The following is a 101,968-nucleotide window of genomic DNA, read 5'->3' on the forward strand; positions in this document are numbered from 1 at the left end:
GGCCCCTTCCTTCCCTTCTCCCCCCTCCACCCCCCCTTCTCCCTCCGTGCCCCATCCATGTACGTCTGCGTACAGGTTGTACGGACAGGTACTTGTTAAGGTACCCTCGCCCGGATCCTCTCTCCACACCTTGTCTTTCTTCAACGACACTTCTCATCTCCCGTGGACAGCGAAAACCCTTTCAACCCTACCTTGGAGAAAGGACTATTCAACCAGCATACACCTTTACAATCGCCATGGTATAGAACATTTTTGCTCATGACTTTCTTTGATTTTATCAACCGTCTTCTCTCCTCCAATCCCTTGTCTCCGGCCACCGATACCCACACCGACACCGAAATGGACGCACCTTCCTCCCCTTCAAATATGGGTGTCGACGCGCATCAAAACACCTCATCTCCCTCCGACTCGCCCCTTTCATCGCCCCTGTCGCTTCTCTCAAAGTCGCCCTCAATACCGTCATCCCCTGAAGCCGATCTCGACGCGTCAAAACGTTACCCTTCCCCGACCTCCTCCATGCCTTCGGGTGCTCAGTCACCAGTCAAGCTAGAGACCGCCGATGAATCCGTCCCCGCCATCAAGCTCGATGACCCTTCCGACTCCATTAACGTGAACTCGAGCGACGCCAACGAAGGCCAGCCTCCCCGAAAGCGTCGCAAGATCACACCTCCCAAAGAGCGCACTACCGAGCATCTTGACTTGGAGAGCTGCAGCGAGAATGACGAGAAATTGGCCCGCCTGGTCTCCGCCTTGAAGAAGAGGAAGAAGATTGTCGTCATCGCCGGTGCTGGAATTTCCGTGTCCGCAGGCATCCCCGATTTCCGGTCCAAGAAGGGTCTTTTCGCAACTTTGCCCAACGATCACAAAATGAAGGGGTCCGGCAAGCATCTTTTCGACGCGTCTGTCTACAAACACGACTCCTCCACCGAAAAGTTCCACAAGATGATTTGCGATCTGTCCAACATGGTCAAGGCCGCCGAGCCGACGCCCTTCCATCACCTACTAGCCTCACTTGCCCACGAAAAACGATTATTACGACTCTACAGCCAGAATGTCGACTGCATCGATACCAGCATGGAGCCTTTGAAGACGGCTGTTCCTCTCAACACGAAGGGACCCTGGCCAACGACCATTCAACTGCACGGCAGCGTTGAACATATGGTATGCTCCAAATGCGCCGACATCAAGCCTTTGAAAACAGAGCTTTTCGTGGGTCACGAGGCTCCACTATGCGAGGAGTGTGTTATGATTGACACACTCCGAACTCAGTATGAGCAGAGGAGGAGCCACGGCATCGGTCGCTTGCGACCCAGAATGGTACTCTATAACGAGTTTAATCCTGATGAAGAGGCCATTGGAAAGGTTTCCAGCGTCGACCTCAAGTCGCGTCCAGATGCCGTGATTGTTGTCGGCACTAGCCTGAAAATCCCTGGCGTCAGACGACTCGTCAAGGAGCTGTGTCAGGTGACCCGCAGCCGCAGGGATGGGTTTACCGCATGGATCAACACCGACTCGGAACCTCAACACAACGATTTCAAGGACTGCTGGGACCTGGTTGTCCGAGGAAAGTGCGACGATGTCGCTCATTGGGTCAGCTTGCCACGGTTCGATGAGCCTCAGAGCGGGGATAGCCCTTACCTTAGTGAGGAGGATGAGCAGCAACGTCGGGCTAGGCTGTTGAGAGACAACTTGCTGGTAACTCTCCCCGGGTCGCCCACCAAATCCGACTCTGGATCTGCAACCGAAAACAAGAAGCGCAAGCTTGTTGACCCCATCCAGAGTATTCCTACTCCAACAGCCAGTCCTAGAATCAAGGCAGCCGAGACTGGGAAGAAAGGACCCAAGTCAAAACAGAGCAAGCTCTCGTTCGGTGGCCATCAAGTCGCATCAGACACCGATGTGTCAGCCAAGAAGGTCAAGAAGACAACGGTCAAAAAACCTCGCAAATCCAACGGCAAGAAATCTAACGAGCCGCCCAAGAATGCGCTCAGTCAGACCTTCAAGACTCAGAAGAATCGCGAACTTGCCGATATGCCTCAAGAGACACTCGCCGGCAAACTGGACAATCAGCATTACAAATTTGCAGAGGACAAGCTTGCTTCTCTGCTGCCACCTCTGCGACCCGAAGCCCAGAAGCCAGCCAGGAACATTTACTACCCTCAAAAGCCAGCAGCGGAATCTGCTCACGATGACAAGACACCGTCATCAAAGTCATTTGAGAACATCACACGGCCCGCCTTGACAGAGCGTCCGAAGTCATCGCCTGCCACCAGCAGCACGCTGGAAGGTATGCAGAGCGACATGCGGCCGGCAACCCCCATGCATGAGCGACGTAAATCCGAGACCATTTCGCCTCAGTCTATTCCTAGGGGGATGGAGCAGCTGATGGACTGAATACGAAAACAACGCCCACCTTATAGGTGCAGCCAACATTGATATTTATTTACATTTTATGCATAGAGGACGGATTCGTCATGCTGGTACCGAAGCGTTCGGGCCGCAACCAACGATCATTGGGATGCTGTTATTTTTATGAGAGGAGTTGGCCTGGATCATTATTACGCCGTTTTCTAACTATGTACATAACGTCGACTCCTTGTACAAAGGCGCTCCTGCAGTTGAGGTACGAGCCATTATGATCTGGGTAGGACAGGCGGAGGCTTTCTCAGGCGGGCTCTCATAACCCCACCGACGTACAAAGAGGCGCAGAGAGCATGGACCAAAATAACGGAATAGAAGGCGTTGAGTCTCCGGCTGCGAGGCGATATCGTTAATATATCACTTGATATGCACCTGGCCTTTGGGCGCTTTTCCGAGTTAATTCATATGCAGTCTGGTTTTGTTGGGTTCCCAATGGTCACACAGCACGGAGATGGAGATACTGCCCAGCAACAAGGGCTCGTCGTTGTCGAAGATGGCCGGGGCGTGCGGTACGCTACATACGCCTATAGGTCTTTCTTTGCGCGTTCTGCGGATGTCGGCCTCAGGTGGTCCCTGACAACATCAGCGACTCTCCCGATTGCGTTGTTCTTCCGTTCCTTCATCCGACGACAGACGAACATGGCCATTTTCTCACGTTCACATTCGCAATACAGATTCAACGAGAAGTATTAAATAGATTTGTAAGGCGGAGTATTCCGCCATCTCTTCGTGGGGGCTCTGCGCGATCGCGGGGCGTCTTTTCCACCGCCAACCCCGTCGTAGGGGTCCGCGCACACCCCATCTTGTTCACGAATCAGGGCTCTTCAGGCCGTCAAGATACCTAAACACATGCAGGTCCCTTATTTTTGTGCTCTCTGACTCCCCTCGCTGCTTGTAAATACTCTAATAATGAGGACATATGCTCTTTCCATGGGCTCGACAGGTCCAGCGTGACTCACGGCGAGTTCCGCTCTGGGCCCAACCGACAAGAAGCCGAGCCATGTGGGCACGCGAGTCCACGTCCAGTCGAACACGGCTGACAAGGCTGCTCACCGAGCAGAGACAAGGCCAACGTCATGTGACCGCGACCTCGACGCCTATGATGCTTCTTCCGCGAATCAACGTTGTCACCTAGTCCACACGGTAGATGTGCCTTTCTTCGTCTGCCCCCTATGAGACCAAAGAGCAGGAGAAAAGACACGATGCTTTCGCAAAACTCCAAAACGGGTCGTCCTGTACCATGCAAGTCCGGGTATGTTGTAGTTTATCATTCCCTCGCCTCGACAAAGATGCCTTCCTCCCTAAGTACCGAAACGCCGGGCCAATGCTGAAATAAACACGAATCATGACTTGATCGAAACTCTGCAGAAGGAAATGCCATCCGCTTTTCTGTGTTGTTATCATGCGAGATCTTGCACCTAGGAGGCGGCAGCCGTGCCATTCGCCGCCACGGCAACTGGCTTGTCTCCGTTTTGCTTCTTCGCTTCTCTGTCCCGCAGGACTCTATACATGGCGCTCAGTCGGTCGCCTGTAACCTCATTGCTAGTGCTGTCGACAGGCCAGAGATTCGCCAAGAATTCCCTATGATTCTGTTAGTATGCAGTGACTTGAAAAGCATCGTGTCGATGTCTCATACCAGAAGCGGTTCTTCAGCGAGTCATCGCGTTCCTTGACGAATTCGCGATCCAAAAAATTGCCAATGACAATCAACTCTTCGCCGAAAATCTTGGCCCGCTCCTTGCTAGACTTGACTCTTTCCTTTGTCGTACACAGGATAGCCTCAAAGTTTGCACGAACTGGCTTAAGCAGATACCATAGCATGGCATCTGCATCCGTCTCCCGCTCCTCCTTGTTGTCTCCCATCCTGCGCAGCTGGTCCAACCGACGCAGGGCCTGGTTACGGCGATCGCTGTCGGGCTGATTAGTTCTTGGGGTGTTGCTCGAACGGCGGCGGTCATCGCCATGCCGGTTGTCGTCAGGTCGGCGAATCTTTTGGCTGCGTTCACCATCATCACGGTGTCTGCGCTGATCGGCCCTCGGAGATTGTTGCTCATCGCCATTATTCTTAGTACGGCGAGTCTCGTCCATTCTCCGATGCTTGGGAATGCGGCCTTCATCATGCCCGGAGTGCTTCCGCTTTGAATCAGGTCGCGGCGTTCCTCGCTCTTCGGCATTGCTGCGGCTGCGGTGGTGCTCGCCGTGGCTGCGTTCTCGATCCCTGTAAGAGCTGCTCTTCTTTAAAGCCGGTGGTGCAGGGGACGCGGCGGCGCTACCCACGTCACTGCGACGGTGCCCGTTTGTCAATCGCTTGTTATTGCGATGGTGATTTTCGACAGTTCGGTGGGCCAGTGGGTCTGTAGAATGCTTGGCCTGGAGCACAGAGAGCAGGTACTCCGAACGGCGCACCAGATGAACAGCACCAGGGGAGCTGACGCCCTTGTCGGAGGCCTTGTTCCGCTCTTCCTTCTTCTCTATACGGTGTTCTTCGAGGAAGAACTTGTCCCCCATGTCCAGCTGAGGGTCGTCTCGGATCTGCGTCCACGCGCCAAAACCATACCGGTCAATGCCAACAAGCAGCATGCCATCCTCTCGTGCGCCCCACTCGCAAGTGTAATGGGCAGCCTTAGTCGCGTCGGCGAGGCGAAAAGTCTTGAAGTCATCATTCTTCTGCAAGATTTGACGAAGAAGACGAAGTTGCTGCGGCCGCTCTATTGCGGTTTCGGCGTTCATCTTGCGAACTTCGCCGAAGTCCACCAAAACTGCCTTTTTGTCCTTCTTGGTCAGGGACTTCCCGAGCTTCCTTTCGTCATCCATTAGGCGTGCGCTGTTCTCGTCGAGTGCGTCGCCACATCTCTTGGTGAAGTCATCCAGGATGGATTTGAGGAAGTCGCGGTCACGACCTCCAAGTCTTGCTTCTTGAATGATCTCATCGCCGCGGTCTTCCATTGAGCCGTACCGAAAGAAGGCCTTGAGAAGATTGCGGGTTTCCTTTTCATTGAGTGGCCGCTTCGGGTCTGACAGTAAAGCACGTTGCTCTTCGGCCTCCTGCCGTTGTTGTTCTTCTCTCTGGCGCTTCTTTGCGAGGCGGTCCGACCGGTCCGTCTCGCCTCCATGCCGGTTTTTGATCGTAGCCCTCCGTGGTGCACTCTCAGCAGCGACCTTTGCGAGATACTCCTCATTCTTCCGATGGTCCTCCTCAGCTTTGATGACGGCAAGTTCCTCTGCAGGAATAATCTGGTCCCAGTCCAGTGTGAGATCGTCCACCTTTACGTCAGTGTACTGCATGAAATTGTCCCAGTCGATGCCACCGCTGCTCAGGTTCATCTTGTCGTCAACCTTGGTCTTAGTGACTTCAGCGTTCTCCAAGATGGAGTCAATGTCCAGCTGTTCAAGTCGTTCCTGGTTTCCGGTCTGCTCGAACATCTTCTGAGAGCGCATCTTGAGGATCCATTGAATATCTTCCGCAGAATTGGGGCCGTCGACCCTAATGCCTTTCTTGTTCATCTCGTCGCGGAAAGCTTTTCCATCATCGGTGACGCCAGCCTGAATAGTGAGATATTCAAGAAGTAGCTTGTTGCGGGCTCGCTCAAGGACTTCTTCCTCGACAGTTTCTTTTGACACAAGGCGGTAGATGCTGACTGGTTTCTTTTGGCCAATTCGGTGAGCACGGCCCATCGCTTGCAGATCAGCTTGCGGGTTCCAGTCAGAGTCGAAGATGACGACGGTGTCTGCAGTCATCAGGTTGATACCGAGACCACCAGCTCTGGTAGATAAGAGGAAGCAGAAATCCTCGCTGTCCTCGGCGTTGAAGTGATTGATCGCCAGGCGCCTGGGGCCTGCGGCAATGGTTCCATCAAGACGCTGAAATTTATACCCTCTCAAGACCATGTAGTCGCTCAGGATATCCAGCATTTTAACCATCTGACTGAAGATCAGGACTCGGTGGCCGTCCTTCCTGAGCTTTGTCAACAGCTGGTCGAGAAGCATCATCTTTCCACTGCTGGCAATCAAACCCTTGATCTGGTCTTCACGACGGGTACTGCCGGCCAGCACTCTGTCTTCGGCACCGGCAAACATGTACGGATGGTTGCTGACTTTTTTCAACTCCATCATGATATTCAATAACGAGTTCTTCTGGCCGGTCGCGTCGGAGAGAGCAGCATAGTTTCGGGTCAAGATGTTCTTGTAGTACTCCAGCTGGACATCGGAAAGCTCAACGCGAATAATCTTTTCAGTCTTCGGCGGCAAGTCTGATTCGACAGTCTCTTTGGTACGGCGGAGGATGTAAGGAGCGATGGATTTATGCAAATCTTGCAGCTTCTCCTGTGCGTCATTTCCTGCTAAGCTCTCGAGCTCCTCGTCAATGATGACTTTGCCAGGGTTCAAGAAGTCCATGAGTGCCGAAAGTTCAGCCAGATTGTTTTGAATGGGTGTGCCGGTGATCAAGATTTTGCAAGGAATTCCGAAGCTCACAAGTCTTTGATACAACTGCGATTCCTTGTTCTTCAGACGGTGAGCTTCATCGACGAGGAGGGCCTGCCATTTGATTGTCGAGAGGAATTGCCAGTCTTGGAGAATCATCTCGTAGGAGGTAATCAGAGCGTTGAACTTGGGCTTTTTAGGGTTGCCGTTGACGATGAGTTCGTTTTCACGAATGGTATTGCGAGCAGTCTCGTTTCCGAGATACACGACATAGTTCATGTCTGGAGACCAATTGTCGAAGGTATCTCCCCATGCTGGAATGACACTGAGGGGAGCAACAATCAGGAATGGGCCCTCTTGCTCCCGTTCATTGCGGAGCCAGCTGAGGAAAGAGACACTTTGAACGGTCTTTCCAAGACCCATTTCATCGGCGAGGATGACGTTGTTGGCGCGGGTCCAGTTGAGGCAGAGGAAATTCAAGCCCCTCAGTTGAAAAGAGCGCAGCTCGCCGCCTTTGATGTAATCAGGCTGCGCTTCCAGCTTCGTCATTCTTGTTCGCGTATCCGGATTCGACTCTTTCCGATCCGATACCCATGAGCGCGAGGATCGGTCCAGATACTGGTCGATCTTGTCTTGGAACTCTGCGTTGATAGCAGATGCGGCTTCCCACGTACACTCGTCGTAGTAGCAACCCTTCCACTTGACGAGATATTCGTCGCCGTCATCGCCGTCTCGCACTGCGACAACTCTGTCTACTTTGGTAAAATCCTCCAACGCCTCTTCTTTTCGCTCGCGCTCCAAGAAGAATTGTTCCTTATTTTCGGGTGCGATGTCATCACCGAATCGGATGTAAAGTTCGTGTTCTACGACGGCTCTGTAGTAGTTTTCGATCCTGCGGTAGCCTCGCAGACCGCGGAGTGTGTCTGTGGTCTCCCAAGTGTCGTGCATATGCGATTTCCCTTGCCACTTAATGTAGTATTCGAAGTCGTCTTTGCCGGAACTCCATGAAAGGTCGAGGTCGTCTTTGAGCTTGTGCTTCAGGACCTTGTCGATGTAGGGAGAATCGTCAACGACGTCTGCAGCATAGTAATTGGGTGTGAGCTCGGACGCGTCTTCATCCTCATCGTCAACGTCGCTCTCTTCGTATGCTCCTTGCTGCACCTGGGCGGCCCGCCTACTGGACCAACGCTTCTCAGCGAAGACCACGTTTGGCTGTGCTTCTCGCTGGCGCCGTGCCTTCTTTTGCAGGCTTTTTGCGCGTGCACCGCCGTAGTTATCAGAATCGGAATCGGAGTCGACGGACGGCTGTCGCGCGGGAGTACCTCTTTTCGAAGCTGTGATGCGGAAGTCAGTCTAATGGTGCGGAAGGCATCGATGAGGAGAAGGGGCGTTTTACATTGTCTTGAGGTTTCTACACGTCTTCTCTTGATAGTCCTTCGGTTAGTAGGAACGACGTCGGAATCATCATCAGAGTCGTCGGAAGAATCGACCTAAAATGGCGAAATCGTCAGGAACAGCCATCGAGGCGGGGAGATTGAGGCACTCACCATCTTGCGCTGCTGTGTTGGGCGAGACTGAAGCAGTGGTTAGTGGAGACACTCGTCTCATGGATCGCGAATCAACGTACGCTTCTTCTCAAGCCATACAGCTCTGGATTTGCTTTGATGTATTCGTCTTCTCTTGCGGCGACCTTGCGCTTTGACGGACGTTGAGAGTCGTTGGAGCTTGAATGAGCATCGCCAGCTCCGTCACTCTGGACAACGGATGCCACGTCATCATCCATGTCAAAGTCTGCGTCATCAGAAGCATTATTATCATCACCGGAGCTGTCGCTCTCGGCGAAGTCGGGTGCTCCGTTGATGTATCCGGTCGAGTCGTTGGGATCCGGCGACGGCGACGATGAAACAGGTACTGCGGCATTATCGTGCACATCAGAGAGGTCACTATCGCTCTGGTGACCACGGGCGACCATTGGAGAGGGAGAACCGCCCTGTGGCGACCGGAACCCGTTTGTGGGACCAGGTTCGAGGGGGCTAGACATGACGATGGTCTAAGTCGAGGCTGCCTGCTATAGATGGAACGGCATTAGCCATGTGCCATAACGGTGAGAGGCATGGGCACAGAAATAGCATAATGAGCCAGCTCTGGCGACAGGATATGTCATCATAGAACGGGGGAAAGCGCAATATTGATGGAGGAGGCACCCTCGTCGCATCGCAAAGACGCGATCGATGGAGACGAGGCTGAAAGTTGATGGCGGTGCCATTGTGCCCATCAGACGTAACAGATGCGCCGTGGCATGACTCCAGGGCATCAGAATCGATTATGGGGGCGCCATCTTCATCAACCAAAACGATTCCATTGGCCACTAGGGTCATGGCCGATATGGATATCAAGATGCGAGCGCGCCAGCTCGAGGCTGAGATGATGGTTCGCGACGGGAATTTGGGCCGGCCGTTGCAAGGCCAGTATGGTGGGTGAAGAGGCAACTTACAAGTCATTAACATGTGGCCCCCAGGCAGCAAGTACCATTGATCTGTATCAGATGAGGTATTGAAGAAGGATATGGACAAGTGACGTTGCGTGGGTTGTCCAGAGCCTGGCGGGTGAAGGGTGGTGGTGGATGGAAAATGTACTGGTGGAGAGGCAGGAAAGAATTGAGGTGGATGCACGGGTGAGGTACAGGTGGTTGTAGCGCTAGCCGCACTGAATCACCCCCGAGAAAAGTGTCGCACATGGTGGCCTCAGGCACCGATCCTCTTGGGAGCCTTCAGCAAGCGGGCGACCCAGCCGGAGGGCAAGACCGGCGGTACGTACCTCGTTGCTATCGATAAGGTAAGGTGAGCGTAGTCCGACTCTCGTCGGTGAATGAGCGAATGAGCGAATGAGCGACAGGGGTGGGAGGATTGGGGCCACGACCTCCAGCCTCAGCATCTGGACCAGGCGCACGCGCCGCCGCGAGCGGGCATAGTTCACCGAGACTCGGAACCCCGCTAGCGCCGCGATTTCACCGCTCCCGTCTCGTTTCCCCACTCTCAACATCGCAACTCCGTTACTGCCGATCTGATAAACATACGAGAGGCGGGATCGGACAACATAAAGGATCGGCTAGCTATCAGATTTACTTGCCGAGAGTAGAACAGACGTACTGACTCTAGTCTACGCTGTGACTTGCTCGGTTGATGCCCACTGGATACCGATTTTCGAGCCTTCGCCCAAGATCAAATCCCAATGTCAGAAAGGTTTTTAGTACCTAGGCAGACAGTCGTAGAATCTGTTCTGGTATGCCGATAGTTAAGCTAAAGCAAAGTTTCAACTGGAAGGCTTGGTTAAGTTCTGAACAGAAATTAGTGTTTCGATGTGTCCAGAACCTGGAAAACGAAGAAGCGAAGACTGCGCATTGATCATACGACTTTCTCTTTCGCGTTTGTCTTTCTCTTTCTGACGGGCCACTCCTTTCTTTCTGCATGTGTTGGTTGTGTTCTAGGAAATTCCTGCTAAGCAAACGACAACCGCCCTAGGAGACTGGAATGCAATGGCGGGCGTCTGCGCAGTCATCTTGGACAACCTAGTCGCTATGCCCTCGCTTGGCCAGGGGTTGGTGGACAGCTGCCAGATGGAGCGACCGAGGCTTCAGAAAGCACGTCTTCCGGCAGAAGCTCCAGACTCCAGAGACTCGAGGCAACCGAGTGGATACGTTTTCCATGGTTCGATCGAACACGCACAGTTGGAGAGTGCATAATTAAAGTATTCTGGCAGGTATTAGTTGGCAAATAGGTAAACAAGCGGTCAACGGTCTTTCGGACGAGTGCGAGTGCATAGGCACATTCCAAACAAGATTGGTGGATGGCACTTGCAGTGGTTGCTGAGCGCACTCTAGGCATGGGAAGCCGGGCGTTCGGCCTCACCTAGCATAGTGATGTCAGGTGTTTCCAAAGTAGCGCAAGGTACTGTTTCTCGCAATTTTGGTGTCCGATTACTTGGATAGGACCCAAGAACCCTCACTGGCGGGGTAGTGTGGCAGGTAGGGTATCGAAAAGTGCCCCGCCAAAAATTGGGCGATTCACACCAGTGACGGCGCACACAAATTGGATGACCGACTGCTTTTCGCTGCCGCAACCGTGTTTCTCGTCTCCGACACTTTGCAACAACACCAAAAATTCTTTTCTTCCGTCATCTCCAGAAGGCCAGGTCGCGACGCCTCGACAATCCTCGCCGCTTTGCCCGGTCCTGCAAATTTAATCCCGTCTCCTCCCAACTCGACCGACCGAACTCTCTCGCATTGCCTCGCTGCGCTACGCTCCCGCCCTCCCCTCCTCTTTTTTTTATTTTTATTTCCTTCGCGCGCAGAAAAAAAACTGCCCCACCAACCCTCCCATCGTTAACCCCGCCTCGACCAGTCGGGCACCATCATCACCATGTCGGACAAGCTCACCCGTGTCGCTATCGTCAACAGCGATAAGTGCAAGCCCAAGAAGTGTCGCCAGGAGTGCAAAAAGTCCTGCCCTGTCGTTCGCTCCGGCAAGCTCTGCATCGAAGTCAGCCCCGAATCCCGCATCGCCTTCCTGTCCGAGTCGCTATGCATCGGTTGTGGTATTTGCCCCAAGAAGTGCCCCTTCGGCGCCATCACCATCATCAACTTGCCCACGAACCTCGAGACCCAGGTCACCCACCGTTATTCCGCCAACAGCTTCAAGCTTCATCGTCTGCCCATGCCCCGACCAGGAAATGTGCTGGGTCTCGTCGGTACCAACGGTATTGGAAAGAGTACCGCTCTGAAGATTCTCTCCGGCAAACTTAAGCCCAACTTGGGTCGCTACGACAACCCTCCTGACTGGGAAGATGTCATCAAGTACTTCCGTGGTTCTGAGCTCCAGAGTGGGTGAACCGAGCTCCAGAAACTTGGCCTATCACATGCTGACCCCTTTTTACAGACTACTTCACCAAGCTCTTGGAGGATGACCTCAAGGCTGTCGTCAAGCCGCAATACGTCGACCAGATTCCCCGTGCCGTCAAGGGCCCCCAGAAATCCGTCAAGGCTTTGATCGACGCCCAGAGCTCCCTCGACAACAAGAAGGAGGTTTGCGACGTTCTTGAGCTCAACCATATTATGGACCGTGAGATCAACCTCCTGTCTGGTGGAGAACTGCAGCGTTTTGCCATCGGAACCGTCTGTGTTCGCAAGGCCGACGTTTACATGTTCGACGAGCCGTCTTCCTACCTCGATGTCAAGCAGAGATTGGCCGCCGCCCGTATCATCCGCTCTCTCCTCCGTGACGACGACTACGTCATCGTCGTCGAGCACGATTTGTCTGTCCTGGACTACCTCTCCGACTTCATCTGCGTTCTGTACGGTCGTCCTGCTGTTTACGGTGTCGTCACCCTTCCTCAGTCCGTGCGCGAAGGTATCAACATCTTCCTCGACGGCCACATCCCCACCGAGAACCTGCGTTTCCGCGACGAATCCTTGACCTTCAAGCTGGCCGAGGCTGCCGATGAGTTCGCTGCTGAGAAGTCCCGTGCCTTCAAGTATCCCAAGATGGAGAAGACATTGGGCAACTTCAAGCTGAAAATCGACTCTGGCGACTTCACTGACTCTGAGATCATTGTCATGATGGGAGAGAACGGAACCGGAAAGACCACCTTCTGCCGCATGCTTGCGGGCGCACTCAAGCCCGATAACAAGGCCTCAGTCCCTGAGATGAAGATCTCCATGAAGCCCCAGACCATCACTCCCAAATTCGAGGGCACTGTTCGTCAGCTCTTCTTCAAGAAGATCAGGGCCGCTTTCCTGTCCCCTCAATTCCAGACCGATGTCGTCAAGCCCCTGAAGCTGGATGACTTCATTGACCAGGAAGTCAAGAATTTGTCCGGTGGTGAATTGCAGCGTGTCGCCATCGTTCTGTCTCTGGGTATGCCTGCCGACATCTACCTCATCGACGAGCCTTCTGCCTACCTCGATTCCGAGCAGCGTATCATTGCTTCTCGTGTCATCAAGCGTTTCATTATGCACGCCAAGAAGACCGCCTTCATCGTCGAGCACGATTTCATCATGGCCACTTATCTCGCCGACCGAGTCATTGTCTTCGACGGCAAGCCCGGTATCGATGCGCATGCGAACAAGCCCGAGTCTTTGCTGACCGGCTGCAACACTTTCCTCAAGAACCTTGATGTCACCTTCCGTCGCGATCCCACCAACTACCGTCCCCGTATCAACAAGCTGAACTCTCAGCTCGACCAGGAGCAGAAGCTGGGTGGCAACTACGTGAGTTTTATCGTAAAAGAGCGTGGCTCGACCACATTTACTAACTGCGCATGTAGTTCTTCCTGGACGACGGAGACAAGACGAGTTAAAGAGGGCATCCACAAGGATATTTTTTTCCCTCTGCGTCACAATGCATTCTTTGACACAGGCGTTAAGGGCGTTCAAAAGGGGCATAAGCGGCAGCTGGGGAGGCGCGCTTCCGGCGGTCAGGATCACGGTTTGGGTTTAGAGGAGGCCGGCGCGTCCGAGGACGATGACGCCGAAGGCTAACAACGGCGACGGCAGTCTATCCCCTGTTGTCTGGTCCTACGGAGAATGACGTGGGTTGATCCCGCTGCGTAGGGAAATCCCTCATTCGGGTCCGAGCCACTTCTTCCTCGGCCGGCACATTCATTTGGGACACCCAGACTCTGTAGATTGAGGGACAATGGATCAAGCAGGATGACTGCCGTCAGTCTTGTCATCAGCAATGTGCTGTGGCAAGATTCGTGCATATTTAGAACATGGCAAGATATATATTACGTAGCAAAATAAGAGGAAACAAAAGACCGTTGTTAAAAAAGCTAAGTACGTTTTTTATACTATCCGAGAAGTGCGCACCTGCAGTTAGGTCAAACAAGAGATATACATACAGACTAAACAAATGCCGGGAATGCCCACTCCTGATGGTGGTAGCGGATGAAACACGCGAAGGGCGTACGGCAGAAGAGAAATGCCACCCGACGAACAGCGCGCCGGGAAATGCAGGGAAGAACAGGTGTGTCTGTAGGCGCAGCAGTAATCACGCTCTCACTGACGGCTGGTGATTTCCGATACGTACTCGAAAGTCACTTCTCACGCTGGTTAATTCCTCCTCCGACCCTCGTCGTGACTGGCTCAATCTTCCTCGATTTCGCCTTCCTCGGAGCCAGAGTGGACCCCAGCGTCGTCCTTGTTATTCTTGCCCTTGTCTTCGTTGCTGCTCGCAGCAGCGGGAGCTGCGGCCGGGGGCGGAGTCCTGTTTTTGGTGCGTGTATCACGTTGGGGGGTGCGCTCACGGGGTGTTCTTTCTCTCCTGACTCTCTGAACCAAGGTTAGCGAGTCGTTCCAAGGAAGAACATGCTTGCCCAACACAGGCGACGTACCTTTGAATCTCTGGAATCGCGACGGTCATCCTCATCTTCCTCGCGGCGACGCCGAGATCCAGATGGGCGCTCGTCCCCATAAGGGAGCTCATCGTACGATCCCATTCGTCGTCGGTAAAGTCTCTCGCGCTCCTCTTCCCTGTCCCTCCTTTCGCGGTCGTAGTGGCCATCATCATCGCGGCGGGAACGATGACGGTCATAGTCGCGGTCTCGGTCGCGCTCGCGATCTCTGTCCCGCTCACGCTCACGCTCCCTCTCGCGGCGGGGAGGTGGCGATAAGCGGCGGTCGCGATCCGAAAGAAGGCTCTCGGCCATGGTCGACTTGCGGTGGTTGCGCTCGCGCTCTGCAATGGCTTTACGCCTATCCGCCTCGTATGCGTCTGGCTCTGGGCTACGACTTCGCCTAGTAGCACGGCCACTGCTACGATGAGATCGCTCACCTCTAGATCGGGGTCTCTCACGGTACAGATCGCGTTCGCTAGAGTCGCGGCCACGGCGCCGGCGGCGGTCGCGATCAGCCTCTTCCTCCTTCTCACGGAGTCGTTTCATGTGCCTGTCAAAGGCTGAGATGCGCGCCTCTTCCGAGGTGACTGCCAGGTAGGCAGGGATATCCGCAAGGCGAGATTTGACCTTCTCGTACGTGTCATCCAATGTGATGGGGGGATCCATACGTTTAAAGTATGCCCGGAGATCATCGGCCGCTCTCCGCTGTTGTCGCTCGGATTGGCGCTCCTCCTCGGAACGCTTGGAGGACCGTCTCTCCTTGATCTGCACAAACATCAGCTGCGGCGATAAACGATTGAGTTGAGACAGCCTTACCCGTTCGAAAATAACCATAAGCGTTTCACGATCAATGTTAGCAGTTCGTCGATTCTTCTTGATAACGGCGTGGAACTCCTCAAAAGTAGTCTTGGGGGTGACATCAAACTGCTCATCCTGTGAAAGGTTTAGTGGGCCGCACACAAAAACGGAAGACACGGGCAACGTACTTCAAGGACATCCCCCACGTCATTCTTGGCACCGCGGATGGCTTTTTCCTCCTCTTCAACGAGGTCCCAAAATAGTTCCTGGGGTGTAGAGCCGCCCTGGCCGGCCATGTTCTTGTAGCGATCGTCGTTCTCAATGAGGGGGTGAATCAGGCGCCACTTTGTGCCGGCATTGATCTTGCCGTCTCTCCTAAGCTCATTAAGGAGCGAAAGGAAGGCGTCACGAGCCTTGCGCTCTTTACGGAACTTCTTGTTCTTCTGCTCCTGCTTAGAGTCGTTGAAAGCACGTTCCAAAGCCTTCATGTGGTTTTGGAATGCAATCAGGATGTCAAACTTGCTCAGGGTCATGTACTTCTCATCATTTTGGAAAGGTGCCGTGGATGAAATAAGCCCTTGGGCGTCCGACCAGCGTGTGTAAGGCTCCAGGTTGAGCTTTGGCAGCAAATCAATCAAGCCGTCCATAGCGGTCTTGCGCATGGCGGCCTGGTTCTCCGTGTGCGCCTTCTTGAGTTCGATGATGTACTCCTCGAAGAGCTGACGGCGCTCGGATTCGTTATTGGTAGACCGGAAAATGGTCTCGCCTTCGATCATGGGTCGTGCCGTCTTCCACCGGGTGTAGTGCTTGATCTCGGGATGACGCTTAAGCATGGTCTCGAAGTCAGTACGAAGCTTCGTCAGTCTCTCCTTTGCGCGCTCCTTGTCTTGGACGATCATGTCATCGCAGTACTTCTCGAACGCTGCCTTGCGATCCTTCGGATCCTTTATCGCCCGATACTGAGGGTCCTTCGCAATGGCTCGCAGCGTCTGCTCCCATGTCCAGTCGGGTTGTACACCACTACGCTTCAGCAGCTTAGAGAAAGCAGCTTCGGCTTCCTCCTGCGTAGCAAATTCGGGCTCATTGCTGGCGGGAACGAACGCCTTTGCGTTTGTGTCGTTTCCATACGTCAACTGGCGCGATTCGGGGAATGTTTCACGATCACGGTCGCGATCGCGATGGTCGCCACGGTAAGAGTCATATCCGGAGTTGGAGTACCCACCAGAAGGTCCTCCTCGGTCGTAACCTCGATCATTCGTGGGCCTGCGCTTGTTAGCTAGCGACGTGCATGGGGGTGGTTAATTTGCGTACGCAGATATGGCCGGACCATTGGTAGCTCCCAAAGCGGCCTTATACGCCTCGGGCATCTCCCATGAGCTCGTCTTCGTCTCGGTGTTGTACCAGTACTTGCGACCGCCTTCGGCAGTATACTCCTTCCACGGCTGATTGGCAAGCGCTCTCTGTAGGTCAATTAGCGATAGTCACAGGTGTCGCAGGTCAATTCTAATACCTCAGCAGACGTCATCATGTCCTCGGGTTTGGTCCATTGCGTGACCTTCGTCGCGGGGTTGTAATAGTAGGCTCTGCCGTCAGGCGTGCGATGCTCCTGCCAAGCCGCGGGCGGCTGGCCGTACGGGCTACCGGAGCCGTTCATGGCGAAATTGTCGTCCGTGGCTGATCCGTACAAGATCGGTGCGAAGCTCGACAGTTGCTTGTGTCGATTTTGATGAAGGAATGGGTTTGGAGATGATCTGGCTAGCGTCTCGAGAAGATCAAGCAGGTCGTCACGCGGCAGGTACGCGAGAAAGGGCTGCGAACAATTTGCGAATGCACGGAATGCGCAATTTGGTTCGGGGCACGGACTGGGGTAGCTTGGAGGGAGGGATCCACTGCCCGTCCAGCATGTCCGTGTCCCCGCTGAGGTAAGCCAAACAGGGGACCTCCAATCCCATTCAGAGCCAATCAACGCTCTCAATGAGACCGGCTGCCAACACCACGACCTCACCTCGATACATCGGAGCTTTCACCGAGACCCTTTGCCGCACTGCAACGATACTTGCGAGGCAACAACTCAACCGACTGTCTCTCTTCTAATCGTAAGAAGTAAATCGTGAAGCTACTGCCGTTCAACACCTGAGCTTGACTAAGCAGCCTGTCCGGGCGTCTCCTATACCTCTTTATGCGGACACAGTTGTGAAACTGACCCTCACCAACATTCCACGATTGAGCATGAGAAGCTACGTCTCACAGCACATAAGGTAGCCCGGCATGGCTACGAATGAACACAGGCGAGAGCCTCCCGAGGTGGAAGAATTCATCGAAAACGCCTTTCTCACATACATCATTCCTAAGGCAACCAATTTGAATCTGGAGGAAGCTTTCAAGGACGTTGACGACACCCAAGCTCTATTTGACTCCATTGAGCGAAGGGAAAATCTCTTCTTCGGTGTGTTTCTCTTTTTACAAATTGCAAAGGACTTGGAATAATAACTTGTTCAAGACGAAACGGTCGATGTGCTTCTCGTGCTTAGGGCACCTCTTGTCGACGAAAAGACATTGCGATCTCACTTCAATCGGCTAGCCATCTCACTCGAAACCCAAATCGTCAACAGTCACGCCGCAGATCGGGACCACCCGTCGACAGACATCATCTTCCAAGGCACAATCGAGGACACTTCGGATCCGTTCATCGTCGTTGATGAACCTGACGAGGGAAGCGAGAACAGTAGCAAGGACGAGACCGAGACCGATAACAAAGCAGAGGCCAGAAACAGGCCGTTGTATATCTACGCCGTCTGGAAGCTCCCTGTCTTCCTAGCTCGCCCTCGTATCCGCCTTCAGGGCCCCTTTGCGGTGTTCAGCGCCTCCGCCGGCCTCAAGCCCGCCTCGGCAGCCGCGTCGGGGACCTCCACGCCGGAACGCACAGCAGGCCGCAAGAATGGCGGTGCGTATCTTCAGTCCGGAGTACCTTCGGGTCTCAATCTCCTGGAACCATTCAGCAGTGATCCGGGCTTGGGCGGCGTCGTTCCACGACTTTCAGCCCTGCGCGTCTCCCGAGTTGCCCCAGTCACTCAGCCCAAGGACCAGACGCGACCCCTTCGCGCCCTCAACAGCATTCGTGTGCGCATCTTCCCGGCAGTTCATACTCGCGTGCGATTCTCCCGTCCAAACACAATGCCCACTTCTCCAGCACTCATCGCCCTCCTCGAAGTTGACTTCACATCTTACTTCGACTGCCCCGTCGAGCTGACAAGCATTCGCCTCTCGGTCGCAGATGGCGGCATGGTCGAGGACCTCAATGCTTCAGACACCTCTGGTCTTTCTCTTCCCATGTCTTGCGTGCCACACGACCACGTGACCTTCCTCTACCGCCTCTCGCCACCACAGCAGCTCGATCTTCCGTCATCCAAGAACCCAAGCCGCGATCTCGATATCCACATTGAGGCCATCGTCCAGAGACAACCTGGCCTCTGTACTCCCCGCCTAACCATGAACTGGTCCACAACCCTCGATTTCACCCTCCCCGTTAACCCAGGCTTCAACGCGGCAATGCAACCGATGCAGCCCATCCAGCGTTCACACCGGCCTTCCCAGCTCTCCATCAACGGAATAGAGGCGGCGCAGTCCCTGGTTGCACCGGCAGTCAGCAGACCCGACTCCCTTCCGTCTCTCGAAGCAGCGACACGCTCAATCGAAGCACCTCTGCCGGAGCTGGGCATCACCATGACCTTTTGCGGTCCTGAAGGTCCCATTTACACTGGCGAGGTCTTCTCATGGACGGTCTTCGTTGTAAACCGTAGCGCAGAGAAGGCCAATGTCCCGGCGGCCCCTCCACGCAAGCTGGCGCTCGTCGCGATCCCGAAGCGCAGACGCAACGAGGTACGACTCATGCGCCCGCCCTCAACCAGCGGTCGGGGCAAGACGGCATCCGATGCCAAGGAGCTCGCCGACGCGGTGCTTGACGAGAACGTACTTCACGCGATGCAGCGGAACTCCGTCGTCGAATCGACAGAGGTTGTTTGCCTGACCGCCGACTCTCGTGTTGGCCCTCTCGCTCCTGGCGCATGCCACGTCGTGGAGATCAAGTTCTTACCCCTGAAGGAGGGCATCGTGGGCATTGAAGCCGTCAGGGTCATTGACCTTGGGTCTCAAGAGCACGTAGACGTGAGAGACCTGCCCATCATGTTCGTAGAGAAGCGACCGGAGGAACAAAAGACGGTATAACCAGACGAGGAACGGGCATTTTCGATTGAGAGCAGCGAATCCGTTTTCCTTTTAACCCTAATCTAACCCCGATGATTGCTACGTGCCATCCTCTCGGGGGAAATGCAATGCAATGCTACCCGAATGCAAAATCCTTGGCTCCAAGTGATGCTATGGTATGTCATGTTTGTTCGTCAAGCTGATCCGATCCATCTTTCTTTCCCATTCCGTCCACGACCCGGCAAAAAGTTTCAAACCCACTTGGTATCTGCTTGCCTGATAATTTCATACACGCCTAAGAATGCAAATGCAAATGCAAATCATAACAAGTCGTCAAAATCATCATCCCATCCTAGTCTTTCGTATATCGACTTCGGCTTCTCTTGCGGCGGCGGCGATGGTGGCGGGATAGTCGTCGCTGCATTGGCCATTGGAGTCGCCGCCACCTCATCGCCTATTACATCTCTGGTTTTTTGTTTGCATGGCGTCGCCGGCAGGCCAACGTCCGGCGACTGCGATCGTACTGGATCAGGCCGCTCACGAATCACACTGGCGGGCACGCTCAAATGTTGAGACCTCGCAGGCTTCCTCATCATCAGCGGCGATGAGGGCGGAATGGCGTACTCATCATCACGCGAAGGTCCTGCAAATATGCCACCACGCTTGACTGGTGTGGCCTGAATAGCCGAAGACGGTGTGCTGCCCAAAACATTGATATGACCTCTTCGCGGCCCAGTCGAGGGAATTCTCGACGCGCTAGAGGGGGGAATGCTCGACATCGGTATCGACATATTACTAGCATTTTTCGCTTCCGCCAAGGCATCTCGGAAGCGGTGAATCGCTGGTGTAACCTTCACCTGAACTGTATCAAATAGAGGATGTCTTGTCGGTTTCTTGGATTCTGAGAAGAGTCAGCAGTGTAGAGAATCAGCTAGTAGAGGACAGAGCGTACTCTTAATCGAAGACAAACCACCCGAGGTTCGTTTCTCTGCGTCTTCCACTATGGCCTTGCCCGCTAGCTCACGGTTGGGCTTTCTGAGAGCTGTGATGGCATCCTTGAGCTCGGCCTCCACCATAGCCTTCTTTTGCGCCTTGGCATCATCCAAGGCGGTCAAGCTGTTACTCCTAGAAAGTAGGCCAATCCTTTCGACTGAGGGCCGTCGATCAATGTCGCTATTCTCGCGCTTGAGCCCCGGAAGATTGGCTGCGGTTGCGGATCTCAATAACGCAATCGCATTGCTAGGGCCCCTGGAAACGCTACGACGAGACTGTTCTTTGAACAAGGCCTTCTCGATATTCTTTGACGCAGCCTTCAGAGTTGGCCGCTTCGCAGCTGCACCAGGCTTCGCATCCGACTTGCTGGATGAGGGCTTTGTCTTGGGTTTTGGTGGAGCTATGATGATGGGGCCACCAAGCTTGCGATTGATCGAGTCACAAATACCAGGCAGTCGGGCCGCGAAGCTACGGGCGTTAGCATAGAAATCGGTGATGCTGTTCCACGAGGACTTACAAGGGCATGATGATATCGGTGCAGAAGTCCTTTAACGGGTCAGCGGACGCCTTCTGAGCCGGTGCGCCGTCAGCAGCCACAGACACCTGAGAATCCTCAAGAAGTCTCGTCTCATCAGAGGCTGTCGACTGCCAGATGCACAAGCGGTCGGCGTGAACATCGGCCAGCACGGGGAAGTTATGCTTGCTGCGCTTCTTGGGCTGCGCCTCAGGAGCGTTCTCAGCCTCCTCCATCGGCAAGCCTGGTAACTGACTCTCTCCCTCTCCGTCAGCTGCTCGCAGCGGTTCCAAGGCAAGGATCTCAAGAATAAGGATCATTTGCAGCTGTGTCTCACGGGTCCTGAGAAGGGAAACATGAGACTTGATCTGAGCCGGAGCAATGGTTGCATCGTCGTTTTGAAGCTCCGGTTTGCTCGAGTCCCACCACTTGCGGACGTGGTCATCCTCGCCAGGGTACATGCCGTCTTTGCCCAGTTTCATCTTTTTGGTTCTTCTTTTCTTGGACTTGCCTCCTTCATCAGAGCTGTCGACGTGGGTCTTCATCTTGGAAATTATTTCAGGTACTGTCTCACGGTACTTCTTGTCAATTTGAACCGTAGTCATGACCAGACTCTTGAGAAAGTCTATGAGGTCGTTCATATTCATGGTACCGTCGCAGTCGAGATGGAATGCGGCACGCGCTCGAGATAACGGCCCCTTTGCAAAATACGCCAGAGATCCCTGTGGCAGGTCAGCAATGTATCCGTCGAGTGGCGTCCAAGGACTTCGCCTACCATCGACTTGTAAAGTGCTTCCATGTATTGCGTCCTGACGTTCTCCATGATCTCGCCGGCCGTCTGCGTGGCGTTGAGCTCCCTAACCGGCTGCGGGATCGCTTCGACTGCGTCCAGGTGTGTCCCAATCCACTCGGCAGGCTCCGGCTTCGTCTCCACCATCTGGACTGGATTCATGCTTGGGTTCAGAACGCTGGGCGTCTGCGGCCGCGAGGCATTGTCATCATCGGACCTGGTCCTCTTCTCCGCCCTCGTAGCTTCGTCAAAGGTCGACACGGACTGCGAGCGGCCTCTCTTGCGCACAATTGACTGCAGCGCCTCGATCGCCATCCTCTTCTCTTTATGCCCTTTGTGTATTCCGGGAGTCGTAGTCGGCAGCTCATGTTGTGCCTGGAGCAACTGGGTCTGCCGCGCCTCCTCTGCCTGCCGCATGTGCGCGATGTGTTTTCCTGTTACAGTTGCGTTCTCGGCCAGCGCCAATAGGTCCGCCCGTGAACTGAGCTTGAAAATCGCGTACAGCGCATTTCCAGCGGTGGCAGCGCGTTCAATCGCGTAGAGGGCTTTAGATGCATCGTTTCGTGCAATCAGGAGGCTCGGTCTGTCGGCGACTCGGTCTTCGAGGTCAAGGATCTTGACATGTGACTCGTAAAATTGGCTGGGAGGCAATTCGCCATGGGGTGCGCTAAAGTTGAGGCATGATAGAGGGAGATATTCGCGAGGGAGCAGCATAAGCGGTTGCAAGGTACATGGCTTCGACGTCATGCTCGACGGGTGCGCCTACACGCGACAGTCAGCCATTTACACGACGCGACGATACGCAACCCACGCAGACTGCAACTTGCCTTTATAGCAATGGTGGCCTTGAGCAAGTCGCCCATTGCATGAGAGGCACTACGCTTCCTCTGCACACTTGGCTTGGGCTGCGGCGTGGTTCCATGCTTGGAGTTCAAAGAGCCATCGGAACTGGGTGTGAGGATTCCCGATCTTTGACGCGACGCGTCTGAGGGCGGGAACAGCTTGGAGGAAGACATGAATTCATGGAAGAGGTATTGAGATAATAAACTTTTGAAAAAGTGCTCTTTAAAAAGACATTGAACTTAAGCAGAGTTCTGTACGCCTGACGGATCGTGGAGTAAGTGAATTTGCAGCGCGCGCAGATTAATTGTGTACCTTACGAGAATGACATGGGGCGGACGGACAAGCACAGAGAAATTGATTGCGCCAGCCCCGGGCGGGAATGTGTGTGTGTGGCGTCACGCGTCGCACGGTAAGGTATTAATTACAGTGCATCTCCAGCGCGTTTGTGGCCCGTGTGGAGCGCGGGAAGCGGCCAGGGCTAAAATGGAGGGGCACGAAGAACCCCACCTCGTCATCAACACTAACAACAACGACGACGACTTCACGATGTGCCTGTATTCCACATACAGCAATGGCAAAGGCCAGTTCTTGATGCCGGACGGTCGTAGGTTCTAGATCTTGGACACCTCTTGAATGATATGCTTTTTAAATAGCTACATGTTTTCAAGTCACGCATTGGCCCATTCTCAGTTTACAGAGAATCCCAAACACACTTGGGCATCTCTGGAGCCGCAATTGCCTTGATACCTTGATCGCATAAGTCGCAGCTACTTTCAATCTTTATAGTCTGAATTATGCGCTCTCAATGCCTCTTTGAAGCTCCATATTTGGTTCGGGTTTGCCTTCAATTTGGCCTCAGTACTTGGCTGCATAATAGATTGGCCTCAAGAATGCTCATGATTTGGCCTCAACTGTCCCTGTCCCAAATATATATAAGTCTGTGACTTATCCCTCTCATCTGCCGGAGTTCTTCTTTTCTTCTTCACCAGCTCTTTAGCCTCAGGCTAAGATCAAGTGTAGTATCTGTTCTTTTCAGTTTAGCCGCTGATACGTCTCTAAGGGGGACATCTTGCCAACCGGTTAACCAATTTTTCTCTTCCAGAGCAGATGGGTCTCTGTACTTGTGCGGGACAGTCTGTTCATTGTGTTCCCGATATTACACTGCATCCGGGCGACGCGAATTACTTCCTCATCCTCTGCTTCCTCATCGCGCCTTCTCTAGCTCCGTCTAGGGACGTGAAGAGGGGCTCGCCGCATGAATCGCTCATTCGGCACACCTCCGTCGGTTCCAGCAGCCGAACACTCCTTGTTTACACGGTCTTCTTGGACGACTTGGCGCGATATCCATAAGGCTGTGGCGGTTGAGCCCGCCGAAAGATTCCTACTTGATGCTCATCAGCCTTAGCCGGCCTGGCGTTGAAGGATGCCAGCAGAGCTAGTTGTCGAACTTCACATGGCCTTGGCTGAGTGACACCTGTCGCGCTTGCAAGACTCGCAATGATCCATCACCAAAACTCAACCGGCTTCCGACACGTCAATGATTCATTCTATCCCTCGGCTCGGGGCCGATAGAGCCGACGCATCGCCGGACCTGTGACACGACATCCGTAACCATCTTCTGACTAATACAACCCACGCATCCCAGACAGCTGAATCGGAACCCAGGGGCGGGGGCAAAGCTTTAGGTCGGTAAATCAATCATCCCGAGAAACATATCCCGTTTAACAGCCTAGGCAATTGACTTGTATAGTCGTGTGTGTGCCTCTCTCTCTGTCCACATTCGCCTGCGTCCCAGCCCGCACAGCCATCACGACGCCCCCGGTCCAGCCCTAAAACACTCTGCTCGGGATGAGTTGCCCGCCCGAGATTTCCCATCAACCCGTCAATCTATTTTTCTCGGCGTTTGGAGCTTTGTATCTGTCAAACCGGAATCCACATCTTGGACCTTCCTCATCTCATGGACAGGTGAAACGACCAAGACCCATACCGATGGTTGAACAAACACGGTGTTTTCCCCCCTCATACCTGTCTCGAGGGCAAAACATCTTCGCAAAAAAGAGAACTGGATCGTGCAGAAATGTAAAGCTCGAGCCCCTTCCTATTCTCACATGGTCTGTTCTTCCCCAACCTCCGCCGCTCACACATGATGCATATGCATGCAGAAAGACAGGAATAGGCTCTCGCAGCCACTATGACACGATGCTTTGACGACGGGTACTTTAAATGGCAAGGGGCAGAGTATCCCACTTTCGGCCGGGTCATCTGGGCCTTGGACTCGGAGCCGGTGACTTTCCCCCCCTGCTGATGGCGAGCTGGTAGTGCCCTCGATAGTTTGAAGATTTACTGCTCCCTAGGGCATACTGTAGTATAATGGCGACATAATAGTTCCAAGATTGTTGTCTTTTCATCACATCTTATCTTACGAAGAGAAGTGGGAAGGTTTCATACGCCTTTCCCCCATGCTTCGTCGTCGGCATCCCCAGCGCTCGCCACCGTTTTATGAATCACCTCATCATTCGCCTCTCCAGGTTTGACTGTTCGAGAACACGCCTTGTTGTGTCTCAAATCTCGGGCTTCTTCAAGGTTTTCGCAGACGTGTTGTGATCTTAGATTTGCGGGCTCTGACGCCTCTACGAGACAGGCATGTATATACGTTGCCAGGAAACGCATGCCTGATAGAACAGGTCAGCTTGGTTCTGCCTTGAGATGTAATAAAGTTCCTTCTATTATAGTCATGTCTCCGAACTTGTCTACACGTTGCCGTTCTTTCCCCTCCTCAGATGGGCGGGGATGCCCTTTGTCTCTTTTTCGCCCGAGCCATTCCACCATGGCTCCCGTCCGCGACGGCCTCCTCTTTGCATAAAACACAGTAATCATGAGTGGCGGGGTGTTCCTTACACATGTTCCAGAGATTATCCATCATAACCCGTTCAGTTGCCGTAGAGCAATATGTGCACAATCTTATCGTTCATGACAAGAATATCAAAGGGATTGTCACTGCTCAACAGGTCAATTTGAGCTGGACTGATGGATGCTGTTGGAATAGCCATGTGATCAGAAACGCAATCTAAACCCTGGAAACGTCGGCAGTCGATAGCAGACAAGCCGAGGCGGTGACATTTAGACGCCCATGAGACGTCATATGTCGGCCCCGGATCTTCAGCCGTTGACTAGCCGATCCTCTGTGGGCGCAGCCATCACCGCATCGTCAGCTGTGCAAGGTCTTTTTGCACTCGCAGATCGAGGAAAATCTTGAGACGACAGGACGACACGCCTAAGCAGACCACCACAGTGAGGAGCTGCGCCGCTGGATATGAAACGCCAAAGAAGGATGGCACGGCGAGACCACTGTTTCGAACTGTCAAGTTGAACCAGACGTCGTCTTTACTTTGCGGAGCCAAAAAAAGCAAGCGGCTTTGGCTGAAGTTCACAAAGCATTGATTTCACGTTTGGGCGGTGGCCCAGGCGCAAAAGAGTCAGCGAGGGATCATTGTGTGGACGATTCCGTAGCAGGGATTTTCTCGGACGGACGACGTAGCTGAGTGCTAAGTTGGGGAGGAACAAAAACAAAAGTCAACAGCAGCATGGAGGCGGGATCTTTGGCTCCCGTCAATAAACTTAACGAAAACGAGAAGGTGGATTGGAAGCTTAGCCATCTGGTTTCGTCCACCAAAACGACATATGGACGAACTCGACGATTTGTTTGCTCGGAAATATCTTGGGCGCAACCAGGGATCGAGCAAGCCTGGGAGCAGGAAAGCCGCGGGGCCGACCCGCCGGCAACACTCCCCTTTACCGTTCGCTCAAGCTGCCGTCGAGAATGTTGCTGACATCTTGATTCATAACGGGCGTCCGCGAGAACTCGCCATTGGCCACACGGACACTTGCATCCCGGGCAAGTTGGGTCTGTAGGGTTCTTGTGTTTTTCCTTCTTCGTAGATCAAAACATTACCAGGCGCGATCATCACAGTATCGAGTCATTTCTTTTTTTTCCCGACATCGAAGACACTTTTCTCATCTTCGGGAATCAACGGCGAGCTCCGCGATACCTCATGATATAGTCATACACATGACGGGCTTCCGAGGCACCCATTGCGGAGCGTGGTTTCCGCAACTGTGACTCTGGCATTTGATACGAGGAAAGCGAATTTCTTCCATGAGCTCGTGTGCTTGGGAGGGTGAAAGAGTTGACGTCAGATTCCTCTGGTGATTTTCCGCCCCGAGCCCGGTACGAAACGTGGCATATGAGTATCACTGCATTGATCCACATTCAAACATGGACAGTTTGGCTTGAGATCATCAACCTTCAACTGCCGTGCGCTCTGCGGATTGACTGAAATCGGGACAAAAGTTCACGATGCCTCCAAGAGCCGGTGATCGGCTTGGACTACACCCGAGATCTGGATAGAATGAGGGTGAACTCTCAGACGTAGGTGCCGCCGGTTCGGTAGCTTTGTCTGTTGCGATGGCAACTATCAAACATTAAGACGCCGTATTAAGTGTGCAGCCAAATATGAGATTCCATTATAGGTGTCATCGCCTGTTGACAATGTGACATCCGGAAAAAATTGGTTTGGATACCGCGGAGGTTTGGTCAAGCCAGCCACTTACTTGCCAGAAACACGGAAAGGCTAGTCCAGATGACATCTTTCCAGCCCGCGTTTTGAATTCCACTCTACCATCTACAAGCATCCGATGTTCCCCACATCACAACCTTGTTCCTGGCTTTGCGAAAGAAAGAGAAAAAAAGACAAAGAGCCAGGAGTATCCCGTCCTACTTGGCGATCCGAGTCATATGCAGGAACAACACATCATTTCTAAATCCAGGGCAGGTCGAGTCATGATGCCCTCACTTTGTCGCTCGTCGTTGCGCACATAAGTCGCACTGAGACAACGCATCTCATGGGACCCATCTGCGTTAGATCGCCTGCCCTTCGCAAACGCCCGCGCCTTAGCCTGCCCGGGATGTTGGTTGAAAGTCGGAGAGACACGTGGAGAGCTTCCGTACCGAGACAAAGACTTCTCACCGGCGGTAAGGGCACCTCCCCGGCGAATCAACGGGTCGCATTGGCCGTTCCGTTCGATCGCGGAGTGCACGGTCGAGGTCGAGCCTTTTGTGGTTCACAGCAGACGGTGAGCACGGAAGATAGCGACAGATCTGGCTATGGAAATCAACACGGGTGCACGAGCGAATTTTTGATCAAAAATAGCAGGTAGTGTGATGTGCGCTGTCAGAGCAAGCCACTGCTTGAGTACGACCGGCCGGAAGCTAGAAGCAAGCAATGTTCGAGTTCCAGCCGGTGGCCAGATTAGAAACACCGGTCTCGCTACCATCCCGGCGGTAGCTGGCGGTAGCCCGTAGTTTGGTTCGACGCGATTGAACGTGCGCCTGCCTGTCCGTGGGCCACGCCGTTGTCGTTGCTGGCGTCAGTTCTGTCGGCGGGTTGCGGTCATTGTCGTAGAAAGCGCCATGAGCACAGATGATGAGGCGGTGAAGGGCACTGTTGAACTAACAGCATCCACGTTTGTGATACAAGGCGGCGAAGTAAGGAAGAAGATACCTCATCTATTAGAATTCAAACAACCGGTATATGTGTTGGTTCAAGAGCACGAGGTATATGTCGATCTGTAAGGAGTATTGATGCAAAGCATAATGGACGCCGCTGGGGGAGCGGACGCCGTTCGCCATGCACTCTACCCCTGCGCGTCTGCATGTGCTGCAAGTCATTGCGTTGCGTGCGCATGGAGAGGGGTGACTCCAGGCCTCACAATTGTCACGAAATAGTCTTGCTGGCACTGTCGTCAGCAGGAAAAAAAAAAAAAGGTGACTGCTCAGTGCCTTGCAGTAACTTGCAGTGCGCATCCTCTTTGGCGGGCTGGACCATGGATGATAATGATGGCCGAACGAGGGGAACCTAATGCAGGGAGCGAGGAAGCCAGACGGAGCCTGTGACGATGACAGCGAATCGATTCCCGGTGAAAGAGCGGTGAATTGGAGTTACTGCACACCATGAGTCTGACCCTCCACTTGCCCAAGCCGCAAATGGTCAGCAGATGGCTTCAGAAAAGCCGCTAGAAGAGGCAGCAAGCAACGGGGCCGTTCCCAGTACTTGACAGCCCGAGAGCGATTCTTTCACGACGTGTCTGTGGATCGGTGAACACGAAGTCGGCACGGGGTCCACAGGGCAGAGAACAGAACAATCAATCAAGCGAGGAGCGTCGATCCGAGCATGGGTGAGCCATGATGTGACGACAGCGACGGACCAGGTATTGGGGGCTATTTACGATGGGACTGACAACGGGATCTCCGCACTCTGCCGCAACACAACAAATTTGCAAGTGCCTCACTACGAATACTCACTCGCTCGGCTGGAGGTGGACACCGGTTTCAACGTAGGGTCCCCATGGTAATTAGGTATTTGGAGTGTACCTGACGGCGCGGGCGGACATCTGACATATGCACACGTCCACTGCGTATGAAGAGCTCAGGAGTTCCGAGTGGATTTGGCTGCCATGGCCGGGTAGCATTCGTTTGCTCGGGTGGTGGTGATCCGATGCGCCGCTATCGTTACAGCGCACAGAAGGATTTGCACTGGTCCCAGGCAGGAAGGCCCAGCATGGAGCTCGCCGCGCGCGCGGGAGGGGCAGTGAGGGACATGTTGATGGATGTCAGGTCCTCTGGGTGAAACTTGACGGCCAGAGGGGGGTCGCCAGGAATGAGGGGAGGGGCAGGGCACTTACTATCGATGGCGCGTTTGGTTTATCGATAATTGTCCAGGGCTGATTGAGGCAAGGAGGTTATCCGTAAACGGCCTTGTCGCGGGAGGAGGGGAAAATCCCTTGGCTAGCGTGGGCGAGGTGACACCAGGCGCCAAATCGACCAGTCGTGATGGTGGATTGCCATGTACTCGAAACCCTCCTGTTGGCCGGTGTCTGGTCTGCTGTGAGGCAACTCAGCAAGGCTCTGAAGGACCAAACTAAACCGGCAGGCAAGTACGAAGACCGGCTTCGGTCTGACCAGACTTGAACTGAAGGGAGGACGGCCCGTAGGCTCTCATGATATCTCATGGAACCTCGACTGAGAGTGAATCCATCGACGAGGTTTCGGCCGAACAACCTAGGTGACAGAAGTTGTCTTCCAACGGTGACCTTGAGCGGACGCTGATCAGTGCGCACGCACCCGCCTAGGTAGGTACCTAGGGAGCCATGTCTTTAACGCTCACCGTTCACCGTACCCAAGGCTTTCGTGGTGAGGGGCTCCTACCGCTTCTAGTGTCGTGTAGCGCACCGGTTACCGCTGGCCGGCTCCAATTGTGGCTTGGTCCATCTCTCCGATGTGCTCGGTGGCGTCTTCCTTCGACGTTGAATCGTTTTAACGAACTGATCACCTGTCCCTTCTCCCCCATCTTCAGCAGCGTATGTGTGTGCTAGTGTGCGATAGTTTCAGCAGACTTGTTTCTCCCAGCTCGACAAGTCCATGGCGTTCGTCTTCTCGTGAGCGCAGATCGAAAAGCAGGTACTGGTGAGACCTTTTGCAAAAGAAAATTCGCTGCAAGCCAGTTCCAACGGCACAAAACCAGCCAATCCGCTTGTTTGATCTCGGTGCGGGAGACGAGCCCAGTGGGGGAGGGTATCATGGATAGACCCTCGACTTAAGCGTCAGTCAGTGCGCGATGCATGTGGTATGCAAGGTACCAGGGGTAAAGAAGGCATGAGATGGGAGGACTGCCCGGGGATTCAGAACTAAGACAATAGGCCTCGACGTAACGAACGAGAACTGACGACGGGGCGGCGAAAAAGAAACCACCTTGGAGACAAGTCTGAGAAAGGAGCATCTGACCGCTGCTGCCGCTGCCATCAGCTGGTTATTCCTTGATTGTGATGAGCCTTCAGAACCACACAAAGGCAGACGGCCATCGAACCGTTCCGTTTGTACCCGTGGGCAGCTCGAACTGAACCGAAACAGAACAGACAAACGAGATGGTCCTCGCTTTCCTTGGTCGCTTGCCAGAGTGCAAAGATGGACCGGCCCTGGGTCGCGCAACAAGTCGCTTAGCTCAGTTTGGGATCGATCTTCATAATTCTCCTCGAGGATAATACTCCGAGACTCAGCGGGAAGCTTCCGATCCTTGTGCTTTGGGCTGATACGCACTGTACGTGTGCCGGAGACTTTACCAGCACGGTCACAGTGCCGCATGTCGCGCACACTATCAACCGCCAGCGCCCAGGTATCGACAGCGGTCATGGTCGCATCTTCCCGGCTTTGCCATCGCCAGCTTCAGCCCAGATTGGCAACTCGGTGGTCTGCAGTGCATGACCAGAGAAAGCAAGTGACAGATTAGCTAGCGGTCATCATCTCCATCTTCATTCGTTAGTCCATCTACCGACCCGACTTCTGGCTTGCCCTGGTACGCCACGCCGGGCTTGCTTGCGAACTATCAAGTTCAAGACGATCCATGGTGGAGGAAGTGTGCGCGTCGTGGGACCGGACTATTGCTCGATTGAGATGTTGTCCGGTTCTGGCCGGGATTCGCAACTCGTGAGGACTCCAAGTCGGGGCCCGACTGTGAACTCCCCAGGCCAGACTCAGTTTGGTAGTCCAGCGTCGTGGTTGATAGATGGCCCATCTGCCATGCCCCTTGCATGAGACCCGATGAGAGGCCTGATAGCGTTGAAGCGCGGCCAATCAGTTACCACCACGCCGAGGAGCGGAGAGTTGTTTCAGCGCAGCTCCTTGGGGCGAGGACGGCATGTCTAATTGGACTGCATACATGCTGCGTTGCGCCTCTCAGAGTGGCGCCGTGCAGCGATGTGCTGATTTCCCCGCGATGCGTTGTTTTTTGCTTTTTCTTTGCCCGTCGTCTCTCTGTCCCCCTCGCCTAACAGTGAGGTCGTGCCGGCGCTGGCGCTGGTGGTGACGGAGGGAAACCGAACGGTTATCGAGGCTTGCTGACAGGATCAAGCATACGGATGCTAAAAACGAGTCGGAAATCCATTGAGCCGGCGCAGCGAAACGGTCGCAAGCTACACACACACACACAATCAACGTCCACACCACGACGCTTGTAGACATGGCTGCTAGGCCATGCCATCCCATCCCGTTCCAGGGCAGCTCCCGAGCCCAGACCCAGCCCTCGGGCGGGTTCGTGTGTGGTGTGTATGGCTGGCGTCTATTCGTAGTGTCGTCTGGTGTGTGCCAGCCCTTCCTTGACTCGCTCACCGCTTCGGGAACAAGACGTGGGGGACCCAGGCTACTTGAGTTAGGCGCCCCAAGTCGAGTAGCGACCGGCGCGATAGTTGACCGGTCACAAGTCTAGGTCCTGCGCAGCTTCGCAATTGAGTTTCTGAAGCGATCGCGACGTCCAGTTCGCCATAGCCTGGGTGTAAAGAAAGCATCGAGGGAAATTCGGTGGTTGGTCTCTAGCTTTGGTGTCATTGTTCTCGGGTTTTGCAACACCGGAATTGGCAATGGGCGGGCGTAGTAGACAACCCAATGCATGCCGCTTCACTGCATGGCAGGACAAGCGCGGTACAGCCTCTGATGTGTGTATCCGGGCAGACTCTGCAGGACAGACAGCACGAGCTGTCATGATGTCGTGTCTCGTCAGATGGCTGCGACGTGCCTGATGGGTTGTGTGGTGGTTGTGCGTGCGTTGCGACGGACAGGACAGCAGGCAAGGAAACGTGCTGCGGGGAACCCGACAAGGGCCCTGGCGACAGACAAATTGCTTGCATGGAAGCGAGGGGTCGAGGAAGGGATTCGCGCAAAACGAGAGGTTCATGTTGCTTTGCGTTGTCCTGCAAGCGGAGAGCGTTGGTTCCAGTGAGGGGCGAGGTCAAGGCGAGGGGTTGCAGTTGCGGTTGCAGTCGCCGTTGTTACAATCGGAGTCGCCATCTGCACCGTTGCGTGCCATGGATCGAGCGGGCAGGTAGTCAGTCGTCCAGCGGCTTTTGGCCATCACGGGATGTTCCCGGCCATCCTCACCTTGCGGTCGGTGGCTAAGACGATTCCATTGCGCTGGTGTTGGACTTGTGAATAAATGGCCCGGCACAAAGGCAAGAAAGACGGCGCGCCACAGGTAAGGCAGGGTGAGGTACGTATTTGGCGGGCGGGCGATGGATGACACGGGCGTTGAAGACGACGACCTCACCGCAAGTTGACGAGTGCGAGGTCTGTGGTAGGTATTGGGTTTGGACGGATCGTGGAACGGAATGTGGCTTTGCGGTCGGTGGGCGAGTGAGGTCAGACGTTGGATACGAAGTACGTAGTTGGTAGTGTTCATCGAAGTAGAAGTGGAAGTCGAAGCCCGGGCCTGGAAGGGCAAGGAACCTACGGATGAGAAAACGGAGTGGACGGGAAGCTGAGTAAGGTACCTCTACGCAGGGAGTTCCCAGCAAAGATACCTTACCCTTCAGATAAGTCGAGCAGGGGTACAACATGCCAGCCTCCCACTGGTGACTGACTGCCTTTTTTCTTTTTTTTTTTTAATTTTTTTTTTTTTTTTGGCCTTGCGCTTTTCCATACTTGAGATGTTTTAGAGGCAGACAGACATGGCTCTTGCGCCGTTTGCCGGCCAGGGCGTCCTGACCGTCCTTCCCTTTTTTTTTTTATTCATCCTTCGCGGCAAGGCCTGTCAGGAACGTTTATCGTCCGAGTAAGGTTACTCAGGCCAAGACTCTTGTTTTGTTCCTCGGCACCGCTTCCTGGAATTCGTTGTTTTCTCTGTGTTCCCGTCTCGGCCTCCAACACACACAATGAAATCTTTCAACAGATGGACCAAACTGTGCGCATGCAGGCCAATGTGCCATTGAGCCCGAATTAGCATCATCCAATGCTGCCGTCACCGGACCGAGCGGCGGCGCACTGCAAGTTGGGTTGGGTCGGGTTGGGATGGGACTTGATGGGCCTTACCTTACGGATACACGTTGTTGCATGCTGCATGGTCTGTCCTTGGCTGCACCTGCGCATAGAAATCTGCATGAGATCTATCTTTTTCACGTTGCTGCTGGGGGGGCCGAGGGCTGGGCGGCGACGACGGGATTGCCTCTTTTCCGTCCAGCTTTGTTTTCTTGCGCCATTGTTCGTTAAACGGTTACATGCGCAACCATTGCTTTTTGGGCTGCTGTCTTGCATGTTCATCACCACCACCACCACCACCACCTCCTCCTCCTCCTCCTCCACCAGCAGCCTGCTTCACGTTCTGGCCCTGCCTTAGCTCTGTCCGGAGAAGGGGGGCTTAGGGCCTGTCATTGGCTGATCTGTTTAAACGCCATCGCTGTGCCTTGCGTAGGAACGGCCTTCAACATGCCGTCACAAATCAGCAAAAGACCACATGGCACCATCCAGGCCATGCCATTGCGCTGTAACCAAGTATTTTCCAGCCTGAACAGCCTCACATCACCAATTCGGCCTCATTCAGGGTTGAAGATAAGGCAAACAAGAGTTCTGTTGGGCGAAACATGGCTGCTGTCTAGAATGATGTCTGGTTAGGCTCTTCATTTGACTCGAGTGCTTGTCGTCCACCTCACCTCGTTCTCGTCATCGGCATCCAGGCGGCAGCTGTATCGTGGGACTAAAACGCCAAACGGCGACCAAGTCGAAAATTAGAAACATGATCCGTCTGCCAATGGCCTCCCGTAGCAGCTCAGGTGCAGCAAAACGCTATTCCCCTCCTCACCCCCTCTTTCTCCAACTTGCACCCCTGTTCTTGTGTCCTGTGGCCTGTGCCTGTGCCTGCGCCTGCGCCTGAGTGCGCAAAGCCAGACTTTTCCACGGGCTGCTTACGGCGTAGGTGTGTTGCTCAACTCTTACGGATAGAGGCGGGCGGGCGGCGGATTCTTTCAACAGCACACCAACTGTGACAAGACCAAGCAGCTTCGCACAGCTTCCACCCCCCTGCCTCCCCCCTCCCCCCTCACCCCCCTGGTCAAGAACCCCGACACATCTCAACCTCCGATGGCCCGCTTTGGATCCACGTCTCCACTGCCTTGAACTCGCTTCGTGCAGTGCAGTGCGGTTCGTTCGTTTCTCACTTCCTCTAACCACGGACCACTTTCTCTTCCAATGACCACAGACACGACACACCTGGGGACAGAACCAGGAACAGAAACAGGAACAGAAACAGGAACAGGAACAGGAACCCGCAACTGACCACCACCACCACCCACCCACTGCTGCCGCCCGCCGCCCGCTCCGCTTCAGAATCTGCCAGACCGAGAGAAGGCCTCTGTTTCTCCGTCTGTAAGAGCTCTCTTCTGGCACTCTGTTTCTTCCTCATACTCGCTACCTTATTCTGAGGGCCTGCGCCATGGGAGCCCCTAGATGCGTCCGCCGAATATGTCTCCTGCGGGATTATTCAACTCACATGCCGTCCTCCAAAGCGGGTGCACGGGTGTACAGCTTATCCCTACAGAGAATTCGTACTCTGTACCCTGCCCTCATGTTTCCCTCTTGCTGGCTGTCCACGCCGCCATCTGCAGCCCAAGCCAAGGCCATACAAAATAGGGCGCCATTGTGAGTGAACAAGTGCACATACTATGTACATGCCTGGATCGTCTGTCTACCCTGCCTAGGTACGCAGCAAGTGGTTGGATGGACGGCTGCGGAGTGGTCCAAGGTGCCACCTCCCACCACCACACACACACACACCACACCACACCACAGTACCTACTTGCTGAGGTACTATGGTACACGTCCTCCCCATGTTAGTGCTGCCGCAAGTGCCGCATCCAAGGAACCATGGATGTACCCTCTCACATCTTTTCTACACCGCGCAGCTGCACTTCGTACATAACCCGGGGTCTCGTCCACCACTCTCCCCTTTGACCTCTCTGCGCGAGCCTCCTCTCTCGTCTCCAGCCCTTTCCTTTCCTTTTTTTTTTTTTTTGAAGGTCTCCAGCACCAACCGGCTCCAAGTGTCCTGCTTGGAGTTGTGGAACCTCACTCACTTCACCCAAATCCTCATCTTGACCTGGTTCCAAGGTCAACCCGCCTGAACCGTTTGTTACCCTCTCCTTCTTATTTCCTAGCTGTTTATTTCTATTTCCTTCTACTTCTCTCGCCCAAGTGGTCTTATTTCGCCTCCCTCGACAAGGGAGAGTCCAGTACTCGACGTTGGGGACTTGTCCATGGCATAGGCGTTTACTTGCCACGCTGGAACGTAATCTTGTGTGCAGTGATATTCGAGAAAACGGAGATTCTACCGGGCTGGCCCATACAATACACGGAGGCACGAATGTTAATATGTCGACAATGAGATATCTCTTGGTTACGGCATGGCTCGCGAGTCGCTCGACTCCAAGCAGAGCATCCTTGCTCAACGCAGACGAGGGTATCGACAGCACCATTAACGATGAAGATGAACGACTTGGCAAGGGGAAGGGCAAGGGAAAAGGGAAAGGAAAGGGTAAAAGCAGAGACCAAGGTCCGTCTGTGAACCCAGAGCTGGAGCTTGCACCCGGCGCCAACACCGAACCCTTGCCCGCCGTACTTGGACCGGGCCGAGTTGACGCACCTACCGACGGAACTATCAACAACGGCTTGGAAGAAGCCAAAGGTGGCGGAGGAACAGAAGGTGCGGTCTTGGAAAGAGCACCCAGTATCCAACACACAGCACAGCACAGCACAGAGCACAGAGCTTTCAATGTTTACTCTCAAGCGGCCGCTACACCTGTGTTTTATGTTGCTCTCACCTCAGTGGACGACCTCCGATCGCCTCAGAACAAACATATCTTTACTATATCACCCACTCTTCGGATTCCTCTGGACATTTCCTAACGTCTTTCATCTCATTTACGTGTATCGAACTTTGATGCTAACTCAACTCATAGGCGTGACAGCTGAGGAACCACCACCACCTCCCCCGCCGCCAGAGGAGCCCCCTCATCAAGAGCCTCCTCCGCCTCCTCCACCTCCTGAGGAGCCGCCGCCGCCGCCGCCGCCACCTCCACCACCTCCTCCCCCGGAGCAACCACAACCTCCTCTACCACCACCCCCTCCTCCGCAGACCACTCCCCAGGCGCCCCCTCCGACAACTTCTTCACAGATCAGACCATCTCCGACGACGTCTCTACTTGTTCCTGTACTTTCTACTTCACGACCGGTGGCTTCCATTGTTTCTTCCTTTTCAACACCCAGCCTCCCCCGAGCGACCCTACCTGTTCCTAAACCTCCTCCTCGCTTTAGCTCAACACCCGTTTTCTCTGTGCCGAGTTTCCCTCAACCGAGTTCACCACCGTCAAGGCCGCCACCGCAGAGTTCATCAACTCCTATCTTCGTTCCTCCGCAAAGTTCATCCACGTCTATCGTTGTACTGCCGCCGCCGCCGCCTTCGCCTCCCACGACAAATCCACCTGTCCAGACGTTGCCGCCTGCTCAACCAACTGATGCCGGTAGCAGACCTCCAGTCTCTCCGGCGCCGGCTGCACCAAGCTCAACCTCGTTGACGGACCAGCAAGGTGTCATGGCTGGCAACGCACAGAACTTCGAGGGCGACCGAAGCCTCGTCATCGCCCTCAGTACCGTACTCTCGGTACTTGGAGTTGCGCTCATCGTTCTCACCATTTGCCTATGCTACCGCTACCGCTACGGCCGTCTCCCTCTCGCCCCTTGGCGCAGACGGGGCCCATTCAGTCAACGCGGATGTACGCCCATTGACGACGAGGAGATTGAGTCTTGGAAGGCCAACCGAGCCATTGAGAAATCGACGACAATCGTCATTGACAAGCACGATCCGGCTCCCACTGTCAGCAAGCCGCCCAGCGTGATCGTCTACCAGAATCACCACCACTCGAACCAGTCTCGTGCCTCGTCCGAGATTTCCCCTCGGTCTCTGTATCACAAGCGCAGTATGGACAAAAAGAGTATGGACGTTCCGAACACTCCCGTCCTCGCTCGGGCGCCCAATGCTCGCGTCGGTCTGACTGACGACACAATCGAGGGAGACGCCGCCTTCCTCCCTTCACCGAAGCGCCAAAACTCGAGGCTGTCCAAATTGCCACCACTCTCACCCCGCAATGGTCACGGCAGACACCGCAGCTCCCGCAGCAGTGCCAGCGTCGGTAGCCTACGAGACCACTGGTTCGGCTACCAAACCGACGTTGAGCTCTCACCACGAGGCTCCATCGACCATTACGCCCACATGCCTTCATCTGCGCACTCTGATGGTAGGCACCAGCGGATCTACTCCGACTCCTCGATCCCTCCGCGGCTGTCTCTCGACGAGGAAGTACGCATGGGTGGCCTCTCCCCCCGACCCTATCTCCGGCAATCTGAGATTGGCATTGCCGTAGGCTGAAGCTCCGATTCGAATTCTTGCCTTCACCGAGAAGTCACACCCCTGGCGAAGTGCCGTGTTTTACTACCTACTTTTTTGCGCGAAACCCTGCAAACGGTCGCGGCTACCAATACGCGCCGCACGCAACCACAACCCACACTCGTTTCAGCTCTTGCGCTATTCCCGCAGGCCTGGAAAGTGCGGGGTGCTATCTTGTGAGCACTTGTTTCACAAACCGATGGATGGCAAACATATCACAATACCTTGTGTGTGCGACTTGGTACCACACGAGCGAGGTGGAGGTTACCCGGGAACGGCTTTTGCCTTATCCAAGAACGCGACGGGGCAACACCTGTTGCCACCGCCGCCGCCGTTGAACTTTTGGGTTTTCGATGCCTTCGATGAACCGTCTTAGCCAGGAGACTCTGCTAGGCGCGAGGCACACATACACATCACTCCTCTCAAATGTTCTTCTTAACTGAATGAGCATTCAGCAGTGCACTGCATGGACTGAGTCCATGGAGAAGACACGTAGATGCCCTTGACGGCATCTCATTTTCCTTTGTCTTACGGAGCCATGATCTTCGAAACACCAACATCGGATTGGTGATGGACGGAAATACCCCTACGAATGGATTCATCACAGAAGCTGCAAAGGCAGGGAATTTTCCTTAACTTCATGACACTAGGGCACACACAAGTTGGATGAAAGAGCCCGATCGCAAAGAATGCAATCTATACAAACCATCTTCTTCTACCCATGCGATGTCAACCGTGCCACGTCAGTGACCTCAGTGACCAGAATAACTTTGACCCTAGCCCAGCGAACCATCTCATCCTCGTGCAGGCATGGTATAGCATCATTGTGGCGATCACGGCATGCAAGTCATTCTTAGCACCGTCCCAATGAGGAACTTGTTGCGTGCCGTGAGGGGACGACGACGACGACATGTCGTCCCAAGTAAGCACAAACGCCTCCCGACGCCAGTCATGGCGCTGAGCACGCCGCTACATCCATTATTAGTGAAACAAACAGCTCACTGAGAAGGTGGGGGAAGGCACGATGGTGGATGGCTCCGACGTTGCCCAGCGTTCGTGAGGAAAGGCAATTCTTTCTTGGTATTGTGACCAAGGTTTCCGCGTTGTTGGTCCCATGCACGCACGGGAGAAGAAGGGGCGGCAAGCCACGCCTGCGACAGATGCCATCCCAGCATGAGGGATGCGATGACGGGCCCAATGTGAAACACCGCGCTTCGTCGTCGGATGGGTGCGCGAATGACAGCGGAGGTTGGCGAAGGGGCGACGGGGCGGGGTAGACAAGGGTTCACTTTGGAGTTGTAAAGAGAGAGAGAGAGAGAGAGAGAGAGAGCGACTTCCTCGGGAATACTAAGTTCGCCAAGCTCAGTCTGTGGATGGCTGGGCAGCAAGGCAGATGAGGAACTGTGGACGGCAAATCGTTGCCCTAGTCCAAGAGGCCTGTCGATCCAAGAGTGTCAGCCTTTTAGAGCCATTCGATTAGATACTCGATGCAGGTCCAGATCGGGGCATGCATATGTGTGGGGGTGTAGTAGTTGACAGGTGCCTCCAAGGTTGAGTTTGCTTTTCTTCGGGGTTTGACTTCTTTTGACAGATGTCCTCGATCAAGTAAGTCTCTTTGGGGGAAAAGAGGTGGGCTGGCGTGATCCAGCCTTTGCCTGATGCATCCACGATAAAAGTTCTCTCACATGCGAGTTCGCGACTTCTTGGCGACTATTGTCTGCGAGAGCGGGGTGTGACGCCGACGGGCGGCTTCAGGTTGGTTCGTCCGGAAGAGCTTCGACCATGCGGGACAAGATGCCATTTTCTCAAGGACATGCGGACAGCAGCGGTATTCATGGTGGGTCAGATAAGGGGCACACGATGAAGAGGGTATCCCGCGCTCCTCGCTTCGCAGCCTTGAGGTTCGCGAAGATGCTTCTCGTTGTCGTTAAGTGCGACAGGTGCAGGAGGTAAAGATGAGATGGTTAAGTGAAGCACATGAAATTGTCGTTTTCCCGAAATCATGAAAATCATTGGGGGTTTCCATCGTGGGATGGGATCCAACATTTACTTGGATAAAGACTAGTGCGATTATTCGTATTTTAAAAGAAGACATTCGTTTGAATACGAGAAGATGTTGAAGGGTGTGGAGGGCAGCAATTAGACGGTGAAATCAGGAGTGAAGTGAGGTGTGATGTTGTTCAGTGAGATGAGTAATCAAGATGGGCCTGGGGCAAAGGGAGATCGAAATGCACTTAACGCGTCCATACCTACGGAGTACTGCGGTATGCTCTGGGATAGTGGGGCACTCACTACCTTTCCTACCTAGGTACTCGAAAAGTCGCGTCTACCTTGCAACGCACGACGCGCCGGCGAGTCGTCAATTCGCTAGGTTGGCTGTACGGATACGTTGGCCGACGACGGGCGAGCGCAGTCGCAGCAGCCGGGTGCAGTTGTTGCAGTTCACATTGGCTCTCACTCCCGTTGCAGTCTCCACCCGCCACACCATACCTTACCATACCTTACTCTCACGACCAGAGCCTCCCTCGACCTCCCCTTTCCGTGCCTGAGTGACATTCTCACGCCCTCCACCTGCGGAAGCGATCGACGGCCTTGCGGTTTGAGTTGAATTGAAGCCCCGTCTCTTTCAATTGCCAACAAACTCACACGTCCACCTCCCAACCCGACGCTGGCTCACGACAACCACGGCGCATCCCGCAAAGACACCCAACCTGACCCTGGTCTCCCCTGAGAAGCAGCCCAGAGCAGCACTCAGCCCGTCCGTGGGTGAAAAACTTCAACTTCTCACCAATCCACGCCCGCGTTTACGCCTACGCCACCTTCTCTCACCACACCTCCCGCGCGACATCGTCTCGCAGAAACGAGCTGCCCGCGTGCATCGCAAACTCAATCCGTGCCTGGTCTTTTTCTCCGGTCACACAACCGCCACCCTACCACCGTACAACACCTCTCTCACCCACAACCCGCAAACTTCACCCACACAGACAAACTGACACAAAATGCCTCCGCGCAAAAGCGACGCCAGCCGTAGGAGCGACGTCTCCACCGCCCGATTCGCCGTAATGGACGAGGACCCGGCCACCACCCCGACCACGGGACCGACTCCCGCTGCTCCCGCAACTCCCGCCGCCGCCGCTTCCACCGCTCCTGTCTCGGCGGCGCCCTCCAGTGCCGCTGCCGGAGCGAAGTCGACACCCGAGTCAGCCAAGGTGTCTTCATCAACACCTCTCACGATGACGACAGTCTTGAACGCTGGATCTGACAAGAAGGACTCTGAGAAGGCACCGAAGGAGAAGGCTGACAAGGATTCTCTGACCATTGAAGTATGTGCTCATTATTCACGTGTATCTCGGTACACGAGGGAGGAAGAGACAGACACATGCAGAAGAATGAATACTAAGCTTACACATCGTCAGGACCTTAACTTGCCCAAGTCCATCATCACAAGACTGGCCAAGGGTGTGCTACCTCCACAATCTCAGATCCAGGCCAATGCTGTCTTGGCAATGAGCAAGAGCGCCACAGTCTTCATCAACTACCTTGCAGCACAGTGCGTTCACCGAGACAACCCCCTTTGATGAATGTTCTTGAAAGATGTGTCCCGTGAAGCAAATGTGCCCCCGACATGGGCTTGTTATCGTGGAAGGATCTGAAGGCTGACTTTGTGTGACTGAAGCGCTAACCAAAATACTGTCAATGCCAACAAAAAGACGGTTAGTGCTGAAGATGTGTTCAAAGCTCTTGAAGACATTGAGTTTGGGTTTCTGCGAGAGCCTTTGGAGCAGGAGTTTGCGAGTGAGTCAAACCCGAGATTCCAACTCACGATACCAAAACGACCATCACCTCACCAACCATCCGAGGCTCAGCCTGCCTGATACTACCTGACACCTTCCGGCATATGCTCGAGGCTCAGCCGCTAATTGTCTGTCCAGAATTCAACCAGATACAATCTGCGAAGCGCTCCTCATACCGCCAAAAGGTCGCTGCCAAGAAGGGCGGCGCAGCAGCAGGCGGTGCGGCAGGAGTCGCTGGGGCTGCAGCCGCCGCCGCATCTGCAGATGATAGCATCATCAGCACTGCTTCTGCCGACGGTGACGCCCCTAGGGCGAAGAAGGCCCGCGTTGACGAGTCTTCCATGACCGTCGACGAGGCTGACGACGCCGAGACGGAGCCTGAAGAGGAGGCCAACGAGGACGAAGACGAAGACGAGGAAGCAGAGGAAGAAGAAGACGAGGACGAGGATGAGGGTGAAGGCAGCGGCGAGGAGACGCAAGACGCCTTGGAGGAGAAGGAGGAGGGCGATGAGGAGGATGTCGACGAGGCGATTGACGGCGACGAGAGTGATTAGTACGCGATGACCGCCACAGACCGGCGGCGGCATGGTCGGTGCCTCACTCTGAAGCCAGCTGGAGCTGCATACGGTGTTGGCGAAGCATGCGGCGTACGTGGGCGATGGCGTCCGCACGTTCATATAGACGGCCTTTCGTATGTATTTGTCAAAAGTCCTTGAAGCGGAAATGAAGCACTCATATCTGCCACATTCACGATCTGTTCATTTACTTCGTGTTATCTCTCTCTCCTACGCATCCACCCGATCCTGCTTGGCCACTCGCCCAGTCGAATGATCTTTGTTTCTCTCTTGCCTGTTGCCTTTCACATCTCTCTGTCTATATCCGATCCCGGGCTCTCGCGGGCCCCTTTCCAAAAACAACATCGCTATCACGTGGGTTCCCCGAGTCCTGATAAACTTTCTCAATAGCCATGTCAGCTCCGCTTGAAAGATGGTAAACTTGCCAAGTGACCAGTTCCCAGAGGACAACCCCAACCCCTGCTGAGTTCCGTTCCTAGCTTACCTACAACAACAATAACGTTCAAGGAAACTGAGTCAAAAAGGAATATGAAAACAAAATAGCTTAACAACAGACTACCCCACAACCGAACTCCGGTCTCGTTCATGCTCAGTCTCGTGTCTTTTTTTTCTTGCAGACTGAAAGACAACCAGCGAGTAACGCACATGGGACGATGGCGATCTAGAAGAAAGCCGTTATATTAAAACAAAAAAAGGCAGGCAACCCAACTTCTGATTGGCGCCGCCTGTTCGTTGCCTTTCCGAACGTTTGGTTTTCCTCCCAAACCAAAAAAAAAGCCAATCCATTGTTTCGTTTCATTCAGCCTGAAATTCACTTTTTCTTCTTCCACAGTTCGCCTCGACCTTCTCCTTTCGACTCCCTTTTCGTACATCTCTTGTGGTTTTTCCTTTTCCCACGCGCCCTACTCTCCCCCAAGAGTTCCTCCGGCGATGGGGCTGGCCACATGTTCAGGACATACACACACCACCGCCCCCCTCCCCTCCCATTCATTATATTTAACCCCCAATGGCGGATTCAGACGAGACGAAACATCCCACACAAACCCGTCATAAACCTCTTTTGGTCTCTGTCTCTCCACACCCGTGTCCGTGTCACCCGTTCTTTCTCTCGGGCCCTAATTACGAGTAGGAGCAAGTCTTCACCGCTACAAACAGACTCAAACCTTCGTCAGCGGTCTGGAATTCAATGGACGAAATACGATTTCCGGTCGGCTCCGAAGACTAGACATATCATCGTTTCTGAATGTCTCAGCGCCAAATCTTCGTCGTCCTCGCAGTTCCCAGCCCTATTCCTTGCATGCTGCCAGATCCTCTTGGGAATTCTGACGACCCTATCGCAATATCTGCTGGCTTACTTCTCCAATGCGACGATGCTTTCCCCCCTCACCCGGGCGGAGACTAGACTTTTTTATATGCGATGAATAAGTTGCCTCCTGTCTCCCGTCTGATGTAAGCCCGCCCATGCCGTGTGGAGCGCGCCACATTATGACGCGCGCCCCGTCTTTCCCGACTCTTCCGCCGGTGGCGGATCCGAATATGCCGGGACGTTCCCGAGTATTTCGACTTTTTACGAATCTACAGAGCCTATCTCTCTTTCTCCTCCAGCTTCTGATCAAAACAGACAAAGAAGAAGAAGGAAAACCAGTTCGCGACGCTACTGTTCGCCGAGAGCAAGATCCACCTGCCTGTATTCTTCCACCACTCCGATTTCGCCCTTTCGGCCTTCAGGCTTCGGCCGAGAGTTTCATGGGGCATACTGCCATCGACCTGGACCGCCCAAGCCCGAACATGTACGAGACACGGGGGGGTTCGAACGGAGGTCAAGTGCGGTGAGGGCAGGAAAGAGAGAGCGAGAAGAACGAGGTGCCAGAGAGGGGAAGGGGGGAGGGAGAAGGAGGGAGGACAGGGAGGCAAAGCCCCTTGGTGCCACAGTCGGGGAGGGTGGGAAGACGAAAGGGGAAAGCAGAAAGTGACGGGGGGAGCTTAAAGAAAGCCGCAAGGGTAAAGGAAACAAGAAATAAGAAAAAGATTGGACGTGGGTGTGGAAGGGGAGGTGGTTTAAAAAAACACGCTTTTTCGTCCCCTTTTTATCCTGAACCATCGAAGAATGGGAAGAAGCCAAAAGGAAGACGATGTTTATTACAGATACCCCACCGGGGCCGGGCGCCAAACACTATCATCCCCGTCTCACAAACGGGCTTTCGTCCCGATAACGAGCCTTTCTGGTTTGGACAGACCACAAACTCAAACGACCAGATGGCACATGCGAGGAGGAGAAAGCTCCCCAGCCACCGGAGCAGGCTGTTACCGACACAGAAACAGGTGAGCACAGATGCTTCATAAACACAGATGCTTCATAAAAATAGTTGCTACGGCGTATGGTTCTTCTACAGAAGACAATGGCATATTTCTGTGTTGTGGAAAAAGTCATTTGGAATAGTGCTCGCATGCGCATTCGCAAACAAGCCTTTTCGAAACCTCGGGCAAGGACTTAGAGAAGGGGACAGTGAGATCAGGAAATCAAAAAGACCACTCGTTTGCATTAATTCGAGACTACGAAACCTCCGCGGAGGTCCAAGAACCCATCATCTTTCACCATCTTCAAGTACATAGCCGTAGTAGTTGCGACAGAATAGGTCGTAAAACAGAAGTGTCAAGAGCTTTGAAAACAAAACCAAGTGTTCGATCGACGCAGCTCCATGCAACCAACAAGACCCGTTTCCATCCATGCCATGATATTCCCCCACGAGAGAAAAAGTAGATGTGGGAAATAACGAAAACAATTGTTACCAAATGCCGCATATCGTGGCGCTTCTTGCCGACCCCCCTCAATAGGGCCCCCAAAGTGTGACGACGAATATCAAGTCTCATCACTAAGTACACAGCGCAACTTCCTCCGATGCTGCTGCGGTGTGTCGGCCGACACAAAGATAAAACAAGGCCAGTATGATTTGGCTGCCGACGTGCAGATGGAAAGGGGTCCTCGTCCATGTCGACTACTCAAGAGCAAATGCGATCCTGCTACCCTGGGAAGAAGGGTACACCCCAGACCACGAGCAAACCTTAAAACTATATCGCGACTTGTCCCCTGAGCTTTGTCGCCTCCGCGGTTCTTCGCTTTCGTGACAACCTTGAACCCAAGTCGGGGAAGTTCCCGGTCGTTCGGCACGGGCCAGAGTGGTAACCTCCCACCCAAAGAGCTGGAGGAACTGCCATTCGTCAAGTTGGAGGTGCTAGTTGCTGTCCCTCAAAGCTAGATCTCGACTCGAAATTGCTGCAAGTGCTCGACTAGGCAAAAGATCGTGATCTCCCTTGTCAAGCCTGCCTACTATGGCTGGCGCTGAGTGATGGCGGCCGATGTCGTGAGAATGCCCTCAGTGCGCATGAGTCGTAGTCTGCCACTAAACTTGCTGCTGAGTCAACCTCCGCAGCTTCAGCCGCGCGGCAGGAGAAACGACGCGTGGACGGTGTGTTCGTATGGTATCGTATTCGAGAGGATGAGAGGGACTAGCTAACACAGTGCGCGAAGCGAGTCGGCGACAAGAAGACGATGGTATCAAATTGAAGTCGAAATTGCCCGCGTGCCCACGGCGAGGAAACCAAAAATAACAAAAAGTCGGGGAGACAAGAGACAAAAACATGTTGTCGATGAGTGGTAATAAAGTCAAAAGAAATCGAATACAAGGCCAACCAATGTTGCAAACAGAAATGCATCCTCCCATGATGCAGATACCAGAAAGAAACCAACTGAGAACGCGGTACAGTGATAATCAATTCCCCTCCTGACCTGAGATGATGTGTTCCCGGATCCCCTGCGACTCCTCTATTCATCCCTTCTCGGCCAAAATGCTGTACGAAGACTGACAGGCCGGCGGCCCAAAAGCACATAGCCTCCACCTAACTGTATGCTTGGGTATCCTTCAGAGGGCAGCAGAAAAGCCTGCCAAACCGGCGAAAGTCAGGAGTCGCCGCCGCGTATATAAGAGAAACGAAACTAAGGATTGTTGCCAAAATACTGACAAAATGAAGAGCATAAGAGGGCAAGAAGACGATGACGTCGTGTTTCTTAAGTTCATTGGGGCTGGTTTGTCCACCACTGTGCAGGTGTCTGTTGATTCGACCACGCCTGCGTAACCGCTGGAGAACCTTGGTTCGGTTGAGGCATGTACTGGCGAGGAGTCTGGTCTGTGGGGTACATTGCCTGACCCGCACCGTAGTTCTGGCCCATACCCGGCATGCCAGGAAATTGCATCGCTGGCTGGACACTGCTCGTCGCGTGCCGAAGCTGAGGCGCTGGTGATTGCTGATGCGACTGCTGATTCTGCGTCGTGTAGCCCGAGTAGTTGTGCTGAGGCGTTTGTTGTGTCTGGGGCCACATTTGGCCGGACGCAGGATAGTGGTAGCCCTGAGCCCCCTGCGGCATATTGCTCGCACTCCCTGCTGCAGGCAAAGTCGTTGGCTTGTTGTTCTTTTGGGAAGATGGTTGGGCCATACCTCTCATCGGAGCCTGACTGATCGGATTCTGCGCGTGTATCGACTGGGAGTAAGGCGGGGCCGTCATCATCATTTGCGGGCTTTGGTTAGGCACAATACCAGACTGTGGCATGCCACTGGCAGATGTGTGGGGTGACTGCGTTGCACGCGTCGTCGGGGCTGCCGCGTCGCTCGTAGATACAGCCTGCGCCAGGTTGGAGGACTGGGGTTGCTCATGGGGTCTCCTCCAAATGCCCTGGAGATAGTCTCCACGCATGTCACGTTGCTGATTGAGCGAACGGTTGTACTCAGCAGCGTGGTGCGCCTGGGCGTGAACCTCTCCAATCTGGGCAGGGCGTGTTTGGTCCTGGTAAGCCGGGCCGGTAATTTCCTGGCGGGGACCGCCTTTGAGGATGCCGCTGTAATCACGAGGGCGGTTGTCACTGAGCTCTGATCCTAGTGTTATCACGGGCATTCTGGTCGTTGTTCCGGTTGGCGCTCCAAGCATACCTGGTTGGACGATCTGGGGTTGGGGGGCGCCGGGGAACTGGCTGGGAGTGTTGCTGTAAACGATTTCTCCGTGCGGACCTCCCATCATGACCTGGTTTTGCGCCTCGGCGGCAGCTTCTCTGGCCTTGGCGGCCCCGGGACGCTTCTCACCAGCGAGGTCGGCTTCGGTGAAGCCTTGCTTTCGTGCCTTGGTTTCCCAATAGTCGTCGCGGACTCTTCGGCCATTGGTAATGACGCGACTGCCGAATTGCCTGAACATGGATCGTGCCGTGACGATGGCAATCTGTCGTGACCGATACGAAAATGGTAAAATCTCCTGGCTGACAAGGTCGTCCTTTTCGGGCTGGCTGGCGATGATTTTGTAGAGCGATCTGTTCTTGTTGAACAGCAAGTACGAATCACGATATCCCAGTACTCTTGCGCACTCCGTGGCCAACATGAAGAGCTTGTCGCCACGGTTAGGGACCAAGAATGTCCGGCATTTGTATTCACGACCGCCTAAAAGCTGCCCGTTGGGCATCACCTTCTTCTCTCCAAATTCATCGATCTCTCTCGGGAGGTATTCGTCACCGGCGGCGTTGAGCTGGTCGGTGGTGTGGTCTCTCACGGTCGGTAGGGCCTTCAGCGTGGTCTTCGTCGGAGTAGTCTTCGGCGGGGGGGAGGCTTGCGCAGGCGCGTAGGCAACGGCTTGCCCTCCTGGCAACGGCGCGGCCTGGTTTTGGGGAGTTTGCGGTGGTGGGATGGTTTGAGGCATGTTGCTAACGGGGGCCTGACCGGCAGTCTCGGAGGTTCTCCCCTTCAAAGATTTTCCACGTTTTCTCGGGTTGGAGTCACCTTGCGAGGACGCACGAGATGTTAGCTTGTATTGCGTTGCGCGCTGCGGGAAGGAGCCTGGAGGTGACACGCGCGCTTGATGAACAGCACAAGCATTCTGGGGTTGATCGCTAAGATTAAGAAAACATACCGGCACCGCCTGCAGGAGCTCTTTCGAGGAAACTGTCGGGGGATCGACTTCTTTTGATACCGCGGAGGCTGGCGTTTAGGAGGTCTTGTTAATAATCGGAGGCGTCAGCACATACAAGTCATTGCGGGATAGCAACGCAGAGACTGGCGCAGCCATGGTGCAAGACAGAGAGAGGCGTAAGCGACTGCGCCGGTATTACCTGTTACCGACACCGACGAACAGGGCCTCGCTGTGGAATGCGATGACGGCTAGCGGCAAGGCAGGCAGGCTGAGGCTGGGTAGAGGGCGGGGGGGAAGTGAAACTGGGGAGGGGGGGCTATTAAGAGCAAATAAGCAACATACCAGGTGAGTTGAGGGCAGCCGGATTGATTGTCGCACTATCAGCTCCGTTCGGCTGAGTGGAGTACATTGAGCGCGCAAAACGTCTCCCAGCAGCAGCAGCAAGATTGAGGAAAGAAGGTCTACGACGACGTGTCTTGATATAGTTGGATTGCCTTCCGGCCGGGTCGCGGTCAAGGGCGACACTGAGTCTGGGGGTGGTGCGCTGGGCGATGCAGGGCAAGGTTATGCGTGCATATGGTTGGCGCAAACCTCTGATATGTCCCTGGCGGGAGGTGTCGAGTAATAACAGGTAGGGGGAGCGGCCTGGGAAGAAGTCGAATGGAAGCTTTCGTGCCTCTCCGTCTCGTTCGCTCTTCTTGCCGCAAGGCAGGCAGTGAAGGGGGGGATGAGGGGTGTATAGCTAAGAAAAGTTTGAATTCAAGATGAAAATGCAAAGAGCTGAGTTGCAGCGCCGGTACAAGCAAGCCGTAGAACTCAATAGAGTATGGGTAGGGTCTGTGTCCTGGCCGTGGGGTATGCGGCGGGAAGATTCCTTCGCGAAGAGGGCCTGTGTGAGGCCTGCTATGTAAGATGCGAAGAATCGTGTGGCGAGATTGCTGCTTCGGGCGGGTAGTTGTCGCGCGGCAAGTGAGGAGACAGAGACAGGCTCAGTCAAAGCGAAGAGGCAGAGAGGGCGAGGACAAAAAAAAAAAAAAACAGTTGATGAGTGCCCCTCTAGTTGGCGACGGCGAGGGACGAGTGTGGGCGAGGAATGTAGAGGTCGTCGCCAGTGGAGATGCGCGAGCGCGTGGTGGTGAAGGAGGGAAGATGACGGATGGTTGGCTGGTGTTCGCAAAGATGCTGCGTGGTAAGGATAAGGTCGATGATGGATGGACGGAGAGAAGTGGGCGACTGAGAACGGCAAGGCAGGGTCGGCTGGTAGGTAGGGTGGATGAGGTGTGTTGTATCTTGCCGTCGGGTGGGTGAAGAAAGTACTTGGGCAAGTACTTTGTACTTTTGGCGTTTGGGGTCGGCGGGCAGAGTCCGCAGGTACCTGATGCTTGGCAGACTGAGGCAAAAGCGAAGGAACCTAGGCAAGGACTGCGTGACTGCGTGACTGCGTGAGGATGGATAGGTAAGCAAGCAGCAGAGGAAGAGAGGCAGCACGGAGCAGCGACAGCGACAGCGAGGCGGCGGCGGCGTGGTCGGATGCTTGCGCTTGTCAACTTGCAGCCGTATGCCTTTCTGGGCGACTTCTGTGCTCGACAACCAAGGGTTTGCGCGAGAGTGTGTTAAGAGTGAGAGGGGGCGTGTGAGAAAATGCGAGTCCGCAAATAGTATGTGCAAACTGGAGACTACCGACGGGGTATCTTGCAGAAGAGAAAAACGTCGCCTTCCAAGTCAGGTACGATGACGATGCGCTGGAGACGATGGCTTTGGCGGAATGAATCAGCAGAAGCAGGCTGGTTCTACGGTTGGGTTGTTGGATATGCGCCGCTCCTGTGTTTCCGACTTTTCCGAAAGTCCCTGCCTGTCCCAGGGCGTCGACGGCGAGGGGCCAGCGAGCAGAGCAGAACAGAGCAGATGCAGCTTTACGCCGGGATGTTTGAACGTGTTCTGGAGTACAGATCTTTGATGTCTGATCTATGAAGCTGGAGTCGAGTCGACGAGGAGCTGGACCCCGCGATACTCGAGATTGCGACTGGTGATGGCGGCGTCGGATAGCGCGCAGCAAACAGGGTCGCATCAGGTGCGATGCGAGAGTCGTTGGTAGGGGCCTGGAGCTGGGTGATGTCGATGCCACAGCTGGAGCTAACACTACATAGTAGAGCTACCGGGCTGGGCTGGTTCTCGCGCTACGCAGTAGGTACCTTGCCGAGTACTTGACCGGGCTGGCGCATGCGCATGCGCAGAGGAGGTGCAGGCAGGTTGCAGGTGCAGATGTCCCGGCGCAGCGCGACGCAGATGGAGGAGGGGAGTGGAGGGGAGGGGAGAAAAGGCTGGGACTGACTGGAATGAATTGGTGGATGGATGGACGGTTGAGAGGGTGGGTACGTAGGTAGGTGTGGGTGGATGGACTTGACCGGGACAGGGCCTCCTGTTACTAGGATTGAGATTGGGATTGGGGACTGGGAAAGTCTGGGAGTGGTGGGAAGTGTGACTGAGAATGACGGCGACAGGGACATGGACCAGACGAATCCCAGAAAACGAGAAAGACGGCTTGCATGCAAGAGCCAGCCCGAATAGATGTTGATGGTAGACGGCGGCGGCGGCGGCGGCGGCGGGGGAGCAGAAGACGTGCCTCGGGTGTGGCGAGCACACTACTCTTTTTCAGGCAGCACGGGGTTGAGGGTGGTGGAATTAGAGAAGTTGGCAGCGGCAGCAGACAGGACGCTGTCGGGGGGGAGGCATGATCAGGAAAAATGAGGAAAGAAAAAAAAAAAAAAACTGTTCTCCCCTCTCTCTTGCTCATCCTCATGGAAAGCAGCAGGGAAGTGGAACACAACGACAAAACGGACAGAAGATGGAGCCGGGGTATACCCTTGTCACACGGTTACGAGAAGCCAGCCAAGACCAGAGACTGTGAGAACATCGATTTTTTTTTTCTCCTCGAAGACTGACTGGAGCGCTGTCATGATCTGAGTGAGTCCAATGTGGACGAGGTCTGGTCTGGCCTGCTCGGAATGAAGTGGGCAAAAGACGTGCATTGTTAGATAGGTACCTTACCAGGATGCGGAAAGTGCCTTGTATGCAAGTGACTGACTGCAGGAGTCAGAAGTGGAAGGCCAAGGTCAGGTAGCGGCAGCGGTAGCGGCAGCGGGGAGGATACCTTCCATGACCTTAGTTGCAGTGTTGCTCGCAGAAGAAGCACGAGGTACCTAGGTTCCGAGCCGTCAACCAATGGATCAAGCAGCATGACTACCTAACCACGATAGCACCTAGGTACGGTAGCGTATTCCCAGCTCATAACACGCCGTGATATGCAGCTGGCGCAAAAGAGAGGAGGAGTCAAAATGTGGGGACCTTCCATCTGGGCGAGGGCACGGACACTGCGACCGACGGCGACCGCGCCAGGGAGTGTCGTGGTGCGCGTGGAAGGCGGCGACCGACAGGGCAGGGCAGGCGCAGGGTAAGGTAGGGCGTGTCTAGTATCCGTACTTGCCATGCCTGGCCTTGCCTTGCCTTGCCTTGCACTTCACCTCGAAGGGCAAATGAAAGTGAGAGTGCAATTGCAACAGCTGCAGCAAACCAAAGCAAACCTACCGACCTTAAGCAAAGCAGCAGACAGACGCAAGAAGCTGTGAGCTAAGCGGCTTGACGTCGAATTTCCTACCCCCCCGCCGGTTTGGCGGAATTATTGCCATTACTCTCACCCGCTAGCACCGATCGGGCTCGGTCTGACGGCCGCAGTCTTACACGACGACCGCGACGACAGCGGCGGTCTGTTCTCTGCAGCAGCCATTCATACATATGTAATAAGCCGGCTGGGAGGGGCGCCGTCACATTCGCGGTCACAGAACGTGACTGACAGATGGAAGCCATCTTGGCCATGGCCAATGTCGAGAACCTAGCCTATCCGTACCTACCTTGCCTGGTCATGGTCATGGCCATGGGCTGGGGGGGTGCTTTGATCGGAGACCAGGGAACTGGCAGGCAGGCAGGCAGGCCTTCAGAACACGCCGCGGACAGGCAAGCAACATGGCAATATGTCCGATGAACGAAGACGACGACGACACGACCCTACCTTACTCTACGCTCGGCATCGCAAAGAATCTCACTCACCATGGCTCTGCCTGCCTGCCTGCCTGCCTGCCTGCCTGGCCGGGCGTCGGCACAAGACAAGATACTGCCAGTGTTGCATCCTCCTCCTTACCTGGCATCCGCGCTTCCACCGACCGGTCAAACTCGCGATCCAGTTCAAGTCATGAACGCGCTCGCCGTCATCCTTTTTCCAGGGTTATTAAACGCGCAGTGTGGAGAACGCGCAAGACCAACGCCAACACCAACACTAGCATCAGCAACAGTACCAGCGCCAGCGCCACGTCCAGATCTGACGCGGTGGCCAGGTATCATGTACCTCTCGTCATGGAAAGCATATGGGCATCAACGGCAACGTAATGCCTCAACGCCGATACTGCACTTCCGCAATCACCTCAAAGTCAGGTACCCACTCATTACCAAAGGCTTCAAGAGCTGGTAATTCTGAACAAATACGAACTGTGTGTCAGGCGAGGCTCTCATTGCAACGCAACTGTCACAGGGCACTCGTTCTCGTTCGGCCACTAATATCCGGATGTGACAACCAAGTCTGCCAATGAACGTTCGCCTCGACGTTGTACTCAACACCGCCACCACCCTTCATCTTCGTCTACTCGCGGCCTTCTCTCTCGTGCTACGAATGCTTCGGCGACATTCCTGCTACCGAAGGGTTTGTCAGTGGTTTGTCCGAGGCCCTGGAAAGGCCTAGACTTCTCAACACACAAAACTTCATCCCCCCTCCTCCTGCATTACCCTGGACCAACATCTAGCGCCAATCTCACATCTGAGCCCAACCAAGCTTCTCTACTGGGCAGCCTTCACGAATTGGCAGCAGCCTCCACAAAGACTTCACATAAGCAGTAACGGATGTGGACGGCAAAGCTCACCGTTGGCCCCGTACGAAGATCCCTAGGTACAGACTGTTTCTTGCCCGCCTGATCGACTTGCCGCTTGCTGTCTGCTGAGAAAGCCCACGGACCTGACAGCCTATGTTCTTCCTTCTCAACTTCCACCACGGCGATCCTGCGTCTTGCCTCTTGCTCATTTGCTTCAAACTCTGCACGTAAATGCTACCACGAGAATCCTGGGAAGACAATGCTGCAAAACGAGCCCAAAGTGGATTTTGCCCGACGGCCACGAGTCTTGGATGACGCCAACCGAGGCCCGCTCCGATAATCACACCTGGGGACTCGATGTGAGTGTCGCGACTTAGACCCCGGGCACGCATTTGCCCTCGGCCACGGCGGGATTCTTCTCTCTAAGACTGACCTTGAATTTCGCTGTCTGCGGCCCGTCTGGACTTCCACTTAACCTAATCGGTGCCCCGACAGGGGCCTCAAGGAGAACCGTCCCCTGTTCCAGTCTCACGACACTGCATGAGAAAAAGGAAGCGGGCCACACTGCTGCGGCAGAGTGGCACCCCAACTTGCGTAGATGGGGTGCGGGAACGATCACTCGACATTGAACCCCGGAGCAGCATCAGGCGGCAGCGGGCCAGACATGCCCACCACTTCAACATACCTACCACCGCCATCACCCGTACCTCACATCCATGATCCCAAGCGTTCCTGTGCTTATTGGCTTAGCAAGGGGCATGCTGCCATCATATGCCACCTGGAGAGTGCCTCCTCCATATTTCAGTGCATCTGGACACAGGCACTCTAGGTAGATGTCGTCCGGTTCTGATACGAAAGACGGCAGGATCTACCGTGGCATCTGGCCCGACGCCAAACTGGTATGTTGACATGCGACGTCTTGAACAGTGACCGAATGCCCTTTTTTTTTTTTTTTTTTTTTTCCTCCTTTTTCCTTTTTCTGTTTATTTTAGGATTGTTTCTCAGAATGGGCCTCGAGGGACGACAAGCTTCCCAAATTGTTCACAGTCAAACAGTCAATCCAAAGCTTCGAGCCGCACGTTTGCACGCCGCTTTTACGTGCGCGTTGCTCTCTCTGTACGCGAGATGACGGCAATCTGTGGATGACCTTTAACCGACAAGGCTCCCTCTTCGTCTCTACATGCCAATTCAACTCTCCATGGCAGCAGAATCGATATCATACATTACTGGCTACGGCCAGTAATGTGAGAACTTCAACCCAAGGGACTTGCTACAGCGCTAGCTTCGGTCTAAGGAAGCAAGCTGCTTTACCTGGCGTCCCAAAAGCGAATGATTCGCGGTTCCGAAGAGTCAACGGCTGAAAACTACGTTGCTTTCAAACTACCGCTCACCAACGTGCAGATTTTGCCGATTGCGCAACATCTTGCAACGGAAAATCAACCTGATTCGGTCTGGATATGGGCGCCCTTGTCTCATCAACCCTTTCAACAATCCGTATCACTCTACCCGCCGGCGACATGGCCAACCCGGGATAGTGTTAACTGTCTGAGCCAGCGAAATGCACAAGGCCTGATATGGAAATAATCGCAGCTGGCGCAAACGGTCGGTGGAAGGTCGAGATCAGCGTCCGCCCCCTCGGGGTCTTCCTGTTGCTTGTAACAGTTTCTGCAATGCTGCTGTTTGGCAAATTCAGACCCACGTCAAAAAACACAGGATGAATGTTCTGGCACTCCTCTAAAGCAGCGAAAGCATGCACTTTCTCTGCAAGTCTCATGGGTAGGTTCCTTCTAGTTTGCTGACCGATACTTCTGGACAGGCTTCGCTGGTCCATGCCATGGTGCTGTTGGCGAATTACTGACACGGAAACTTCGTCCCGAGAGGAGACGGATCTGTTCTTGACACATAGCTTCCCTCTAAGAATGGACCCAACCCCAGACCGACCAACAGAAGCGTCAAAGTTCGGCCAGTGTCGCTGGCATGCCGGCGGCTGGCGCTGAAGCCAGGACAACTCCTTCGGCATGCCCCGTTTTGGGCTGCGTGCAACGACATGTACAGCGCTCGATTCACGATAACGAAACTTGTTGGTGAAAGAGGGCCCGTCCTTGCTCGACGCGGTTGGAACTGGTGAATTGCCCTCGCCGGTAAAGCTGTGTGTCTTGCTTGATATTCGCTTTGTACGAATACTCCAGCTGAGAAGGCATGAAGACGTGAGCAGGGCCGCGGAGTGGAGCGGTAAAATCCCCGACAATCTTTTCTGGACTGACTCGCTCACTGGGCATGCCCCCGGTCAACGTTGTTCTTGGCGCGTCTTTCGCACAGACACCGTTCTTGTCGCCAGGAATATGATCGACCAATCGCTCTAGCCTGAGCTGCCATCGGCTGGAGGAGGACCCCCCGTAATGGCGCACGCGCTATCGACAACAACCCCTGTCGAACAATGTCCACACGCACTGTCAAAGGCGATCGAAACGGACGGGATCAGGATCAGGGAATTGTCTCCGCCAAGTTCCTTCTGTTAGCCGAACGTAGTGGCTCTCGCAGGGCGTCTGCCTCTAGCAAAAACGACGGCCTCGTCTTCGCGCCCTCGTACACGAGACAGAGAGAGATGACATGCGAGCCGGCCTCTCGCGCGCGACTCGCGTGTTCCTCACTTAATTGCCACAGACGAATGCTAATTTAGACTCAAACCGCTGCGCGTGGATGATACTACCACAACCCTCGAAGCAGCGGGCAGAGAGACTTCTTGCATCAACCAGAAGGGAAACCCACGAACCAAGGGCAAGTACAATGATGCTCATGCGCTGGAGTGAGGAATCGGGGCAGAACGGCGGGCGGCCACGCCGGGTGATGAAAGCCCAACGAGGTGCGTAGGGAACCGGAGTTGATGAGGCCGCTGCCCTACATGGATGGCTCTGACTCTGACACAGATGAGGTCAGCCTGCAGCCGCTATTTCCTCCAATATCCGCGGCTTCCCTCTCGTGTAGAGCTGCCTGCCGCCGCTAGAGGACCGTTTCTGATAAAACGAGGAATAATGACCCCCCGTTCCAACATATCACGCGGGCATCTCTAAGACCTTTAGGGGCGGCCCATCAACGCCTCGGGTCGGGCTAGGCCAGAGACACTTCGTCATTCTCGTCGCGACGTCAAGAAGGCATTGCTTACTAAAAAGCCATAGCATCTCGTCCCCAATGCTTCTTGTTGAACGGCGTACTGATGCAGGACCGCAAAACTGCGACCCGACCACGACTCCTCAGCTCCTTCAAACTCTTCCAAACCTCGCAGGCCGGCTCCGTGTCGGCGCAACTGACCTTGTCATAAGATCCTGCCATTGCGATCTCCAGTAGTCACATAATCAGGGACGAAAGGGTGAAGCCGGCGATGAGCTCGCCGTAATGGTAAGGTGGTACAAGGCCAGACGCGAAACACTGCAGCCAAGCAAAATGGACAATGTTCTTACGTTCGGGCATGACCGGGGTCTCGTTATAGCAAGGCTCCTGGAATGGCACGATATTGTCCTGCCGCGGTCTTCTTCTTCTCGCACCGAGCATTTTAGACTCCAGCTGTCACCTCGGCCGGTCCATAAACAACCGACAAGGTTCCAGCTCACGGGTGAAGACTGGGAAACAGGACACAATATTGCAAAAGACTGACATGGTGCCACGGATCTAACCCATGGGAAGTCACATATGTGCCTACGATTGCCGACGGCCCAATCGTACTGGCCAATGTGGAGGTGCTGTGCGGACCCGACTTGTTGGAGATGGCCGCTCTGCCAGCCGCAGTGCAAGCGAAAGAGGAAGGGGGGGCCGGCACAGGAATCCTCTGCAATCACATTGCCTTTGAGTTGATCTTGCATTGGCCGCAAAAGCTTCTCGACGTGCATCGTCCCTCATCAGGCGACAGCGGAGCATGCGACGGCTAAGTGTGCTCTTTTGACCTGCCAGTCGCATGGGTCTCCGCCGCTGGCTGGCCTCACAGACGTTTCTCAAGTCGACATCAGCCGAAGCTGATTGGCCCACCCGCAAAGATCCTGGCCTGGACAATATGAGAAAGCGCCACAGCTGAAACTCGGTGCTAACTGGGAGCCCGTCATCGATAATGGCTGCGAGGGAAATGAACCATGCAGCCGACCTACTTGGTTGTATCCTTATGACGCTCAACCAAGTTGGAACAGCGCCGGCATCAAGATCGCAAGATGGCACTTGCACAAACGGTGCTTCACTAGCTTCGTCTCGGCCTCTGCTCAACGACGGCATATTCGAAAAGCAAGAGGCCAAAAAGAATAACACGCAGCGGTCGAGAAGCTTCCTATTACTCGTGTCTCTGCAGCATGCTTGCTGTACTGGCGGGCGAGCCAGCGAAGAAGATGTCGACGGACGAAGAAGCGTTTCAGCCGACTCGGCTTCAAGCCAGGATGTGTGTTTCTTGGCATCGACGGCGCGGAGGATTCGACATGACGGGTCCTCCTAAACGGGGATGCCTCGGATTTAAGAAAAGACCGATCAATCGCGAAAACACGATGTGGTCCCAGTCTGGTTTCCTCGCTCGTTTCGTATCTGGTCATGTTGACTATGCCTTCCTTCTCCATCTCTGTCTCTCTCGCCCTAATGTCGTCTGAGGCGCGTCGCAATCGCTCTACAGAGCTGAGCCACGCGTCTGCCCCTCCTACGGCTCGATCTGATAAGAAGGCGCGGGAAAGATAAACGAGGCTGGGAATAAGAAACAGGTGACCGAATATGGGCGAAATGGCATCTGGGCCATCCATCCAGTGCATCCAAGCTAGAGCAGCCAGGCCGCGCAGAAAGTGTGGGAGGCAAGCGTGAAGCTGGCCAGAGAAGATGGTGTGCAAGGTTGAGCTTGGCTGGTGGACCGCTAAGTTAGTCGAGAGATGGCCTGGAGAGACAGTATGGACGACGGAGGGGGGGGGTGGACAACGACGACTGCGAAGTTGGCGGGGAGGGTAAGTAGGGAAAGCGGTTGATGGAGGGGCAACCTGGAGGACATCTTGGCTGTTGGTTCTCCCGAAGAGGCCAGGATGATTGGTTTGGGACGTCTCAATCACGGTGGCGCACTGGCCACGCTGCAAATCATGGGTTCAACGACGGCCCACCACTAAAAAGCAGTGCTTTTCCTCTTCGCACAGCATGTGCATGGCATGACATGGCATAGCATGGCTCTGCGGTTGGTTGACTGGGGGTGACCTGGCCAGCCCAGGAAAAGGCAGGATAAAGTGGTGTGGAGGTGTGGGAGAGGAAGAGAGTAAGAAAAAGGAAGAAGAGTCGTGTTCCTTGCCCACGGCTTGGGATGACTTCCTGCTGACCAGGTCGAGCTGTTGTGCGATGAGGAAAGAGACAGGCGGAAGAGAGTTTCCACGGTCGAGACAAGAGACGAAGAGAGTTGAGAGTGAGATCGGGGGTGTAGTGTGTATGTGCCCACACCTCCAACATCTCGTTTCTCTCCGAGCGAGCCGTGCCAGGCCAGGCCAGACCAGGCCAGTAGCTTGCTTCCACGGGTGTGCAGACGGTATGTACTATGTATGGTCAACGTGTGTTGCGGGCGGCGGAGAGCCGCCGAAGCTGGCTGATGTTCCCGTGGATTCGCAGCCGGTCAGCAGCAGCGGGATCCGTTTCGTCTTAGTAGTATCCGTACGGAGCATTCGTGCTTTCGAGGCGCCAAGCAGGCGGCTTGGGTCTTCGTACGTGCTATCCATGGATGTATTTGCGATTCGCATGGCGCCCTGGCCAGGCTGTCCCGTGTTATCCTGCCCTTGCTGATGCTGCACTGGTGGCCCTTGCTTCCGGGGGCGATGCGATGGGAACGGATGGCCACGCTGCTGGTTGTGAAAGTGGTGGGTGTCCGGGACGGGCATGCTGCCAGGTAGGTGCTGCTGCTACCCAGAGGGCGGTGATGGGTGGCTGTCACTCAAGAGGATGCCGCCGCAACGGCACCCAATGGTCTGGAGAATGGGAAGACAAAGATGGGAAGGGGCGCGCCCCCCGTCCGCCAGGGGAGTCGTCCTTCACATTGAGCCGCTGAGCGCAGGCTGGGGTGTCTGACAGTGGTGTCGGGGTGTCTGCGGTTCTAGGCAGAGTCCGTGGGCGGCTGCTGTGCATCCTCCCGGCTGGCTGGTATGAGTAGATTGGGGTGTTGTGCGTTTGGTTGCGCACCAGGCTGGAATTGACGTGGTGGTGGTGATTAGAGCGATGGGCAGAAGGGAGCTTGAAAGTTGAATCCTGGTCATTGTTGTTGTGGCTTGGTTGGATATTGTCGATGTTGCCAGAAGAAGGATCTCCCCAGCCAAGATATGGATGGCAAGCGCCTCCCGTACGCAGTACTCAGTACGGACTTTGAAGATGAAAGAAAGAGTGGCAGACTTGGTTCGATATTCGTACGGATACCTAGGAAAGCTGAGGAACCGGGGTAGCAGGACTGGGGACTGGGGATTGGGACTGGGACTGGGACTGGCCCGCTGTGTTTCTTTTTTCCACGGTGCGGGAGCTACCCTTGGATCCTTGCTTACCCGCTCCTGCAGCAAACCAAACACTCATCGGTGCGGTGCCATCCATTCCCCATGTCATGTCCCATAGATTCTTCCATCCTCCCTCCCACCTTCCCAGGCTCCCTCCAAACTGCCATGCTCTTGTTCCCTTCCCTCGTCTCCTCCTCGGCCTGCTACTCGTCCTCCTCCTCCCCTCCCGTGCTTTGCACCTTGTTGGACCCTTCCCGCCCCTGGAATCTCACCCATCACTGTCTTCCTGCCCCTCCCTCCCCTCCCTCCATCTCGCGCTGGTGGGTAGGCCCCCCCTCCACGTCCACCCCGACCCAACCCAACCCAACTTGCAGAAGAGCATCGTCCATCTCGTTTCTTTTTAGGAACCCATCAGAACGAAGCTCTTCCGATCTCAGTCGCCTCTCGTTCGCAGCAAGAAAGCAGTACAGTAGCGGCTAATGTACACCGGCGCGTGTCTTACCGCCCGCTGTGGAGAACGGGGCAGCCACCACCAACAATAACCCCATGTGAACACCAACACCCCCCGCCCACTGTACATATGTAAGTCATTCCTTGTCCCGCCCCTCGCTCGACTGCCGGCGCCATTGTAGTGCTGTGAGGTGCGGTGCGCGACCACAAGCAGAGAAAGTTGTCCATTCTTTGCTCTGATGCGCGCATCTGTACTATGTGGAGTACACTTTACCATGGATTCGATATCTCCAACGTCGTCCATTTTACGTTTCACTTCTTGCCCTGTGACTGCTCTGCCTCACGGAAGAGGAGGCCTTTGGATTCCTCGGCATACAAATACCTTTCGTTCGGTTGTCATGTCCGAGCAACTACCGGTTGACGGAATACCACTTCACGACAGCGATGGACCTTGCTAGAGCCGTTTTGCTACACTTGATCCGCCATTGGCTGCAATACGCTCTCTTCCTCTGTCTTCCATTCGTAGTGCATTGTGAGAGGTGCCTATCCTAATCAACAATGGTAAAACAATCAAGTTTGGCCAACCTCCATAATTTAGCTCCCGCCTCCGCACGGATGCATTTCGGTCAGGACCAAGCCTTGCCTATCCAGTTTCGTCTTCATCTTCCTTTCTTGCACCCTATTTCAGACGACGGGCATCTAGAGGCAGTGCACCATCATGTCGTTTAGCAGTTGATCTATTCAATGCGCTGACTCGGTTTGCGGCGAATGCAACGGCTCTCGGGCCTCCCGTCATCTCCTCGACTGATGTTAGTCTTTGACACTGCAGACACAGATATCCCTAAGCTTTTCAGGGTCCCCAGCCAGCCCACAGACCCCTAGTTTTGGCTCTGCAATGCAGGAAGCCCGGGCTTCCGGCCGAGAGGGACGGCACCTCGAGGCTTGATGGCCGAGTGCCATTGCTTCAGAGTCAAAAGTAGTTTTTCCAACGTCGTCGACTCCCAGTTCGTTGCAAGAGAAAACATTATAAACGTTTTGGGCTGATGTCTCATCTCTTACAGCTGGAACCTTCGTTTCCGCAGCCCAAGTCCGTTTCTCAGACTAGCCAGCCACGAGTTACCGATCATGTCAAGAGTCAGCCTGATCCCGAGCGGAACGTGGCTCGTTTCCGTTATGTGCTTGCTTGTGAGATGGGAAACGAACGGACCACAGCAGGCCACGCCGCTGACCAAGGTATGAGAGTGCCACCTCCGCTATGCCTGTTTCCAGGTTCTTGCAGACTACCTGCTGCGTTGGCCATGGAACTGGGGGCGGCCGATCCAGGCAAGCAAGAAGCGAGCAATGGCAACATCAGCAGGGTGAAATCCTTTTCGCAGATCATATCATTACCACATAAGCCAATTAATAAGAAGCGCCTGATGATAAGTAAGCGTGGCTGACATGCCCACATTTCGTCCATTCATCGCCACAGTTCCCTCTAAAGGTTCAAAGGGAAACGCTGCACGTTGTACGGGCTGCATGCCTCGTGCGGACGGACTTGTTGGGTGGGGGTTCTACGAAACGGGAGGTTGTTTCTCGACGTGATGGGATGAAGTAAAGCCTCGTTCGTTTTTTCTCTGTGCGACGGCGAGGTTTCTCCGTGGTAGTACTGTGGAGTGGTACGCGCTTTCTGCGCGCGCGCGATGCGCTGTGCAGGACGGGAACCGGGGAGAAGGGAGAAACAGATGTTCGGGAGTGATGCCGTGCGACGGTTCTGTCGGAGATGGCAGACTCGGGATTCCGGGGAAGCACCAATAGCATTTGCGTTGACGTCGAGGGTTCTGATGACACTGCGACTTGTCTCGCGTCTCCCCAGGCATGAGAGAACCCGATTCCGAGCTTGTCTTGCATTGGCGGCCGCGGCGGGTTCGGCTCGCCGCCTGATTCCTTCAGACGTATGAATGAATGCAAAGACGCGCCTGTTCAACGCGTTCTTCCATCAATTCTGCCATGGGGGGGGGGGGGGGGGGGGCCCTGGCTAGCTGCTCGGGTCAGCCACATCCGGGCTCCCATCAGAGATGACCTGGACTCTCGATGAGGCACGCATTTATGGGATGACGTTGTACCAGAATAGCCTCTGTCTCGCTCAGCTCCGGCGGCGAGATGCATCACGATATCAATCTGGGGAAGCACAGCAGTAGGCGTTATTCGGAATGGAAGGCGAGGCGAAGGGATTCTTTGTGAAGTAGCGGTAGGTGACTGACGTAAGGTAGGTACCTCGTGCCTGTGGGTAGTGTTATCGATAGGTGTCACAGTGTTGGCGATAAGGATGGCTTTCCGATAAGAGCTTGCAAGCGCCACAACGCGCGCCTCTGATTCGTTTGTCAGCCGCCCCGCGCCTCACCTCCATCAATTTTCATCACCATCAGCCTCAACAGGAAGGGGCGACGACATACTCATCGCCTGCACCAGCAACTCACCTCAGCATCAAGATTTCCACAGGGGAAGTACATCATGACGAGTCTCAAGCGCTCGTTTGAGGCGGATCCCTTTGCCGCGAACATCTCCAGCAAGGTCTATGTCCGTTCTACGAGGAAAGGCAAGGTTCAGAAGATTGTGAGGGAGGTCTACCTGCGTCAAGATATCCCCTGCTCATCTAAGCTTTGCCGGAGCTGCCTTCAGACGGCCCCCAGAGATGCGGCCAATAACAGTAAGTGAGACATGTCTGCATCGACACGAGCTGTACGCTGATAAGATCCCCCAGTCCAACCATTCGTCCTCTCGGACAAGCCCGCCGGGACTAAGGCGTTCCCTCAGGGGCACTATATCGTCCCAGACACCAATGCGCTCCTGAACGCTATGGATCTCTTCGAACAAGGCTCTGCATTTTACGATGTCATCATTCTGCAGACTGTTCTCGAGGAGCTGCGCAATCGCTCGCTACCGCTATACAACCGTCTCGTCGGCCTGACCAAGAGCGAGGACAAGCGCTTCTATGTCTTCTTCAACGACTTCCGATTGGAGACATACGTCAATCGCGAGCCTAACGAGACCGTTAACGACCGAAATGACCGTGCTGTACGCAAGGCTGTCAAGTGGTACGCCGACCACCTGGCGCAAGCCAAAGCCAAGAGCGTCCCTGCCGTTGTCATGCTCAGTGACGACCAAGATTGCTTGAAGAAGGCTAAGACAGAGGGTGTCGCTGCCATGTCTCTGCGTGATTACGTTGGAGGCCTCGAAGATAGCGACAGACTGCTGGACATGGTCGCCGAGTCGCGAAACTCTGACTTTTCCAAGAAGCCCAGCGGGCCCTTGTACGCGGAATACTACAGCATGTCCAAGATGATGACTGGTGTCAAGGCTGGATTGATGCACCAGGGTAACTTCAATGTCTCTCCTTACAACTATCTGGAAGGTTCTATCAACGTCCCCGCGTTCCCAAAGCCTCTTATTGTGCTGGGAAGAGAGAACATCAACCGCGCAGTCAACGGTGACGTCGTAGTCGTCGAGGTTCTGCCCAAGGACCAGTGGAAGGAGCCTTCCACAAAAATCATTGAGGAAGAGGCCATTACCCGCGACGAGAATGCCGATGCCGAAGAAGCTCAGGACTTTGTATCTGAGAAGGAGCGCAAGGCGCTGCAAGAGGAGGTCAAGAAGACACAGAGCAAGAGCACCGAGGGCCGGGCACAACCAACAGCAAAGGTTGTCGGCATCATTAAGCGTAACTGGCGTCAGTACGTCGGACATATCGATCCGTCATCGGCAAGCAAGAGCGGCGGCCAGGGCCGTAAGCAGGACAACGTCTTCCTCATTCCCATGGACAGGCGCATTCCCAAGATCAAGCTGCGCTCAAGACAAGTCTCTGAGCTCCTCGGCAAGCGTCTGTTGGTCACAATCGATGCCTGGGAGCGCGACTCAAGACATCCTGTCGGCCACTTTGTTCGTTCCCTGGGTGAGCTCGAGACCAAGGCGGCAGAGACGGAAGCCCTTCTCCTGGAGTACGACGTTCAGTACCGCCCATTCCCCAAAACCGTTCTGGACTGCTTGCCAAAGGAGGGTCATGACTGGAGGGTTCCTCAGAGCACGGAAGATCCGGGCTGGAGGGACAGAGAGGATCTTCGCAAACTCCTCATCTGCAGTATTGATCCCATTGGTTGCCAAGATATCGACGATGCTCTCCACGCCAGGCCACTTCCCAACGGCAACTTCGAGGTGGGCGTGCACATTGCCGACGTATCTCACTTCGTCAAACCCGGAAACGCCATGGACACAGAGGCTAGCTTACGTGGTACAACCGTATACCTTGTGGATAAGCGTATTGACATGTTACCTATGCTTCTCGGCACTGACCTCTGCTCGCTGAAGCCGTACGTCGAGCGCTACGCCTTCTCCTGTATCTGGGAGATGAACTCGAACGCAGATGTCGTCAGCGTTCGGTTCACCAAGTCGGTGATCCAGTCCAAGGAAGCCTTCAGCTATGAGGCGGCACAACTTCGTATCGATGACGGCTCCCAGCAGGACGACCTTACGAACAGCATCAGAACGCTTCTTGCACTGTCCAAGAAGCTGAAGCAGAAGCGTATGGATGCCGGTGCCCTCAGCCTGTCTTCTCCCGAGGTCAAGGTGCAGATGGAGTCCGAGACATCAGATCCCATCGACGTCAAAACGAAGCAGCACCTCGACACCATGTCTCTGGTCGAAGAGTTCATGTTGCTCGCAAACGTCAGTGTAGCTACCAAGATCCATGAGGCCTTCCCTCAGACCGCCATCCTCCGTCGTCACGGTGCTCCCCCCAAGACCAACTTTGACGAGCTTGCAGACCAGCTGCGTGTGAAGAAGGGGCTCGAGCTCCGTGTCGACTCTAGCAAGGCCCTTGCCGATTCCCTCGATACTTGCGTCGACCCAGCCAACCCCTTCTTCAACACCCTTGTCCGTATCATGGCCACTCGTTGCATGATGAGCGCCGAGTACTTCTGTTCCGGAACCCAGGCTTACCCTGAGTTCCGCCACTACGGTCTCGCCTCCGAGATCTACACCCATTTCACCTCTCCCATCCGTCGTTACGCCGATCTTGTGGCTCATCGCCAGCTCGCAGCCGCTATCGGCTACGAGGCCATCCACCCGGCTGTCCGTAGTCGCGGACGTCTGGAGGCAGTCTGCAAGAACATCAATGTCCGCCACCGCAATGCACAGCTTGCGGGCCGCGCCAGTATCGCGTACTACGTCGGCCAGGCGCTCAAGGGCAAGGTCGCCGAGGAAGAGGCGTTCGTGATGAAGGTGTTCAGCAACGGCTTCGTGGTTCTTGTGCCGAGGTTCGGTATCGAGGGACTCATTCGGCTCCGGGACCTTGCGGAGACGGAACCTGACAGTGTCTACGATGCGGAGAACTACACGCTCACGACATCGGGTAGCCGCAAGCTGAAGGTGGATCTCTTCCAGAAGGTCAAGGTCAAGGTCACTGATGAGAAGGACGAAGCCACCGGCAAGAGAGGTGTCAAGATGGAGCTTGTCAGCGCATGAGCTTTGAAATGGCTAAGAGTGGCATAGGAAAAAATAACGGTGTTTTCTATTTCGTAATGTAACGTAGAAGACGGCATGGCGCCGCTGATAAAGGCTCGAGAAAATGCATAGCCCTCATGTTTTGAATTTTGTGACTTGAATCTCGGCAACCACCCTGTGCCAGTAAAGGTAAACTGTCTGCGCCTTGACGCCAGTCACACAACTGCCTACTGCCCACACGGCAGACGTTTGTTTTCCATGCAAGCGAGAATATGGACCGACGTTGATTTCTTACTTTTGAATCCAAACAGCGCAGTGCTGTGTCTCTTAACCCCATCACTCATCCCATTCACCACTTCTGCATGGCCTGAAACTCCAGTTTGACGCTTCTCTGCTCGAAAACAGGCAGTAGCCCCAATTTCGGAATCGAACAAAGTGCTACTGTTCGGCTAGAATAGTGTTCTGAAAACCGTCAAGGGCAGAGCGCGGCATCTTGTGAAGATGGTGGATTACGGAAAGCAACATCCTCTTGGTGTCAAATAAGCCAACTAGGGTTAGAATCCGATCTCATCCCTGATGAAGACGGGCCAGCAACCCATGCTTGTCTCTCACAATAACATGGAAAAGTGGAGGGCGTCCAGGGAATCATGGGCGGAAAGCAGACAAGGTGAAAGGCCTCCTGGATTTGGCTTTTCTAATTACAAGTGAGTTCAGAAGATGTCACCATGTCCACCAGTTGCAGAAGTCATACCAGAACAGGCAATTCCATGCTGAGAAATGAAGAGTTGTATGGTTCTTCCCGTGGGCGGGCTCCGAGCTCGCCCTTTTCCAGTGGCCGCTCTTAATCTAGAACGACAAATGGCTAGTACGAACATCACAACAGTCATTTGAACCCGGAGGCAGCTTTTAAAGGCGGATGAGCATATGTGAATGAGGGCCAACGTGTTTTGATGGTCACTGCCCCTTTTTATTCTTTTCCCCTAAACCGCCCCAAACGCCGGGTAAATAGACGAGACAGCTAGGCCATGATGAAGAAAACCACAACGCATCTATACTCTTTTGATATCATGCTCCGCCCACACCCAAGATCTACTCATTATACCAACCAAGGCCTACTGCTCCATGGCATCGTCTCCAGCAGTAGCAGCCGCGCCTAGATCCGCGAAGAGGTCGTCAATGTTGAACTCCTTGGCCCATTCCGTGACGATAGTCTTCTGGTCAGGAGCAGCAGCGTCATCGGCAACAGAAGCAGTGGCAGCGGCATCCTTGACGTCGCCCTGGACAGCGAGCACAGGTGCCTCAACCCAACCCTGGATGCGTCCGTCACGCCAGTCCGTAACCACAGTCATGGCAGCAGCGGCGATGTTGGGAACACCACCGCGGCCAAGACGTCCGCGCTTGCGAGCAACCTGCACCAGAAAGTCGGTCGTAAGGTCGCCATCGGTGCGGCTGGGCATGAGAGGAGGCAGGTCGTACACATCCGTCAACTTCTGCAGCAGGTCGGGGGTCGCAGAGAGACGGCGCAGTAGCAGTGTGACGGCGGGAACCGGGTCGTCGATGTTCTTGGGGGGCACGGCGTTAAGGAGGACGAGGTGGGCGTGGGCGTCGGTTGAGTTCTTGAGCGACACGAGGCCAGACGAGGAAGCGTTAGAGGCGGAGGGGAAGACAATACCGGGGGAATCGAGGAGAGTAAGCTTGCTGTCGATCTTAACAGCGCGGATGCTCGTCGTGACACCGGCCTCGGCGCCGGCGGGGCAGGCCTTGGAAGAGCCGCGAGCGCCACTGAGGCGGCCCAGGAGGGCGTTGATGACGGAAGACTTGCCGACATTGGGATAGCCAATGACACCAACCGACACGGCGCGCTTGAGCTGTCTCGTCGCAGCGTACGACTTGAGAGCACGGAAGAGGTCTGCAGAAGTTTTTTGCACGGTGAGCTCCTTGTGGTTGAAGGTCTGCGCATTAGGCGCCGGGTTGGACGCGCGCAGGGGCAGAGTCGGGAAGTAGCGGCGCAGGTGGGTGAGCCATGCCTGGAGGGTCTTGGGGGGCACAAGATCGATCTTGTTGACGATCAGAATCAGACGCTTGCCGCCGTTGGCGGCGGCCATGACACTGCGCTCAACGTCGCGGGAGCGGGTGGATTCCGGGTCGCGGGCGTCGAGAACGTAGAGGATGACGTCGGCTTGTTCGACAACGTTCTTGAAGACCTTGTCAAAAGCCTTGCGGGAAGTCGCATTGCCAACAGCAATCTCGGCCGGGGCGTCCGAGTCGTCTGAATCCTCATCATCGTCCATCTCGTCGTCGTCGACGTCGCGCAGGTCCTTCTCGTAGCTCTGGGCGGCGGCTCTGGCGCTGGCGAGAAGCGCAGCCATGGGGTTCGACTCGTCCACGTCCTCGTCGTCGTCCTCGACCATCATGTCGTCATCCTCCTCCTCACCATCCTCGGCCATCCCGGTCGCATCTGCATCTTCAGCGGTAGCGACGCCGGCCTTGGCCGCCTTGGCCAGCTCGCGACGCTTTTGCGCCTCCTCGGCCTTGCGTAGCTTCTTCTCCTCAATCTCCTCGAGAATCTTTTCCTTGTAAGGGAACAGGTTGGGAATTCCCGGGTCCTTCTTGAGCTTGGAGCGCCATTCGGGGTTCTTCTTGGCGAGCTTTCTCTGTTTCCTCTGCTTGGCCGCCGACGCCTTCTCGATCTTGTGGCGAAGGCGGACGGGCGTCCTCTTGGACTTTGGCTCTGCGATATTGTTAGATGCAATCTATCAAGATTAGAAAGTTTCAACGTACTCTTGGGCTTGTTGATTGATCCGGCCATCTTGGAAAGCTGTCCGCGCAGAAAGTCGACAAGATGTTGCGTCGGAGGACGTTGTAATTGCTGCCGGGTCGCGACGAAATTTCCTACATACCGGCTTTGCGGTGGCCCAGTGCTTTCAAAAATTTAGTGGGAGGTCGGTTTCTGCCGGGTCTCACCGCTCGTTATCTCTATCAGACCCCCACCAGAGCCTCTCACCGCCCTGAGCTAGTCCTATCACGGAAGCCCCGTCAACCCGAGGGGCTGCCGTCCAGCCCGTGCAGTTCGTTGCGGGTACCCCAACCACGATCAACGTGCTGGGACTAGTGGACCGCAAGCGCTGACAAGGCAATGTTCGGCGGGCATGTCCGCTGTAAGCACGATTCCTGCCCGCTGAAAAAGGTGTAAGAGCGTGAGGTGTGACTCTTGCAGCGGATTACCAGACTTGTCGACGCCGACTTGCACTGGTCGTTTTCCATGTCACACAAAGAGTCATCCTGCCTCATCAACTCCAACTGGCTTCATATCAACTTACTTATCGACTGAAAGCCCTGCACCTGTACCACTCTGCATATATTTGAGACGCAAAGACTCTGGCGAACGAGCGTTCAGGCTTGTCAATAAAACTAGATTGTCACTTTTACACGTCTCTCGCATACTTGAGTAAGTTTTCGTACTGCTTAGAGCCCATGATCTTGACATTGACAACTCCGAAGCTCTCAACATGTCGTACACAGCCCCTCCGCAACGCATCACCTTCGATGGTTTTCTATTCGATATGGACGGCACTATCATCGACTCAACTGAGGCCGTCGTCAAGCACTGGCAAACGTAAGTAGCCAAATATCATCGTCATCAACCAGCTGCCCCTTGCATCAACTCTCCCCTCTCGTCTCCCCCGGGTTAGAAGAACTCCACTAACACATGAACCCCCTTTTCTCCCTTGCAGAGTCGGCAACGAAATAGGTGTCGCACCCGAGGTTATCCTCGAAACGTCTCACGGCCGCCGGAGTATCGACATCTTGAAGATTTTGGCCCCTGAAAAAGCAAACTGGGAATGTGAGTCCTCAGATCTCCTCTGCTTGGTCCCCTTGCTTCCCACTCCACCGTCCTGTCCCATCCACCAACCGCTCCTTTACCCGCACAAATTCAGGTTGTCGTCCGAGCCACCGGGCAAGCAAGGGGGTTGTCAGGCACAAGAATAAAAGGCTAACTTTCCATCGCAGACACCCGTGAGATGGAGGGCCGACTTCCGAAACTGTACGGCAAGGACGCCGTCGAGATCCCGGGAGCGAGGGCACTGCTGGATGCCCTAATCAAGGAGAAGGCTCCCTGGGCTATTGTCACGTCGGGAACTGAGCCCCTCGTTGGCGGATGGCTCGAGGCCCTCGGCCTGCCCAAGCCCGAGCACCTCGTAACCGCCGAGTCCGTCGAGAACGGCAAGCCGGACCCAACCTGCTACAAGATCGGCCGCGAAAAGCTCGGTCTGCAAGACGCGTTTAAGCAGGTTCTTGTCTTTGAGGACAGCCCGGCAGGCATCAAGGCCGGCAAGGACGCTGGATGCAAGGTGCTTGGCCTCGTCACAAGCCACACCGTTGAGCAGGTTGTCAGCGCCGAGCCGGACTGGATCGTCCAAGACCTGGACTCAGTCAGGCTCATCGAAGTCAAGGGGGGTTCCATCACCTTGGAGTTCTCCAATGCCCTGGCGTCGGAGGTATCAGCTGCCTGAGGAATGGAGGCTCTGCTAATGAACCAATAGACTAGAATAGACTTCTCTACAATAGATTACAGCACTCAAATGCTATTGCTCGTGGTGCCCCTCTCGTTTGATAGATCTGGACGAACTAGGTTGCTAAGGGGTGAGTGTGTCTGGAGCCAACTGGACCCCTGGTGAGATGGCCCAGAGACAATAGTCTACCTCTGGGCTGACTTCTCCTTTCACCTGCTCCTGGAAAGACATCATGGAACTTCATACAAAGAAGCGAGCGTCAAGCAAGCAGCCTTCCGCAGATCCGAGGATGGCAATTGCTTCACCAGCCAGAAGGATCTTGAAGGAACCCAATGTCTACTCAGGAACAGACAACAGTGTAACGAAAACTGCAAGGTACCTTCCGAATGAACCCGGTCTGGGGTAAGTTGAGAAGGCCGCGGGCCCAAGACATGTGTCTCTTCGGTCCGGAGACGACACACGCCGCCTGTTGTGTGTCCATGGCGTGCAACCTCAGTGTCCAAGAATATCTTGCTCCGGCCGAGTCTGTGATGCACCAACTTTCATTTGATTGTCTCGAAAGTTGATTCACATGACAACTGCGAGATTAGTGTCCCGTTTACATCATACAGTGCATGAACCATACCCTGAACCCAGAACCCGAGCCGACGGGCCTTCGCAGGATCAGACAAGACAACCCGCTGGTTTAGCCCGATTCTCCCCTTTGCCGAGCAGGAGATCAACTAGTCTCACGTATCTGAGTCCGGATGCCCCTAAAAGCAACATTTACCAACCAGCCAGCCCAATCGCCGCTCACGATGAGAGACAAGGGGCAAAAGCAAGCGTCCCCTCCAAGGATTGGATTCGTTTCACAGCAGAGTCGTATAAGGAACTTTACCAAGTTGCCGAATCCTTCCGGATGCCTGTTGTCCAACTTGTGCAGAAACTACACGATACCGACACCATGGTTGTGGCGCAACTTTGCATAACCGCAGGACGACATCGGTATTGACACAAGAGAGAAAAAAAAGTTAAAGAGAGACAGCGGGTTGACGAGTTAAGGGAGGGTGACCGCAAGCTGCGCTGCTGCAAGGCCCCGAGCGTACAACTGTTTTGCTTGTCAGCACGCAGTTTGCCCTGACTGACGGTCCGGTTACATGCAGGCCAGCAACGTGCACGCAGACGAACACGCGTGATATGAGAGATGAGCCAAGTGACATCTATAATCAGCATCTTGCAGTATATCCTAGAGATCCTCACTCTCCCTTGGGTCCCAACCGGCGATGTGTGTAACGGTCTGGGTCACACGAAAAGTCGGGCTGACCCCGAGTTGTTCATCTTCATTGGCGAAGGTTGGACAGCAGCGGAAAGTATTCCTCCACGTCACAGAGCTTTTTTTGGGTTTTTTTTTTTTTTTTTTTTGGTCATCTCCAACGCCTTTCTTGTTACATCATTGGATCTCACCACTTGGTCCCGACGGCCTTCTAGAGTCAGCGATTGCTGGTTCCCTAGTTGGCTGCGCCTTCATTGGCGGTAGGCGCCCGACGATGCTATTTCGACACGTATCACGGCATACGCCAACTCCCGCACGGGGGAAGCATGCAGGAACAGCCCGTCAGACTAACCCATGCCGGGCGCTGGCCGCGAGGGACGATTTGGTAGGTTAGGTATGATAAGAGGTACGATTATTGCAAGAGGGGGAAAAAAAAAGGTGATATTTTCCCAGTAACGCGGCTTGAATGTGGCTGAACGGCCCTGTCAGGGGCAATGAATGCCACCGGCAGTTGTGGGAGGCTGCAGGTACACATTTTGGGCAAACTACCTTATCCGTAGCTGCGTGCAGCCGCAGGCGGTGGTGGAGGCGGCGGTGGTGGAGGCAGCGGTGGTTGCGCCAACGACAGACACCGCCACGCCTTCAAGTTCGGAGAAGGCATCTCCATCTGGACTGGCAGTCGTGTGCCAATCTCCATCATGGTGAAACGGAGATTGTGAATCATGTAGTTATCAAGCCCGCAGCGCGCCGCGACGCTTGCCTAGACGATGAGGCCGCGGGGGATATTCCCATATGGCCGGGCCGGGCTGGGCTGGGCTGGCTTGGGCTGGGTTGTGTTGGGCGGAGGCTCCCATGTGGCTCGGTTTAGGGGCGGGCTAAGGTAGAGTCCGACAGACTGACAACAGACCGGACTCACAGCGCTAGGAGCCAGACGGCTGGGTCGATTGGACGGTTGGGAAAACGAAACTGGCTGTCAGGGAGATAGAAGGGGTGGAAAAACCACCTACTCATGAGCGACAGCCCGTGGTGTTCGTTTCTACACCATCTATCCGTACTTACCGTGGCGACGGCGACGGCGACCGCTGCTGTTTCGTCGTCCTTGACTCTTTCGCTACGGTTTCACGGATGGTCTGGCGATATCCGTAGATGGGGGGGTGATGTTTTGGTGCCTTGCATGATACCATGATGTCCTCCCTCCCTCCCCCTCCGTGCCACTTCACTTCGCGCGGCGGCCGTAGGTTGTGCTCCGTCGGGACTCACTCGGCAGCGGAGCCGGACACAGCCTGACTCGAGATGACCATGTCGGGGAGGCTGTGCCAAACCCAAGCGAGCGAGAAGGAAATTGTGCAGTCGTAGAAGATGGGTCACCTGGGTTGGGTGGGGACGGACGCGCGCGCCAGCCCGGTCAACAGCGGGTGCAGCACGCGTCGTCTCTTGACGTTTTCCTTTTACGGCCGTGACGAGGACCCTTGACGTGAGTTTAATGAGGGAAGCATGGGCCCGAGGCTTGCGAGCAGGGGCCTCGATGGAAAACCAACAGCGGTGGCCCCTTGTCGGCAGAAACGAATACTTACTACGGTACAACACTACAACTTGCCCTCTCAGCTGTGAGGTCTGTGCCTGCTCTCTCTCTCAGTCTCTCTCCAGTGCGTGCTCCACACGCAGGGGCAGGGTCGGCATCTCGTCCATCTCATCAGTCGTCACGGTCGGCGCCGCACGTGGCCGCCGGGGCCCGATTTTGATCCCAATCTCATTCTCCCCGTTTGCCGCTGTTTCCACCTTTTGAATCTTGATGAGGATGCCATGCCCCCATCATCCTGGTGCACTGCTGTTGTTTTTGGTGTTGGCCGCGTTGGTGGTGGTGGGTGGTGGCCTGTCTTCAGGTTGCAACATCCCCAAGGATCCAAGCTACGCTGTATCCGTTCCGTACTCTGTACCGTACCTCGTATATCGTCATTGCCGTTTGTTGAAATCAATGACCTTGGTGACACGCACCTGCACGTCCAGAAAGAAAGAACAACGACCGACTTGAGCGGTTGGGTGATAATGCCATCCATCCAGCTCATCAAGCACGGCCATCTGTCACATGTCCCTTTCTTGGCTGGGTGTCTGTATCTGTATCCGTACGGTACGTACGGCGCCAATGGCCCCTTTTCGTTGCATCGTGCCTTGCGCATGTACGTCAACAACAGACTCATCTCCCCTGTGCAGATTTGCCAGCCCAGGGTCATGACTAATTCAGCAAGCCCCCGTGTCCGCCAACCCGTCCCTAGACATCACGAAGATGGATGGCGTGTTGTACGGATGGTCCGTAGTTTTTTTGCTGGTGTTACTCCGCCGCAGCGACCGGCGTTGTTGGTCTTGACTCTTGAGTGCTTCTGGCATTGTACCAGGTAGTCGGACCGCCCGCCCGCTTCCCCATTCCAGAATGCCGCGCCAGTGTCCATTCGTCGCATTTCGCAGGTTTGTTCTTGTCTCGACGACATCATCGTTGGTCAAAGAGAAAGGCAAATGATACCTACGTTGCTTAGCATGCATCCCGGCCCCGGTACGAATCGCTGCTCGCGAGATGGCGATCTGGCGGCGGCCTGTTGGCCGAGTTGGAGACGAGACACCAAAATAGAAGCGGTAGCCTCCGGCCCAATCCCCAATCCCAGTCCGCTGAGCCCTGCGGTGGTGTGCTGGGTTTTGCCAACATCATCTCCGGGGATGGATTCTCTGTGTCGTCAAAATCGGTTGAGCAGCCAGGGTTGATCGCGCAAGCCTGACATACATACGATGTCTTCTGGTTCGGGGTCCATCGTCCATGAAGGCAGGCTTAGGGTACCATGGCGCTGGTAACAGAAGAGATCCCGCTCCCGCCTTCGCCATGTACGTACAAGCAAGTCAAGGAGACGATATGGGCTAATGACGCCGCAAACCCACTGTAAATCTTGATGAGAGGCACTCCACGAGGTAGAAATCCATCTGACGAACAGCTCTGCCGCCTGCGCCTTTCCCTAGTTCACTGCGAAGAATATGTACTGCGTATACATGGATATTTTTGACTCGGGTTTGGATATCTTTCATGTCTCCTCCCCCACCCCCGCGGGCGTCCTCAATGACTCAGGGAGTGTCGTTCGCCGCTTCCTGAATGTCCATGTCAGACCTGGAACATGTTGGTAGTCGCCATCAACTAGTACGGAGGGAAGCATGAAGAAGATAGCCACGCGACTCCGAGATGTTCGCCTCGACCCGGCTCGGTGGGATAATCTTCTGTATCGAGGCATACGCGAGCTATCGTACGCTGTCCAATCAGGCTTGTCAACTGTGCCAAGCATCTGGGACCACTGAGACAACGGCTCCTTTGGCTGATTTAGTTTCTTTGGCGCACTCGGTCTTTGAAGAGCTCCCAAGTAACGCTCCAGGCCGCTCCTCTCTTGCGTCGATCCAGAGACTTCAGCACGTAGAACCAACGGCCCCGTTTGGATTTTGAGAAAAAAAAAAGCCTTTGTGGGCAGCTGAGCGCTGTGACACGCCGCGACTCCGCGTGGACATTTCATTGAAGCCACAGAGACTGATATCGATGCTTACATAACGATCACAGAACACCTCCGAGTTCTGAGCAGTACTTGCTATGGCGACCACAGTTTGACGGCACAGTCAACCATACATGAATGCTACCGTGCTGTGCGATTTCGCGCCCATACCGAAAGTTCTCGAGGCGGCTTCGCTGGTGAGGTTACAACGCCTACGGATGAGCGACGGTCCGAGAAACACCCCACGTCACCACCCGGGGACATCGTCTTTGCCCTGCTGGCTCATATTCCCCCCCATCAGCGCCAATCAAGCGTTGATTCAAGCGTTGCGTGGTCCACATGAGCAAGGGCCGAGAACGAAGCGACAGACCGCAACTGATCCTCGCTATCACCTTCATTGAGACTTGTTGGCCGACTCACAAAAGGTGATGGACACAGAAGGTCTGGGTCAGTCGATGGCTTTCAAGGTGTCCCATGCGCGCACTGGAGCCGGTCTAGACTTGAATGTAGTGTAGAATGCCGCTGGATCGCCATCCGATAACCATTATGAAGGTGTCAAACATAGACCACGCTTCTCAAATGGACGGCTGCTCTCTCCCACCAAACTCACCGAAGCCCACTCTGAAATTCGCCGCCGGAACTCTATAGGCGAGGAGTCGGCATGCGCAGGATGTGATGTGTGCTGCTAGGATGTATTCCTTCGGAGTTTTGGCCGGGATTCTCAAGGTGCCGCAGACGTGCTGCCATCGGCAAGATCATGCGGGGTGTACGAGCCTGGACCGCCCAGCTGAACAAAACGAGAAAAGGCTGAACTGTGATAACACTCGACATGACGATGGAGTTTCCTGTTTAACTGAGGATCCATGCTGAGATGCCGCCACTCCAGTCCAGCGTACCTATCATCTCCCTAGCTTCTCATCTCCAGAGCCTGCTGCGGATAGAGGACGGCGATTTTGCGCTTTCGGCGTCGATGCCGCAAAGCGAGAACGATTGTTTCCTGGCAGGGGGCAGGGGGGTCTATAATGCACATCTTAAGAAAATCCAACAGACGAACCTTGGGGTTGGTCCAGGTCTGGCGACCTTGTCTGGCTTTTAGCACTGTAACGCCGACGGGCAAGCCAATTGACAGCATGGGCAGCAACCACCAGCGTCTGGGATCAGCCGCTTTTCAAACAGACGCCCGGGTGGCGCGATGTCACACTAGATTATGCCTTCAAGTCGGTTTTCGATGCCACGGACGCTGGTGAGCGCCCATCGCCGGAAACCTGATCTTCCGATGGTGGTATATCGAGATACCGGAAGATGCCGTTGGGATCGCAAATTGGCGGCTTGGATTTCATCTCGTGCTCGGGAGGAGTAGTAAAGTTCACCATGCTGTCGTATTGTAGAGCTGACGCCTCAAGCGAGACTGTGCGTGTTGACCTTGACACTGTCCAGTATTACCTCGAAAGGACATTGACCACGGAGAATTGGCGGCAGGGTGTGGTCACCGAGTCGTTCAATCCGGTATTGCGTGACGAGGCGGCAGACTTCCGCGGGCTGCATGACAGATCGCAAGCCACTTGGGTGCAGTCAATGCGCACTCCGTCCCAGACCACTGACGCTTACTCTTGCTCTTGTCAGGTTTAAGCGGAACGGCTTCCCGCCGTAAGATGTTTGTCATGCGCAGCACGGGCAATGATGGACCTGTCAGTTCTGCGAATCGGGGGCAGCTCTGGAAATGAGCTTCCGGGAATAGCAGCAGTTCCCCGTGCTGTTGTACGACTCTGCAAGACTGACGGCTTAGCTCGAGGGGACTCTGTCAAGCCTTTATTGCCCTGGACTATCCGTAGTGTTCTTGCAGACGGAAATCCAGTTGTCAAGCCCAGCACTGGTAACGCAGTCTTGCGGCTTAGAAACAGAAGTACGTAGCTGACTAGTCGTGAGGTCCTCGGAGAGGCGGGGATGCGCGCATAGGTATCGTGACCTGAGGACGCTAAGACTGGATGTGGCATGAAATCCGTTACTACTGCTCCAGGCTCTGTCGCGCTCTTCCGATGTCACAGCCATGATAGGGTCTCTGCCGGCTCAGAATCATTGTCAAGCAGTTCCCACTCCTGGCAGCACATTTGAAGGCGTTTCTGTGCCTCTCCAAGCAGAAGCCAGACCGCACAAGCTCTCTCGGCAAATGCTCATGATACGGCCGAGAGGCATCGGTGTGCTGGCAGCTCGAGCGCTTCTTGGGCTGACCAAAGGGCTGGAAAGACCTCGGAAAGCAGACATGGGCGAGCTGAACGTCTGTATCATCGCCTATGGCTTGATAGAGCCCGATTGTTGCAGAACAATGGTGTGGGAGAAGCATTGGATGTACGTGCTGCGGTGCGACCTGTTGTCGAGGTTTTCTGGCCCTGCGATCCGTGCATACGGCGGAGCGATGGCTGCACGGCGAACTTCGAAGGAGCGTTCGGAGCGTCGGAGGCCAACTCCACCCACATTTCCTCTGTCTCCACTTGTGCTCTTTGCACGGCAGACGGTGCATTCACTTATGGAGTGAAGTCGCCCGCCGGCAGACAGTGCGAGTGGATTTGGGTGAAAATGATTTGTGAAGCGTGCTCAGGCTAAGGTGCTGCATCTTTGTTAATGCAGAAGGTTGCTCGGCTCTGCGCGAAGAAACGAGGCATCAGCACCTGTTGACGGACCGGATCTCCTTGGTCGTAGCAGCGGCAACGGTAACGGCTGGAGGCCAGATGCAAGTCCAAGATTCACATAATGAGTGGTCTCCCAAGGCAAAGGCCAGGCAGGTCTCAGCCTGAAAAGGCATGGGCTTGATGCGTTTGGGCACCTCCGGCGTCGTCAAAGTTTGACTTGCTTGCGAGCCAACGCAACGCCGAGTGAGACACGCGGAAGCCAGGTGGGGGGCCCATTGAGCTAGCCTGCGGGAACAGCGGCAGGTACCTTACTGCGTACCTCGAGAGCGCCGTAAAGGGGCCAGCCGTCTCCTTCTGGGCGACCTCCAGCTACGGCTGGGCCTGTTTGGGCCTTGTGTTGCAAAGCAGGCAAAAGAAGAGCCGACGAGTGGTAACGACGATGCCCGTTTTGTCGTAGCAGGTCATCGTCGACGGGGATCATGGTGATCGTTGCAGGCAAGCCGTGGCGAAGAGTGGAAAACGGCCGCGAAGGCTGGCCATTCGACATACGTAGTAGGTATCCCTCCCTCTTCAAGGCGGACGACGCAGTGGCTGGCCCGAACTTGCATCACAGCGTTACGTTTTGGGACTCGCTGAGGAGAATCGGGAAGTCGTAGGACCGTAAAGCACCCCACCAACTTGTCAGTTGATCACAGCGGGGGGAGAAAAAAAGTTGTCGTTTTCTTTTTCTCTTTTTTGGCGTCGTTGAGGTGCGTTAGCGCGGCCAAGCTCCAGGGGCAGGAGACAGGGCGACAGGGGCCGGTTGCGCCCACGAATCGCACGCGTCCAGTTTTGGTCAGGCAGGCTGGGGTGTGAGAGCGGAGATGGTCGGAGAGCGTGAAGGTTGGGCAGAACTTGTCCCAATTATCGTCGTGTGCGCATCCTTTCCGTCCAGACCTGGCCCTTCCCACAACATATGGCGGACATGAACAACAGCCGGCGAGGGCAGTGATCGCAATGGTTGCTCCATTCGTCGCGTGGCAGCATGGGCCGTCATGTTTCTGGACGGCACGGCGCCTGGGGCACACACGATGGAGGGATATCGGTAGCTACAATACGGCGGCTGGAAGCGCGCGCTGCAAGGTGAAGTGGTAGCCGACAGCGTGCGGCATTGGGTTGGAAGGGATTCGATAAGGCGGGAAGGTCGACCAGTGCAAGTAGGTTAGGCGTTGAGACGAACCGGGGCCATGTCCTAGCAAGCGAGCAAGGCCCAGATACGTATCCGTAGCTGATGTGATCCAGCTTGGTGGTTTTGCTTTGATCTGGTGCGGTGGTAACGCGGGCGGGAAGGGCAGATGACGGCTGGGCGGACGGGACGAGGTGACGGCGACAGTGGCACAGCTGGCGGTTGGGCGATGGGTGTGGTTGCCGTGAGTCCAAAGCATGGTGGGTGGGTGCAAGCGGTGGTGGTTATCTGAGTGACGAACATGCGTATCCGTAGACTGAGACTTGCAATGGTAGCGTAGAGATTGACAGTTGGGTAGTTCCCGTGAACCCATGGAAGTAAAATCCCAAGGCCGATCGGAAGTTGCGGCATTCCGAGACAGGAAGTGACAAGATCAGGATCAGCAGCAGCGGTGCAGAGAGATTTGCAACGCGAGTGGTGGTCGTGGGGAAGCCAAGGATGAGGCTGGATGAGGAAGAAGAAAGTTGCAGGTGGTGGAGGTGGTGCAGGCGATGGTGAGCGAGTGGCGGCTTGCCCAAAGCGGCAGTCGTGGGTGTAGATGAAGAAGCTATCTGGGGCTGTTCATCTTGCGAGAGATGACGATGGCGGTGACGGTGACGGTGAATGGTATGGAATGGCCAACGGTGGCAGTTGCACCTCAGTGACGTGATGGATGGCTCGATCCGCCCCGGCATAAAGAACAAAGAACAGAGAGGTGTTTTGTTTTTGGGGGCTTTGTTTCGTTTTTCGGGTACGTCAAATAAGCGTTTTTTTCTGCAAACTCAATTGAAGATGATGTCCGCCTTAGTACTGTTTGTGGCTGGCCATCAAGGTAGAGGAAAAGAAGTTAATTCCATTGCTGCAGCGCTGGAAGTTACAAATGGAAGATTGACAAGATTGAAGCGTCACAGTCTCTCCAGGTGCCGAGTCCAAGACTCCAAGATGCGTATTACAATGTGGGTTGGGTTATTCGTCCCTAAGGTAGGTAGGTACCTTAACCGAACATCAGTGCTCTCTATCTGTCAGTCTGAGATTGAGACTCGTACAAGCTGATGAGGCCATGACCCGTGGACGGGACGCACTGGTCGCAAAAGCGTCTTCTTGACCGACCAGTCCGTGTCCACACTCGGTAGGGAATCCATCCGAACAAGTCCGTCTAATAAACACGGACAAACAGACGTGGAATGTCTAAAAGCACCACGATTCACCGGACGACGACCAACGCCTGGTCCGTGTGATTGGGGGCTGTGTCAATCTATTCCACACTGTCTGGCACCAAGATGAACCCAAGCTCCCACGCTGCTTCCCTCCAAGGTACCCATAATTTCCTCACCGTCTCTCCACAGTGTGACCTCTGACCGACAACACGTGTGCTCCAATGGCTAAGTAGGCAGGTAGGTAAGGCAGGTGGTAGCTACCACCTTACCCCGTTTTCGACGCTCTCCGCGAAGGTGCCTGAGGTCACATACCTCCTTACCTACCTATGTCCTTATCTGACATTACCCACTTGTGATCTCTACTGCGTACTCGACCACGGGCTTCACATCCTTCACCTTACTTTTACGTACAGCAGTCGCCGAATCCTTTACCATGCTCAGATCCTCTGCCAGCACGTCAGTCAGCCAACGGCAACCTCATCTTAGAAGTCGCCTATCTACCTACCGCGAGGTACCTGCCTATCTCACCTACCCTTAGGCAGGTACGGATAATGAGCTGTAGTCGGCACTAAGGTAAGTAGGCTAAGGTAGGTAGGTAGACAGGACCCGACATGTCAACCCGCGGCGGCAACCACTGACTTTACTTTGGCCGTAGAACAGCCCTTTCAAAACATTTCGGCCCCTCGCTCTGTTAGCTTCAGCAAACATCTGTTCGCCAGCCCGCCAAGCCCATCGTTCTGTCCGCCGTCCGCCCAAGTCCTCCGCCGCAAATTGGCCCTCGCCGTCCCGTCCGCCCTCAGAACCAAGAGACATGATGCTGCTGCTGCTGCTGCTGCTGCTCAATTACTACAACCCCGTCGCACAGACTTCAGCTGCCCTGAGTGAACCTCTCTCCGCTTCCCCGAATCAGATGATGCCATTGCGATCGTCGCTCTGGGCTTCTCATGCCCTACGAATATCCGTACCTGTCTCTATCGTGTGCGACCCTCCCCTTGTTGCCCCTCCTGCTTCAATTCTATCGACTCACATTCCGTCCCTTGTTACGAATATTCCACACAGTACTGCCTTGCCTTTAGACCCCCCCCCCCCCCCCCCCCCATGATATCGTCATGGCAAGGCTGCTGCTTCGCCCTCGCCTTGTCCCACTACCCAGTTTAATCACTGCCCGCTCTGTCGGTTGCTGCCCTTCGCCCGGCCGGCGCCGTCGTGACTTGTCAACCTGCAATGTCTCGCCCTCACCCCTTTTGTCCGTCAGTCAAAACACCGCCCTGTCGTCCAGCCTAGCCACCATACGATGCACTGTCTGTATCTGTCACTCACTGACGGTACTTGCCCCTCTGCTCTACTTTCCCATCATCTATCTGCCAGAGGCCTCGTTGACGCCTACCGGGCTATCTTCAGCCCACAACAGGGGACTTGAGCCCAAACTTTTTTAGTGTGCCACCGGTTGACAGGGGGCGTCGTCCAAACCCAGGGACGCAAAGACGCTTCAAGGACAAGGATCCGGGACTCGACGCCGGGGTCGGGACCAGGGGGTGTGGGATGCCATGGGATGGGACGTCGTGGCATGGGATGGCATGCTTAGCCTTGGGGACGTGTGGATGCCTCTGTGGATGTGAAGGGTTCACTCTCACTTGTCCTTCAGGTTTATTCAGGTGGGTGCAACCATCCCCCATCCTCTGCGCTGTGCTGTGCTGGACTGGAGCATAACCACCCACGTCTGGCTGGAGTTCGGCCTCGAGGTCGCAGTCCAGCTCATCGAACACGCGCATCCATGCACCACCACCACTACCACCACCACACACACACACACACACACACACACACACACACACACGCTCACTCGCTCCCACACACCTACCCACGCAGTACCTACTGCCACCGCGGCACACAGACAACAACAGGTAGCGAGTCACCCAAAGTCACTCACCACCCGTTGTTCCCCCTCGGCTGACTCTGGTCCTGACATGGACGCGGAAGCAGGAACCTGTCCGGTTCTTTTGCTCAAGCCCCTCCTCCCGCTCGCTGGCTCGGCCTTTGACATACCTACACACCTGCCTGCATACGAACACTTCACTTTCCCTACGCACTCGGCGGCGTCTAGCTGTATGTAGCTGCACACTCTTCCTCAGCCTGCTTGTGCTTCCGGGACTTCATCGTCCTGTCTTCGACTATCCGTACCTACCCTGCGTCCCCGTCGAGAAACCTAGTCGTCCGGCATTGCATAAACTTAGTGTAGTAGCTTTGTTTGCACAGTCTGCACGCTGCATCTGCATAGCACTTCACTGGTAATGCTCGGACCCTGTCATATCCTCCACTGCTGACCATGTCTCCTTGGCTTGTCAACCCCGGTCCCTTCTTGCCCCTGGTCCCTGGAGAACAACCCTCGCGGCCTCTGTCCCCTTTCTCTTCCCTCCTCTCAGGCCCCGGCCATGAGGGCTCGACAGACAGAAAGGTTACGCCCCCTTGCTCCCTTGGTCTCCCGACACCTCCACCCGAAGATGATCTCCTCGATTCTAGCAAGTACCCAGTGGGTTGAGGAACCTCTCTCCCCTCTTGCCGCTCTGAACCCACACCCGCGCCTACTCCTGGAGTTTGTGTGTGCGTGATGGGTCGAGAAGACAAATGATACTTCTTTGACCACCCCCCTCCTCGCTCCTCTTGTCATTGTTTTTTGACCCTTTCCTCAAGCCTCGTCTGTGCCCTTCCCAAGCCCTTGCCTGGACAGATCCATCATCTCGCCCTCAAGCCTTGGGAGACTTGAGCAGACCTTCTTGTCTCATCTCTTCCCGGATCTGCCTCACCCTTCTTTATATCGTCTGTCCCTCCTCATTCAATCTTAAAGCGGACAAGCTCCCCTCGATCTCTACTTCCGAGTCCCGTGCCTCCATCACACCCACGTTCCCTCTTGATATCTTCTTTTATCACCAGGCCCTCGGCCATCTCTAACCCCCAGTCACTCTTTCACTCTGCTCCATAGCCTGGCACCGCCCGCGTCTCCTTTCCGGGTTTCCTTCGTCTTTCGTTATCTCATAATCAACACGCACAAGCCGATGATACCTCCTGTGCTCGCTACACCTTTGCTCACCACACTCGCTACCCCTTCCGTTATCACATCGACCGAACGTCCCTTGGACTGTTCACCAATCAGGCTTTGATCGACATCGACCCGACAGCAACAATGAGTTACTACCAGAACTTCAACCAGTACGAGTATGCGGCGCCGGCGGTCTACCCGCATTGTGCGGCCAACTTTTACTATCAAAATCCAAACTTTGAGCACAATGAAATGTACAATCATATGAATATGATGGGCTCACATATGATGCCGGGTGTTGGTGGAAAGGCAACGGAAACGAAGCCCAGACTGGCCAAGGACGAGGTCGAAAAGCTCGAGAGCGTGTTTCAGGCAAACAACAAGCCCAACAGCAGTACGAAGAAACAACTTGCTGAGCAGATGGGAGTGGATGTCGCAAGAATCAACGTACTTGACTGCCCTTCCTCCGTGCGAGATACCTTCAACTAACTAGTCTCAGAATTGGTTCCAAAACCGAAGGGCAAAAGCGAAGCAGGAGAAAAGGCACGCAATGAATGAGGAGAAGGAGCGTCAAAAGTCGGAACAAGATGCCGAGACGAGAGACACCACTGCCGACACTGTCAAGGAGTACTACGCTTCCAACGATCAAGAGGAAGATCTCCGTCCATCCGCCGCGCCTTTCCCCCCTGTGAAGGCATCAGAGGAAACAACTTCGGTCACAGCGAGCCCGCCTGTCGAGGAAGCCGAACCCGAGACGGAAATGGAGGAAATGTTGCAGGCGACAGCGGAAGAGACCGAAGCAGAATACACCTCCCCGGAGTCGCCCAATTGCCCGGCCCAAGAAATCAACATCAGCTACTCCCTGACCACCGACAACTTCTTCCCTGACACGTGCGACTTTGCGACGTCTCTACCTTCCGAGGCCACCTCACAAGCGCCATGCTTGACGATCTCAATACCTCAGTTCATGCCAGAGATTACCGATGCCACGAGCGCCTCATCGTACCAACATCTGTCCGGGTCCACTGACATGCATGGCATGGCATCTCATTACATGATGGCGGACTCTCTCCACATGGACATCAAGCAGGAGCAGATGCAGAGTGAGGGTGTCAACGGATTTGACCAATTTTCCCCGGAATCCATGGCCCATTCCCCACCAGAAATCCCCACCACCGATTTCCGATTCAAGCCGCCCCCCACGATTGACATTGCAAGCCGAAGAAATTCCAAGCGTCCCGCTCAGCTCGTCAGCTGTATGCGCAGCCAGTCATACAATCTCTCGGGTCCCAAGACAGGGATTGAGATGTCTAGACGCATAGAAGCACCGAGCCCGATGCGACGTGTTGCGTCGGCCACAGGCAATTTCCCAAGAGGGATCCAAAAAGCAACTAGCGCGGGGCCGCGATCACCACTGTGCTTTGATCGGAACCAGGAAAACCTTCTCCTGCAAATGGCAGCCCACTCACCAGTGTCCAGAAGCTCGGTGGCGCCTCCAACTCCTAACACGCCAGTGGTGCCCACTCAGCAGCAGAACATGCGCGAGGCAACAGTCTCGTCCATGTCTTCCGAGGATGACAAGAGCTACAGCGTACAGACCAATCTGACGGTTCCCCAGTACGCGATGGACCCGACGATGAGGACGCCACCTGACACCCCGGGGCTGATGACAAACATGCCGGGCTCTCTCTTCTCGTACGAGTACCAGGTGCCCGACGAACCCATACACACTCCCAGCTTTGGCACCTTCGACAACGAATTCGGACTCCAGACGAACGTGCCGGCCTACGTCGCCCAGAGTTGCGGCAGCCAGCCAGTAACACCGTCGTTCCCGCACAACGCTATGGGACCGGCATTTTACTCTTCGTACGAGGGCGGCAACGCCGAGTACAATTGGTCAGATGCTTCTTCAATGGCGATCAAGCCTTCGCCGGAGCACACAAGATCGAGGCATTACGCGTTTAGCAACATAACTGCTCAAGACTTCCAAAGAGAGTAGATGGCGACTCGGGCAACTGAATGTCGTCAGCTCAGCGATGTCTGGTTGAGCTGTTTATAAAATCGGCGTTTCTACTTTGTGTGTTCGCATGGGATCTCAGCGACTGGCAGACATCATACCTGGCGCGTCCCTTGGTATACGCAAGCCTTTCATTTTTAATCAGCAACGTTTTCCTTTCTGACGATACCTACAACACCACAGAAACAATTTCTCAATTAATGTAATGATATACATACGGCTGATGTCCTGCTGGCGGTGGCGCTGTTTGTTTGTGGCTGGGAGGAGAAAGACGCGGAGGGGGAACCGGGATGGATACCCGAGAGGGAACCAGGAGGAGGAAGAAGGGAACAGAAAGAGCTGGAGGTATGGGATCACTACATTGCGGACTGGTTCGGGGACGGGAATCCGGGCGTTGGACACGGTGGTGGGAGGGGACGGGAGCATGCATTCGGCGGATCAGGGTACCATACAAGGACATTGATGCGTATTTGCAAGAAAGAGTGGGAAGTGAAAGGATGGCGGGCGTTTCGTGTTCCAGCATCGAGCATCGAGCATCGAGCCTCGGGCAAAGCAAAGCCAGAGTGAGAGGTCGAGAATAAAAAGAAAACATTCAATCGTACTTTGGTCGGCTACGGTCCGTTATTGAAGAAAGCAGCCTCGTATGGTGCGAGCCTGGGATCTGGTCACGCACGTACTTGGTATCTTCAGCTGGTGGGCAGCCGTCGGTCGGTAGTGTGTGTACGGAGTAGTACCTTACCTTTATGTAGGTAAGGTAAGGTAGGTGAGGTTGCAGCAGAGTTCACAATTGGCGACGGGAAAGGAAAGTCGGATCCCCACCGTTTGTTGGGGCTGGAATTCGCCAATGACACTGCACCGACGGACGGGGGCTCCCCTTACCCACTTTATCCGTGCCCAAACCGTCATCTGGCTCGTGTGGGGAAAGGTAGCGATCTGCAACGACCTTCCTTGCGAGACAATGGAAGACACCGGCATTCCCTCCTTTCGCATTCCCAGCCTTCCACATGGCTCACTCATGGTTCATGGTTTTGCTGGCCGAGCAGACGGGCGACGAGGAATTTGGGTGAGACTTCTCTCCAGTACTAAGTACATAGTAGACCGACCACATTTGGACTGACCGTCCGAGCAAAAAAGAAGAAGATGTCTGTCGGGCACGCACCGACGCCTCCCGACCTGAACCAGCGGGACACGAAACACCGAGACCGGCGTCGCTCCCGCTCCGACCTGGGACTGGGCGGTTCCATTAACACCGCACGCAGTCCCTGAGGTCAAGGAAACAGGGAGCGAAGAGGCCTACCTGACTAATTCATTCGGAAGAATGACCACGCGCCCGGTACGTTTTTCTGGTGTGTGTGGCTCTGCAGCACTTCTTCATTCCCCAAACCCCATGCCAACCCCATGTTTCCCCGCATCGGCCTCCATATGTTCTCCCCAAACCGTCGCCTCACTACCGCTCATGACAGCCGGGCATCCACTCCCTACCTCGTCAACCCATGCCCATAACACCAAAAGAGGCCATCATAACCACTCCTTACTAGCCTTGTTGTGCTTGCGATTGGCTTCTTCCCCTTCGCTCCTCAACTACCGCCGAAGTTCCACCGTCATTGCACACCAAGTGGCCCCTCTGGCTTGCGGGGAGTTGTTTCTTGCCCTATTAATCCCTCTCGGAATACCTCGAAGAAGGATGCACTTCATCGCTTGACGGCACCTTGCCTGCCGGCCTGACTACCTCTATCGGTGCCTGTCACCGCCCACTTCTCCTCGAGGTCCCAGGCCCCTCGTCGTGTAAACAGACCCGATGCCACTCGGTCCGATATATCCTAGTTGACGTTTTCTTGGCATCTTGCTGATGCGACGGGAGGGAAGTAAATGATGCTTGTCACAGCATGTCCGTCATGGATCGATCGAGCTATAAGAAGAGTAACGACGGCCCTGGTGGCCTGTCCCTATCCGTATTCCCAGAACCACCACTCCCCGGCGGCAAACCCCATCGACTTCTACGTCTGAAGAGTGTCTTCTCCACGCTTCTGACCATGGTTTTCACCGCCTACCTGTTGGCATCTTGCCTCTACCTTCTTCCGGCCTTCTCTGCTTCCATTCGCTACAGGGATGAGGCCCCAGTGGTGGCTGTCAAGAATGGCTCCTACGCCGGCATCCACAGTGCTGAATACAATCAGGACTTCTTCCTCGGGATTCCCTATGCAAAGGTGATGGACAAGCGGATCCTCCAGCTTTGAAGCATCAATCTAACATTGTCTTTACAGACCCCTGAACGGTTCACCATCTCTGAGAGCCTAGACTCCGCATGGGATGGCACTCGTTCTGCCACTGAGTACCCTCCACACTGCATTGGCTACGGCGGTGACATGATCGGGTATCAGCAGTCGGAAGATTGTCTATACCTTAACGTCATCCGGCCAGCTGGTTTATCTCCTGACACACAGCTGCCCGTCGCGGTCTGGATCCACGGAGGCGGTTTAGTACGATATACCTTGCCACCTATAACACCGTGCCGCTGCGCTCATCACTAACACAAAACAGTACATGGGTGGCTCCGCCGATAGACGCTACAACCTCTCTTTCATCGTCGAGAACAGTGTCAAGCAGGGTACTCCAGTCATCGGCGTAAGCTTGAACTATCGCCTCTCCGTATTCGGTTTTCCCGGCGGTAAAGAAGCCGTAGATGCTAACGCCACAAACCTGGGTTTGTATGTCATTCTCAACACCGCCTTTTCAAGACAAATTCTAATCGAGCCACAGCCGTGATCAACGATTGGCTTTACACTGGGTGAAGGAGAACATCGCGAGCTTTGGCGGAGCTTCGGATGAGGTCACCATCTTTGGCGAGAGTTCTGGCGCTGAGAGCGTTTCCGCCCAGGTCTTGGCTTACAACGGTTCGCTTCCGGCAGATCAACCAAGAAGATTTGGATACGGCTAACTTTACATAGGGCGAGACGATGGCCTCTTTAGAGGCGCCATTGCTGAGTCCGGGTTCGGCGGCGTTATCCCTCGGTGGGCAGGCGGCTTCAACAACACAGATGCGTATCAAGCCAGCTGGGACAACCTTGTGACCAACATTTCATCTTGTGCCTCCACCGTCGGGACTCAGGAGTCGCTTGAGTGTCTTCGCACCGCCTCCCTTGAAGATTTCAACGCTGTCTTGAACGTTACGGCATTCCCTTTTCCGCCTGTGCTCGATGGCGACTTCATTGCGGACTACGCCTCCAGCCAGCTTGAACGTGGCGACTTTGTCAAGGTCCCCATCCTCATCGGCTGCAACACAGACGAGGGCTCTGCCTTCGGACAGGGTCGTGGACCCAATGGCGGAACAGTCAACACAGATGATGACTTCCGATATGCAGTTGGCACCTTCATCCCTGGCGGCGTCCAGGAGACTACCGGCCAGTCGGCCGATGAGCTGATTGAGGAAGTCTTGAAACTCTACCCCAACGACCAAGCCCAAGGTATCCCCAGCCTGCAAACGTGGCCACACATCATTGAACCTGGTGAGGAAATTGCTGTGTTGCGGGGCTTGCAGCAACGCCGCACCGGGGCGTTCTTTGGAGATTTGTATGCACAACCCCGACCCGTCTCCAAAAGGTCCCACTGACGGTTTTCTTGCAGGACCTTCCAGTTCACGAGGAGGAGGGCCAACATCTTCTGGTCCACACACAATGTGCCTTCGTATGCCTATCGCTTCGATGTCACGGTCAATGGGAACCCGCCTTTCATCGGCTCTACTCATTTTGTAGAGGTGAGTTCGACCACATTAAGCTTCCCGCCCTAAAAGCTCCGAAGAGGCACAAGAACCTCGGACATGGACATGAAATGGACATGAAGCTAAAGGCATACAGGTCGCTTTTGTATTCTACAACCTCAATGGCGACGGCTATGATGTAAACCCATTCGGTGGCAATGACACCGCGTACACTGAAAAGGCCACAAGTCTTGCCAAGACAATGAACTCGGCCTGGATCAATTTCTTCGCTGGCCTTGATCCCAATGGCGCCCCTGAGCTAGCTTCTTGGCCTATCTACGAGACCGCCAGTGGCTCTGGGAGCGACCTCGTCTTCGGAATTAATGGAACCGAGGTCGAGACGGATGACTGGAGAAAAGAGGGCATGGACTGGCTGATCGAGCATGGCCTCACTGTCTACGGAAATTAGGTGGTTTTGGCGCGCGAGACCCTGATGAGGGATGGGGAGACCCTCCTCCAAGGCAATGCAAGCACGTGGGAAAGTAACAGTCATGATCTCCTCCAAGACCATCCAACAGCGTTACCCCTCAGTCAACCACCCTTTGTGTTGGCCAAGGAGGCGCAGTCCGAGTGTTACGCCCCTGTATGACCGAGCTATTACATGTGGTTCGGTTCGGACTCGGTTCCGTCGAATGAAATGATGCTCTACACTACGATGCTTCTAAAGATTTCCCTTCGATGCACCTCGAAGCTTAAATCATGAGAATAAAAGACTCGCCTGGAGATGAAACTGTGGATCTCTAAGAATCCGCATCGTGTTCCAGCCTACGTTCGAATGCCAAGGTTTTTCATGGCGTTATGCCTAGATTGCACGGTCTGTTACAACGCAGGTAGAAGCCATAGTGGTGTCGCAGGCCACGGCACATGAAGGTTTTGACTCTGTGGTGTGTGTCATAATGAACAGAAGAAGCTTTGCTCGCCGACGAGAGTCACTGTTCTCCAAAGTCTCCAAAGTCTCAAGAGGCGCTAAGCCACCATGCATGTACGAAAGGCAGGACAGGAATCTAGATACGGATATCTGCAAGGAGATATATGGAAGGTGATAGGCGATTAAAGGGTACTCAAAGGCTATGGCCATCACCAGACTAAGGTACCGTCGGACGTGTTGTAGGTCCGATTTGTACTGCGAAAGGAGTCACTTGCGGGCCTCCGGGCCCGACGCCGTTGAGGTCGGGCCGGGATATGGGGCCGTACCCGACCAGGTTTTCCGATACCCCCTTCGGCATAACGATCCGTGTGCGGGATAGACTTTCTGCCTTAACAAGACTCTATAAGATGCAGATTGCGCAACTTGTAGTTCACTCGTCGCAGGCTGAAAGAGCCACTCTCAGGAAGACCAGACACTTTGGTGAGCGGCATTGCTTAAAAACAGCACCTTTCTAATTCAATTGACTCCTCTTTTCATATGGACCCCGTCACATGTGTGATCGTCTCAGACCTTGCGGTCAACCACATGCCACTTATCCTGCATCATCTCTGACAGCCAAAAAGCATTTCACTCGAACTGACTGCCAAGATGCCTCCGACAATTATCCCAAAGGCCCTACACCCCAATGCCAAAATCGCCTTCGTCTCGCCGTCCTCCCGCATCAACAATCTCATACCCACAGCCGTCGCCCGCTCCATAGCACTCCTCGAGTCCATCGGCTACTCCGTCACAGCTTTCTTCATCAACGAAGGCGAAGATGCCGACCTGGTCTCAACCGACGGCGAGCCGGTCGTCGCCTGCATCAGGAACCGCCTGGCCGAGCTCCGCGCCGCCTTCAGCGACTCCTCCATCGACGCCGTCTTCTGCACCATCGGCGGGTCTACCATGACGGAGCTCATTCCCTACCTGGTCCAAGACACGGAGCTCCACGAGCTGGTCAAGAGGAACCCCAAGATCGTCGTCGGATACTCCGACATCACGGTGCTGCACTGGTCTCTCCACGCCCTGACCGGCCTACGGACGTTCTACGGTCCTTGCCCAGTGACAGAGCTCGGCGAGGCCGTCAGATCGACTGCCGCATCCATCGCCGCCTTCCCTGACGCTGGGAAAATGCACAGCACAGAAGGAACAGATGACGACGGCTACCTCCAGGACTTCCACCTCGCAAACCTCCTCGCCGCGACCTCCCACCCAGACAAACCCTTCGGCCCCGTTCCCCGCTCAAGGGTGTACGCCCCGCTGCTCCCGCCCTACTTCCTCTCCTCCTCCTCCTCCTCCTCCCAGGCCGCAACAGCACCAGCACCCCGGCAGGTCCTCCCCTCCCCCGCCTGGACCTGGCTCCGCCCGGGGCGCGCAGAAGGCCGGCTCTTTGGCGGCTGCCTGACCGTCGTGGCGCGCATCCAGGGCATCCCGCAGATATCCCCGGACTGGAACGGCAGGATCCTCTTCCTCGAGTCCGCCATGGCCGAGGGCGACCTGACCAAGGGGAGCCCGCTGGGCAAGGTCAGACAGGCCGTCGCAGACCTGGCTGCCCGGGGCGTTTTTGACGAGATCGCCGGCCTGGTGATCGGGCGGCCCTACGGGTACGACTCCGCCCGGGCCAGGGAGGAGTATGCGGCCGTGTTCAAGGGGCTGCTCTGCCATGGCCGTCTGGCCGCGAAAAGGTTTCCCATTCTGATGAATGTGGATTTCGGGCACACTGCGCCGATGGTCACTTTGCCCATGGACGCCGCGGCGGTGCTGGACTCGGACAAGGACGAGTTTGCTGTAACGGAGGCTGTCGTTGCCTAGGTGATGTTTTACCAGATCTGGGGGGAAAGACCTTTGAAATCATATCTGCCAAAGGCAGACGAGAAACTGTACGGATTTAACTCCCGCATGGGTTCACGTCCATCCGAATAAATTCAAGTCCAGGCAAGCAAGTGCCTTCATGGGGGGTATTGTATTGAATTATATGATATGACGTGGCGTCATGTCCTCGCCATACTCATGGTCGACCTGCCTACCGTACCTCCGCCTTTCCTTACTTTCCATTCATGTTCGTGTGTTCATCATGGAGAAACAATAGAAACGAGCCCTCCTTTCTCTCCCATCAACGACCGACTGTTGCTGCTCTTGTTGCTGTGTACTACCTTTGAACCCCATGTCCAGAAAAAGCACAAAGACCCTCGAGGAAATGACTCCAAACGCTTCGCTGATGCTATTTCTGGGGGTTGCCCGGTACGATGGAAAAAAAATGATCGCGTGCTGTTGTTGTAGAAGAAAATATGTATGCCTAGGCCGCCAATATTGCGGTATTGGCTTCTGGAATAGAATCATCCGTCGTAGTTTCCGCTTCCTCGACAGACGGGAGGTCAATGCCGAGCGGCGATCTCTGTTCCTAGTAGAAACCGTCGTTGGTGTTGCTCCTAGAGCTAGGTGTCGACTGAGCTGAGCTACTTGCATCACTAGGCGTAGGCGGCTCCACGACCTGGCTCTTGATCGTCATGATCCATTCGTGCTGGAGAAGCTCCACAGCAGAAGCCCGCTTCTTGGGGTCCCTGGTAAAGCACCTCCCGAGGAAGTCGATGCCCTGTGGGCTGAGTTGGTCGGTTGAGGGCAATTGGGGCGGGTTTCCCTGGGCAATGTTGTACATGATGGCCCATTCGTTGTCGAGATTGGCCCAAGGACGACGGCCTGTGGCCATCTCCAAGATCACACAGCCCAGAGACCAGATGTCGACAGCGCCAGCTCTGCCTGGATTCTCGCCCTTGATAACCTCGGGAGACATGTACATTGGTGTTCCCGTCATCGACTTGTTAGGTTTCGTGGCGGTAATATCCTGTACGAGCGTCTTGCCTTGCCTTGCAATGACCTTGGCGGCGCCAAAGTCGACGTACTTGATAATGCCGTTGTGATCGAGGAGGATATCTGTATCCATTAGCATGTGCTGTTTTGCAGTAAGCGATCGACTTACTTTCTGGTTTGATGTCACGGTGGGCTATGCCGCTCTCGTGGAGGTACGCAAGACCCTCGAGTAGCTGCAACGCGTAAACCATAGTGACCTGTTCATCCTCAATACGGCCGTGCTCCAGCAAATTTGCAAGAGAGCCCCCTTGACAGAACTCCATGAAGATATAGACTCTGTCTCGGTGGACTTCGATACCATAATACGAGACGACGTTTGGATGGTCGAGAACCTCCAAAACGCCCATCTCGTCCTTGATCTGCTCGGCAATAGTCGGGATCAACTTGGGGTCCTGTAGACGAATCTCCTTGACGGCCATCAAGTGGCCAGAATCGAGGTTCATGGCAGCGTAGACATTGCCGAAAGTACCACCGCCGACGAAATGGCCCTGCTGCCAGCGCATCGTGATATTTGTCGCTGATGATGAGAGGTAGGCCAGGGATCGATCCACTTCGTTGTTTCCCTCGAGCACGCGGCCAAGCGCCTGCCTTTCGGCTTCCTTTGCCTTCCTGATCTCGTCTACTTTGTCGATCTCCTCCAATCGTTGTTCCGTAATTGCCTTGGAGGCTTCCTGGTCGTCGAGCATCCGATTTTTATCGAGACGCTTGAACTGTCCCACCAAAGCCTCGATGCGCTCCTTTTCTGCCTGGGCGGCCAAATTCGACCTCGCTCCCATGATATCAAAGTGAGAGATGAGAAGAGCCATGCAACCCGCCACTTTAGCACGAAGTCTTGCATACTCATCCTCGCCCAGGGCCAGGATGTGTCTTCCTCGCGTCATTCCCATGGCGAACTCAAGAGCCAAAACCGCCCATCGGAACGTCTTTCGATCCGATGCGATACAGTCATCGCAAATGAAGCTAACCCAGTCCAGGGCGAGCTTGGTGAGTTTCAGGTTGTTCATCTGTTTCCGGTTGCTGTCCATGACAAGAAGCGACCGCTGGCCGAACTCCGTTGCAAAGACGAAGCAAGTCTGGATGAGTTCTTGGACTTCTCTGCCTTCAGTCTGCTTGCGGATGATCTCGACACTGTCCATGAAGTTGTTGGACAGCTTGTAAGCAACGCGTCTGATCTCCATAAGACGGGTGTTGACCTTGTGTAGGTTTGACCGCTGCTCAACGACGAGGTCGACGTGCATGTCCACGGCGTCGATGAAAGCCTTTCTGGCATTGACGAGCCTAGCCTGAGCACCAGTGGCTACCAGTCTCATGTGCCCCTTTTTCAAGTCGATATTGCGTTCCCTGACTGTGAGAGGCACCACATCGCCGAACCAATGCGGGTTACTTTCAGGCCGCAAGATCAAGAGATATGGGTCGGTAGGATCCTCGGCAAACTGTTCCGGAGAGCTGAGACCCAGGATGGAATGGATGGCATCATGCCTCTCGATAAGAGAGGCCGAAGCCATCACGAAGATGCCTTCTTGCTCGTAAAGGTCCGTGAAGACTTGGAAATGACCCGAAGAGATCAGCCGGTCGTAAAACTCTTGCAGCTTTTCCGGAGCAAAGGCAATGCTGAAGTCTGATGCGTTTTCGTAGTTTTCGCTCAGCATCCTGGAGAAACGCTGCAACATTCGCTGCCTTACTCGGACGGAGTCCAGGCACTGCTTGTATCGCTTGCTCATCTCGGAAGTGCTTTCCTTTGGCTTGACCTGCAGTTCCTTCTCGAATGTCACACTGAGACGGTTGATGGCCTTGAATGTCAAGGAACTGAATTGCTCAGCAACTTCGACGTCTCCACCCAGAAGATGGCTACCGATCTCATTGGCAAAGTCCCATTCCTGGAATAACAGCTCGGCTTCCTTGAAGGTGTTCTTGTTGCCACTGAGCTTCCAGTTGAGCATTTTGAAGTAGTACTTCAAGGCATCCAGAACGACTTGGTCAAAGGATTCGTCGATGCAGGGTGGCAGCTCCCAACCGGGTTCTGGCTGTGTTACAGCAAGGCACTCCAGTTTGATCCGTATGGCCAACTTCAGAAGTAGCTGGAATTGTCCAATCATCTGGTCTTGCATCATCGGGTTTTGCTGAGCTGACTCCTTGACCTTCTTAGCGTAAGCAAGTCGCATCTTGATGATCTCCTCAATCAGGCGGGACGGGAAGCTGATCAAGGTAAGCAGCTCCTCAATGTAGGGAGGAAGGTGCCGCTTCTGGAAGGCGGCGAAATTGCGGATCAGCGTCTCCTTGGATTTATTGATGACGGTCGAGATGCCCGGCAACATGCCCTTATGAGCATCTTTGTTCTTCTCATCGTCAAATTCCTCGTCGTAGAGAGACTTCAGACCGTCTTCCTTCATCAAACGATCTAGGAATGAGGACTCGTCCGTGATGCCGTTGCCGACAGGGGAGCGTTGGCGTGTCCGAGTGAAGTCCAACTCTTCGTTGCCGACCCACTTCTTGAGAATGGCGAGTTCTGTGTTGATAAGTTCGTTGGTGTTGTACCATGAGACGATGGATTCTGATGCCTCGTGGAAGAGTGGTGAGTTTGCGGACTGATGCTCGGCTGCTAGTGAGGTCCATGAGGGATACAGGCTCTCGCACTTGTCGATCTTCTTCACCACATCCTTCACTTGTTCGTACGGCGGCTTTCCCGCCTCGCTCTCACCCTTGACGGAAAAGTTGATGATCTCGTCCAGGGTGCGGTCCAGGGATGCGCGAGCCTCCTCTACCATTCGCCTTTGCACAGGCAAGTGCCGTCCGCACACCTTTGACCGAATTCCTAGCCAAAGCTCTGCCTTTTGCCCGCTTTTCCCCACTGCCGTCTCGTTGGATCCAATCAATCTCTTCTTCTCCTGCCTGACAACATCTCCGGTCAGGACAGCCTCTAACATGCCATGCCATTCCAGTCTTTCCTTGTTCATGGGATCTTTGAGGTCCTCATCAGTTGGTTGCAAGTCGTCATTCCCATAAAACATTATGGTTTCCTGGTCGTATCTGTCATCGAAGGGTCCTTCGGAAGAGGGTGTCTCTCCCTCGGAGTCGGAATCCCCGCCTTGGCTCATTCCATTGGTGTAGCCGTCGAAAGGATATCCATCACCGTGATCCTGGCGCAGTCTCTGGACGTATGCTCTCTCCTGCTGGCGGAACCTCTCGCTGGGACGAGGTCGACCTCTGGATGATGCTCGAACGGTTTCGACGAAGGACGGAGGGGCTATGGGTTGTGGCCTACGATGGGCAGCCGGGGCATAGGTATTGGAAGGAGTTCTCGCGGGGGCACTGGGTCTTTGAGTCTTGGTAGAGGCAGTGCCGTTGGCATATGTGCCGTCGCTATCGCTGGCGTTGCTTCGTAGACTTCGGGTGGTGCCACCATTTGCGACGGCAGCTTGGACTAGGTTTGCCACGGAACCGACGTGGCCCTCGGAGTATCTGGCGAGGGAGCCAACTTCATCCTGACGCTCGAGGGCGTGGAGGTCATCGGGTTGGGATTCGGCAGAGGAGGCAGAGTTGTCAGAGTCGACGGCGATGGGGAGAGGACGCTGGGACATGATCTTGTCTGGGCGCAAGTCGTCGTCGCCGTTGGAAAATCGCACAGCGCGAGGGGAGGGTTCGGTGGACATTTTGCCTAATTGTATATCGGTTGAGAGGAGCCCCGGAGAGGTAGGCGATGGGTTTCCAATACGGGCTTGGTCGGCCGGCGCGCCTGCACTGCAGCTACCTATGGAGCCTCATCCAAAAGAGGCACAGCAGCATGCAATGGAGAAGCGACAGAGGCGGATGGCCCTGCGAGTCGACCGTTCGAGATTGAATTGAACGGAAATTAGGATGGCATGAGGCAACCGTATCCGTGTCGGTTGGGTAGGAGAACGGAGGACGACGGCGAGAGAGAGAAGGAGCACGATAGGTTGCAGTTTGGGAACCGGACGAAGCTAGGCCGAAAGCAATCTTGCCTTTCCGTGCGGCAGCGCGAAGGCGAAGGTAGAGAGAGCGGGGGGGTTGCGGCAATAGTTTCCGTGGCAGGGGGAGGGAGTGACCAGAGAGACACAGGGAGAGAGGACGGGAGAAAAAAAATATGGGCAAAAGAGGACCAACAAGCGAAGAGATCACGATGCCGATGCAGCTTGTCGAGCCCGCTGCAGTCGAAATGAGCCTGACGTGAAATTTGCCATGGAGAGGACGGAGCTAAAGGGACCACCTCAGAGACAGAGACAGAGAGCGCGACGACGGGACAATGCTGGCGTGCGGCGATTGGCTGGTGGCGGGACAAACGTATCTAGCACCACCACGACCGAGAGGAGACTCAAGCCCGCATCAGCATGCGACGGGCAAATCAGCGGGGGCGGAACCAACCTTTGAACGCCGACGGGCGCTGCCTTACCCATGGACCTTAGCAGACTGAGGAGGCTAAGACCGCTAAGGGGGGCTGCTCGGAGCACTATGCAGCGTTTGCTGTTACCTAGGTAGGTACGTACCTACCTACCGTCCAGTACCTTGCCCAAGTTACGAATGCTACGCTGTGCTGCGGCACCGTAAGATTGCTCCAGCGTGTTGGACGGTCGAGTCGGCCCCAGTGCTTTTGCGGGGGGGTGTTTGGTCAACGGCAGTCTCAGTTTGGGTAACTTAGGTAGGTACCTTACGATGGGTAGGTAGGTACGGTAGTGCTGGAAACGGTTCGGAGGTGTGGCTGCATGGCCCCTGTTTCCCCGTTCGACGCTCCAGCCCAGTGTGGCCGTGGTCATCGAAGCTTTTGCTTTGCGATCGAAGACGAACTCGACTTTTTTTTTTTTTTTTTTTTTTTTTTTTTTTTTTTTTTTTGGCGGAGCAGATGTCTGAAAGCTCCAGATCATCCTACCGACTGTGGCGAGTGCCCACGCAATCCCGCCCACCTCACGAGCCTGCGATGCTCCCTGTAGTTCCTGATGTGGCTCCATGTGGCTGCTGCTGGCGAGACTCTGGCATGTCCGGCCTGCTCATCTCCATGCCACTATGCCTCGGCCAACCCTATTCAACTCATATTTTGATCAAAATTCTGTTCCGCTTTTCGACGCTGGACCAAGAACACGATCCGCCAAGCCAGTCAAGCTCCTTGGTGTCGCACGCTTGCATTAGCTCGCATAGCCCGAGCAAGTGCATGTGGTCGCGTGTCCCCCTGTTTCGCCTCCCCCCCCTTCAAGTGTTCGTCTCTTTCGTAGGAATGCCGAAGACTAAACGTCTAGACAATCGATTGTCAGGATGAATTGTGTTGCCGTTAGTCTGGCTTCATTTTGTTTCGTTTCAACAAGGTAACAACCGCCCAAACACGGTGAAAGCCCGGTTCGCTTGCGACATTCCCACGTGATGCCGAGTCTCTTACCTACGTCCCCGAAAACTGACCGGGACTTTATCAATGTCTGGGTACCGCGAGCAAGACTAGCCTTGACTTGTGGCCCGGGTATCGAGTGTATATCATCAAGGGGTGATTCAGGACCTCCTACAAAGCGGAAACTGCGCAGAGGCGGCTCCAAAGAAACAGGGTAGTATTTATTGAGGGTGGGAAATGGTCGTGGTGTGCTCGCACTGAATGTTGATAACCCAGTCCAAATGATAACGGACCACTTCCGCTTCGAACGGTGGAACGGCAGCTGGGTACGGCCCCGGGAGTGGAGCATTGTCGGAGCCGCGTCCAGCGGCAAAACCGCCGCCACTACGGGCATTTACTGAACGTGGGGATCGGGATGGAGGAAACAAGCATGAGGACAATCATACAGCGAACAACTTTCGAACGAACTTGGGATTCGTGTATTATGTTGGAAGATTACCACACAAACAACAGAATGAAAGCACCCAAGGTGGCGAGAGCGTCCAACAGCGATCTCTCGTGGGTTTCTGTCCATCTTCACCTGCAAGTCTTAGATGGAAAGAAGTTCATCACAGACAAGCGAGGAATGAGACAGTCGACAAATTCTACTGTTCGGGCTGATGGATGGCTCATCCACGGCACCATTCCGACATCGCCTTGGCAAACTCGCATCTTCGGATGGCTGCCGCAGCTCGGTCCGCCATCCGAGACGGGTGGACCCGCTTACCGTCCCTATCGCATTCTTATCGGTTTTCCTACCTCATAGGACCTCTACAAGCTCCCACCCCTTCGACCCCTCCTCGCCCGCATTCTCCTCTCCAGGAACTTTCCCTCGATTCTCCAAAACCAGTCAATTGACAACCAATATGACCAGATTACGCTTGATCGCAGCCGCCAGGACGGCGAGGCCGTTTTTGGCATCTCCCTGCCGCAATGGCAGGCCTCTCGCCCTTGCGGCCACCGCCGCCGGAGCAAACTCCACCTCGGCCCCGGCCCCGATGCCAGCGCCCGTACGCTTCTATTCGGCGGAGGCGCGCAAGAACTGGAAGCAGAAGCTCGAGGCCTTCTCAAAGCAGGACAAGACCCCTCTGTACGATTTCCACCTTGCCCACGGCGGCAAGATGGTCATCTTTGGCGGCCACCACATGCCCGTGCAGTACACCGGTTTGAGTCTCGCCGAGTCCCACCACTTCACCCGCAACCACGCCTCCCTCTTTGACGTCAGCCACATGGTCCAGCACCGCTTCACCGGCCCCAAAGCCGCGTCATTCCTCGAGACCGTGACTCCCTCGAGCGTCTTGGACATGGAGATCAACTCCAGCAAGCTCAGCACGTTCCTGTGGCCGAAGACCGGCGGCATTGTTGACGACACCATGATCACCCGCCTCGGCGAGAACGAGTATGCGGTAGTTTCCAACGCTGGTACTCGCGAGAAGATCTTCAAATACCTCACCGAGCAGACGGCCGACCTGCAGAAGCCTGAGAGCAACGACTTCTGGTGGGAGGTTCTTGAGGGCTATGGTCTGGTTGCCCTCCAGGGCCCCCAAGCGGCCGAGGTCCTCCAGGAGGTTATTGACCCCGCGGACGGTCTGAACCTGGAGCAGCTGTACTTTGGCAATACCGGTTTCGCCAAGCTGAGATACAAGGTCAATGGCGAGTGGAAGACGACTTCCGAGAAGGCCATGATCAGCCGAGGAGGATACACTGGAGAGGACGGCTTCGAGATCTCCTTCAAGTCGACCAACGGCGAAGCGCAACCGCTGGCCGAGACCCTTCTCGAGGTCGCCGGTCCCGAGAGGCTTCAGCTCGCCGGTCTCGGTGCGCGTGATAGCTTGCGCCTGGAGGCCGGCATGTGCTTGTACGGCCACGACATCGACGACACCACGACGCCGGTGGAGGGTAGCCTCTCTTGGATCATTCCCAAGGAGAGGAGGACCAAGGGCGGCTTCCACGGCGCCGAGGTCATCACCAAGCAGCTCGTGCCTAAGAGCAAGGGTGGCTCTGGCATCGAGAGACGCCGTGTAGGCTTCCTCGTCGCCGGCGCTCCCGCTCGCGAGGGTGCCGAGATCTTCACCAAGGACGGCGAGAAGGTGGGCGTCATCACCAGTGGCTCACCTAGCCCGACACTGGGCAAGAACATTGCCATGGGATACGTCAAGGAGGGACAGCACAAGTCCGGCACGGAGCTGGACGTGGTGGTACGCGGTAAGAAGAGGGCAGCAACAGTGGCGAAGATGCCTCTTGTCCCAAGCAAGTACTTCAAGGGACCTACACCTGCGCCAGCGTGAGAAAGTGCGCGCTGTCTCGACCTGTATCATTAACAAAAACTTTCAACAAGATATCCCGGTAATTGTCACGACATGTTTCCTCGAGCCGAGGATCTTGGCCTCGGTCTCATCGTCATTTGTTTGCCTCGGGTAGGAGTATCCGACGTAGTCTAGGAGCCAAAGCGCCAATGCAGTTAAAAACAAAACAAGATTTCGGAATCTGATAAGATCAAAGGCGTGATGACCAACAAGAGTTTCACAAGGCTCGGACTAGCTGTGTTCTTGTTACATGTGGCCGCGAAAAACCATGGGAGGCCATCACGGAAGAGAAAAGCGATGGCGACCCTCAAACGAGCGGCTGTATGATCTAGCAACGATAGCCTGGTATGCGACAAACATGGCAGAGGTTAGCAGCGTGAGTCGACAGGATCGTGTTGCGTGAATATATGTTGAAAAGAGGAAAAAAGGGAAAGGCCAGACGAGCGCAGAAAATCTTTTGGTGTTTGGCTGATGGAGCTCGGACGCTAAGGCGGATCCGGCTTAGTTTCGGGTTCCCCTGGCTGCATTAGCTGAAGTGGGGACGGTGCAGTGACTGCTTCACCGTGCCCCTTCTGAGAGTTGAGTTGAAGGCATCCGAGCCGAGTTTCGTTCTCCTTCGACATTTGAATTCTCTCCTGTCCGGCTACGCTTGCCCACTAGCAGCCGTTTTTCGATCTGATCTGAACACCCTTCCGAAAGTCGATGCCGATGCAAGCTGGGAAGCCGCGGATAGTTGACACTCGGTGACAGGCCGTCCTTTGCCAAGCCAAGCCCAGCCGGAAGATGCGAGGGCCCTAAGTCCGGCTCCAATTCGGCGTTGGCTTGGATGTGCAGATGCAAGTGCGAGTGCAAGTGCAAGTGCAAGCAAGTGCAGGTGGGTTGTGGGCGGTGTTGGTGTTGGTTGGTGCGTATTCGTTGTGTTGGTTGTACCGTGACAGGACCCCTCAAGATTCGACGAATCGAACCTGATTGGCATTCAGTCAACTGACCAACTTTGAGATGAGGCACAGCAACTACGGAGCTGTTTTTCGGGCAAGACGACGCAATGCGGTTGGGAACTGTCTGCCAGCCCTTGTAACTTTGGCATCCTCCACTGTCAACCACACATTAGTTGCGCCGTGGACATGTTCTATGCATTTTTCCAGAAAGGGTCAGCCAGCAGAGGCGAAGCATGTTGACGGGACATGACGTCAGTTGTCAGCCGAGGGATAGCACAAGCCCAACTCTGCTATATTGAACTTTGCAACGGCGTCTCTTCAGACGCGGGTAGCATGAAGAACTACCTTGGCACTTTCAAGCACGAATATAGACTACAGCCTCTGAAGATCATGGATTGGTTGGTGGTGGAGACATCACGCGGCCCCAAGATGGGGGAGCGGGCAGATCAAGCGACGGGGACGAACAAGTGCCGTTTGACTCGCGCCAACTAGCTTACCCCAGGATGCGGCGATGCGGGTTTTTTGCACAATCCAAAGAAGCATATGGTCGCATTTCTGATCTTACGACCACAGGACGCGTGGGATGGGGCGGCAAAGGCGCAAGGCCACGAGGGCCCGGTCAGAGGTGCCGAGACCAGCACACCTACAGGCCTATCTTTTTGGTCGACTCAGACGTCGAATCGATGGATGCCGGGCACAAGACACACAGAACACTTGTGGGCTTGTGTGCCGTGTTGCCTTTGAGTTCTAGAGGGATTACGGCCCCAGAGGGTGTCGTCGAGTGAACACACGTGTTGGCGTGCTACGACTCGATTGGCTGCTTTCCCCAACATAGAGTTCTCAGCCTTGTGGATGGATATCAGCGTGTCAGTTAAGTGGGCGCGAGATGCTAAGCGTGGAGATGTGATGCGACTAGTAGACTGCGACGAAGCAGCATTGCGTTGTTCAGTGAGGGGTGCCATGGACCTTGATGGCTTTGTTTTGTCATGTTTCCGGCGACGTGCACCACGATTTGGTGGTGGTGGGCGGGGAAGGGCGATGTCCTGCGTGTTGCGTCTTGCGACCTTTTTTTTTTTGCAAGCGTGGCAGACGACGGCGACGGCATGCGACGATGCGCAGCCTGGATTGGCCGGAAGGATCGGACTGGCAGCATATTAAAAAGCATGGGACGACGCCCT

General features: G+C 54.9%; 18 protein-coding genes across 18 annotated transcripts; 12 read left to right on the plus strand and 6 right to left on the minus strand.

Moving 5' to 3' along the window:
- Positions 1 to 516: 516 nt before the first annotated feature.
- On the plus strand, positions 517 to 2,394 carry COL26b_006864 (uncharacterized protein; the record flags this gene model as incomplete). The annotated part of the gene is made up of 1 exon (XM_053179675.1): positions 517 to 2,394. One exon carries the CDS (start codon positions 517 to 519, stop codon positions 2,392 to 2,394), a length of 1,878 nt encoding a protein of 625 aa, XP_053036321.1.
- A 1,445-nt stretch (positions 2,395 to 3,839) lies between these two features.
- On the minus strand, positions 3,840 to 8,884 carry COL26b_006865 (uncharacterized protein; the record flags this gene model as incomplete). Its single annotated transcript, XM_053179676.1, has 5 exons — positions 3,840 to 4,002; positions 4,058 to 8,177; positions 8,261 to 8,333; positions 8,391 to 8,417; positions 8,471 to 8,884. 5 exons carry the CDS (start codon positions 8,882 to 8,884, stop codon positions 3,840 to 3,842), a joined length of 4,797 nt encoding a protein of 1,598 aa, XP_053036322.1.
- A 2,377-nt stretch (positions 8,885 to 11,261) lies between these two features.
- Positions 11,262 to 13,197, plus strand: RLI1 (Fe-S cluster-binding ribosome biosynthesis protein; the record flags this gene model as incomplete). The annotated part of the gene is made up of 3 exons (XM_053179677.1): positions 11,262 to 11,721; positions 11,778 to 13,108; positions 13,165 to 13,197. 3 exons carry the CDS (start codon positions 11,262 to 11,264, stop codon positions 13,195 to 13,197), a joined length of 1,824 nt encoding a protein of 607 aa, XP_053036323.1.
- Positions 13,198 to 13,984: 787 nt separating this feature from the next.
- COL26b_006867 (uncharacterized protein) lies at positions 13,985 to 16,687 on the minus strand (the record flags this gene model as incomplete). Its single annotated transcript, XM_053179678.1, has 5 exons — positions 13,985 to 14,170; positions 14,233 to 15,168; positions 15,222 to 16,296; positions 16,345 to 16,493; positions 16,544 to 16,687. The coding sequence occupies 5 exons, from the start codon at positions 16,685 to 16,687 to the stop codon at positions 13,985 to 13,987; spliced, it is 2,490 nt and encodes an 829-aa protein (XP_053036324.1).
- A 614-nt stretch (positions 16,688 to 17,301) lies between these two features.
- COL26b_006868 (uncharacterized protein) lies at positions 17,302 to 19,257 on the plus strand (the record flags this gene model as incomplete). Its single annotated transcript, XM_053179679.1, has 2 exons — positions 17,302 to 17,479; positions 17,534 to 19,257. 2 exons carry the CDS (start codon positions 17,302 to 17,304, stop codon positions 19,255 to 19,257), a joined length of 1,902 nt encoding a protein of 633 aa, XP_053036325.1.
- A 299-nt stretch (positions 19,258 to 19,556) lies between these two features.
- COL26b_006869 (uncharacterized protein) lies at positions 19,557 to 22,280 on the minus strand (the record flags this gene model as incomplete). The annotated part of the gene is made up of 4 exons (XM_053179680.1): positions 19,557 to 20,098; positions 20,189 to 20,697; positions 20,747 to 21,465; positions 21,519 to 22,280. The coding sequence occupies 4 exons, from the start codon at positions 22,278 to 22,280 to the stop codon at positions 19,557 to 19,559; spliced, it is 2,532 nt and encodes an 843-aa protein (XP_053036326.1).
- Positions 22,281 to 35,619: 13,339 nt separating this feature from the next.
- On the plus strand, positions 35,620 to 36,762 carry COL26b_006870 (uncharacterized protein; the record flags this gene model as incomplete). The annotated part of the gene is made up of 3 exons (XM_053179681.1): positions 35,620 to 35,950; positions 36,207 to 36,457; positions 36,562 to 36,762. The coding sequence occupies 3 exons, from the start codon at positions 35,620 to 35,622 to the stop codon at positions 36,760 to 36,762; spliced, it is 783 nt and encodes a 260-aa protein (XP_053036327.1).
- A 76-nt stretch (positions 36,763 to 36,838) lies between these two features.
- Positions 36,839 to 37,672, plus strand: COL26b_006871 (uncharacterized protein; the record flags this gene model as incomplete). Its single annotated transcript, XM_053179682.1, has 1 exon — positions 36,839 to 37,672. The coding sequence occupies one exon, from the start codon at positions 36,839 to 36,841 to the stop codon at positions 37,670 to 37,672; it is 834 nt and encodes a 277-aa protein (XP_053036328.1).
- A 3,017-nt stretch (positions 37,673 to 40,689) lies between these two features.
- COL26b_006872 (uncharacterized protein) lies at positions 40,690 to 42,038 on the plus strand (the record flags this gene model as incomplete). The annotated part of the gene is made up of 4 exons (XM_053179683.1): positions 40,690 to 41,013; positions 41,107 to 41,240; positions 41,409 to 41,485; positions 41,623 to 42,038. The coding sequence occupies 4 exons, from the start codon at positions 40,690 to 40,692 to the stop codon at positions 42,036 to 42,038; spliced, it is 951 nt and encodes a 316-aa protein (XP_053036329.1).
- Positions 42,039 to 46,131: 4,093 nt separating this feature from the next.
- Positions 46,132 to 47,796, minus strand: COL26b_006873 (uncharacterized protein; the record flags this gene model as incomplete). Its single annotated transcript, XM_053179684.1, has 1 exon — positions 46,132 to 47,796. One exon carries the CDS (start codon positions 47,794 to 47,796, stop codon positions 46,132 to 46,134), a length of 1,665 nt encoding a protein of 554 aa, XP_053036330.1.
- Positions 47,797 to 62,335: 14,539 nt separating this feature from the next.
- On the plus strand, positions 62,336 to 65,341 carry COL26b_006874 (uncharacterized protein; the record flags this gene model as incomplete). The annotated part of the gene is made up of 2 exons (XM_053179685.1): positions 62,336 to 62,531; positions 62,586 to 65,341. 2 exons carry the CDS (start codon positions 62,336 to 62,338, stop codon positions 65,339 to 65,341), a joined length of 2,952 nt encoding a protein of 983 aa, XP_053036331.1.
- Positions 65,342 to 66,432: 1,091 nt separating this feature from the next.
- On the minus strand, positions 66,433 to 68,129 carry COL26b_006875 (uncharacterized protein; the record flags this gene model as incomplete). The annotated part of the gene is made up of 2 exons (XM_053179686.1): positions 66,433 to 68,051; positions 68,102 to 68,129. 2 exons carry the CDS (start codon positions 68,127 to 68,129, stop codon positions 66,433 to 66,435), a joined length of 1,647 nt encoding a protein of 548 aa, XP_053036332.1.
- Positions 68,130 to 68,829: 700 nt separating this feature from the next.
- On the plus strand, positions 68,830 to 69,834 carry COL26b_006876 (uncharacterized protein; the record flags this gene model as incomplete). The annotated part of the gene is made up of 3 exons (XM_053179687.1): positions 68,830 to 68,936; positions 69,055 to 69,164; positions 69,332 to 69,834. The coding sequence occupies 3 exons, from the start codon at positions 68,830 to 68,832 to the stop codon at positions 69,832 to 69,834; spliced, it is 720 nt and encodes a 239-aa protein (XP_053036333.1).
- Positions 69,835 to 82,773: 12,939 nt separating this feature from the next.
- COL26b_006877 (uncharacterized protein) lies at positions 82,774 to 84,628 on the plus strand (the record flags this gene model as incomplete). The annotated part of the gene is made up of 2 exons (XM_053179688.1): positions 82,774 to 83,076; positions 83,129 to 84,628. The coding sequence occupies 2 exons, from the start codon at positions 82,774 to 82,776 to the stop codon at positions 84,626 to 84,628; spliced, it is 1,803 nt and encodes a 600-aa protein (XP_053036334.1).
- A 1,904-nt stretch (positions 84,629 to 86,532) lies between these two features.
- On the plus strand, positions 86,533 to 88,812 carry COL26b_006878 (uncharacterized protein; the record flags this gene model as incomplete). Its single annotated transcript, XM_053179689.1, has 7 exons — positions 86,533 to 86,853; positions 86,911 to 87,126; positions 87,188 to 87,354; positions 87,407 to 87,540; positions 87,595 to 88,216; positions 88,271 to 88,400; positions 88,501 to 88,812. 7 exons carry the CDS (start codon positions 86,533 to 86,535, stop codon positions 88,810 to 88,812), a joined length of 1,902 nt encoding a protein of 633 aa, XP_053036335.1.
- Positions 88,813 to 89,919: 1,107 nt separating this feature from the next.
- COL26b_006879 (uncharacterized protein) lies at positions 89,920 to 91,122 on the plus strand (the record flags this gene model as incomplete). Its single annotated transcript, XM_053179690.1, has 1 exon — positions 89,920 to 91,122. The coding sequence occupies one exon, from the start codon at positions 89,920 to 89,922 to the stop codon at positions 91,120 to 91,122; it is 1,203 nt and encodes a 400-aa protein (XP_053036336.1).
- Positions 91,123 to 91,711: 589 nt separating this feature from the next.
- Positions 91,712 to 95,828, minus strand: COL26b_006880 (uncharacterized protein; the record flags this gene model as incomplete). The annotated part of the gene is made up of 2 exons (XM_053179691.1): positions 91,712 to 92,241; positions 92,288 to 95,828. The coding sequence occupies 2 exons, from the start codon at positions 95,826 to 95,828 to the stop codon at positions 91,712 to 91,714; spliced, it is 4,071 nt and encodes a 1,356-aa protein (XP_053036337.1).
- A 2,584-nt stretch (positions 95,829 to 98,412) lies between these two features.
- COL26b_006881 (uncharacterized protein) lies at positions 98,413 to 99,834 on the plus strand (the record flags this gene model as incomplete). The annotated part of the gene is made up of 1 exon (XM_053179692.1): positions 98,413 to 99,834. The coding sequence occupies one exon, from the start codon at positions 98,413 to 98,415 to the stop codon at positions 99,832 to 99,834; it is 1,422 nt and encodes a 473-aa protein (XP_053036338.1).
- Positions 99,835 to 101,968: the final 2,134 nt, after the last annotated feature.

The sequence above is a fragment of the Colletotrichum chrysophilum genome (genome assembly GCF_026319265.1).
Source record: "Colletotrichum chrysophilum strain AFK26 chromosome Unknown scaffold_53, whole genome shotgun sequence".
Taxonomy (NCBI): domain Eukaryota; kingdom Fungi; phylum Ascomycota; class Sordariomycetes; order Glomerellales; family Glomerellaceae; genus Colletotrichum; species Colletotrichum chrysophilum.